Source organism: Hyla sarda, chromosome 7 (assembly GCF_029499605.1).
Source record: "Hyla sarda isolate aHylSar1 chromosome 7, aHylSar1.hap1, whole genome shotgun sequence".
Taxonomy (NCBI): Eukaryota; Metazoa; Chordata; class Amphibia; order Anura; family Hylidae; genus Hyla; species Hyla sarda.
Window position 1 is genome coordinate 105,183,789 of NC_079195.1, and position 144,179 is coordinate 105,327,967.

The 144,179-nt window shown below is 46.5% G+C and overlaps 1 long non-coding RNA gene across 1 annotated transcript; it reads left to right on the plus strand.

The window, feature by feature from the left end:
* The first annotated feature begins 58,887 nt into the window (after window positions 1-58,887).
* Window positions 58,888-119,436, plus strand: LOC130282260 (uncharacterized). The gene is made up of 5 exons (XR_008846307.1): window positions 58,888-58,962; window positions 87,897-87,952; window positions 116,564-116,617; window positions 119,177-119,212; window positions 119,305-119,436. It is a non-coding gene; the product is annotated as an uncharacterized LOC130282260 (long non-coding RNA).
* Window positions 119,437-144,179: the final 24,743 nt, after the last annotated feature.

The window sequence follows — 144,179 nt, forward strand, 5'->3', positions numbered from 1 at the left end:
TGTACGGCTAAAGGGGGACATAGTGTACGGGCTAAAGGGGGACATACTGTAAAGGCTAAAGGGGGACATGCTGCACAGGCTAAAGGGGGACATACTGTAAGGGGTAAAGGGGGACATACTGTACGGGCTAAAGGGGGACATGCTGCATGGGCTAAAGCTCCCAATGAGCTCTATGTGTAAAGGGGGACATACTGTACGGGCTAAAGGGGGACATACTGCACGGGCTAAAGGGGGACATACTGTACGGGCTAAAGGGGCACATACTGCACGGGCTAAAGGGGGACATACTGTACGGGCTAAAGGGGGACATACTGTACGGGCTAAAGGGGGACATGCTGCACGGGCTAAAGGGGGACATACTGTACGGGCTAAATGGGGACATACTGTACAGGCTAAAGGGGGACATGCTGCATGGGCTAAAGCTCCCAATGAGCTATATGTGTAAAGGGGGACATACTGTACGGGCTAAAGGGGGACATAGTGTACGGGCTAAAGGGGGACATAGTGTACGGGCTAAAGGGGGACATACTGTACAGGCTAAAGGGGGACATACTGTACGGGCTAAAGGGGGACATAGTGTACGGGCTAAAGGGGGACATACTGTACGGGCTAAAGGGGGACATGCTGCACGGGCTAAAGGGGGACATACTGTAAGGGGTAAAGGGGGACATACTGTACGGGCTAAAGGGGGACATGCTGCATGGGCTAAAGCTCCCAATGAGCTCTATGTGTAAAGGGGGACATACTGTACGGGCTAAAGGAGGACATACTGCACGGGCTAAAGGGGGACATACTGTACGAGCTAAAGGGGCACATACTGCACGGGCTAAAGGGGGACATACTGTACGGGCTAAAGGGGGACATACTGTACGGGCTAAAGGGGGACATACTGCACGGGCTAAAGGGGGACATACTGTACGGGCTAAATGGGGACATACTGTACAGGCTAAAGGGGGACATGCTGCATGGGCTAAAGCTCCCAATGAGCTCTATGTGTAAAGGGGGACATACTGTACGGGCTAAAGGGGGACATACTGTTCGGGCTAAAGGGGGACATAGTGTATGGGCTAAAGGGGGACATACTGTACGGGCTAAAGGGGGACATACTGTACGGGCTAGAGGGGGACATAGTGTACGGGCTAAAGGGGGACATACTGTACGGGCTAGAGGGGGACATACAGCACGGGCTAAAGGGGGACATAGTGTACGGGCTAGAGGGGGACATACTGTACGGGCTAAAGGGGGACATACTGTACGGGCTAAAGGGGGACATAGTGTACAGGCTAGAGGGGGGCATACTGTACGGGCTAAAGGGGGACATAGTGTACGAGCTAGAGGGGGACATACTGTACGGGCTAAAAGGGGACATACTGTACGGGCTAAAGGGGGACATAGTGTACGGGCTAGAGGGGGACATACTGTACGGGCTAAAGGGGGACATACTGCACGGGATAAAGGGGGACATACTGTACGGGCTAAAGCTCCCAATGAGCTCTATATGTAAAGGGGGACATACTGTACGGGCTAAAGAAGGACATACTGTACGGGCTAAAGGAGGACATACTGTACGGGCTAAAGGGGCACATACTGCACGGGCTAAAGGGGGACATACTGTACGGGCTAAAGGGGGACATACTGTACGGGCTAAAGGGGGACATGCTGCATGGGCTAAAGCTCCCAATGAGCTCTATGTGTAAAGGGGGACATACTGTACGGGCTAAAGGGGGACATACTGCACGGGCTAAAGGGGGACATACTGTTCGGGCTAAAGGGGCACATACTGCACGGGCTAAAGGGGGACATACTGTACGGGCTAAAGGGGGACATACTGTACGGGCTAAAGGGGGACATGCTGCACGGGCTAAAGGGGGACATACTGTACGGGCTAAAGCTCCCAATGAGCTCTATGTGTAAAGGGGGACATACTGTACGGGTTAAAGGGGGACATACTGTACGGGCTAAAGGGGCACATACTGCACGGGCTAAAGGGGGACATACTGTACGGGCTAAAGGGGGACATACTGTACGGGCTAAAGGGGGACATAATGTACGGGCTAAAGGGGGACATACTGTACGGGATAAAGAGGGACATACTGTAGGGGCTAAAGGGGGACATACTGTACAGGGTAAAGGGGGACATACTCTACGGGCTAAAGGGGGACATACTGTACGGTCTAAAGCTCCCAATGAGCTCTATGTGTAAAGGGGGACATACTGTACGGGCTAAAGGGGGACATAGTGTACGGGCTAAAGGGGGACATACTGTACGGGCTAAAGGGGGACATGCTGCACGGGCTAAAGGGGGACATACTGTACGGGCTAAAGCTCCCAATGAGCTCTATGTGTAAAGGGGGACATACTGCACGGCCTAAAGGGGGACATACTGCACGGGCTAAAGGGGGACATACTGTACGGGCTAAAGGGGGACATGCTGCATGGGCTAAAGCTCCTAATGAGCTCTATGTGTAAAGGGGGACATACTGTACGGGCTAAAGGGGGACATACTGTTTGGGCTAAAGGGGGACATAGTGTATGGGCTAAAGGGGGACATACTGTACGGGCTAAAGGGGGACATACTGTACGGGCTAGAGGGGGACATAGTGTACGGGCTAAAGGGGGACATACTGTACGGGCTAGAGGGGGACATACAGCACGGGCTAAAGGGGGACATAGTGTACGGGCTAGAGGGGGACATACTGTACGGGCTAAAGGGGGACATACTGTACGGGCTAAAGGGGGACATAGTGTACAGGCTAGAGGGGGGCATACTGTACGGGCTAAAGGGGGACATAGTGTACGAGCTAGAGGGGGACATACTGTACGGGCTAAAAGGGGACATACTGTACGGGCTAAAGGGGGACATAGTGTACGGGCTAGAGGGGGACATACTGTACGGGCTAAAGGGGGACATACTGCATGGGATAAAGGGGGACATACTGTACGGGCTAAAGCTTCCAATGAGCTCTATATGTAAAGGGGGACATACTGTACGGGCTAAAGAAGGACATACTGTACGGGCTAAAGGAGGACATACTGTACGGGCTAAAGGGGCACATACTGCACGGGCTAAAGGGGGACATACTGTACGGGCTAAAGGGGGACATACTGTACGGGCTAAAGGGGGACATACTGTACGGGCTAAAGGGGGACATGCTGCATGGGCTAAAGCTCCCAATGAGCTCTATGTGTAAAGGGGGACATACTGTACGGGCTAAAGGGGGACATACTGCACGGGCTAAAGGGGGACATACTGTTCGGGCTAAAGGGGCACATACTGCACGGGCTAAAGGGGGACATACTGTACGGGCTAAAGGGGGACATACTGTACGGGCTAAAGGGGGACATGCTGCACGGGCTAAAGGGGGACATACTGTACGGGCTAAAGCTCCCAATGAGCTCTATGTGTAAAGGGGGACATACTGTACGGGTTAAAGGGGGACATACTGTACGGGCTAAAGGGGCACATACTGCACGGGCTAAAGGGGGACATACTGTATGGGCTAAAGGGGGACATACTGTACGGGCTAAAGGGGGACATAATGTACGGGCTAAAGGGGGACATACTGTACGGGATAAAGGGGGACATACTGTAGGGGCTAAAGGGGGACATACTGTACAGGGTAAAGGGGGACATACTCTACGGGCTAAAGGGGGACATACTGTACGGTCTAAAGCTCCCAATGAGCTCTATGTGTAAAGGGGGACATACTGTACGGGCTAAAGGGGGACATAGTGTACGGGCTAAAGGGGGACATACTGTACGGGCTAAAGGGGGACATGCTGCACGGGCTAAAGGGGGACATACTGTACGGGCTAAAGCTCCCAATGAGCTCTATGTGTAAAGGGGGACATACTGCACGGCCTAAAGGGGGACATACTGCACGGGCTAAAGGGGGACATACTGTACGGGCTAAAGGGGGACATGCTGCATGGGCTAAATCTCCCAATGAGCTCTATGTGTAAAGGGGGACATACTGTACTGGCTAAAGGGGGACATACTGCACGGGCTAAAGGGGGACATACTGTACGGGGTAAAGGGGCACATACTGCACGGGCTAAAGGGGGACATACTGTACGGGCTAAAGGGGGACATACTGTACGGGCTAAAGGGTGACATACTGTACGGGCTAAAGGGGGACATGCTGCACGGGCTAAAGGGGGACATACTGTACGGGCTAAAGCTCCCAATGAGCTCTATGTGTAAAGGGGGACATACTGCACGGCCTAAAGGGGGACATACTGCACGGGCTAAAGGGGGACATACTGTACGGGCTAAAGGGGGACATGCTGCATGGGCTAAATCTCCCAATGAGCTCTATGTGTAAAGGGGGACATACTGTACTGGCTAAAGGGGGACATACTGCACGGGCTAAAGGGGGACATACTGTACGGGGTAAAGGGGCACATACTGCACGGGCTAAAGGGGGACATACTGTACGGGCTAAAGGGGGACATACTCTACGGGCTAAAGGGGGACATACTGTACGGGCTAAAGCTCCCAATGAGCTCTATGTGTAAAGGGGGACATACTGTACGGGCTAAAGGGGGACATACTGTACGGGCTAAAGGGGGACATACTGTACGGGGTAAAGGGGGACATACTGTACGGGCTAAAGGGGGACATGCTGCATGGGCTAAGGCTCCCAATGAGCTCTATGTGTAAAGGGGGACATACTGTACGGGCTAAAGGGGGACATACTGCACGGGCTAAAGGGGGACATACTGTACGGGCTAAAGGGGCACATACTGCACGGGCTAAAGTGGGACATACTGTACGGGCTAAAGGGGGACATACTGTACCGGCTAAAGGGGGACATGCTGCACGGGCTAAAGGGGGACATACTGTACGGGCTAAAGGGGGACATACTGTACGGGCTAAAGGGGGACATGCTGCATGGGCTAAAGCTCCCAATGAGCTCTATGTGTAAAGGGGGACATACTGTACGGGCTAAAGGGGGACATACTGTATGCGCTAAAGGGGGACATACTGTACGGGCTAAAGCTCCCAATGAGCTCTATGTGTAAAGGGGGACATACTGTATGGGCTAAAGGGGGACATACTGTACGGGCTAAAGGGGGACATACTGTACGGGCTAAAGGGGGACATGATGCATGGGCTAAAGCAGAGAAGCACAGGGTTCATACAGGGAAGCAGAGATGCACAGGGTTCATACAGGGAAGCAGAGATGCACGGGGTTCATACAGGGAAGCAGAGATGCACAGGGTTTGTACAGTGGTCTTCATGTCAGCGTTCAGCAGCTTCAATAGAAAATCATGTCAAGAGGGACGTAGAGGAGCAAAAACATACAGGAGAAATAACACAGTATCCTGTACATCTTCATCCAGGAGAAATCGAGAAGGAGAAGAAAACGGATTACGGCTGCGGCCGCCAATTGAAATCTACACTTTCAGAATTCTGCCTGTGGAGTTTTAGATTAAATCATTAACCTTTCTGGGACCATGGGCCTGAGACACCCCCCTCATGTTGGTCCATTCAGACTTGAAATTTGCAGCGATTACAGGTCATATGGGTCTCCGGTGACCCACTAAATAAGGTGCCACCCCACCTATCTCTGCTATTGGTCGGTCCGAAGCGAGCGACCAATAGCAGATCGTGGAGGTGGTACGAGGGTTAAAGTTCAGTTCTACTGCTCTGCCCATCCACGGTAGTCTGTGATGTGAGCAGCGGTGGAGGTCCCTTACAGATTGCGGGTGGTGATCCTCCTCTAGATGTGTTGGGTGTTGATGCTGCTGTTGACGGGAGCCAGGAGGTAAGTAGTTGCCTAGCAACATCTGGAGGGCCACAGTTTGGAGATCACTGTGCAGTGCTCTCTAAATTGTGGCCATCCAAATCTTGCATAACTACAACTCCCAGCATGCACGAACAGCAGTTGGCTGTCTGTGCATGCTTAGAGTTGTATTTGCGTGCCTCCAGCTGTTGTATATCTACAGCTCCCAACATGCCCTTCGTCTATCAGTGCATGCTGGGAGTTGTAGTTTTGCCACAGCTGGAGGCACACTGTTGAGGAAACACCCAGTTAGGTAACAGAACCTAACCCAGTGCTTCCCCGCCAGTGTGCCTCCAGCTGTTGCAAAACTGCAACTCCCCGCATGCATTCACAGACCGTACATGCTGGTAGTTGTATTTTTGCAACGGCTTGAGGCTCTGTTTAGGCAACAGTGCTGTATGAGATTTTTTAAATTTTTATGTGGGGGAGTAACTGTATAAGGGTGTGTGTGCATGTCATGTTTTACTCTTTATTCCTTGTAGTTGTCTTTTTTTTGTTTTTACTTCAAAAAACTGTTTGGCTGACAACAAGTTTCCCACCACACGGCAGATCTTTCACAACTAAAATCGGGAAACTTACTGTAAAACTGCCAGTGTGCTCCAAGTGTAGGATCATAGACTCAAAGCCAAAAGTGTATGCTTTGAGTTGTAGGTTGCATCAACTGGAGGCCCACAACTCCCACTATGGCCTTTTGCTGTTGGTGCATTCTGGTAGTTGTACTTATACTTCAAGCAGAGGGTGCCTCCAGCTGTTGTATAACTCCCATGATGCCAGTTGGAGTTCAGCAACAGCTGTAGGCACACTGCTGTAAAAATGCCAGCTGCTCCTCTGCCACACGCCCGTTACCTATTGCAAGACCATAACTCCCAGCAAGCCCTTAAAGTGAGGTCATGACAGGAGTTGAACTAACAGCTAGCGGGCAAGAGGGGGTAGATGTGGCTGAGTGGTCAGGGAGCGTTGTGTTTGTCACCTAAAAAAAAATTATTGCATCTGCGATTTTGTGTGGAATGTTTTTAAATAATGAGGTATGGCATTTCTGTAAGACAAGTATGACCTGGCTTATACTTTTGAGATTTTGAAGTGATTTTGCAACTTTTTTTTGCCTACGTGCCACATGTGCACTTTATAAATACATCACCACTGCAAAAAAGAAAACTGAAAGTTGCTTAGGTAAGGGTGTTTGCTACTCTATGCGTACCCCTAAAAGTTGTACCAAAAGTGCATTAGGCGTATCTACAACCTTTTGTGTGACTTTTGTAAGCCCCCCAAAAATCACTCTGAATACCTTGATAAATGTCCAATAGCTTCGAGAAAATTTATTTTGACATCCCCACAAAGCCAACAGATGTTGAGAGCTGGATTTTTCTCATCACTCTCTCAGCTTTGCTTCCCAGTGTCTTATAATGCGTATAATTTGGGAGCAGAAAAGTGATAAAAACACAAAAGCATATTAAGTATATATTCTTTATTTCATGCTAAAATAACTTATTAATTGTATGTAAAAATGTAGAGTACCTGAAAAATTAAAAGTTTTACATTTATTATTGGTACATCAGTAATCAAACAGTAGAACAATTCCGGCAAAACAAAATATGTATAAGTCACTCACATTAGTTGAATTGGCACATGGATTGGCATGTGAGCAGTAACGCCACGTCAAGGCTTCAACCAAGTTACTGACCATTCACACTTCTTTCATACTCCCATTAACATGTCTCCATTCTCACTCCTTTCATATCCTCATTCCCACTCCTTCCATCTTCTATATCCTCATTCACACTCCTTCCATCCTCCATATCCTCATTCACACCCCTTCCATCTTCCATATCCTCATTCCCACTCCTTCCATCTTCCATATCCTCATTCACACTCCTTCCATCCTCCATATCCTCATTCACATCCCTTCCATCTTCCATATCCTCATTCCCACTCCTTCCATCTTCCATATCCTCATTCACACTCCTTCCATCTTCCATATCCTCATTCCCACTCCTTCCATCTTCTATATCCTCATTCACACTCCTTCCATCTTCCATATCCTCATTCCCACTCCTTCCATCTTCCATATCCTCATTCACACCCCTTCCATCTTCCATATCCTCATTCACACCCCTTCCATCTTCCATATCCTCATTCACACCCCTTCCATCTTCCATATCCTCATTCACATCCCTTCCATCTTCCATATCCTCATTCACACCCCTTCCATCTTCCATATCACTATTCACACTCCTTCCATCTTCCATATCCTCATTCACACCCCTTCCATCTTCCATATCACCATTCACACTCCTTCCATCTTCCATATCCTCATTCACACTCCTTCCATCTTCTATATCACCATTCACACCCCTTCCATCTTCCATATCCTCATTCACACTCCTTCCATCTTCCATATCACCAGTCACACTCCTTCCATCTTCTATATCACCATTCACACTCCTTCCATATCCTCATTCACACTCCTTCCATCTTCCATATCACCATTCACACCCCTTCCATCTTCCATATCACCATTCACACTCCTTCCATCTTCCATATGCTCATACCCACTCCTTCCATCTTCCATATCACCATTCACACCCCTTCCATCTTCCATATCACCATTCCCACTCCTTCCATCTTCCATATCCTCATTCCCACTCCTTCCATCTTCCATATCACCATTCACACCCCTTCCATCTTCCATATCACCATTCACACTCCTTCCATCTTCCATATCCTCATTCACACTCCTTCCATCTTCCATATCACCATTCACACTCCTTCCATCTTCCATATCACCATTCACACTCCTGTACAAACCCCATGCATTTCTATGTCCTCTTTATGGGGCTAATGGACACCTCATAAAAAAGCAGAAACCAGCCCGTGCAGTTCTCCCCCTTGCAACACGAGGAAACCTGTGTTATACACAGTACACTAATATATATATATATATATATATATATATATATATATATATATATACAGCCTGTGCAGAGTTATACACAGAAAACTAATATAAATCAGCCTTGGTTGGGATACACTGTCATGCACACACAAAAGGGACTACAACTCCCAGCATGTGTAATTGAGGAGTCTTCAGTCTGTGGTATAACACCAGCATGCTGCCTCTGTAGTCTCCTGGGAGTTGTAGTTCACCACACCTCTACTGGGCATACACCAGTGTTTCCCAACCAGCGTGCCTCCAGGTGTTGCAAAAATACAACTCCCAGCATTCACTGGTTGGGAAACACTGGCATACACACATAACAGGGATTACAACTCCCAGCATTCCCTGGTTGGGAACCACTAGTATACACACACACACACACAACAGGGACTACAACTCCCAGCATTCCCTGGTTGGGAAAAACTAGCATACACACACAACAGGGACTACAACTCCCAGCATGTGCCCCCCCCCCTTCTCACATAGAAATCATCCCCAGTCAGAGATTTATTCCCCAGCCCCTGCAGTGTATGAATCCCCAGCCCGTGCACTTTGTCATCCTGTTCAGTAAACACTGACAGAGCTCAGGCAGGGGAGATGAGGAGCGCAGCTCTGGCTTCTTTCTCCCGTACAGTATGTCCCCCTTTAGCCCGTGCAGTATGTCCCTCTTTAGCCCGTACAGTATGTCCCCCTTTAGCCTGTACAGTATGTCCCCCTTTAGCCCGTACAGTATGTCCCCCTTTAGCCCGTACAGTATGTCCCCCTTTAGCCCGTACAATATGTCCCCCTGTAGCCTGTAGAGTATGTCTCCCTTTAGCCCGTGCAGTATGTCCCCCTTTAGTCTGTACAGTATGTCCCCCTTTAGCCCGTACAGTATGTCCCCCTTTAGCCTGTACAGTATGTCCCCCTTTAGCCTGTAGAGTATGTCCCCCTTTAGCCCGTGCAGTATGTCCCTCTTTAGCCCGTACAGTATGTCCCCCTTTAGCCCGTACAGTATGTCCCCCTTTAGCCCGTGCAGTATGTCCCCCTTTAGCCTGTACAATATGTCCCTCTTTAGCCCGTACAGTATGTCTCCCTTTAGCCCATACAGTATGTCCCCCTTTAGCCCGTGCAGTATGTCCCCCTTTAGCCCGTACAGTATGTCCCCCTTTAGCCCGTACAGTATGTCCCCCTTTAGCCCATGCAGCATGTCCCCCTTTAGCCCGTACAGTATGTCCCCCTTTAGCCCATACAGTATGTCCCCCTTTAGCCCGTGCAGTATGTCCCTCTTTAGCCTGTACAGTATGTCCCTCTTTAGCCCGTACAGTATGTCCCCCTTTAGCCCGTACAGTATGTCCCCCTTTAGCCCGTGCAGTATGTCCCCCTTTAGCCCGTACAGTATGTCCCCCTTTAGCCCGTACAGTATGTCCCCCTTTAGCCCATGCAGCATGTCCCCCTTTAGCCCGTACAGTATGTCCCCCTTTAGCCCATACAGTATGTCCCCCTTTAGCCCGTGCAGTATGTGCCCCTTTAGCCCGTACAGTATGTCCCCCTTTAGCCCGTGCAGTATGTCCCCCTTTAGCCCGTACAGTATGTCCCCATTTACACATAGAGCTCATTGGGAGCTTTAGCCCGTACAGTATGTTCCCCTTTAGCCCGTGCAGTATGTCCCCCTTTAGCCCGTACAGTATGTCCCCCTTAACACATAGAGCTCATTGGGAGCTTTAGCCCGTGCAGTATGTCCCCCTTTAGCCCGTGCAGTATGTCCCCCTTTAGCCCGTACAGTATGTCCCCCTTTAGCCCGTACAGTATGTCCCTCTTTACACATAGAGCTCATTGGGAGCTTTAGCCCGTACAGTATGTCCCCCTTTAGCCCGTACAGTATGTCCCCCTTTAGCCCGTACAGTATGTCCCCCTTTAGCCTGTACAGTATGTCCCCCTTTAGCCTGTACAGTATGTCCCCCTTTAGCCCGTACAGTATGTCCCCCTTTAGCCCGTGCAGTATGTCCCTCTTTAGCCCGTACAGTATGTCCCCCTTTAGCCTGTACAGTATATCCCCCTTTAGCCCGTACAGTATGTCCCCCTTTAGCCCGTACAGTATGTCCCCCTTTAGCCCGTACAATATGACCCCCTTTAGCCCGTACAGTATGTCCCCCTTTAGCCCGTGCAGTAAGTCCCCCTTTAGCCCGTGCAGTATGTCCCCCTTTAGCCTGTACAGTATGTCCCCCTTTAGCCGGTACAGTATGTCCCCCTTCAGCCCGTGCAGTATGTCCCCCTTTAGCCGTGCAGTATGTCCCCCTTTAGCCCGTGCAGTATGTCCCCCTTTAGCCCATGCAGTATGTCCCCATTTAGCCTGTACAGTATGTCCCCCTTTAGCCTGTACAGTATGTCCCCCTTTAGCCCATACAGTATGTCCCCCTTTAGCCCGTAAAGTATGTCCCCCTTTAGCCCGTACAATATGTCCCCCTTTAGCCTGTACAGTATGTCCCCCTTTAGCCCGTGCAGTATGTCCCCCTTTAGCCCGTGCAGTATGTCCCCCTTTAGCCCATACAGTATGTCCCCCTTTAGCCGTGCAGTATGTCCCCCTTTAGCCCGTGCAGTATGTCTCCCTTTAGCCCGTGCAGTATGTCCCCCTTTAGCCCGTACAGTATGTCTCCCTTTAGCCTGTACAGTATGTCCCCCTTTAGCCCATACAGTATGTCCCCCTTTAGCCCGTACAGTATGTCCCCCTTTAGCCCGTACAATATGTCCCCCTTTAGCCCGTACAGTATGTCCCCCTTTAGCCCGTGCAGGATGTCCCCCTTTAGCCCGTGCAGGATGTCCCCCTTTAGCCTGTAGAGTATGTCCCCCTTTAGCCCGTGCAGTATGTCCCCCTTTAGCCCGTACAATATGTCCCCTTTTAGCCCGTGCAGTATGTCCCTCTTTAGCCCGTACAGTATGTCCCCCTTTAGCCTGTACAGTATGTCCCCCTTTAGCCCGTACAGTATGTCCCCCTTTAGCCCGTACAATATGTCCCCCTTTAGCCCGTACAATATGTCCCCCTTTAGCCCGTGCAGTATGTCCCCCTTTAGCCCGTACAGTATGTCCCCCTTTAGCCCGTACAGTATGTCCCCCTTTAGCCCATGCAGCATGTCCCCCTTTAGCCCGTACAGTATGTCCCCCTTTAGCCCATACAGTATGTCCCCCTTTAGCCCGTGCAGTATGTGCCCCTTTAGCCCGTACAGTATGTCCCCCTTTAGCCCGTGCAGTATGTCCCCCTTTAGCCTGTACAGTATGTCCCCATTTACACATAGAGCTCATTGGGAGCTTTAGCCCGTACAGTATGTTCCCCTTTAGCCCGTGCAGTATGTCCCCCTTTAGCCCGTACAGTATGTCCCCCTTTAGCCCGTACAGTATGTCCCCCTTAACACATAGAGCTCATTGGGAGCTTTAGCCCGTGCAGTATGTCCCCCTTTAGCCCGTGCAGTATGTCCCCCTTTAGCCCGTACAGTATGTCCCCCTTTAGCCCGTACAGTATGTCCCCCTTTAGCCCGTACAGTATGTCCCCCTTTACACATAGAGCTCATTGGGAGCTTTAGCCCGTACAGTATGTCCCCCTTTAGCCCGTACAGTATGTCCCCCTTTAGCCCGTACAGTATGTCCCCCTTTAGCCTGTACAGTATGTCCCCCTTTAGCCTGTACAGTATGTCCCCCTTTAGCCCGTACAGTATGTCCCCCTTTAGCCCGTGCAGTATGTCCCCCTTTAGCCCGTACAATATGTCCCCCTTTAGCCCGTACAGTATGTCCCCCTTTAGCCCGTGCAGTAAATCCCCCTTTAGCCCGTGCAGTATGTCCCCCTTTAGCCTGTACAGTATGTCCCCCTTTAGCCGGTACAGTATGTTCCCCTTTAGCCCGTGCAGTATGTCCCCCTTTAGCCGTGCAGTATGTCCCCCTTTAGCCCGTGCAGTATGTCCCCCTTTAGCCCATGCAGTATGTTCCCATTTAGCCTGTACAGTATGTCCCCCTTTAGCCTGTACAGTATGTCCCCCCTTAGCCCGTAAAGTATGTCCCCCTTTAGCCCGTACAATATGTCCCCCTTTAGCCTGTACAGTATGTCCCCCTTTAGCCCGTGTAGTGTGTCCCCCTTTAGCCCGTGCAGTATGTCCCCCTTTAGCCTGTAGAGTATGTCCCCCTTTAGCCCGTGCAGTATGTCCCCCTTTAGCCCGTACAATATGTCCCCCTTTAGCCCGTGCAGTATGTCCCTCTTTAGCCCGTACAGTATGTCCCCCTTTAGCCCGTGCAGTATGTCTCCCTTTAGCCCATACAGTATGTCCCCCTTTAGCCGTGCAGTATGTCCCCCTTTAGCCCGTGCAGTATGTCCCCCTTTAGCCGTGCAGTATGTCCCCCTTTAGCCCGTGCAGTATGTCCCCCTTTAGCCCGTGCAGTATGTCCCCCTTTAGCCTGTACAGTATGTCCCCCTTTAGCCTGTACAGTATGTCCCCCTTTAGCCCATACAGTATGTCCCCCTTTAGCCCGTACAATGTGTCCCCCTTTAGCCTGTACAGTATGTCCCCCTTTAGCCCGTGCAGTATGTCCCCCTTTAGCCCGTGCAGTATGTCTCCCTTTAGCCCATACAGTATGTCCCCCTTTAGCCGTGCAGTATGTCCCCCTTTAGCCCGTGCAGTATGTCTCCCTTTAGCCCGTGCAGTATGTCCCCCTTTAGCCCGTACAGTATGTCCCCTTTAGCCCGTACAGTATGTCCCCCTTTAGCCCATACAGTATGTCCCCCTTTAGCCCGTACAGTATATCCCCCTTTAGCCCGTACAATATGTCCCCCTTTAGCCCGTACAGTATGTCCCCCTCTAGCCCGAACAGTATGTCCCCCTTTAGCCCGTACAGTATGTCCCCCCAGTAAGCCTGATGAAGAGGGGGTCCCTGCCCCTCGAAACGCGTTGCTGTATTGCATGCTGAAGGAATAAACCTTCTTTTTATTTTCCAAAATACATCCGTGTCCAAGCGGTTTTATTTTACCAAGTTCTCGGAAACTTCCACATACCTGTGACGGACTACATCTGTGACGGAGGTGAGCGCCCACAGAAGCACTTCTCTTTTTTCTCGGGACCACGGGACCGATATTCTTCCCCTTTAGCCCGTACAATATGTCCCCCTTTAGCCCGTACAGTATGTCCCCCTTTAGCCCGTGCAGTATGTCCCCCTTTAGCCCGTACAGTATGTCCCCCTTTAGCCTGTAGAGTGTGTCCCCCTTTAGCCCGTGCAGTATGTCCCTCTTTAGCCCGTACAGTATGTCCCCCTTTAGCCCGTACAGTATGTCCCCCTTTAGCCCGTGCAGTATGTCCCCCTTTAGCCTGTACAGTATGTCCCCCTTTAGCCCATACAGTATGTCCCCCTTTAGCCTGTAGAGTATGTCCCCCTTTAGCCCGTGCAGTATGTCCCTCTTTAGCCCGTACAGTATGTCCCCCTTTAGCCCGTACAGTATGTCCCCCTTTAGCCCGTACAGTATGTCCCCCTTTAGCCCGTGCAGCATGTCCCCCTTTAGCCCGTGCAGTATGTCCCCCTTTAGCCCATACAGTATGTCCCCCTTTAGCCCGTGCAGTATGTCCCCCTTTAGCCCGTACAGTATGTCCCCCTTTACACATAGAGCTCATTTGGAGCTTTAGCCCGTACAGTATGTTCCCCTTTAGCCCGTGCAGTATGTCCCCCTTTAGCTTGTACAGTATGTCCCCCTTTAGCCCGTACAGTATGTCCCCCTTAACACATAGAGCTCATTGGGAGCTTTAGCCCGTGCAGTATGTCCCCCTTTAGCCCGTGCAGTATGTCCCCCTTTAGCCCGTACATTATGTCCCCCTTTAGCCCGTACAGTATGTCCCCCTTTACACATAGAGCTCATTGGGAGCTTTAGCCCATACAGTATGTCCCCCTTTAGCCCGTACAGTATGTCCCCCTTTAGCCCGTACAGTATGTCCCCCTTTAGCCCATACAGTATGTCCCCCTTTAGCCCGTACAGTATGTCCCCCTTTAGCCCGTACAGTATGTCCCCCTTTAGCCCGTGCAGTATGTCCCCCTTTAGCCCGTACAGTATGTCCCCCTTTAGCCCGTACATTATGTCCCCCTTTAGCCCATACAATATATCCCCCTTTATACATAGAGCTCATTGGGAGCTTTAGCCCGTACAGTATGTTCCTCTTTAGCCCGTGCAGTATGTCCCCCTTTAGCCCGTACAGTATGTCCCCCTTTACACATAGAGCTCATTGGGAGCTTTAGCCCGTACAGTATGTTCCCCTTTAGCCCGTGCAGTATGTCCCCCTTTAGCCCGTACAGTATGTCCCCCTTTAGCCCGTACAGTATGTCCCCCTTAACACATAGAGCTCATTGGGAGCTTTAGCCCGTGCAGTATGTCCCCCTTTAGCCCGTGCAGTATGTCCCCCTTTAGCCCGTACAGTATGTCCCCCTTTAGCCCGTAAAGTATGTCCCCCTTTACACATAGAGCTCATTGGGAGCTTTAGCCCATACAGTATGTCCCCCTTTAGCCCGTACAGTATGTCCCCCTTTAGCCCGTACAGTATGTCCCCCTTTAGCCCATACAGTATGTCCCCCTTTAGCCCGTACAGTATGTCCCCCTTTAGCCCGTGCAGTATGTCCCCCTTTAGCCCGTACAGTATGTCCCCCTTTAGCCCGTACATTATGTCCCCCTTTAGCCCATACAATATATCCCCCTTTATACATAGAGCTCATTGGGAGCTTTAGCCCGTACAGTATGTTCCTCTTTAGCCCGTGCAGTATGTCCCCCTTTAGCCCGTACAGTATGTCCCCCTTTACACATAGAGCTCATTGGGAGCTTTAGCCCGTGCAGTATGTCCCCCTTTAGCCCGTGCAGTATGTCCCCCTTTAGCCCGTACAGTATGCCCCCCTTCAGCCCGTACCTCATGTCCCCCTTTACACATAGAGCTCATTGGGAGCTTTAGCCCGTACAGTATGTCCCCCTTTAGCCCGTACAGTATGTCCCCCTTTAGCCCCTACAGTATGTCCCCCTTTAGCCCATACAGTATGTCCCCCTTTAGCCCATACAGTATGTCCCCCTTTAGCAGTATGTCCCCCTTTAGCCCGTACAGTATGTCCCCCTTTAGCCCATACAGTATGTCCCCCTTTAGCCCGTACAGTATGTCCCCCTTTAGCCCATACAGTATGTCCCCTTTTACACATAGAGCTCATTGGGAGCTTTAGCCCGTGCAGTATGTCCCCCTTTAGCCTGTGCAGTATGTCCCTGTTACGCCTAGCGCTCCGGGTCCCCGCTCCTCCCCGGAGCGCTCACGGCGTCTCTCTCCCCGCAGCGCCCCGGTCAGTCCCGCTGACCGGGAGCGCTGCACTGTCATGGCCGTCGGGGATGCGATTCGCACAGCGGGACGCGCCCGCTCGCGAATCGCATCCCAGGTCACTTACCCGTCCCGGTCCCCTGCTGACATGTGCTGGCGCACGCGGCTCTGCTCCCTAGGGCGCGCGCGCCAGCTCTCTGAGACTTAAAGGGCCAGTGCACCAATGATTGGTGCCTGGCCCAATTAGCTTAATTGGCTCCCACCTGCTCCCAGACTATATCTGATCACTGCCCCTGCACTCCCCTGCCGGATCTTGTTGCCTTAGTGCCTAGAGAAAGCGTTTACTGTGTTTGTCCATACTGTGTACTTGACCTCCTGCTATTGCCTTATTGACTACGATCCTTGCTGCCTGCCCCGACCTTCTGCTACGTCCGACCTTGCTCCTGTCTACTCCCTTGTACCGCGCCTATCTTCAGCAGTCAGAGAGGTTGAGCCGTTGCTAGTGGATACGACCTGGTTGCTACCGCCGCTGCAAGACCATCCCGCTTTGCGGCGGGCTCTGGTGAAAACCAGTAGCAGCTTAGAACCGGTCCACTAGCACGGTCCACGCCAATCCCTCTCTGGCACAGAGGATCCACCTCCTGCCAGCCGAATCGTGACAGTAGATCCGGCCATGGATCCCGCTGAGGTTCCCCTGCCTGCTGTCTCTGACCTCACCACGGTGGTCGCCCAGCAATCCCGACAGATCGCCCATCTAACTCACCAGCTGTCGGAAGTGTCCACCATGGTGCAGCAACTTCAGTCGCAACTTCTGCCTCTGCTACAGCAGCAACCATCTCCTCCGCCAGCTCCTGCACCTCCTCCGCAGCGAGTGGCCGCTCCTAGCCTCCGCTTGTCCCTGCCGGACAAATTTGATGGGGACTCTAGACTCTGCCGTGGATTTTTGTCTCAATGTTCCCTGCATATGGAGATGTTGTCGGACTTGTTTCCTACAGAACGGTCTAAGGTGGCGTTCGTAGCGTAGTGAGCCTTCTTTCTGGAAAGGCCTTGTCTTGGGCCACACCGCTCTGGGACCGCAATGATCCTGCCACAGCCACAGTCCAGTCCTTCTTCGCTGAGGTCCGTAGTGTCTTCGAGGAGCCTGCCCGAGCTTCTTCTGCCGAGACTGCCCTGCTGAACCTGGCCCAGGGTAATTCTTCAGTGGGCGAGTACGCCATCCAATTTCGTACTCTTGCTTCCGAATTATCATGGAATAACGAGGCTCTCTGCGCGACCTTTAAAAAAGGCCTATCCAGTCGCATCAAGGATGTGCTGGCCGCACGAGAGATTCCTGCCAACCTGCAAGAACTTATCCATTTGGCCACCCGCATTGACATGCGTTTTTCTGAGAGACATCAAGAGCTCCGCCAGGAAAAAGACTTAGATCTCTGGGCACCTCTCCCACAGTCTCCGTTGCAATCTACGCCTGGGCCTCCCGCCGAGGAGGCCATGCAAGTGGATCGGTCTCGCCTGACCCAGGAAGAGAGGAATCGCTGTAAGGAAGAAAATCTTTGTCTGTACTGTGCCAGTACCGAACATTTCTTGGTGGATTGCCCTATTCGTCCTCCACGTCTGGGAAACGCACGCACGCACCCAGCTCTCGTGGGTGTGGCGTCTCTTGATTCAAAGTCTGCTTCTCCACGTCTCACGGTGCCCGTGCGGATTTCTCCTTCAGCCAACTCCTCCCTCTCAGCCGTGGCCTGCTTGGACTCTGGTGCCTCTGGGAATTTTATTCTGGATTCTTTGGTAAATAAATTCCGCATCCCGGTGACCCGTCTCGTCAAGCCGCTCTACATTTCCGCGGTCAACGGAGTCAGGTTGGATTGCACCGTGCGTTACCGCACAGAACCCCTCCTGATGTGTATTGGACCCCATCACAAAGTCATTGAGTTCTTCGTCCTTCCCAACTGTACCTCTGAGGTCCTCCTCGGTCTGCCATGGCTCCGGCTTCATTCTCCCACCCTTGATTGGACCACCGGGGAGATCAAGAACTGGGACTCTGCCTGCCATAGGAAGTGCCTCTCCCCCCCTCCCAGTCCCGTCAGGCAAGCCTCAGTGCCTCCTCATGGCCCCCGTCCTGGTGTCACACTGCCCCGTGCCAGGCTTCGCCCTCTGCCCTCCCCATTCCCACTCCTGCTGTACTGCCTGCCGTTGAGGAAACCCTCCATTCTTTCCCGGTGTCCTCATCCCAGGGAAGGCAGTTACCGGACAAAGAAAAGGGGAGACCTAAGGGGGGGGTACTGTTACGCCTAGCGCTCCGGGTCCCCGCTCCTCCCCGGAGCGCTCACGGCGTCTCTCTCCCCGCAGCGCCCCGGTCAGTCCCGCTGACCGGGAGCGCTGCACTGTCATGGCCGTCGGGGATGCGATTCGCACAGCGGGACGCGCCCGCTCGCGAATCGCATCCCAGGTCACTTACCCGTCCCGGTCCCCTGCTGTCATGTGCTGGCGCGCGCGGCTCCGCTCTCTAGGGCGCGCGCACGCCAGCTCTCTGAGACTTAAAGGGCCAGTGCACCAATGATTGGTGCCTGGCCCAATTAGCTTAATTGGCTTCCACCTGCTCCCAGACTATATCTGATCACTGCCCCTGCACTCCCCTGCCGGATCTTGTTGCCTTAGTGCCTAGAGAAAGCGTTTACTGTGTTTGTCCATACTGTGTACTTGACCTCCTGCTATTGCCTTATTGACTACGATCCTTGCTGCCTGCCCCGACCTTCTGCTACGTCCGACCTTGCTCCTGTCTACTCCCTTGTACCGCGCCTATCTTCAGCAGTCAGAGAGGTTGAGCCGTTGCTAGTGGATACGACCTGGTTGCTACCGCCGCTGCAAGACCATCCCGCTTTGCGGCGGGCTCTGGTGAAAACCAGTAGCAGCTTAGAACCGGTCCACTAGCACGGTCCACGCCAATCCCTCTCTGGCACAGAGGATCCACCTCCTGCCAGCCGAATCGTGACAGTCCCCCTTTAGCCCGTACAGTATGTCCCCTTTAGCCCGTACAGTATGTCCCCCTTTAGCCCGTACAGTATGTCCCCCTTTAGCCTGTACAGTATGTCCCCCTTTAGCCCGTGCAGTATGTCCCCCTTTAGCCCGTGCAGTATGTCCCCCTTTAGCCCGTGCAGTATGTCCCCCTTTAGCCCGTGCAGTATGTCCCCCTTTAGCCCGTACAGTATGCCCCCTTTAGCCCGTACAGTATGTCCCCCTTTACACATAGAGCTAATTGGGAGCACTGCTCTACGTCCTCAGCTCGGGGAGATGAGGGAGGGGACCTGGCTGCCGTGGAGATTTACGTCCTCAGCTCGGGGAGATGAGGGAGGGGACCTGCCGTGGAGATCTATGTCCTCAGGGAGGGGAGATGAGGGAGGGGACCTGCCGTGGAGATCTACGTCCTCAGGGAGGGGGCGTGCCGTAGAGATATGTGTCCAGCTGAGCTCAGGGAGGGGAGATGAGGGAGGGGGCATGAACCTCCTCCCTCCCCTTGCTCTGCCCTCCCCCAGCTCTAGCTTCGGAAATCTTCAGAGAGCTGGGGGAGGAGCGGACGCATGGATCTACGGTGGCGCAAAGAACCACCTCACATCGGCCCACAGGGCAGCGGCCTACCGGAAATATTCCCGGTATCCCGCTAAGCCAGTCCGGCCCTGGGCGAGGGTGAGGAGTCTGAGGAGGGGTTGTATATGTATGATTGATAAGGGGGGGGGGAGACACTGGGGGTTGTTACAGAGTTATCACTGTGTTATCTGCAGTGTGACATAGGACAGCAGGTCACATTTACTACATTATCTGTACTCAGAGAGTTATCACTGTGTTATCTGTGGTGTTACATAGGACTGCAGGTGACATCTACTACATTATCTGTACTCAGAGTTATCACTGTGTTATCTGTGGTGTTACATAGGACTGCAGGTCACATCTATTACATTATCTGTACTCAGAGAGTTATCACTGTGTTATCTGTGGTGTTACATAGGACTGCAGGTCACATTACTACATTATCTGTACTCAGAGAGTTATCACTGTGTTATCTGTGGTGTTACATAGGACTGCAGGTCACATCTGCTAAATTATCTGTACTCGCGTGTGGGAGTTCTGGTGGCCGGGGGTGGAGGGAGGGGGTCGATTTGGGGGGGCGCCAAAATGGAGTTTCGCTTTTGTTGGCAGAAATCCTTGCACCGGCCCTAGCTAGAGGTATATTGTCATCCTCTATTCATAGAATGTGTCGGCAGATAAGAACCATTTGGCCCATCTAGTCTGCCCAATAATCTGAATCCTATGAATAGTCCCTGGCCCTATCTTATATGAAGGATAGCCTTATGCTTATCCCATGTATGCTTAAACTCCTTCACTGTATTTGCAGCAACCACTTCTGAAGGAAGGCTACTTCCTGATATTACTTTTAAACCTTTGCCCCTCTAATTTAAATCAATGTCCTCTTGTTGTAGTTTTTCTTCTTTTAACCCCTTCCCGCTACATGACGTATGCATACATCATGAGCGGGCTCCCGCGATAGAACGCGGGGTTGCACCCTGACCCCGCGTCATATGGCGTTGGTCCCGGCGGCCATCAACGGCCGTTACCCCCGGCTAATACCGGACATCACCGATCGCGGTGATGCCCGGTATTAACCCTTCAGATGCGGCGATCAAAGTTGATCGCCGCTTCTAATGTGAAAGTAAACTTTGCCGGTTAACTCAGTGGAGCTGTTCGGGACCGCCGTGATGAAATCGCGGTGTCCCGAACAGCTTGCAGGACAGCTGGAGGGTCCCTACCTGCCTCCTCGCTGTCCGATCGTCGAATCACTGCTCTGTGCCTGAAATCCAGGCAGGAGCAGTCGAGCGGCAATAACACTAATCAATGCCTGGCTATTGCCTGGCAGTGATCAGTGTAGAAGATCAGTGTGTGCAGTGTTATTGCCCCCTATGGGAGCTATGGGAACACTGCAAAAAAAGTGTTAATAATGAAAATATAGTGTTAATAAAGATCATTTAACCCCTTCCATAATAAAAGTCAGAATCACCCCCCTTTTCCCAATAAAAAAAACTGTGTAAATAAAAAATAAAAATTAAACATGTGTGGTATTGCCGCATGTGAAAATGTCTGTGATTTTTTCCAGAAGTACGACAAAATCAAACCTACATAAGTGAGGTATGAATTAAACTGCGTAGAAACAGAAGCCCCCAAAAGTTACAAAATTGCACTTTTTTCTTCAATTTTGTCGCACAATGATTTTTTTTTTCCTTTTTACCTTGGATTTTGGGGTAAAATGACTAATGTCACAGCAAGGTAGAATTAGTGACGCAAAAAATAAGCCATAATATGGATTTTTAGGTGCAAAATTGAAAACATTATGATTTTTAAAAGGGGATGAGGAAAAAATGAAAATGCAAAAACTGAAATGCAAAAACTGAAAATACCCTGCGTCATTAAGGGGTTAAATATGCTCTCCTTTACCGTGTTGGTTCCCTTTATGTATTTAAAAGTCTCTTTCATGTCTCTTCTGTCTCTTCTTTCTTCTATACATGTTAAGGTCCTTTAAGCTTTCCTGGTAAGTTTTATCCTCCAATCTATATACTAGTCTAGTATCTTCTCTGAACTCTCTCTAGAGCAGTGGTTCTTAAAGGACAACTGCAGCGGAATTACACTTATCCCCTATCCACAGGATAGGGGATAAGTGTTTGATCGCGGGGGGTCCGACCGCTGGGACCCCTCTCGATCTCCCTAACGGGGTGCCGGCATTAGCGCCCATGGTGACGTAGCGTCGACCTATGGGTCGACGGTGACGCCCAGTCTCCTCCCCGTCCCCATACAGTTCTATGGGGGATTCGGGGAGGCACGGATGCTGCCTCCCCGCCTCTCCCATAGAGATGTATGGAGGAGGCGTGCCGGCCGCAACGTCATGCTGCGGCTGGCACGCCCCCTGCACGGGAGAGCCGCGGCCCCATACAGGAGATCGCTGGGGGCCCCAGCGTTCGGACCCCCCGCGATCAAACACTTATCCCCTATTTTGAGGATAGGGGATAAGTGTTTGTACCGCCGCAGATGTCCTTTAACCTTGTTGGAGGTTCTGAATCCCACCAGTTTCATATGAGCATTCACCGAACCCTTCTTAATTAGAAAAATAAAATATGATTTTTTCAAATTCAAAACATAGGAGGTATATATTTAAGTATATATTTATACATAGGTGCACAAAATGAACAAAACCATTAAAGAACAAAACCATTAAGAACAAAGAACATGAAAACATGATTTTCACACAAAAACATAATGAATATTTACAGGTAGTGTTCCCCCACACATTAGGTCCTAATGCAGGGGTCCTCAAATTTTTTAAACGGGGCCAGTTCACGGTCCCTCAGACCATTGGAGGGCCGGACTATAGTTAAAAAAATAAAAAACTATGAACAAATTCCTATGCACACTTTAAGTACGCAGTACAGTTACCCCCACATTAGGTTGGCAGTATAGATCCCCCACATTAGGTTGTAGTTCCCCCACATTAGGGTTGGCAGTATAGTTCCCCCACATTAGGTTGGAAGTATAGTTCCCCCCACATTAGGTTGTAGTTCCCCCACATTAGGTTGGCAGAACAGTTCCCCCACATTTAGTTGGCAGTATAGTTCCCCTACATTAGGCTGGCAGTATGTTCCCCCACATTAGGTGCAATATAGTCCCCCACATTAGGCTGGCAGTATGTTCCCCCACATTAGGTGCAAAATAGTCCCCCACATTAGGTGCAGTATAGTCCCCCCACATTAGGTACAATATAGTCCCCCATATTAGGCTGGCAGTATGTTCCCCCACATTAGGTGCAATATAGTCCCCCACATTAGGTTGGCAGTATGTTCCCCCACATTATGTGCAATATAGTCCGCCACATTAGGCTGGCAGTATGTTCCCCCACATTAGGTGCAATATAGTACCTCACATTAGGCCGGCAGTATAGTCCCCCCACATTAGGTCCAATATAGTCCCCCACATTAGGCTGGCAGTATGTTCCCCCACATTAGGTGCAATATAGTCCCCCACATTACATTGGCAGTATAGTCCCCCACATTACAAGCAATATAGTCCCCCACATTAGGCTGGCAGGACGTTCGCCCACATTAGGCTTGCAGTATAGTCCCCAACATTATGTTGGGAGTATAGTTCCCCCCACATTAGGTGCAATATAGTCCCCCACATTAGGCCGGCAGTATGTTCCCCCACATTAGGTGCAATATAGTCCCCCACATTAGGCTGGCAGTATGTTCCCCCACATTAGGCTTGCAGTATAGTCCCCCACATTACGTTGGCAGTATAGTTCCCCCCACATTAGGTGCAGTATGTTCCCCACAGACATACAGCCTCCAGCCATACAGTATGGCTGGAGGCTGTATGCCTATGTACTGCCCCACTTCAGTGTTCCAACCACCGCTCCTCCAGTCCGGCCATAGCAGGACCGGAGGATCGGTGGTCGGAACACCGAAGCTAACGCGCCGCTGGTAAACACTTACCAACTGCCAGCGGGCGTCCTTGCTTCTTCTCCGCTCCTCCGCGCTCCGTTGCCATGGGCGCACGCATGGGACGTCAGTGACGCGGGGCTGCAGGGACTTAACAGAGGCGTCCCTGTGTTCCGAAAGCATCTTAAGGAACACAGGGATGTACCGAGGCAAAAACACCCGGCAGGCCTCCCCACCAAACCACCGAGACTGACTCACCAAACCCCTGGGGTTCGATCGAACCCAGGTTAAGAACCACTGCTCTAGAGTATCTATATCCTTTTGGAGATACAGCCTCCAGTACTGTGCACAATACTCCAAGTGAGGTCTCACCAGTGTTCTGTACAGTGGCATGAGCACTTCTCTCTTTCTACTGCTTATACCTCTAGCTTATATCTCTTTCTCCTCATACATCCAATAGGACGGCTCATTTTTCCACTTTTTTCTCTGACTGAACCCTAATACCTGGCAAAAGATGTCTACCCATTAGGACAACTCATGTGCAAAATTTAGTTGTGAATGGACAATATCTTCTGTCTCCAGTACGAGCTTCATGTTTAACATGGGAAATGTGCCCTGAATGGTGCAGAAAATAATTCTCATGCAGCTCCTCGCCCACTTGATGATGTAGTGTATCAAGTGACCCAGAGCCCACCACGTGGAGGTGGCTGCATTGTAGAGCTTATGTGGCCCCCACCCATATGTAGAGCTTATGTGGCCTAATCCAATTCTTCAGCAGGAAAGATGGTAGTAAATTGGCCCTTATTGATCATCATCAGCTTCTGGTCTTATACTTCCTAGATGTCTATACAAAAAGTAAAAGGGCATCTTGAAAGCGGCCATCATGCTGGATACTGATCCGTTGGCCATAGTCCATGCTCCTGCCCACATATCCAATACAGAATTGGCCCCCCACAGTTTGCTCTTAGCATACATCCATGTCTGCTGCAGCCAAGACACTTTAGGCTCCAAGGCATCTTCAGAGGCTGATGTTATATCCTTCTGGTCTTCTGGGATGGTGACTATCACATGTTCACTTTGCTTGGATTCATGCAGGTGGGAATAGTCACCTAAAGGCATGTCAATGTCCACATCAGCGAGGTGTCCACTTTGCCTTTTCTCCCTCCCAGGTAATGTCTGCCTTTTAATCCTGATCTGATAGTAAGGAGCAGTGTCTTTATAATAGAAGCTGGTGTACCTCCATAAGAAACTTGTCACGTAATGTGAGAGACAAATCACAGGCACCGAGAGAACTGGAATATCTGCAAAATATACAATATAGGAAATTATTAAATGGATATTTATTTTCTTCTTATTAAACTGTAATGTACAAAGCAAATTATCAATATTTAATAGGTTATTTGCTAGATGATCAGATGTCCTGGATCCCAGTTTGGTCATTGAACATTGTAGGAAGCTTTTTGTAAACTCATGTGTGACTAGAACTATTATTCCTCTAATATCAGAATATTTCCCATGTTTGCAGAAGGTAAAATATCGATTCACAGAGTAAAATCATTTCTTATCACACAAGTAATCCTTTCCCCAAAGTCTGTAAGAGACTTAAAGCCCCCAGGATAGACTGTACAAGAGAACATCACTAACTTTCCTGCACTCTACTATATTACCGTCACATTTACTGCATGTTACATCCATTATTAAACTCTCATTTTGGAAGTTTTCATTATCCCTACCTCTTAGCTTCATTGTGGCTGGCCCTACAGGATCCTTTTGCCTTAGAAAGACAAAATCTTCTTTAAATTTGCAAAAATGCGCAGGTCTAGTGGGAAAACAAGTTCACCGCCGAACCGAGGAAATAAGTGTTAGGGATTGGATTGTACCCTGGGGAAAGTCTCCTAGATGTATGATGTCACAGCAGATGACATGACGTGTATGTGCATCCATGGTATTGGCTGTGTACTGTACTTTACTTACACTATGCAGAGTTATATACTGGGGGGTTTGCTAACAATTTGAAGAATACAGTTTTGATTAACTCCTTAAGGGCACAGCCTATTTGGTCCATTCTAACAGCTACACACCCATATGAAGTCTTGTTCTTTGCGCGACCAATTGTACTTTGTAATGACATCACTTATTTTACCAGTGAGAGATCGCTATGCGCATTTGAGGCCTAAATTCGGGATTTGCATAGGGGCGGACCCTGATGCAAGCATGGTGATTGCCTTCTCCACCAAAAATATCCTACTGCAATATTTCCCAAACAGGGTGCTTCCAGGTGTCGCAGAACTACAACTCCCAGCATGCCTGGACAGTCAATGGACAGTCAATACAAGTAGTTTTTAATTTCTGGGGGGGGGGGGTAGTAAGCTTGTAAGAGTGTATGTATCTATGTATATGTAGTGTTTCTCTCTTTATTTACACATGGACAGGTTTACGAGTTTCCCACTACAAGTTTGAGCCATGGCAGATTTTCCGCAACTCAAACTCTGAGCGGGAAACTTACTGTAAAACTGCCTGTGTGCTCTAGCTGTTGCATAACTACAACTCCCAGCATGCCCTGACAGCCAAAGAGCATGTTTGGAGTTGTAGTTATGCAGTAGATGGCGGTAACAAACTACAACTCCCAGCTTGCTCTTTGACTTTCCATGCATGCTGGAAGTTGTAGTTATGCAACAGCTGGAGGCACATAACTACTACTCACAGCATTTCCTTTGGCTGTCTGTGCATGCTGGGAGTTATAGTTATGCAAAAGCTGGAGCCACTTTTTGATTCCTGCTGTTGCATAACTATAATTCCCAGCATGCTTGGACAGCCAAAGGGCATGCTGGGAATTGTAGTTATGTTCCACCAGCTTTTTCATAACTACAACTCCCAGCATACCCTTTGTCTGTGCATGCTGGGAGTTGTACTAATACAACAGCAGGAAGCACACAGCCCTCACCTCAAGCTGCTGCCTCCGGATCCCGAAGACGACGACGATCTGACCTGGACTTGCCGCTTACAGGTGACCACCACCCCCGACATGCATCTGCTCTACCCTCCGGACTAGAGACAGAATGGGTGCAGTCACACACCTCCCTGCAGGAGCCGAGATTTGTTGGCCTGTCTCGGCTGACCAATCACGGAGATTGTGAGGTGGCACCTCACTCCTGCTGGTCAAGGATGATTGGTTTCCAATCACCCTTTTTTTTCCAGGTCACCGGTGATTGGTGCTGATTTTTTCCAGGTTTTCAGGTCACAATTGACCAGCCAATCACGGCGGTTGTTGACAAGGTAGGGGGGGGGCCTGGGCAATTTGCCGGGATGGCTGCTCATAGGTATCAGCAGTCATCCTGTTCCGATCACATAAAAGTTTTAATCACAATTTGTAAGACTGAAAAAAGATATATGTCCATCAAGGGACCTAGTGGGCACCCCCCACAGCCCCCGCAGTGTGGTATGCCCGTGTATGGAGGGGGGTCCTAAGGGCTATATTCAGGAACTACCCTAACAGGGCGCTATGCCCTCCCAGTAGAAAGGGGGCACCACTTGGCCTAGCTTGTCATTGTGTGCTTTTCCTCTGTTCCTCTCCACATGGAGTAGACAGGAGAAGAGGAAACAGAGAGAAGCTCCGCCCACAGTCTGTCCTGGCCAGAAACTTCCGCCTCTGCAGACTTACTGTACAGTGACAATGTATATATGTGTTTGTATGTATGTGTCAGTGTTTGTGTTTAGGTGTCTGTATGTGTGTGCCTGTGTGGGTGTCCTCTCATTTAACCCCTTAAGAACGCAGTCGATTTTCACCTTAAGGACCAAGACCATTTTTGCAAATCTGACCACTGTCATTTTATGACATATTCTACTTTAACATAGTGGTAACTTTGAACCTCTCTGCTTGTAAGGAAAATGGACATTCGAAATAAATTATATATTGATTCACAAATACGATCATACAAATATGATGTTGGCATCATAAAGTTGACATGTTTTTACTTTTTGAAGACATTAGAGGGCTTCAAGTAAAGCAGCAATTTTCCAGATTTTCACAAAAAATACTAAATCAGATTTTTTCAGGGACCAGTTAAGCCAAAAGTGGATTTGAGGGGCCTTTCTGTGAGAAATACCCCATAAATGACCCCATTATAGAAACTGCACCCCTCAACGTATTCAAAATGACATTCAGAAAGTTTGTTAACCCTTTAGTTGTTTCACAGGAACAGCAGCAAAATGAAGAAGAAAAATCTAAATCTCAGTTTTTTACACAAACAGGTTCATGTAGCCCTATTTTTATTTCATTTTTACAAGGGGTATAAGGAGAAAAAGCCCCCCCAAAACTTGTAACCCAATTTCTCCCAAGTATGGCAATACCTCATATGTTGACATAAAAGTGCTCTGCAGGCTCGCAACATGGCTCAAGAGGGGAAGAGCAACTGTGGGATTTTGGAGGGCAAATTTTTTTGCTGTCATGGTTTTTGGGGGGAATGTTGCATTTAGGAAGCCCCCATGGTGCCAGAACAGCAAAAAAACTGCACATGGCACATTATTTGGGAAACTACACCCCTCAAGGAACATAACAAGGGGTATAGTAAGCCTTAACACCTCACAGGTGTTTGACAGGGTTGGTTTGAAGTTGGACATGTGATAGCCTGGGGGCGTAGGGTATGAGGAGTGTAGCTGTGCGGTGACTAAAGGGTGCTTGTTAACCTTGCTATTCGTGACGCCAGGATGAGGGCTCCTCAGTAATGCTTGTCCTACCGCCACCCTTCCCAAGAGCGATAGGGAGGTAGATAATAATGGAATGTCCACAACCAGAGAGTTTGCTGAAACAGTTGTAACTTTTACTGAAGATTTTATGCAAGCTTCATAACCGGAACAGTTGCTATACATGCAAGGTTTCTTTGGAAATTGACAAAGGTTGGGACTTTAGCAATTTAGAGTCTTTAGGATAATATACGCTGTTCCACTGGATTTAGGGGATTTAGTTGCGGTTCAGTAGTCACACTAGCTTTAGCGGAGGTAGTTTAGAACTCACAGTTTAGTTCCGCTGAGGCCGGTAGGTTTTCAGGCCTAGCATGTCTTTGCAAGTTGCGCAGATCCATCCTGCTAGTCCGGCATCCACGAGAGCAGCAACCCAAGAGAGTGATAATTGGCTACAGCTCCCTTATATGGGCAGGGGCTGGACTAGTGCTAATTGGTCCATACTTGTGTCAATCATCATTACAAAGGATTATGGGTAACATATGACCCAAGGACCCCCAAAGGTCCTCCAACATACCATAGAGGATATTAACATAGTCACATGACCGAAGGTCCTGCGACACTAAACAAGGTAAGTACTATACATTTTATTAAATATACATTATTACTAAACATTTACATGTATCAACATTGTAGAATTAGAGTATAGGAGAGGCGACTAGGGGCTATCCCTCCTGGGGGACCCTACCTGAGCGTAGTTACTCTGATTTTGGGGACCACCACACTAGGTACGGTACGCAATTCGGTACCGGGACACCACAGACATGAAAATAAAAAATTTGATTTTTTAACACTAAAATGATGGTGTTATCCTAAATTTTTCATTTTCACATGAGGTAATAAGAGAAAATGGACCCCAAAATTGAATTCTCACAAGTAAGGAAGTGCCCCATAAGTGGATTAAAAGTGCTCTGGCGCACTACAGATCTCAGAAGAGAAGGAGCGCCATTGGGCTTTTGGAGATAGAATTTTGCTGGAATTGAGGTTGGGGGCCATATGCATTTACAAAGCCCCCATGGAGCCAGAACAGCAGAAACCCCTCACATTTTAGAAACTACACCCCTCAAGGAATGTAACAAGCGTTACAGTGAGTACTTACACCTCAGGTTTTTTGAACAGTGGGCCGTAAAGATGAAAAATTAGATTTTTTAAAATCTAAAATGATGGTGTTACTCCAACTTTTTCATTTTCACATGGTATAATAGGAGAAAATGGACCCCAAATTTGAAGCCCAATTCCTCCCGATTAAAGAAATGCCACATATGTGGACGTAAAGTGCTCTGCTGGCGCACTACAAGTCTCAGGACAGAAGGAGCGCCATTGGACTTTTGGAGAGAGAATTTAATCAATTCAGATCTGCCATTTGCGGCAATTCCGGGCTGATGGGGTTTCTGATGACCCGATTGCCCGGAAAATAGGGATTATCGGAGCTGTCAGTGACAGCCCCGATCATCCTAAGGGATAGAAGCGAGGTGGCAGTGATGCCACCCCTATCCCCTATCATTAGTCAGTAATGACTACTGACCAATGGCAGTTGAAGGCGGGGGCTTACCATGGAAACCCCCCGCTCTGCCTATCCCTGGATGTGGAGCGGGGGAAGAAGATGGCGGCCGGTACCTGGGGACTTGCGGCGGACCCCGCCGATCATCTGTGGCATTAGCGGAGATCAGCGGCGGCGGAGGTAGGGAGACGACAGCGTGGAGCAGCAATGAAGGTAGCAGTAAAGTGATCTTTACTTCTGACTTCTAAGGGTTGCCAAACTGCAAATCCCAGCATGCCCAGAAAGCCAAAGGCTGTCTGGGCATGCTGGGAGTTGTAGTTTTGCAACATCTGTAGGGCCACAGTTTGGAGACCACTATACAGTGGTGCCCAAACGTTAGCCCTCCAGATGTTGCAAAACTACAACTCTCAGCATGCCCAGACTGCCGGCATGCTGGGAGTTGTAGTTCTGTAACATCTGTCCCTTCAGATGTTGCAGAACTACAACTCCCAGCATTCCTGGACAGTCTCAGCATGCTGGGAGTTGTAGTTTTGCAACATCTGGAAGAGCACAGTTTGGAGACCACTATACAGTGGTCTCTAAGCTATAGACCTCCAGATGTTGCAAAACTACAACTCCCAGCATGCTGAGACTGCCCAGGCATGCTGGGAGTTGTGGTACTGCAACATCTGAAGGGACAGATGTTACAGAACTACAACTCCCAGCATTCCTGGGCAGTCTGGGCATGCTTGGAGTTGTAGTTTTGCAACATCTGGAGCGCTACAGTTTGGGCACCACTGTATAGTTGTCTCTAAACTGTGGCCCTACAGATGTTGCAAAACTACAACTCCAAGAATGCCGTCGGCAGTCTGAGTATACTGGGAGCTGTAGTTTTGAATAACTGGAGGCACACTGGTTGGGAAACATTGTCTGTTTCCTAACTTAGTGTTTCCCAACCAGTGTGCCTCCAGCTGTTTTGAAACTATAACTCCCAGCATGCACTGACAGACCATGCATGCTGGGAGTTGTAGTTTTGCAACAGCTAGAGTAACACTGGTTGGAAAACACTGAGTTAGGAAACAGACAATGTTTCCAAACCTAACTCAGTGTTTTGCAACCAGTGTGACTCCAGCTGCTGCATAACCACAACCCTCAGCATGCACGGACAGCCAAAGGGCATGCTGGAAGCTGTAGTTTTTCAACAGCTGGAGGTTTGCCCCCCAGGGTGCATTAACACGGGCGGGGGTTTACAGCTAGTCTCTCGTTGCGAGTTAGAGATGCAGGAAATTTTCCGCTGCAACTCAAACTCCCGCTGTAATCCGCCGGCAGTCTGTAAGTACCCTAAAAACACTACACTACACAAAATAAAGGGTATAACACTACATATACACATACCCCTACATAGCTATTTCTCCTTTTATTCCTTATGAAAAGGTAAAGTTGGGGTCTACACCAGCCTGTTAGTGTAAAAAAAAAAAATAATTTACACTTACATGCTGGTGTTGGCACAAGAAGGAAAAGGAAAAAAAGGCCCCCAAAATTTGTAACGCAATGGAAATACCCCATATGTGGGAGTAAAATGCTCTGTGGACGCACAACATGGCTCAGAAGTGAGATCACACTATGTACATTTGAGGCCTTAAATTGGTGATTTGCAAAGGGGGGGCTGATTTTACAGCGGTTCTGACATAAATGCAAAAAAATAAATACCCACATGTGACCCCATTTTGGCAAGTACACCCCTCACAGAACGGAACAAGTGGTATAGTGAGTCTTAAAGGGGTAGTCCAGTGGTGAAAAACTTATCCCCTATCCTAAGGATAGGGGATAAGTTTGAGATCGCGGGGGGTCCGACCACTGGGGCCCCCTGCGATCTCTCTGTACGGGGCCCCGGCTCTCCGCCGAGATAGCGGGTGTCGACCCCCGCACGAGGCGGCGGCCGACACGCCCCCTCAATACATCTCAATGGCAGAGCCGGAGATTGCCGAAGGCAGCGCTTCGGCTCTGCCATAGAGTTGCATTGAGGGGGCGTGTCGGCCGCCGCCTCGTGCGGAGGTCGACACGCCCCCTTCCCGCGGGCTGTCGGGGCTCCGTACAGGAGATCGCGGGGGGCCCCAGGGGTCGGACCCCCCGCGATCTGCAACTTATCCCCTATCCTTAAGATAGGGGAGAAGTTGCTCACCACTGAGTCACCACTGGACTACTCCTTTAACACGCCATAGGTGTTTGACGAATTTTCGTTAAAGTTGGACGTGAAAATGAAACATTTTATTTTCTTCACTAAAATGCTGGTGTTATCCCAAATTTTTCATTTTCACAAGGGGTAATAGGAAAAAAGCCCCCCAAAATTTGTAAACCCATTTTTTTCCTAGTATATAAGTACTCCATGTGTGGACGTAAAGTGCTCTGCAGGCAAACTACAATGCTCAGAAGAAAAGGCAATAAAAACACACATAGAAAACAGAGTCCGGTGTAATGAGAAATTCTGTGTCTTGATAAGTTCTGTGTCCCGATCAGCTGATGAAAGTGCTGAGTCAGCAGAGCTGCCAGCACAGACACTGTGATTGCACTGTGATTGGTTGATGGGAGGGTGTGTCTTCTCACTGCACAGATCACACTGTTGCCTCTAGACAAGCATAGACACAGATTTTTGTAAACCCTAATCCCTTATGCATTCCGACTGGACACACATGTTTTCAAACCCTAAACTCTCATGTACCCAGCTTTTCCAAGACACACATCTTTTCAAACTCTAATCTCTCATGTACCCAGCTGTTCCAAGACAAACATCTTTTCAAACCCTAATCTCTCATGTACCCAGCACACATCTTTTCAAACCCTAAACTCTCATGTACCCAGCTTTTCCAAGACACACATATTTTCAAACCCTAAACTCTCATGTACCCAGCTTTTCCAAGACACACATCTTTTCAAACCCTAATCTCTCATTTACCCAGCACAAACTGTTTGAAACCCTAAACTCTCATGTACCAAGCTTTTCTAAGACACATCTTTTCAAACCCTAAATTCTCATGTACCCAGCTTTTCCAAGACACACATCTTTTCAAACCCTAAACTCTCATGTACCCAGCTTTTCCAAGACACATCTTTTCAAACCCTAAACTCTCTTTCCAAGACACATCTTTTCAAACCCTAAACTCTCTTGCACCCAGCTTTTCCAAGACACACATCTTTTCAAACCCTAATCTCTCATGTACCCAGCACACATCTTTTCAAACCCTAACCTCTCATGTACCCAGCTTTTCCAAGACACACATCTTTTCAAACCCTAATCTCTCATGTACCCAGCTTTTCCAAGACACACATCTTTTCATACCCTAATCTCTCATGTACCCAGCTTTTCCAAGACACACATCTTTTCAAACCCTAATCTCTCATGTACCCAGCTTTTCCAAGACACACATATTTTCAAACCCTAATCTCTTATATACCCAGCACACATCTTTTCAAACCCTAACCTGTCATGTACCCAGCTTTTCCAAGGCACACGTCTTTTCAAACCCTAATCTCTCATGTACCCAGCTTTTCCAAGACACACATCTTTTCAAACCCTAATCTCTCATGTACCCAGCACACATCTTTTCAAACCCTAAACTCTCATGTACCCAGCTTTTCCAAGACACACATATTTTCAAACCCTAAACTCTCATGTACCCAGCTTTTCCAAGACACACATCTTTTCAAACCCTAATCTCTCATTTACCCAGCACAAACTGTTTGAAACCCTAAACTCTCATGTACCAAGCTTTTCTAAGACACATCTTTTCAAACCCTAAATTCTCATGTACCCAGCTTTTCCAAGACACACATCTTTTCAAACCCTAAACTCTCATGTACCCAGCACACATCTTTTCAAACCCTAAACTCTCATGTACCCAGCTTTTCCAAGACACATCTTTTCAAACCCTAAACTCTCTTTCCAAGACACATCTTTTCAAACTCTAAACTCTCTTGCACCCAGCTTTTCCAAGACACACATCTTTTCAAACCCTAATCTCTCATGTACCCAGCACACATCTTTTCAAACCCTAACCTCTCATGTACCCAGCTTTTCCAAGACACACATCTTTTCAAACCCTAATCTCTCATGTACCCAGCTTTTCCAAGACACACATCTTTTCATACCCTAATCTCTCATGTACCCAGCTTTTCCAAGACACACATCTTTTCAAACCCTAATCTCTCATGTACCCAGCTTTTCCAAGACACACATATTTTCAAACCCTAATCTCTTATATACCCAGCACACATCTTTTCAAACCCTAACCTGTCATGTACCCAGCTTTTCCAAGGCACACGTCTTTTCAAACCCTAATCTCTCATGTACCCAGCTTTTCCAAGACACACATCTTTTCAAACCCTAATCTCTCATGTACGCAGCACACATATTTTCAAACACTAAACTCTCATGTACCCAGCTTTTCCAAGACACACATCTTTTCAAACCCTAATCTCTCTTGTACCCAGCTTTTCCAAGACACATCTTTTCAAACCCTAAACTCTCATGTACCCAGCTTTTCCAAGACACACATCTTTTCAAACCCTAAACTCTCATGTACCCAGCTTTTCCAAGACACATCTTTTCAAACCCTAAACTCTCATGTACCCAGCACACATCTTTTCAATCCCTAAACTCTCATGTACCCAGCTTTTCCAAGACACATCTTTTCAAACCCTAAACTCTCTTGTACCCAGCTTTTCCAAGACACATCTTTTCAAACCCTAAACTCTCTTGCACCCAGCTTTTCCAAGACACACATCTTTTCAAACCCTAATCTCTCATGTACCCAGCACACATCTTTTCAAACCCTAACCTCTCATGTACCCAGCTTTTCCAAGACACACATCTTTTCAAACCCTAATCTCTCATGTACCCAGCACACATCTTTTCAAACCCTAAACTCTCATGTACCCAGCTTTTCCAAGACACACATCTTTTCAATCCCTAAACTCTCATGTACCCAGCTTTTCCAAGACACACATCTTTTCAAACCCTAAACTCTCATGTACCCAGATTTTTCAAAACACACATCTTTTCAAACCCTAACCTCTCATATACCCAGCTTTTCCAAGACACACATATTTTCAAACCCTAATCTCTCATGTACCCAGCACCCATCTTTTCAAACCCTAATCTCTCATGTACCCAGCTTTTCCAGGACACACATCTTTTCAAACCCTAATCTCACATGTACCCAGCTTTTCCAGGATAAATAATCTCTCAAGTACCCAGCTTTTCCAGGATACACTTGTTTACAAACCCTAACCTCTCATGTACCCAGCTTTTCCAAGACACACATCTTTTCAAACCCTAATCTCTCATGTACCCAGCACACATCTTTTCAAACCCTAAACTCTCATGTCCCCAGCTTTTCCAAGACACACATCTTTTCAATCCCTAAACTCTCATGTACCCAGATTTTTCAAGACACACATCTTTTCAAACCCTAACCTCTCATGTACCCAGCTTTTCCAAGACACACATCTTTTGAAACCCTAATCTCTCATGTACCCAGCACACATCTTTTCAAACCCTAATCTCTCATGTACCCAGCTTTTCCAGGACACACATCTTTTCAAACCCTAATCTCACATGTACCCAGCTTTTCCAGGATAAATAATCTCTCAAGTACCTAGCTTTTCCAGGATACACTTGTTTACAAACCCTAATCTCTCATGTACCCAGCTTTTCCAGGACACACGTCTTTTCAAACCCTAATCTCACATGTACCCAGCTTTTCCATGACAAATAATCTCTCAAGTACCCAGCTTTTCTAGGACACACTTGTTTACAAACCCTAATCTCTCATGTGCCCAGCTTTTCCAGGACACACATCTTTTCAAACCCTAATCTCTCATATACCCAGCTTTTCCAGGACACCCATCTTTTCAAACCCTAATCTCTCATGTGCTCAGCTGGGTACATGATAGATTAGGGTTTGTAAAGAAGTGTGTCTAGGCTGCATACATTTGGATATTTTGGCTTCAGGTGAACCCGGTTCCCGGCGCTGAACAACCAGACAGGTGGATAGATTCAAGGTAAGTTTATTAACCAGAATGCAACGTGTTTCACTGCGCATGTGGTGTGATGAGGACTCAGGTCCTACGGAGGCCTGGTCACTATTCACAATGCAAGTAGGAATATAGTCACATGATTGTGATTTTCCCAATAATGATATGTAAAGGGTTAATTCTTACCTATTTCAACTAGCTGTGTACCCTCTTTGTCATGCCTGAGGAAGCTGCGCATGTGCAGTGAAATGCGTTGCATTCTGGTCAATAAACGTACCTTGAATCTATCCACCTGTCTGGTCGGTTGAGCGCCGGGAACCGGGTTCACCTGAAGCTAAAATATCCAATTGCCATACCTACTCCGGAGGGCAGCAGACGACCTATCTTATATACCTTTTCCATAGTTGTGTATGTGCCTACACAACCACCCAGGGTGAGCAGTAAATTTATATACTAAACTCACGCTTTGGGTACAAACAATACTGTTCTATGGAGCGCTTATTCCTTTCTTCCCAGGCTGCATACATGACAGATTAGGGTTTGTAAAAAAGTGTGTCCAGTCTGAACACATAAGGGATTAGGGTTTGCAAAGGTGTGTGTCCTGGAAAAGCTGGGTACATGAGAGATTAGGGTTTTTTTTTTTTAAATGTTTCCTGGAATAGCTGGGTACATGAGAGATTAGGGTATGAAAAGATGTGTGTCTTGGAAAAGCTGGGTACATGAGAGATTAGGGTTTGAAAAGATGTGTGTCTTGGAAAAGCTGGGTACATGAGAGTTTAGGTTTTGAAATGATGTGTGTCTTGGAAAAGCTGGGTACATGAGAGTTTAGGGTTTGAAAAGATGTGTATCTTGGAAAAGCTGGGTACATGAGAGTTTAGGGTTTGAAAAAATGTGTGTCTTGGAAAACTGGGTACATGAGAGGTTAGGGTTTGAAAAGATGTGTGCTGGGTACATGAAGGATTAGGGTTTGAAAAGATGTGTGTCTTGGAAAAGCTGGGTACATGAGAGTTTAGGGTTTGAACAGATGTGTGTCTTGGAAAAGCTGGCTACCTGAGAGTTTAGGGTTTGAAAATATGTGTCTTGGAAAAGCTGGGTACATAAGAGTTTAGGGTTTGAAAAGATGTGTCTTGGAAAAGCTGGGTACATGAGAGTTTAGGGTTTGAAAAAATGTGTCCTGGAAAAGATGGGTACATGAGAGTTTAGGGTTTGAAAAGATGTGTGTCTTGGAAAACTGGGTACATGAGAGTTTAGGGTTTGAAAAAATGTGTGCTGGGTACATGAGAGATTAGGGTTTGAAAAGATGTGTGTCTTGGAAAAGCTGGGTACATGAGAGTTTAGGGTTTGAAAAGATGTGTGTCTTGGAAAAGCTGGGTACCTGAGAGTTTAGGGTTTGAAAAGATGTGTGTCTTGGAACAGCTGGGTCATGAGAGTTTAGGGTTTGAAAAGATGTGTGTCTTGGAAAAGCTGGGTACATGAGAGGTTAGGGTTTGAAAAGATGTGTGCTGGGTACATGAAAGATTAGGGTTTGAAAAGATGTGTGTCTTGGAAAAGCTGGGTACCTGAGAGTTTAGGGTTTGAAAAGATGTGTGTCTTGGAACAGCTGGGTACATGAGAGTTTAGGGCTTGAAAATATGTGTGTCTTGGAAAAGCTGGGTACATGAGAGGTTAGGGTTTGAAAAGATGTGTGCTGGGTACATGAGAGATTAGGGTTTGAAAAGATGTGTGTCTTGGAAAAGCTGGGTACATGAGAGTTTAGGGTTTGAAAAGATGTGTGTCTTGGAAAAGCTGGGAACCTGAGAGTTTAGGGTTTGAAAAGATGTGTGTCTTGGAACAACTGGGTACATGAGAGTTTAGAGTTTGAAAAGATGTGTGCTGGGTACATGAGAGATTAGGGTTTGAAAAGATGTGTGTCTTGGAAAAGCTGGGTACATGAGAGTTTAGGGTTTGAAAAGATGTGTGTCTTGGAAAAGCTGGGTACCTGAGAGTTTAGGGTTTGAAAAGATGTGTGTCTTGGAACAGCTGGGTACATGAGAGTTTAGGGTTTGAAAAGATGTGTCCTGGAAAAGCTGGGTACATGAGAGATTAGGGTTTGAAAAGATGTGTGTCTTGGAAAAGCTGGGTACATGAGAGGTTAGGGTTTGAAAAGATGTGTCCTGAAAAAACTGGGTACATGAGATATTAGGGTTTGAAAAGATGTGTGTCTTGGAAAAGCTGGGTACATGAGAGGTTAGGGTTTTAAAAGATGTGTGCTGGGTACATGAGAGATTAGGGTTTGAAAAGATGTGTGTCTTGGAAAAGCTGGGTACGTGAGAGTTTAGGGTTTAAAAAGATGTGTGTCTTGGAACAGCTGGGTACATGAGAGTTTAGGGTTTGAAAAGATGTGTGTCTTGGAACAGCTGGGTACATGAGAGTTTAGGGTTTGAAAAGATGTGTCTTGGAAAAGCTGGGTACATGAGAGTTTAGGGTTTGAAAAGATGTGTCCTGGAAAAGCTGGGTAGACGAGAGATTAGGGTTTGAAAAGATATGTGTCTTGGAAAAGCTGGGTACATGAGAGGTTAGGGTTTTAAAAGATGTGTGCTGGGTACATGAGAGATTAGGGTTTGAAAAGATGTGTCTTGGAAAAGCTGGGTACATGAGAGGTTAGGGTTTTAAAAGATGTGTGCTGGGTACATGAGAGATTAGGGTTTGAAAAGATGTGTGTCTTGGGAAAGCTGGGTACATGAGAGTTTAGGGTTTGAAAAGATGTGTCTTGGAAAAGATGGGTACATGAGAGTTTAGGGTTTGAAAAGATGTGTGTCTTGGAAAAGCTGGGTACATGAGAGGTTAGGGTTTTAAAAGATCTGTGCTGGGTACATGAGAGATTAGGGTTTGAAAAGATGTGTGTCTTGGAAAAGCTGGGTACATGAGAGTTTAAAGTTTGAAAAGATGTCTGTCTTGGAAAAGCTGGGTACATGAGAGGTTAGGGTTTTAAAAGATGTGTGCTGGGTACATGAGAGTTTAGGGTTTGAAAAGATGTGTGTCTTGGGAAAGCTGGGTACATGAGAGTTTAGGGTTTGAAAAGATGTGTGTCCAGTCTGAATACATAAGGGATTAAGGTTTGCAAAAATCTGTGTCTGTGCTTGTCTAGGCTTGTCTAGAGGAAACAGTGTGATCTGTGCAGTGAGCAGACACACCCTCCCATCAACCAATCACAGTGCAATCACAGTGTCTGTGCTGGCAGCTCTGCTGACTCAGCACTTTCATCAGCTGATCGGGACACAGAACTTATCAAGACACAGAATTTCTCATTACACCGGCAATACTGGGAGGTGGCAATACTGGAGTCTCCGTTTTGGAAACACTGCTGTATGAGACGTTTTTCATTTTTATTGGGGGGGGGGGGGGGGGGGGGGACATGTAAGGGGGGTGTATATGTAATGATTTACTTTTTATTACTTGTTAGTGTAGTGCAGTGTTTTTAGGGTACATTCACACGGGCGGGGGTTTACGGTGAGTTTTCCGCTGGGAGTTTGAGCTGTGGCGGAAAATTTGCCGCAGCTCAAAATTGTAGAAGGAAACCCACTGTAAAAACCCACCCGTGTGAATGTACCCTGACATTCACATTGGAGGGGGGGGGGGGTGCCCCAAACCTTAAGCTGTGGCAAAACTACAACTCCCAGAATGCACTGACAGACCGTACATTATGGGAGTTGTAGTTTTGCAACAGCTGTAGGCACACTGGTGGGGAACCACTGAGTTAAGAAACAGACTCTGGGGGGGGGGGGGCGTGGCTTGGCGCGCTGAATATGAGCAGCGTGGTGTGAGTGCTCCTGCAGGGCTACATCTTTAGAGGCAGATATGGGAGGCAGAAATAGGGGTAGGAACCGTAAACCGACTGCCCCAGCACCCGGGGAACACACCAGTGACATCGCCACTTACTCCAGAGCACCGCCGGGACCCGACATTACGGTGCAGCCTCCTCCTCTCTGCACGTGGCCGCCATTACAGCCTACAACAGCACTGTCTCTTTCGGTGCCTGGTGTCCTGCAGCTCCCCCCTCACAGGCATGGACACACACCTGCCTGCTCCTGTCTCCTCACCCGCCTCACAGCAAGCTCCGGCCGCCACCGCTGACCTCCCACCATTGCCTCAGCCCCGGCTGACATCCTCAGAGAACCTGCTCTCACAGAGTAACACCGCTCCTGGCTGTGGCGCCACCGCTCAGAGCGCGACCTCCTCCCGCCCCGCAACAACATCTACAGGGAGTAGAGGCCCCTCTGCTACACTGAAGGTAAATGGCCCTCCTTTATCTCTCTCAGAAGACCTAGCACCACCGCAACACCCGGCTCCCCTTATGTCTCCCCAAAGTGGTCAGATGCGGCATGCTAGTCCCGCACATCATGCCTCCTCATCGCCCACCCAACCAACATCCTCCAACAAGCTCCATGAACTTCACATCTCTGCTGCACCTCCTGTTAACCCTTCTGGGACCCCTGAGGTACTCTCCAATGCCTCAGCTGCAACTACACCCCCTGCAGAGAAAAGACCCAGGGAGACTCCTGATACCTGTCACCTGCTAGCTACTAGCCCCGCTGCCATTGATGTTACAGATTGGTCCACTGCCATGGACTCAGATAGCAATGACAGCTCCCAAGATTCAGCAGCCGACAGTGATACCCTGGATTACTGGGGAGTAAGTCCACCTGCAGAAAAGACTCTCTTTAAAACACCTCTAAAATCACATCCTCCTGATCACTCCATCTCGGGCCACTTTAACCTTCCCTTATTCCCGTGTATGGACACATTCTCAGGTTCCTCTACTTTATCCCATAGTAAATTATGTGCCCTACGACAGAAGCTGCACTCTATTTAACTGTGTGATGCCTGGAGGGTCTTTCATCCCCAAGACAAAGACTATAAGTTCTATTCCTCCCCAAGGCAGTCCTACAGTCTCATTGACTATATCTTTTGTCCACACTACTTACTCCCTTCTATCACCTCCACTACTATTGGCCTCAGAGTCCTTTCAGACCATGCCCCTGTTTCTTGTTCGCTGATGCTCCCCTCTTTGTCCAAAAGTCGATCTTCCTGGCGCATAAATGAGTCATTGCTCTCTGACACTGTGTGTCTCCAAGATCTCAAGGACTCCATGCACAACTTCTCTCTGGACCATGCATCCGATGACTCCTCCCCCCATAATCAAATGGGAAACTCTTAAATGTATCCTTAGATGGGGGCGTGGTTAGCTGGCGATGTGAGCGAACGTGGGCTCCGGAGCTCCTGCACTTACCTCCTGGATAATATCCTGTGGCCGCCTGGATTTGGGTCCATCTTTTCTCCTATTGCCTCCTGTGGTCTGTTGCTGGCACCAGACTTTCCTCCCGACACGATTATGGGCCGCACCGGATGAAATTAGCAGAGCGCAGCCTCGGGCCTGGCTACGCCGCACTCACAAGATGGCGCCTCCTCACCTCCTCCTTTATCAGATGTCGCACACCCTCCGCTGCGATCCAGGGGAAGCTGCTGCCGTGAACTGGGAGGCCTCCTCAGATGCCTCGGAAGATGTTTTGTGGGCACAGGACTGTACTTCTGCTTCACAGGCTGCCTCTACCAGGCAGCCTGATCAGGTTAGTGGTGGGGTAGCAGTGGGGACGCAGGCCACAACATCTGCAGGGCGTCCCGCTCCCCCCCCTACTGCTGACCCCACCATGAGGGATATCTATGCTGCGTCTCTGGCTCTGGGAGCGGATACTGGCTCCATTAAGGAAGAGGTCTCCTTTATTAGACAGGACTTAAGGCGTACAAATGAAAGAATTACGGCCCTGGAAGACAGATTGGGAGAGGTGGAAGATAAGTTCCCTAGTGTATAAAGAGACCTTGGCCGTGTGATCCACAATGTCCCCTATTGATTGCAAAATCCGATGATTTGGAGAACCGGCTCTGAGATTTATTGATGTCCCTGAACGAGCTGAGGGCAAGTCTGCTGCTGAGTTCTTTGAGACCTGGCTTACAGAAAAGTTTGGGAAGGACACTCTGTCTCCGTTATTTGCAATTGAGCTTGCCCATAGGGTGCCCTTCCGTGCCCCACCGCCCGGGCGCCCCCACGCCCTGTTTTGATGAAAATTTTGCATTTCAAGGACAGGGATACTATATTAAGTGCTGCCCGTGACCATCCTGACCTCACCATCAATGGTGTACATGTTTCCATCTTCCCTGACTTTTCTAACGAAGTGCAGAAGCGGCGCGCTCAGTTTCCGCAGGAACCCGGACAACGCCTGATGTGCTGATATATTTGCTCTACATATGGATTTTGGGGACGCGTTGCTATTACTCTCCCCTGATTTGTTGGTTTGCTGATGTTACTGGCAGGGGGCACTATGTGTTCATATCCGATTCTGTCTCCTCTGCTGCGTGAGACTACTGGTGCTCCCCCCCCCTGTTTCAGTTTCTGCTGCGTTCTATCCTGTTCTGGAGGACTGCCTGATATCCTATATCACCAGGACTGGCCATTATTGCATTTTTCTTTTTTGCAGGTAGCTCGGGCCTCCCATGACTTTGATGGCCCGTATGCTCCATGCTGGCGCTATTACAATGGACCCCCGAAGGTCTCCCGTGCTGGAGACAATGTCTCTTATTTTCCTTTATTTTTTTTTCCTTTTACTTCTTTTCCAGTTTTTTCAATGTATGGCTCGTTATATGATGTTTATTGTGTTGCTTAATACTCATGTTGCTTTTTTCTTTTTTAGTGCGCAGTCTCTTGGTGTCTGCTTTCCCGTACAATCTCTTGTATCCATACGTGTGTTTCTGGGGAGGTGCCGTGAGTTGACTTTATATATGTATGTTCGTCCCAATGGCTAGCCAGGTACACTTTCTTTCATGGAATGTGAGAGGTCTGGATGCCAATAAGCGATGTGCTATTTTTCAACAGATGAGGGATTTTCATCCGGGCATTTTTTGCCTGATGGAGACTCATCTCACTCAGGACACCGTAGGTGTACATTTTTACTCTTGGATTTCTCAGGCGTTTCACTCCACCTTTTCCACTCACGCTAAAGGGGTTTCTATACTGGTTCATAGAGCTGTTCCATTTGCTTGCCTTTCCTCACACATAGATCCTGAGGGCCGGTACATATGCTTACATTGCACTATTTTTAGAGAGCAGTTCATCATAGTTGCTGCCTACATTCCTCCTCCATATTCTAGCGCTGTACTCCGGAAGGTTTTCTCTATTCTCTCTGCCCTGCCGCAGGTGCCCACCTTGCTTATGGGTGATTTTAATGCTGTTCTGTCTCCCAGTTTGGACCGCCAAAGGGTTATGCCTGATGCTGCTGATCCTGATTCTCCCCCCTTGCTCGTCTCCTAGGGGAGGTGGGCATCTGTGACCTGTGGAGAATTCGTAATCCTACTGTTCAGCATTTTTCCTGCTATACTAGCTCTTACAGAGCCCTGTCCCGCATAGACCTGGCCTTGGGTACCCGTGCCCTGTTGCCTCTTACTAGGGATGTGGAATACTTGCCTCAAAGTATTTCTGATCACTCCCCAATACATCTTAGGTTGTCTTGGGGTGACTCCCCCCGACATACTACCCCTTTATGGCGCCTGCACCCATTTTGGTTACGTTTGGTAGATGGGGGGGGGGGGGGGGGGGCGACATGGACCAGGCTATTACTGACTTTTTTTACCCTTAACTCGGAATCTGCTCCCACCCCTGTAGTTTGTGAAACGCTTAAGACATATGTTCGGGGTCTATATATTCAACATATAAGCCGGCATTAAACCAAATCTAGAGAGCTCACTGTCTCCTATCAGAGTAGGGTACTGGAGACTGAGGCATCATATGTTGCTGATCCTTCAACTGTGAATGAGTCGCACTGGAGGGAGGCGCAGACCTTGCTGAGGGATCACCTCCTTCAGGTTGCTGACAACAAAAGGCACTTTACTAAACAATCCTTCTTTCAGGATGGGGAGAGTGCAGGTCATCTCTTGGCCACTATTGTCCAGGCACAGTCAGGACCTGCATACATTACAGGACTGTTGGACGGGACGGGGACCTCCATGACTGATGACGGTGATATTTTATCCTGCCTCCACTCCTATTATAGAAACCTTTACACTAGCAGACTCTCCTCTATCTCTTCTACTGACCTTAACGATTATCTTGCTACTGTCTCTCTACCCACCCTCACACCAGAACAGACTGATTTTCTGAATGCGCCCCTCACAGTTGAGGATCTGGAGCTGGCACTCCAGTCCTTGGCTAATGAGAAGGCTCGGGGGGGGGGGGGGGGGGCAGGAATGGCCTGCCTAGGGAGTTTTTTAAATTGCATGGTGAGGTTTTGCTCCCCAGCTACTGAAGGTGTTTGAGATTGCATTGGAGTCTGGGGAATTGCCCCCCTCAATGAGGGAGGCGATCATAGTTGTTCTACCCAAACCAGGTAAGGATGCTAGGTACCCTAATTCCTATCGCCCGATATCCTTGCTGACGGCTGATGTTAAATTGCTGGCCCGTGCATTGGCGAATAGGCTATCCCAGGTTGTTTCGGGTTTGATCCACCCAGATCAGTCTGGGTTTATGCCCCATAGATCTACCTCCCATAATTTACGTAGATTACATCTCAATCTTCAGGCTAGAGGGGGGCGAACACGGGGGCAGCGGTCATCTCACTCGACGCTACGAAGGCTTTCGACAGCGTCGAGTGGGAGTTTCTTTGGGCCATCATGCGCAGAATGGGATTCGGTTCCCAGTTTCTGCGCTGGTTGCAATTACTGTATTTGGGTCCCAGTGCCCAGAGTGAGGGCTAATGGTCGTCTTTCGGGTGCCTTCGGCCTCGGTAGGGGACGAGACAGGGATGCCCCTTACTCTTTGCCATAGCGATTGAGCCCTTGGCGTCCCTGTTGCGATCCTCGGCAGATATTGAGGGGTTCCCGCGGCGTGATGGTGAGGAAGGTTTCTCGCTATATGCTGATGATTTATTGCTTTATACTAAGAGTTATGCTTCCTCCATAGATACCATTATGTCTATCATTGCTACTTTTGGCAGATATTCAGGGTTGTCTATCAACTGGGACAAGTCTGTGGTCCTATTTCTGTCCTCTCCGCCCCGGCAGCTTTGTTACCTCCCACTCCACTACAAGTGGTATCCAGATTTAAATACCTTGGAATTCAGGTTACGGCACGCATTCACGATTATATCACCGACAATCTATTGCCTCTCCTTCTTCGGTTCCAGAGGAAGGTTGACGCATGGTCCCGTCTGACCTTATCAGTTGTTGGGCGCTGTAACTTGATCAAGATGATACTGATGCCCCAGTTACTTTATGTCCTTCATAATTCACCTGTATGGATACCCGCAGAATATTTTAAACGTATTAATAGAATTTTTTGGTCTTTCATTTGGAAGAGGGGTTGTGCCCGTATTAAACTTGAGACTCTTCAGCGCAGCAAATTGGACGGGGGATTGGCTGTACCTAACCTGTATATTTATTTTTTGGCAGCTCAGTTACAGCATTTTAAGGGGTGGGGGGTTGCTGATGGCTGTGGAATCTCTGGTAAATTGGTGGAGTGGATTACTGGGTTCTCTCCTCCCCTGGGGGCTCTTGAGATGGGCACATCTGGGGGGCCGATTCGCGGTTCTCCTACGCTGGTGTTAATGGTGAGAGTATGGGAAGCTGTTAAGTTGCTTTTGCAGGTTCAGGGATTTACCACATTTACTCCCCTCTGGAGAAATCCACGCCTTCCGGAAATCTTTTGGTTGGAGGGATTTTTACCGTGGAGAGAGGCTGGTGTTCATACTCTGTCTGATGTGTTGGGTGATGGCTCTATTCTCTCTTTTATGGATCTGCAGACTAGGTTTGCTCTCCCACACAGGACTTTTTATCAATACTTACAATTGCGCCATGCTATCGATCAACAGAGGAGGGTGACGCCTTTGACCTTGTCTTCGCATGGCCTGCTGCAGGATACGGGGAGTGTGGGTGCCCAGAGGGGTGCTATCTCTATGGCATACCGCACGCTGCTCGACAAACATCTTGACACCTTTCCTCTGACGGTCAGGGATCGTTGGGTGGGGGAGGTTGAACCCATTTCTGACGAGCAGTGGAGTGAGTTGCTGGAAACTGTACTTCTCTTGTCCTTGAGTGAGCCGCTTCGTCTCTCTCAACTATTCCTTATACATAGGGTCTACCGGACACCAGCATTTCTCTTTAAAATAGGTTGGCGTGCTGATGCTTCCTGTCCCCGATGCTCCACTGACTATGCTGATCTCCTTCTTATGTTCTGGGTGTGCAGAGAGTTGGAGGGGTTTTGGAGGGGTTTAGTGGCAATCATACTGAGAGCCTACTCAGTGACTGTCCCCTTGACTCCTGCTGCTTGTGTGTTGGGGTGTTAGTAGCTGGCAGTTCCCTCTTGGGTGTGCAGTTCCCTCTTGGGTGTGCAGCGTATCTTGGGTGTGCAGTTCCCTCTTGAGTGTGCAGCTTATCTTGTACCAGGCGCGCAAACTGATTGCATCACACTGGACGCACTCAGCCCCTCCGATACAGCAGGAGTTCCTGAGTAGAATAAATGCCATTATTAGACTTAAACGGGGGTATATTTTTAGAGGAATGCCATGGCTAAGTTTGAGCGGATCTGGGGACCATAGCTAGACACTGCGGGACTACCCTCCCAGCTCCTTCTGCGGCTGTGTAGGGGCCCCATGCAGGTCTTCTCCTCCGCTGGCAATAGTGAGGTTCCTTTAGGATAGGATTGCTCCTTTGCCAGGGTTTATTATTTGGGGTTTACTCGTACATTGGTGTACCTGAGACTATAGATGTGCATCCGACTCCCTCTCCTCTGTGTGGTGTAAGTCTCTCCCTTTTTCCTTCTGGCCTTTCTTCTTGTCTCTCTTTTTGTAGTCTGGCTTCCTGGGATTGTCTCCTTACCTGTATTGTCTATTCCGAAATGTGTTGCTATTTCTCCTAAACTGACTGGTGCCTCCCGACGTTGTCCTTAATGATACCTACCTCTTATTCCATGCCATAATTTTATAGCTCCTTATTTTGGTTGGCTGGTCGGGCGGTACATCTGGAGACTGCGCTCTGTTAATTTTGACTGTTATTTTATTATGGGGATATCTTCCTCTTTTTGTTTGTTTTTTGTGCTCATGTATTTTTTATTCCCCCCCCCCCCTTTTTTCTTGTTTTCTCCCCTCTTTTTAATTCTCCCCCCTCCTTTTTTTTTTCTTCCCCCCCCCTTTTTTTTTTTTTATGTGAGTCACGTGTGCAAAATTTGATATCACCATAATATGTATAATGTTACTGAAGACTCAGGATGACTACTATCGCTATTGCAATTTCTTCACTTGGTTGGGATGCACTGCCAACTGTGCGGCTTCTATAGAATGTGACTCACATGGTTTGTTTCTGTGTTGTATTCTTGTTTGCAATGAAAAAGGAGTTTAATAAAAAAAGATCTCATTTAAAAAAAAAAAATATCCTTAGAGGGGTTCTGATAAAACATGGCTCCCGCTTGAAGAGGGAAGCATCAGCGAAACTCAAGCGTTTATATCTACAGTTACATTCTCTTGAGACCCAACACAAGCAATCTCAACAGGATAACACACTAAGGGAACGGATCCAAGTTCGCAGCGACATTCTCCAAATACTCTCAACAAAACATGAATACTATACTCAACTCACCGGATGCCTCTTTTATGAGTGGGGCAACCAATTGGGTAAATTCCTAGCTAATGCTTTTAAGGCAAAAAGATCCTCCCTGTTTGTCCCTGCGATAAAACCGCGTTCGGGCCCCACATGTTTTCTAACACCTGATAATCTGGAAACCTTCAGAGCATATTATGAGTTTCTATACAACTTGCCACCACCCTCAGACCATTCTATCCCTGCACCAACTACCACGTCCCTACCCCAATATATTGCACGCACAGCCCTCCCTCAACTAGATGCCACAACAATACGTGACCTGGAAAGCCCATTCACTCCTAAAAAATTGGAGACTGCCATCTCCTCCATGCCACCCGGGAAAAGTCCTGGCCCGGATGGCTATAAAGCCAAATTCTATAAAATCCTACATCCCAACTTATCTCCTATTCTCATGGTGGCCTTCAACTCCATATCTGTGGACTCACCCCCCCCCCCCCCATTCCTACGTGCCTACATTACTGTTCTCCCCAAAAGCGGAAAAGATCCACTACTATGCCCCAACTACCGTCCCATTTCCCTAATTAACTCTGATGCCAAACTATTCGCCAAGCTGATAGCCAATAGATTGTCGGCACACATGCCTTCCCTAATCCACCCTGACCAGGTAGGCTTTGTAAAAGGCAGAGAAGCGAGGGACAACACCCTCCGTACCTTTTCGGTAATACACTATGCCCACAAACATAATTCTCCGCTCTTTCTTCTCTCTCTGGGCGCTGAAAAAGCCTTTGACAGGGTGGATTGGGGTTACATGCCTGCAGCCTTGTCCCAAATTGGCATAGGGACAAACATGCTTTCACGCATAATGGCTCTCTATTCACATCCACAAGCACAAGTTAGAGTTAACGGTTGTCTCTCCAAACCCTTTGACATCTGTAATGGCACGCGCCAGGGCTGCTCCCTTTCCCCCCTCCTACAAGTAATCTGTATGGAGCATCTATTAGTAGACATCCGGCAGAATCCTGATATTAGAGGACTGACCATAGGCTCACGCCATTACAAATGCTCAGCAGACGACCTCATGCTCTATATTTCCTCCCCTCTGACCTCACTTCCGTCTCTTATGTCCACAATCACAATCACAAACACTTTTCCCAAATTAGTAATTATAAGTTAAATCTTGCCAAATGTGAAGCCCTGAATTGGAATATACCCATGTCATTGTTACATCACCTCCAAGACACATACCTCTTTAAATGGAACACCTCCTCCCTGATGTACCTGGGAATTTGTGTGCCGGCCATATTGTCAGAAGCATACAAACTCAACCCCCCCCCCCTCCTCCACTCCCTGAAGGGAGACCTCTCTAGATGGGAAAGGAAAGATTTCTCGTGGCTTGGCAGAGTGAACACCATGAAGATGAATGCACTCCCGAGACTCCTTTACCTTTTCTCATGTATACCGATCCATCTTCCCCGAACATTTTTTAGGGAATTACAGTCAATACAATCGAGCTTTGTATGGGCCCGCATGCCCTCTAGGTTGGCCAACCATGTACTTGTCAGGAGAAAGAGAGGGGGGGCCTCGCTTTTCCCGATTACCACTCATATTACCTGGCGACTGTGTTGACTAGGGTCCTGGATTGTTGCCACCACCGTGTTAATAAACAATGGGTGGAACTGGAAGGCTTGTCGGTGGGGAGTGACCTGATGGCGTTTCTGTGGCGCCCTCAATCTCCATCTTCATTTTCCCGACCCTCAGCCCTTCCTCCAGTACTTTATTCTATACATCGTGCACGTAAACTCTACCTATCGAAGCTCGATGTCTTCCCACCAGGTGGCCCCCTGACTCCACTCTTTGATAATCCCACCTTTGCCCCGACTCTTGCTAATAGCCATTTCCTGACCTTTCACCGGGGCCAAGGGACTACCTTCTTTAATCTCCTGGACAGGTCCTCGATTAAACCCCTCATAGATATACTTTCAGACATGGCCCCTACTCCCGCTCATCTATTCCAATATGCAAAACTAACGCACTATTTCCACTCTATGAAAAGCGAGCTCCACCTTCATCGTCCTCTGACCGACTTTGAACGCCTGTGTGTTTCCCCCCGTCCCCCTTGCTGTGTAGTCAGTCATCTCTATGCTCTTCTCCTGGAGGAGTCATCAAGGCGACCCCTTCCCTTCAGAGTGGGTTGGGAAAGGGAATTAAAAATTGCCACAAGTCTTCCCTGTCCTGTAAAGCGCAAGACACCAATTATAAAATCTTGACGCTATGGTAAAGGGTCCCATCTCTTTCGGTGACATTATACCCAGGAGTTCCGGATCTCTGCTGGCACTGTTCCTCAGGCAAAGGTACCATGATTCATATTTGGCTTACCTGCCCCTCTCTGTCTACCTTTTGGTCCAATGTCCTAAGCATTATAGCCCATATCACGTCCGTACGCCTTGCCCCTACGCCAGAAATTAAGCTTCTATCCATACTCCCCCCCCCCCTCCATACCCAATGCCACCTCTAGATTGATTGCCTATCTATTGCTAGCGGTGAGGTCAGTTATACCAAGACTGTGGAAATCGGCCGCTCCACCTAACGTATCGTCCTGGCTTCGTGAAGTCACCCACATCCACAGAATGGAAGAGCTCACAGCCACCGCATACAATCGCACGTCTCATTATACTGCGATTTGGCATCCTTGGATGGCTTTCCAGTCATCCTCAGACTTTACTGCTATGCATCTCAAAGATTAGTTCGATGATCATTCGCTCTCTCTAACACTGAGGAACCCCCCCTCCCACTTACTGCATAAAGGGCCTCTCTCCCTTCCCCCCCCCCCCCCTCCTACATTACACATAGACTACCAACATGGACTGGGTATCGTGGAGGTCTGGAGGCTGTCTCGTCCGAGAGGTACTCTTATTACTCTTATTCTTGTTCATCTTACTCTTCGACCCCTCTCTTGCCTTATTCTCCCCCCCCCCCCCAACCCTTCTTCTCTCCCTTTCTCTATCTGTTTTCTTTCCTCTTCTACCACCTTCCTCCTCCCTTTCGTCTCCTCCCCTTTGCTTTCTGGTTGTTATGACACTAACTTTTTTAAATTATATTATCTTATTGATAACAGTAATATTTCGCATTGCCTATTGCGCTAGTGTGGACTCTATACCATGTTGCCCCGTGTAATGTCAACCCACACGATTCACTGTACCACAACCATGTCTTTGTATTTTGACACTAGCGATTGAATGTACTTGCATTATGGTTATGCGAAATTTTTTGCTCTGTGTACTGTGTTATATTTGCTGTTCACTTGAAAACTTGAAATAAAAAGTTTAAATTGGAAAAAAAAAAAGTAACAGACTCTAGCTCAGTGATTCCAACCCGTGCACCTCCAGCTGTTGCAATACTACAACTCCCAGCATGTACAGTCTGTCAGTGCATTCTGGGAGTTGTAGTTTTGCAACAGCTGGAGGCAGATGGGTTGGAATCACTGAGTTAGGAAACAGACTCTAGCTCAGTGTTTCCCAACCAGTGTGCCTACAGCTGTTGCAAAACTACAATTCCCAGCATGACCAGACAGTCAAGGATGCTGGGCATGTAGTTCTGCAATATCTGGCCCTTCAGATGTTGCAGAACTACAACTCCCAGCATGCCTGGACAGTCTGGGAATTGCAGTAGTTGTAGTTATGCAATAACTGGGGAAAAACCGCTAAGTAGTGGTCTCCAAACTGTAGCCCTACAGATGTTGCAAAACTACAACTCCAAGCATGCCCAGACTGTCCAGGCATGCTGGGAGTTGTAGTTCTGCAACATATGAAGGGCCAGATATTGCAGAACTACACACCCTGCATCCCTGACTGTCTGGGCATGCTGGGAATTGTAGTTTTGCAACATCTGGAGGGCTACAGTTTGGAGACCACCATATAGTGGTCTCCAAATTGTGCCACTTCAGATGTTGCAAAACTACAACTCCCAGCATGCCCAGACAGTCAGGGCATGCTGAAAGTTGTAGTTTTGCAACATCTGGAGGAACACAGTTTAGAGACCACTACACAGTAGCCTTTGGCTGTCTGGGCATGCTGGGAGTTGTAGTTTTGCAACTTTTAGAAGGCCACAGTGAAGATCACTTACCGGCAATCTTCACTGCAGCCTCCTCCACCGCCACACTTTCCGAATGCAGTCCTCCTGCTGACACCGATATCGCCGTTCCTCCATGATGCCGCAGCTTCTCCATGATGCCATCGCATCCGGGTAAGCCGGCAATGCTTCCTCCCTCGCCGCTCTGCCCGGACTTCAATCGGTGAGCAGAGCGGGGGAAATTAACTCTAACCCCCCCCCCCCCCGTCCCCCGTCCCCAACTGCCATTGGTGGTCGTACTGACCGACCAATGGCTGGGGATAGGAGGAGGTGCAGCACTGCGACCTTGCTCCTATCCTTTAGGAAGGTCGTTGCTGTCTCTGACAGCTCCGATCACTGTTATTTTCTGGGCGATGGGTCACCAATGGCCTGGATCACTGCAAATCGCCGGTCTGAATTGACATGGGGTGTCTCAGGACCCCCTAGGCATTGCCACGGGATGTCTGCTGATAGATATCAGCAGTCATCCAGGTCCAATCACCGCCTGGCGAGCTGCGGTGATCGGAAATACGGAGGGTGTACAGGTACGCCCTCTGTCCTCAAGTTCCAGGACGAGAGGGCGTATCCATATGCCCTCCATCCCCAAAAGGTTAATGCTGGGACACCCCGCAATCCACTGTTCAGGGCCCAACTCTCGCCACTCTACTTACCAGTTCCTGAAGCGTTCCAGCCCACACCTTTGGAGACCAGCAGGAGTGTCAGACCGCTCAACCAATCACCAATCAATAAAGGAGAGGATACATTCACGCTACAGAATTTTGGCTGCATGAATCTAATGTTAGTGTAAATGGTTTTTCCAGAAATTACAGAGCCCACACCCGCCAAAGAAAGAAAGCCCCCGTATCGGACGCAAAGTGGGAGAGGAGGGGGCACATGACAGGGGGCAGCGCAGAGGGAAAGTAGGTGTCAATGGCAGGTCAAGGGGAGGGGGACATAGAGGAGAGGGGGAGAAGAGGAGGGGGTCCGAGGGGTTAAAAGGAGGCCAGAACCGGAAAGGGGCCCCTTTTCACATGAAGACACGCCGAGGAAGAAGTTGGAAGTTGGCTGCGGTACTCACGATTAGGATGTCTGACCTGGAAGCGGCGATCCGGCGGGTGCAAGAGGAGCTCTGGAGGAGAGGCCCGGGATGGCTGGACCAGCAGCTACGTGGCGATGCGGCTGGGACTTCGGCAGCTGCCCCAGCTCCTCCGCGGATGAGCGTGAGGAGGTCCAGGGCATGGTCAAGGGTGAGCCCCGAAGCGATACCACGCTCCCGGCGCCGGCAGGAGAGCCCCGCCAGGGACCCTCCGGTGAGGCCTACTGCTGCTCCCCCCTCTGCCAGCGGTGGGTCTGCCGGGAGGAATCTCGGGCTGGGGGAGAGAGCAGTGGAGCCGGCGCACGCAGAGCAGGGGCGCTCTGCAGGAAGACGCAGCAGGAGGGGAGAGGCGGAGCTACTGACGGCCGGTCCTAGTGCTGAGGCTCTGAGCACTGGGAGGGCCCGGTGGTCAGGGACTGACAGAAGCCTGTCACCAGGCTGGAGACTGCTGCGGCTGGGAGATCCAGCGGCCGGAACTCTGTACACACTGCGGCTGCTGCGGAGGAGCGGAGCCGGCAGCCTCCTTCACCCAGGAGAACTGCTGCTTCAGGCCAGGAGACACGGGGGGAGCTGGAGGTTAGCCCCGCCCCCAGGGCTGCACGTGGTGGTGAGGAGCTATCTGAGGACGAGAGGGCTGGAGGATGCGCCTCTCCTGTCTCGGCTGCTGAGGATGTCGCCGGTGATGAAAGTGATGACCTGCGGCCTGCGGTGGCCAGTGTGGTGGTGCCGCCAGCGGCCGCTCAGGCCGGTGGGGCGTCGGGTCAAGAGGTGTCCGTGGAGAGATCTGGAGGAGATGCGACACGCCGCGGTCAAAGAGGAGCTGCAACCGCTGGGCCGTCCACCCCAGAGAGGTTGGGTGAGTGGACCACCGCTTCTGGGTCTGGGGGTGGGGAGGGTTTGTGGGAGGGTCTGTCTTCTTTGCTGCGGGATGCGTGGGTTATTTTGCAAGATAGGGCTGCTCCTATGGCGGGGTCTCCGGCAGCGGTCTGGGCGAGTAGCCGTCCGGGGGTTTCCGCGGGGGAGGGGGGCTGCTCCGGTCGCGGTAGTGAGTGGGGACAGTGAGCTGCGAGGAAGGAGGGGGAGAAGGTAGTTGATGAAGTGCGTTTCGCTGATTCGGCGAAAGGGGAAGTCTACGTCTGTTTTGAAGATCCCTTAGGTGCGCATTTGAAGGCGGAGGTTAGGAAGCGCATCTGGAAGCGGGAGTACGTAGAGATTTTCTCTCTGCTGCCGCTGGAGAAGTTCAACCTAGATAGAGTAAAACCCGACGAGTCCAAGAAGGAGGAGGAAGAACGCCGGCGGTATCGGCTGATACCTCGGACGTTTAATAATTGGCTAAAGGCGTTTGCCATCTTGGCAAGCGTTATTGGGGAAAAAGCACCGGATAATTGTTCCAGGCTTTTTTGCTATCTTGATTCGGTAGGGGAAGAGTACAGGACATATGGGGGCACTGCTTGGCTGCGATATGACGAGTAGTTCCGGCAGCGCAAGGCGGTGCGCCCCTCGCTGCGGTGGGACCACAAGGACATCAGCTTGTGGATGAAACTCATGGCGGCGCCTCGCACTCCAGGGGGACAGCAGTCCTTTCGGGATGGCACTGGCGGGTCGGGGGCCGGGTCTGGACGGTCGGCCGGCGCAGCAAAGGGTTGTTGCTGGCAATATAATGAGGGCCAGTGTAAGTTCGGGGAGACATGCAGATTCCGTCATGAGTGCTCTGGTTGCGGAGGCGCCCATAGTTTGTCACGGTGCTTTAGAAAGGGGAAGGGCGGAGATGCTGAGGCAAAAGGGGGTCACGCCGGTGAGAGTGTAAAGGATGCTTCCTTTCCTAGAGGGGTACCCAAATAGGCGGGTAGCGGAGTTGTTGAGGGAAGGGTTCTCGGATGGGTTTCGTATTCCGTGTTCGTCAGTCAGGGACTTGGGTGTAGTGCGCAACTTGACGTCGGCATTGGCTCACCCTGATGTGGTGACGGCCAAGTTGCTTAAGGAAGTCGAGCTGGGCAGGATGGCGGGGCCGTTTACGGCCCCGCCGCTGCCGAATTTGAGGATTTGTCCGCTTGGGGTAGTTCCCAAGAAAGAGCCGAACAAGTTTAGGCTCATTCACCACCTCTCCTTTCCTGAAGGGGAGTCGGTGAATGACAGTATCGACCCGGCGCTATATGCAGTGTCGTATACGTCGTTTGATGCGGCAGTGGAGTGGGTGAGGCGGTACGGCAGGGGTGCGCTGTTAGCAAAAACGGATATAGAGGCTGCCTTTCGGCTCCTTTCGGTCCATCCGAACAGTTTTGAGTTGTTGGGGTGTTGTTGGGAGGGTCAGTTTTTTGTGGATCGTTGCCTTCCAATGGGCTGTTCCATTTCTTGTTCGTTTTTCGAGTTTTTCAGCACGTTTTTGGAGTGGGTAGTGCGGTCGGAGGCTCAGGTGCCTTCGGTCTTGCATTACCTCAATTACTTTTTGTTTTTGGGTCAGGCAGGAAAGGCGACGTGTGCGATTTTACTGCAGACGATGGAGAGGGTGACGGCCTGCTTCCGGGTGCCTTTGGCACCCAAAAAGACGGAGGGGCCGTCAATGGCGCTCAAATTCCTGTGCATTGTCATTGACACGGTAGCCTTCGAATGTAGGCTGCCGGAGGACAAACTTCGGGAATTGAAGGGGGCGATAGAGGGGGCGTTGCGGGATCGGAAGATTAAGTTGAGGGACTTGCAGTCGCTGTTAGGCCGCCTCAACTTTGCATGCCGTATCATGCCCCTTGGTCGGGTTTTCTGTAGGCGTTTAGCGGATGCTACGGCGGGTGTGCGGTGGCGGAATCACTTTGTGCAGTTGTCTGCGGAGTTGCCCGCGGACTTTGGGATTTGGCTGGAATTTTTGGACAGGTATAATGGGCGATCGATCATCATGGAACGGCAGGTGTCCAACTGGGACATGGAGCTGTTCACGGATGCTTCGGGTAGCTGTGGTTTCGGCGCTTACTTCCAAGGACAGTGGTGCGCGGGAGAATGGCCGATAGCGTGGAGGGCGGAAGGCTTGGTGTGCAACTTGGCGCTCCTAGAACTTTTTCCCATTGTAGTGGTGGTGGCGATTTGGGGGGAGCGGTTGCGCAATCGGAAGATCTGTTTCCGGTGTGACAACCTGGGAGTGGTGCAGGCTGTAAACGCGCAGACGGCAAAGTCACCTCCGGTGGGGAGGCTGTTGCAGCGTTTGGTTTTAAGTTGCTTATTATTGAACGTGCAGTTTGTGGCTTTGCATGTCCCGGGGATCCGTAATGAGATTGCTGACTTTCTCTCTCGTTTTCAGTGGGACAGGTTTGGGAGCTGGCGCCAGAGGCGGAGTCGCAGGGGATCCCCTGTCCGGAGGAGTTATGGCAAGTGGTTTAAGGACAACCTTTGCCTTGATTCGTCGGTCGGTCTGTGATAGCACCTGGGCTGGGTATAGTAGGAGTTGGAGGTAGTGGGAGCTTTTGGTGGCGGAGTTGGGGGGCATTGGAGATGGGGAATGGGAAATGGCTGTTTTGTTTTACATAGGGAGATTGTTTGGGGACGGAGTGTCCCCGTCGGGGCTAAGCCGCCGGCTGGCGGCTTTGGGTTTTTGGTTTAAATGTCAGGGTTTTTCTGATGTCACAAAATCGTTCCTGGTGCGTTTAGCTGCCAGGGGTTTTCGGAGAGGGGTGGTGCAGCGTGACGCTAGGCGGCCTGTTTCTTTTCAGCTGTTGCTGGGGTTGGTGTGTTCGTCAGGATTTGAGGTAGTGCTGTTTCGGCTGGCTTTCTCGCTGGCATTCTTCGGGGCGTTCAGGGTTTCTGAACTGGTCGCGCCTAGTAAGATTAAGGAGGGAGGTTTGTTGTTTGGGGATGTTTGCTTAGAAGGTTCTATTTTAGTGTGTAGAGTGCGCAGGTCCAAGACGGACCAGTTGGGGAGAGGATTCGCTGTGCGGCTGGTGGTGCTGGGTGACGGAGGTATGTGTCCGGTGCAATGTTTTCTGGATTACTTGGGGGTTAGGCCAGTGATGGGTGGCCCCCTGTTAGTTCACGTAAACGGGGACTTCTTGTCCAGGTACCAGTTCGTGCGGATTTTTCGGTTTTGCCTGGAAAAGCTGGGGAGGGATGCGGGTGCTTTCAGCTCTCACTCCTTTCGGATAGGAGCGGCTACGGAGGCATCCCGGTGGGGTTTGGGGCCTGAAGCGATACAGAGGATTGGTAGGTGGGAATCTGACAGGTTCCGGATATATGTGCGCCTGCAGTTATTGTAGGATCGGGTTTGTTGGGGGAGGGTAATTCTTTCTGTTGTTTTTTTTTTTTTCTGGTGGCAAATTTGGTGTAGTGGGGCAGGAATAGTGATAGCTTGTTTCCGTGTTTATGTCTTACAGGGGGACAGCCGTGCTTGGTCTGGATTGTGGGACATTCGTACGTGAGGCGTGGGGCCTCGCACGCTGATGTTCGTCCGGCCGGGAGGCAGCTGCGCCTGGCCAGGGAACAGGCTCATGTGTGGTGGATCGGTCTGGGGGGCTTGCAGTGGGCAGGATTACTCCCTCTCTTGCAGATGTATGTGGCGCTGGACAGGCCCCCCAACGTGTTGGTAGTCCACCTAGGGCAATGATCTCGGGGGAAGGACGGCCAGGGCCTTGATGAGGGATATAAAGTTGGACATGCTTCGGATATGGTCGTCCTTCCCCGGGACCGTGGTTGTCTGGTCTGACATTGTGGCGCGGTTCAAATGGAGGGAGGCGAGGTCAGTCGTGCGCCTGAATAAAGCTAGGGCCAAGGTCAACTGGGTGGTGGGTCGTTTCATGGCACGGAACGGGGGCCTGGTAGTGCGCCACCGGGAGTTAGAGAATCCTTCATGGGATTTTATGGACGCTGACGGTATCCATCTGAACCCTCTGGGAATTGATCTGTGGGTGCTAGAAATTAAAGAGGCGGTGGTGAGAGCAGTCGGGCTGTGGGTGGCCGGCCGTGTGTGAGGAATCACACAAGGCCATCGTGGCAGGTAGTGGGGGGGACCTGGAGGCACTTGATGGAGAATTGGAATGAAGGTGTGAACAGAATGGTGTGGTAGGGCTGGGGGCGGTGCCCCAGTCACTGGTGATACCTCAGCGGTTGAGGTGGAAAATGGGGGCTCTGAATGGGGTGTCCTTGGGTCGGTGATTTACGGCCATGGGCAAAGGAGCCCGGGGAATAACTCAGGTTGCCTTCAGGTCCCCTTACCTTTGGGTTAGGAGAAGGAAACTGTTTGCACTGTTATGCACTATGGTATTTGAAAATGTTATAATGTTAATGGGTAATGTTTACCCGACTGTTTTTGTGATATTGTAAAGTTAAAGGATATTTATTTTATTTTATTATGGTTATTTAATAAATGTGGCTGCTGTGGCCTTTTCCACCAAAAAGTTTGTAATGTGGTTATTAAATGGGGGTGGCAGGGTGGTACGGGTCACAGCGCAGGTAGCAGTAGCAGATCCCCTAGTCATGAACATTTCAACCCTTACACAGCCATAATACCTCAATATATGCAGTAGTAGATATAGAGAAATAACATGATAATGTCCATATGGAAACAGGTTATTGTGATGGACCTGCACCCATTAAACATACTCACAACTATTTTTTTCGAGACCAAATATATTAACCATGTTGTTTGAAAATGAGGGCACACAACTCTCCTTGGTACTAAATGGAAGAAGTGGTGCAAATGAGCTATCCATTTGGAAGCTCAAAAGGTTCTACAGCAGCTGGGTTGTGTATAATAAGGGATAATAGTCCCATGGCCTGTATATAATACACTGCCTTATACTTTTTAAATAGTCATGGAAGATCATGAAAAACCTTTTGTAACTTTAAATATTCTTATTTTTTCAATTTGCCTTCATTTTTTCATTTTTGTATTAGTTATTGCTTACAATTCAGTCTATACAAGGAAGGAAACATAACATATGAGCAGTTGGATGAGGTCCCAGGTGACATGGAGTAGCACATATGCGGATTTACCTGTGTGGTGTCTATAAATGTAAATTATATATAGCAAATATACTGAGGATCAGCTTTTTCTTTGAGGACAGGCACTTCCATTAATAATTATAGGGGACCGATGTCAATGTCCTGTATTATAGAGGTTTTAGCAGGGATATTGGTTATCAATCCAAAACTACATGACATGTGTATCAAATATCTATCTAGCATATCAGCTGTATAATGGAGAACTGGCCTGAGGTTGGTTGGTCTGGATACTGGTGATCTGGCCTATGATTGGTCGGTCTGGATACAAGTGAGCTGGCCTGTGATTGGTTGGTTCCTGGCACTTGCACGGAATGTTTTTCTGTTGACCTGACGACCAGCCATCACTCACTCGACCAACAGTTGGAGCATCCGCAGCATCTTGTACTATCAGAGCAGCCTTTGACAGATATTTGAGCCTTACAGGTATGTTATTTGTACTTCTTGTTGTGTGTCTAAGTGTCTGTGAGTATTATTTCTTGTTGTGTGTCTGGGTGCGTGCTTTGATTTCAGGTTATACCTCACTTTCCGGATCATCTAGTGGCAAGCCCTACTCTAAATCATTGTAACCTTCATTAATATCATCACATATTTCTGTTCAGTTACACATCCAATGTATATTATAGCTGTATATTGCTCCAATTGTAAGTTTGAGGGAGATATATGGAAACTTGTGCAGAGAAAAAGTTGACCAGTTGCCGATAGCAACCAATCAGATCACTTCTTTCATTTTTGAAAAGGCCTCTGAAAAATAAAATCAGCAGTCTGATTGGTTGCTATGGGAAACGGGTCCACTTTTCCTCAGCACAAGTTTTGATCAATCTCTCCCTATATGTCTGAGATAATAGGTCATGAGACTGGCATGTGATGGGCACTAACTGGTCACAGCCTGGTACATATATCATCTTATTATTATATGAACTGGGCTCTATAACTATATACCATCTGCCCTGGTCATATAAGGAGTAGTAACTAGACATGTGCAATTCGGTTCGGCACGAATGTCTAAATTAACGAATTTTACCGTTTTCGTGCATTCGGACCGATCCGAATGCACGAAAACATATTTTGAACATTCCTGAATAGCCACGATAATACGAATAGTAAAGTAACGAATACATTCGTTATTTCCCGTCCATAATGCTGTAAATAACGAATGCATTCGTTATCTGTGAACGAACGTGAAGAATTCATTCTGATAACAAATATAATAAAAAGGATATAGATAGTTTGATTTTTCGGATACATTCGGTATTCGGGTACATTCGGTAAATCTTTTTATTCTTTTTTTGGACTTTAGCGATCCTAAAAAATTATGGAGATACCTTTTTTTATAAAAATTTCGTAGGGTATCATAAAAAAATCATAAGAAAAAAGATACAGTGGTGATGGAAAAAATTGTATCTAATGAAATGTATCTTTTTTATTATGAAATGTTTATTCATTTTTAAACAGGGATCAATTTATGTGAGCGGGTAAAGCACTAAAAATGTAGCCAACAATAATGAAAATGTAGTGTGTGCGTGTTTTTCACTTTTTTTAAAAACATTTTTTAGGTAGTACTACTACTCCCAGCATGGAACACACTCTTCCATGATGGGAGTAGTAGTTACCTGTACTAATTGACAGATTGCAGGGGTCCCTTGCGATCATCTTGTATAATGTATAGATGCGCTGGCTGCTCTTCTATGGTCCCCTGCACTCACGTATATGTACACATATTCATATTTCCCGCAGAGCTGTGATTGGCCAGATGGTTCCAGCCAATCACAGCTCTCTGTGAGAAATAGGAATATGTGTATATATACGGCCGTGCAGGGGACCATAGGAGAGCGGCCGCCGCATTCATACATTATACTGGAGGATCGCAGCGGGCGTCAGGAGTGATACCTGCAGTGATCTTTCCTTTACTACAAGTACTAATACTCCCAACATGGAGCACACTCTGCTCCATGCTGGGAACTGTAGTACCTGTATTAATAGACAGATCGCAGCGGTTACACTCGCTGCCATATGTCTATTAATGCAGGTACTACAGCTCCCAGCATGGAGCAGAGTGTGCTCCATGTTGGGAGTATTAGTACCTGCAGTAAGGGACAGATCCCAGGGATGTCACTCCTCCTGACACCGCTGCGATCGTCCTTATGTGAATGTCGGGATCAGCTGTTCTCAGGGCTTCAGAGCCAGGAGAACAGCTGACGCTGAGCCGTAGGTATACATCGTATATCTACTGCCCAGCAAGAACTTACAGTGAGCTTGCAAAGTGTATACAGTATACACATTGCTGGCTCACTTAACCCCTTGCTGAGCTGTGCGCTATGCGCAAGCCCAGCAAGGGAAGAGTTAACTTACACTGCTGGACAGTGTAGGTTAACCCTTTGGGCGGTATACACTATATACAGCTATCTATAGATAGCTGTATACAGTGTATACAGAAGACGAAGTCCAGCTTACTTCCCTCGAGTCCCGGGCGGGGTTCGTGTAGCTCCGCCCCCTAGTGATGACGTCATTAGGGGGCGGAGCTACAGAAGGGAACAAGGCTAATTAATCTGAAGCTCTGTTCACATTGTACGTTTTGTATAATGTGAACAGACCCTTCTGGCAGTGTCTACCCAGACAGGGAGACTCCAGCTGTTGCTAAACTACAACTCCCAGCATGCCCAGACAGCCAAAGGCTGTCTGGCCATGCTGGGAGTTATAGTTTTGCACCAATTGGTGGCTCCCTGTTTGGGTAGACATTGCATCATGGGTGCTCTCCCCAGCGGACAGCGCCAAAAATGTCATAACCAATTTTTTGTGTTTTTTTCTTCTCGTTTCAGATCCGTGTATGCAGAGGATTACTGCGGATTCGATGGATTACGGCGGATTATTTATTTTTTCCTTTAATAAAATGGTTAACGAGGGCTGTGGGGGAGTGTTTTTTTAAATAAAATAATTTTTCCAATGTGTTGTGTTTTTTTTTTTTATTGAATTTTCAAGGTTAGTAGTGGACGCTGTCTTATTGACGGAATCCATTACTAGGCCAGGGCTTAGTGCTAGCCCCAAAAACAGCTAGCGCTAACCCCCAATTATTACCCCGGTACCTACCGCCACAGGGGTGCCGGGAAGAGCCGGTACCAACAGGCCCGGAGCGTCAAAATGGCGCTCCTGGGCCTAGGCGGTAACAGGCTGGCGTTATTTAGGCTGGGGAGGGCCAGTAACAATGGTCCTCGCCCACCCTGGTAACGTCAGGCTGTTGCTGTTTGGTTGGTATCTGGCTGAGAATGAAAATACGGGGAACCCTATGCGTTTTTTTTTAATTTTTTTTATTTAAATAAAAAAAAAAAAACGCATAGGGTTCCCCGTATTTTCATTCTCAGCACAATACCAACCAAACAGCAACAGCCTGACATTACCAGGGTGGGTGAGGACCATTGTTACTGGCCCTCCCCAGCCTAAATAACGCCAGCCTGTTACCGCCTAGGTCCAGGAGCGCCATTTTTGACGCTCCGGGCCTGTTGGTACCGGCTCTTCCCGGCACCCCTGTGGCGGTGGGTACCGGGGTAATAATTGGGGGTTAGCGCTAGCTGTTTTGGGGGCTAGCACTAAGCCCTGGCCTAGTAATGGATTCCGTCAATAAGACAGCTTCCGCTACTAACCCTGAAAATTCAATAAAAAAAAAAAAAAACACAACACATTGGAAAAATTATTTTATTTAAAAAAACACTCCCCCACAGCCCTCGTTAACCATTTTATTAAAGGGAAAAAAAATAATCCGCCGTAATCCATCGAATCCGCAGTAATCCTCTGCATACACGGATCTGAAACGAGAAGAAAAAAAAACACAAAAAATTGGTTATGACATTTTTGGCGCTGTCCGCTGGGGAGAGCACCCATGATGCAATGTCTACCCAAACAGGGAGCTACCAATTGGTGCAAAACTACAACTCCCAGCATGCCCAGACAGCCTTTGGCTGTCTGGGCATGCTGGGAGTTGTAGTTTAGCAACAGCTGGAGTCTCCCTGTCTGGGTAGACACTGCCAGAAGGGTCTGTTCACATTATACAAAACGTACAATGTGAACAGAGCTTCAGATAAACTAGCCTTGTTCCCTTCTGTAGCTCCGCCCCTAATGACGTCATCACTAGGGGCGGAGCTACACGAACCCGGCCCGGGACTCGAGGGAAGTAAGCTGGACTTTGTCCTCTGTATACAGCTATCTATAGATAGCTGTATAAAGTGTATACCGCACAAAGGGTTAACCTACACTGTCCAGCAGTGTAAGTTAACTCTTCCCTTGCTGGGCTTGCGCATAGCGCACAGCTCAGCAAGGGGTTAAGTGAGCCAGCAATGTGTATACTGTATATACACATTGCAGGCTCACTGTAAGTTCTTGCTGGGCAGTAGATATAGGATGTATACCTACGGCTCAGCGTCAGCTGTTCTCCTGGCTCTGTAGCCCTGAGAACAGCTGATCCCGACATTCACATCAGGAGGATCGCAGCGGGTGTCAGGAGGAGTGACATCCCTGGGATCTGTCCCTTATTGCAGGTACTAATACTCCCAACATGGAGCACACTCTGCTCCATGCTGGGAGCTGTAGTACCTGCATTAATAGACATATGGCAGCGAGTGTAACTTCTGACACCCGCTGCGATCTGTCTATTAATGCAGGTACTACAGCTCCCAGCATGGAGCAGAGTGTACTCCATGTTGGGAGTGGTAGTACTTGTAGTAAAGGGAAGATCACTGCGGGTATCACTCCTGACAGCCGCTGCGATCCTCCTGTATAATGTATGAATGCGGCGGCCGCTCTTCTATGGTCCCCTGCACGGCCATATATAAACACATTTTTTTCATCACCACTGTATCTTTTTTATTATGATTTTTTTATGATACCCTGCGAAATTTTAATAAAAAAGGTATCTCCATTATTTATTAGGATCGCTAAAGTCCAAAAAAAGACTAAAGATTTACCGAATGTACCCAAATACCGAATGTATCCGAAAAAAAACAACACGAATACCCGAATACCGAATGTATCCGAAAAATCTAAACCGAAAATATTGCCAAACCGAAATTTTTTTCCAAAACGAAAAAACGAAACGAAATTAAACGAAAATTTTTCTAGTGCACAAGTCTAAAAAATAAACATATGTGGTATCGCCGCGTGTGTAAATGTCCGAACTATAAAAATATATCATTAATTAAACCGCACGGTCAATGGCGTATGCGCAAAAAAGTTCCAAAGTCCAAAATAGCATATTTTTGGTGACTTTTTATATCATAAAAAATTAAATGAAAAGCGATCAAAAAGGCAGATCAATGCAAAAATGGTACCCGACAAAAACTTCAGAACACTGCACAAAAAATTTGCCCTCATACCGGCCCATACACGGAAAAATAAAAAAGGTATAGGGGTCAGAAGATGACAATTTTAAACATATAAATTTTCCTGAATGTAGTTATGATTTTTTTTCTGAAGTACGACAAAATCAAACCTATAAAAATAGGGTATCATTTTAACCGTATGGACCTACAGAATAAAGATAAGGTGTAATTTTTACCAAAACATTTTCTTCAATTATGTTGCATAATGAATTTTTTTTCCGTTTTGGCAAAATGACTAATGTTACTGCAAAGTAGAATTGTTGGCGCAAAAAATAAGCCACCATATGGAATTTTAGGTGAAAAATTGAAAGCGTTATGATTTTTAGAAGGTGATGAGGATGCAAAAACGGAAAACGTTGAGTCCTTAAAGAGTACCTGTCATCAACAAAAACTTTTAATATCTTGTTCATAATCATTAATGAAGACATATTGTAATATCTTCTAGAGATGAGCGAATCGAAGTTGACGAACCCAAATTCGTTAAGAATTTCATAAAAAATTTGATTCGCAACTAATACGAATATCGTCGCGATTCTATCGCACGAATCGCTTCATTAAACACCATTTTACAGCATTCCAGGCTATTGGAGACCTAAGATGGCGGATCCACATGTGAGTACATGGGGCAGGGGATTATGAGAGGGCGGGAAACAGCAGCGGGAATGAAGGTAGGCGGGCTGACCCTGAATCACATGTGAGATGCAGCCTATCAGTGTTCACTGACCCCTGTGATGTAACAGCCCTATATAATCGGTGGCCATCTTCCCTCTGGTCATTTCTCCTGTGCACGAAATAGGGAAAGGAAGTGATTGCACGTCTGTGTGCTGATCGCATACAACGGCGTTATACAGCATCCGACCGCTACGAGTAGTGGTGAAATCAGCATTAGGGAAAGATACAGGGCACAGTGTTGCTGCAGTTCTGACCGAGAACGATTCTAGCAAAACCTTGTATTCTCCTTACTCCATATAGCAGGCATAGAGGTGCTGCATAGCAGTCACCTGCGTCATAGATCTCACAGCTGTTTTACCTGTATGGAGCATCTAATCTCCTCTTTTTTCAGCCCAATTGAGTTTTTTCTGTTGCTCCACAAATCTGATTCTCACAATTGTGTGACAGAGTGCAATTTAGGGTTTAATCCCTGTAAAAAAAAAAAATTCTGTGGTGCTGCCCAGTTGGGTCCTGCTGCTGTTCAGAAATAAGTCATATTAGTGTGGACTTTAGTGCCTTTTTACCATTTCTCACCTGTTACTCAGTCTCTGTGCTAAATTCAATGTTATACCACACGTTATACACCTGCCGGTGTATTAAAGAAAAAAATAAGTTTTTCCTGAGTACAAATACGCTTAACAGCGGCCTTATGATTGCAAAGGGCCTACATACAAGCAAATAGCGTACCATATACCACCTTTTTTTCTGTCTCTGTGCTAAATTAAGTGTTCTACCACACGTTATACACCTGCCGGTGTATTAAAGAAAAAAAAAAGGTTTTCCAGAGTACAAATACGCTTTTTCAGTGGCCTTATCATTGCAAAGGGCCTACATTCAAGCAAATAGCGTACCATTTACTACCTTTTTTTCTGTCTCTGTGCTAAATTCAGTGTTACACCACAGGTTATACACCTGCCGCTGTATTAAAGAAAAAAAAAGTTTTTCCTGCGTACAAATACGATTAACAGTGCGCTCATCATTGCAAAGGGCATACATACAACCAAGTAGTGTACTATTTAGTACCTGTGTTTCTGTCTCTGTGCTAAATTCAGTGCTATTCCACACATTAGTATAAACCGGCTGGTGTATACAACAAAAAAAAATAGTTTTTTTCCGGCAACGGAACGTGTGGGGTCTTTAGGGGGGCACCTGCCTGGTAACTCCTCCATTAACCGTCCTGTGTCATCTTATCATACTTATGCTACATGAGAATACAGGTTGTATATGGGCTGTTGAGATGAATATAGTACTATGTGGCAGCTTATGTGTATATCATAGTGACGTTATTGATGTATTGTAATAGGCAGGTGCCCTGGGTGGGGTTCCCTGGCTGAGGGGGCTCACCCCGTTTTGTGCTTTGGCTGCTTTTGGCCTTTTTAAGGGATTTTAATGATCTTGTCTGTCTTTTTGATATATGTATTAATAAAGAGAACTTTTTGATATTTACTTTATATGGGTGTGCGCTGTTTTGCGTGTTTCTTTTTCTTCTGGATATTGTGTTATATTTGATACGTATAGCAGCACCCCTTTTTCTAATTGATATTGCTGAGCCTGCTCATATTTTGGTGACCCATCTCTCCTCGTCAATTGGTTTGCACACTCATCCCCATCATCACAAGCGACGTCTCACAACCCCAGTCAAGAGTCGGTGGGTTCCTCAGACACAACCCTCAGTTGGCATGGCCCGGGAGCAGTCCCCGTAACCCCTTTGCCTTTGTCCTATGCTGTTCCCTCTCCCAAAGAAGTATCTCATGCTTTCGGTTCAGCTCCACTATTTATTGAGGATGATGTAATAGAGGACAGTCAGCAGCTAATGGGCAGCCAAGAATGTGAGGAGACATGCGTCGCTTGCTCCGCAAGGCGGGCAAGTAGTGATGCGGAGAGTGACGTGGGAGGCGGTGTTTCAATTGTTCAGGGTCCTGAGGCAGACACATCTTTTGATGATGATGAAGCCGATCGCAATTGGGAGCCGGGTGCAGAAGCCGGGGCTTCATCATCATCAGAAGAGATTTGCTCTTTGTCTATGAGGCAGCAAGGCGGTAGCATGGTTGGCAATCATCGTGGTGGTGGCAGTAGTGGAAATTCAGGAGCCAAACGTGCCAGGGGGAGACCACCTGCTTCGCGGCAAGCTACCATTCAGGGAGGTAGTGGAATAGGGGTTCCTGGAGACAGCGCCAATAGCAGTGAAATAGTGCGGACTGCGGGTGGGAAAATCAGCTACTCTGCGGTGTGGTTGTTCTTCATAAAGAATCCGGAGGACCTTAGCGTAGTCACATGCAAAATCTGTCGGCACAAAGGTGAAGCGTGGCCAGGGTCCCAATCTCGGCACCACGGCCCTGCGTCAGCACATGATTCGCCACCATAAAGCGACCTGGGATAACCGTGGCTCTGATGTAGTGGTCCAGCCTGCCGCATCACCCAGTGGCCATCCGCTGCCTCCGTCATCCAGCCAAGGCTCCACCACCTCAGCAGAAGGGAGCATTGTGTCAAACCCTCCTTCTTGCGCTCCTGCTTCTTCCGCTCATAGTCAGCCATTCCGCCAACAATCGATCGGCGAAGCCATGTCCAAGAGACAACAGTATGCGCCCACTCATCCAAAGGCGCAGAAGTTGAATGTGCTCCTGTCCAAGTTGCTGCTGTTGCAGTCCCTCCCTTTCCAACTGGTGGACTCTGCAGCTTTCAGGGAATTGATGGCTTGTGCCGAGCCGAGGTGGAGAGTCCCAAGCTGTCATTTCTTTGCGAAGAAGGCAGTACCAGCCCTGCATAAGTTTGTACAAGAGAAGGTCGGCCAGTCCCTGAGCCTGTCGGTGTGTTCAAAAGTGCACGGCAGCGCCAACTTGTGGAGCTGTAACTACGGGCAGGGACAATACATGTCTTTTACGGCCCACTGGTAAATGTTGTTCCTGCACAGCCACAACAGCAACTTGGAGAGGTCACACCGCTTCCTCCTCCACGCTCTCGTTCCCAGGCAGTTGGTCCTTTTACAGTGTGTGCCTCCTCCTCCCCCGTGTCCTCGGCCTCCACTGCACGTCCTAATCTCTGTGGCCCTTCATCATACCACGTGTGTAGGGCACAGCGGTGTCAAGCCGTCCTTCACATGGTTTGCCTTGGCGAACGGAGTCACACAGGGGAGGAACTGCTAAAGTTCATTAGGGAAGAAATCCGAGTATGGCTTACTCCACGAAATCTGGAAATGGGAACCATGGTGACCGACAATGGGAAGAACATTGTGGCCGCGCTGCGACAAGGAAGTGTGAACCATTCGCCCTGCATGGCACACGTGTTGAATCTGGTTGTCAAGAAGTTCATCAAGTCTTCACCCCATTTGCAAGACGTCCTGACAATGGCAAGGAAACTGTGCATGCACTTCATGCACTTCAGCCACTCGTACACCGCCAAGCACACTTTGCTTGAGCTGCAGCGTCAGAACGGTATCCCACAACATAGTCTCATTTGTGACGTTGCCACACGTTGGAATTCCACCCTCCATATGTTGGACAGACTATACGAACAAAGAAAAGCCATCACGGATTTTTTGATGATACAAGCAGATAGGAGTACTCCCCTGTGTAACTTCAATGTGAACGAGTGGCAGCTCATACGTGACACCTGCTGTTTGCTGAGGCCCTTTGAGGAAGCCACATTTTTTGTTAGTCATGAAAGACGTAATTCCACTCCTACATTTACTCCAAAAAATTATTGAAAACATGGCTGGTCATGGCAATGGAAATGTTGCGCCTACATCAGAAGGCTACATGAGTCCTGTGGGGGATGAACTGGAGGAGGATGATGAGGGGCAGAGCGGAGCACAGTTTACGGTGGATGAGATGGCCGGTGTTTCTGGTCATTGGACAGGAGAGGAGGAGCAGGAGCAGCCAGAGGAGCTAGAGGGTTATTACGAGGGAGGCGAGACAGAGGACCCAGACACACCGTGGCAGTATGCAGTGGAGATGGAGGCAGGTAGTCCCAGTGAGTCACTGTCACAAATTACACGATGCATGCTGAGTCAGCGAGATATTTCTGGATCTCTACCTTATTAGACCCTCGCTACCGGCCCAGAATGGGGGCCTTTTTTACACCCACTGAGAGGGAGGACAAACTGACCTACTACAGGGAGCTTCTACGTAGTCGATCGGCCACATGGTCCATCCACTCGCAGGTCTGATTCGGGGGGCCCTCTGCACTCACCTTCCACTGCCACGGCTGCTGGGGAGGGGAGGGGTGGCAGGAGCAGTACCGGCTCAATCAGCAGCAGCCTGAGTTTACAGTCGCTGATGAGTAGCTTCCTTCAGCCGCATAGTGAAGCTACTCATCAGCAGCAGGTGGACATGGAGCAGGACCTGAACCAGCAGGTGGTGGCTTACCTCGACATGACCCTGCCAACAACCGTCGAAGATCCGCTGGACTTCTGGGCTGCCAAACTCGATTTATGGCCGCAACTAGCGGAGTTTGCCCTGGAAAAGCTGTCCTGCCCGGCCAGTAGTGTGCCATCAGAGCGGATGTTAAGTGCGGCCGGGGCCATAGTCACCCCAAGGCGAACTCGTCTGTCCACTAAAAATGTGGAGAGACTGACGTTTGTCAAGATGAATCAGGGATGGATCAGCCAGGATTTCCAGCCACCAATGACAGATGGGTCTGAGTAGATTGACCATGCTCGTACAACAAAATTTTCTCTATTGTGGTTAGTTATGAAACCCTCTGGGGCAGACCTGGGCATTGTATGGCCTGCTTACCACATACGGCCCTTTGATTGGCTCTGACCGGCCCGCACTGATTGGGGGACAACTATGCTGCCTAATCTGGGGGACATCTATGCTGCCTAATCTGGGTGACATCTATGCTGCCTAATATGGGGGACAACTATGCTCCTAATCTGGGGAACAACTAAACTCCTAATCTGGTGGACATCTATGCTGCCTAATCTGGAGGACAAGTATGCTTCTAATCTGGGGGACATCTATGTTGCCTACTCTGGGGGACAAGTATGCTCCTAATCTGGGGGACATCTATGCTGCCTAATCTGGGGGACAACTATGCTGCCTAATCTGGGGGACATCTATGCTGCCAAATCTGGGGGACATCTATGCTGCCTAATCTTGGTGACATCTATGCTGCCTAGTCTGGGGGACAACTATGCTCCTTGTCTGGGGGACAACTATGCTCCTAATCTGGGGGACAACTAAACTCCTAATCTGGTGGACATCTATGCTGCCTAATCTGGGGGACAAGTATGCTTCTAATCTGGGGGACATATATGCTGCCTAATCTGGGTGACATCTATGCTACCTAATCTGGGGGACATCTAAGATGCCTAATCTGGGGGACATCTAAGATACCTACTCTGGGGGACCAGGTCCATATAATAGTTTGGTATCAACTAAAGTGCTGGCTGACTTATTCTTTGTCTGTAATCTGGGGGACAACTATGCTCCCTAATCTGGGGAACATCTCTGCTGCCTAATCTGGGTGACATCTATGCTGCCTAATCTGGGGGAATTCTAAGATGCCTACTCTGGGGGACAAGTATGCTCCTAATCTGGGGGACATCTATGCTGCCTAATCTGGGGGACAACTATGCTCCTTATCTGGGGGAAAACTATGCTCCTAATCTTGGGGACATGTATGCTGCCTAATCTGGGTGACATCTATACTGCCTAATCTGGGGGACAACTATGCTCCTAATATGGGGAAAACTGATGCTTCTTGCCTTGGGCCTATAATTTTTTGAAGTTTAGCAGTACCTAAATACATGCTTAATGCAAATGTCAACATTGATCTTTAAATGTAAGGGGTTATGAAACCCTCTTGGGTACTGCCAGTGGCGTTGCTAGGGTTGGTGTCACCCGATGCGGTAGAAAATGGTGTCACCCCCCCCCCCCCCCTCAGTAAGTTTTTAGCCTGTTGACCACTGGTGTAGCGCATTGTGAGAAATTCCAGTATAATAATCAGATATACCAGTTGCCACAGAATAGGAAAGTGTTAAAGAAGATTTCACCATTTAAATATACAGCTCCCATAATTACTTAAAGGGGTACTCCACTGGAAAACATTTACTTTTATGTCAACTGGTGCCAGAAAGTTAAACAGATTTTTAAATTACTTCTATTTAAAATCTTAATCCTTACAGTACTTATCAGCTGCTGTATGCTCCACAGGAAGTTGTGTAGTTCTTTCCAGTCTGACCACAGTGCTATTTGCTGACACCTCTGTCCATGTCAGGAACTGTCCAGAGCAGGATAGGTTTGCTATGGGGATTTGCTCCTACTATGGACAGTTCTTGACATGGACAAAGGTGTCAGCACAGAGCACTGTGGTCAGACAGAAAATAAATTAAAAAAGAAAAGAACTTCCTGTGAATCACTTATACAGCAGCTAATAAGTACTGGAAGGATTAAGATTTTTAAATAGAAGTAATTTACAAATCTGTTTAACTTTGTAGCACCAATTGATAAAAAAAAATGTTTTCCAGTAGAGTAAGGTTATGCTGGGAGTTGTAGTTTCACTCACCATAACTGTAGAACTTACTAGTGACTACAGCTCTGATAGGACACAGAGAGGAGAATGTACAATATCAGTGATTACAGGTGACGTCTTCTCTATAGTGAGAAGAATACACAATGATATCAGTGACTACAGGTGATGTCTTCTCTATAGTGAGGAGAATACACAATGATATCAGTGATTACAGGTGATGTCTTCTCTATAGTGAGGAGAATGTACAATGATATCAGTGACTACAGGTGACGTCTTCTCTATAGTGAGGAGAATACACAATGATATCAGTGACTACAGGTGATGTCTTCTCTATAGTGAGGAGAATACACAATGATATCAGTGACTACAGGTGATGTCTTCTCTATAGTGAGGAGAATGTACAATGATATCAGTGACTACAGGTGACGTCTTCTCTATAGTGAGGAGAATACACAATGATATCAGTGACTACAGGTGATGTCTTCTCTATAGTGAGGAGAATACACAATGATATCAGTGACTACAGGTGATGTCTTCTCTATAGTGAGGAGAATACACAATGATATCAGTGACTACAGGTGACGTCTTCTCTATAGTGAGGAGAATGTACAATGATATCAGTGACTACAGGTGATGTCTTCTCTATAGTGAGGAGAATACACAATGATATCAGTGACTACAGGTGACGTCTTCTCTATAGTGAGGAGAATACACAATGATATCAGGGACTACAGGTGACGTCTTCTCTATAGTGAGGAGAATACACAATGATATCAGTGACTACAGGTGACATCTTCTCTATAGTGAGGAGAATGTACAATGATATCAGTGACTACAGGTGACATCTTCTCTATAGTGAGGAGAATACACAATGATATCAGTGACTACAGGTGACGTCTTCTCTATAGGGAGGAGAATACACAATGATATCAGTGACTACAGGTGACGTCTTCTCTAAAGTCTTTCCTTATCTAATTCAGATGGTACATACCGCCTGGTCCAGCTAAAACTTCTGTCTGTAGAATGTGACGCCCAGACGTCTCCTCACTATGTCAGCGCATTCTCATCCTCTATATGAAAACAAGTATTATTATAAACCTGCCAGACACTGTATCCTCTAAATATAATACTACTATACACTATACTCTTTGATTATAAACCTTCCATACACCATACCCACTGAATATAATACTACCACACACTGTACATTCTGAATATAATACCAACACATACTGTACACTCTGAATATAAATCTGCCACATACTGTACCCCTGAATATAATACCGCCACACACTGTACCCTCTGAATATAATACTACCACACACTGTACAATCTGAATATAATACCATCACATACTGTGCCCTCTGAATATAAATCTACCACATACTGTACCCCTGAATATAATACCGCCACACACTGTACCCTCTGAATATAATACTACCACACACTGTTCATTCTGAATATAATACCATCACATACTGTACCCTCTGAATATAAATCTACCACATACTGTACCCCTGAGTATAATACCGCCTCACACTGTACCCCTGAATATAATACTACCACCCACTGTATCCTCTGAATATAATACTACCACAAACTGCGCCCTCTGAATTTAACGTTGCCATACAGTGCACCCTCGTAATATAATACCAAAACCGCAGTAACACCCCTCAACATCCGTTAGCTGATGCTATTACCACGGGAGGGGTTTTTTGGTGGTGTTGCTAGTGGATGATGGGGGTGCTACTACTGGGGGATGTTGCTGGAGGATGATGAGGGTGCAACTGGCCATCCCCCCTGGCAGTATCACCCCCATCATCCATCCGCAGGATCATCCTCCTGGCAGGAGCACCGCCATCATCCACCATCAGGATCTGCTGAAGGAGGTGCTACTGTTGGGGGGGGGGGTGTTGCTGGTGGATGATGAGGGTGCTACTGCCAGGGGGGGAGCATTAGGTAGGCAGCAGTTCCCCCACTTTAGGTAGGCAGCAGTTCCCCAACATTAGGTAGCATATTTTCCCCACATTAGGCAGCATAGATTCCCCACATTTTGTACGTGTTCCCCCACATTAGGTAGCACAGATTCCCCACATTAGGTAGCAGTTTCCCCACATTAGGTATCATAGATTCCCCCCATTCGGTAGCACAGATTCCGCACATTAGGTAGCAGTTTCCCCACATTAGGTAGCATAGACTCCGCACATTTGGTAGCACAGATTCCCCACATTAGGTAGCAGTTTCCCCACATTAGTTAGCACAGACTCCCCACATTAGGTAGCATAGAATCCCCACATTAGGTAGCATAGACTCCGCACATTTGGTAGTAGTTACCCCACATTAGGCCGCAGGTTCCCCACAATAGGTCAAAGTCTCCCCACATTAGATCGCTGTTTAGAGAAAAAAACCACATACAACACAGAGAGACACACACACAAACACACACACAATCAGAGAGACACACACTCACAGTCACACACACACACAGTCACACACAGAGTCACACAGTCACACACACACACACACAGAGTCACACACACACACACACACAGAGTCACACACACACACAGAAAATAAGGCATACTTGGCACACCAGAAGGCCTCCTACACAATTCCAATGCAAGAAATGATTGTGGGCAGGGGTGTAGCGCTCCTGGGTCCCCCTGCAACACACACACAGTCACATACACACAGAGTCACACACAGTCACATACATACACACACACACAGAGTCACGCACAGACAGTCACACACAGACAGAGATAGCGACAGACAGAAAGACAGACACACACACTCACCCATCCAGCGCAGCGCTCCTTCTCTCCTGGTGCCCTGCGAGTGACGTCACTGACGTCCTATGCGGTGGTGCTGATGGACGGGCGCACAGCGGCGATGAAGGCCGGGGGAGCAGCTGACGGACGGGCGCACAGCGGCGATGAAGGGGATGAAGGGCAGGGGGGGGGTTGGGGTGGTGCTGACGGGCGCACAGCGCAGGTGAATACTGGGGGGGGGGGGGTGGGGTGCTGTCAGACAGGCGCACAGCGCAGGTGAAGGCGGGGGAGAGGGGGTGGGGGAGTGCTGCCGGTCGGGTACAGACGGGGGGTGTCGGTGTAGCTGGGGGGGGGCTGCTGCGGAGCGTCTTGGTGTTACCCCATTAGGTTGGTGTCACCCGGTGCGGGCCCCCCACACCCGGGTCGCAACTCCACTGGGTGCTGCGAATGACTGCTCCAGACTCATTCTTTGTCTTTCACAAACTATTTGCCTCCCTGGTGCCTTAGGCATTGGCCCTATAATTTTTTGAAGTTTAGCAGTAGCTAAATACATGCTTAATGCAAATGTAAACATTGATCTTTAAATGTAAGGGGTTATGAAAACCTCTTGGGTACTGCAAATGCCTGCTCCAGACTCATTCTGTGTCTTTCAGGAACTACTTGCCTCCCTGCTGCCTCTGGCCTTGGGCCTTACATTTTTGGATGTTTAGCAGTAGCTAAATACATGCTTAATGCAAATTTCAACAATGATTGTTAAAGGGGTACTCCGGTGAAAACCTTTTTTCTTTTAAATCAACTGGTGGCAGAAAGTTAAACATATTTGTAAATTACTTCTATTAAAAAAATCTTAATCCTTCCTGTACTTATTAGCTGCTGAATACTCCAGAGAAAATTCTTTTCTTTTTGGAATGCTCTCTGATGACATCACGATGACAGTTCTCTCTGCTGACGTTATTATAATAATAATAATGCTTTATTTATTGTTGTCCTTAGTGGGATTTGAACCCAAGTCCCCAGCACTGCAAGGCAGCAGTGCTAACCACTGAGCCACCATGCTGCCCTTAGCATACATCTGCAATGCATGGTTGCTAAAATGGACAGAGATGTCAGCAGAGAGCACTGTGCTCGTGATGTCATCAGTGTTCCAAAAAGAAAGGGATTTCCTCTGTAGCATTCAGCAGTTAATAAGTACTGCAAGGATTACGATTTTTTAATAGAAGTAATTTACAAATATGTTTAACTTTCTGCCACCAGTTGATTTAAAAGAACAAAGGTTTTCATCGGAGTACCCCTTTAAATTCTCGGCGCTCTGCTAGGGCCTTCTCCTACCCCACCTGGGCCGATCCGAGGACCTCACTAACCAACTCACTAACTAATCCAATCGCTTATAGTGACGGGCGGTGTGTACAAAGGGCAGGGACTTAATAAACGCCAGCTTATGACCCTCACTTACTGGTAATTCCTCGTTTTAAGGTTAAATAATTGCAATCCCAGATCCCTATCACGAACTGGTTTCAGCGTGCAACACGCACCTGTCCTTGAAAAAAAGAGACACGCTAAGTGGAGCGCTAGTGCGGCCCAGGACATCTGAGGCCATAACACACCTGTTATTGCTCGATCTCACAATTGATCTGGCAAGGTAAGGGGTTATTAAAGCCTCTTGGGTACTGCTGAGGCCTACTCCTGACTGCTCCTGGTGCAATGTATGGGGTAATTAAACACTGTGTTATTGTTACATTTACTGATAATTTTATCAGTAATAAAATTTAATTTTGCAGAACGGAACGCTTGTTGCGTGTGATTTTTTAATGAAAAAAAATTTATATATGGAGAGGGATTAACTCTACTTAATCATTTTTGGCGATTAGAATCCTTTTGTGATCTGATCTTTTGGAGACAGATGCGCTTACACACATGTAATAATTTTTTTAACCAAATTTCAAACATTGTGTGGTTTATTATTTTTGAGAAGAATGTCTTTGGGTGGTCCACCATCCTGCATTTTAGAGTCTTCTGAACTGCTGTATATGCGCTTGTCTTTAAAAAACAGGTATTTTGTCAGACAATTTCAATAAAATTTAGCAGTTTTTTGGGGTGGATTGTGAAGCCCGGGTGTGTACTCGTGCATCAGCCAACTCCAGGCTGTGTCTTTCAGGCAATCTATGGGTTCCTGATGCCGCAGAGGTGGGGCCTGGGTCTGGGAATTTTAAATTTTTGGATTGCGGGTGCTACCAAAAAAGATGGACACACCCTAATCCATTCAGTGGAGCGCGCCTGTGGCCCCGGACATCTGAGGGCATAACACACCTGTTATTGCTCGATCTGGCAATTGATCGTGCAAAGGTAGGGGGTTATTAAAGCCTCTTGGGTACTGCTGAGGCCTACTGCTGACTGCTCCTGGTGTAATGTATGGGGTAATTAAACACTCTTGGGATTTTTTTTTTTTATTTACTGATAATTTTAATTTAATTTTTTTAAATTGAATTTTCCAGAATGCTAATTGTTACACAACGGAACGCTTGTTGCGTGTGATTTTTTAATGAAAAAAAATTAAAAATACGGACAGGGATTAACTCTGCTTCATCATTTTGGGCGAAAAAAGTCCTTTGGTGGTCTGATCTTTTGGAGACAGATGCGCTTACATACATATTGAATTAGTTTTTGTAAAAAAAAAATTCAAACATCGTCTGGTCCCCCGTCCTGCATTATAGAGTGTTGTAAACTGTTGGATATGCGCTTGTTCTTACACAAAGGTATTTCTTTAAAAAAAATCTAAAATGTTTTTGTTTTTTGGAGGGAATTGTGAAGCCCGGGTGTGTACTGGTGCATCAGCCAACTCCAGGTTGTGTCCTTTAGGCAATATATGGGTTCCTGATGCTGCAGAGGTGGGGCCTGGGTCTGGAAATTTCTAATTTTTGGATAGCGGATGCTACCTATGAGAAATCTTTGTCAAAAATTTCATATATTGTGTTGTTTTTTTTTTTGGGGGGGGGGGGGGGGGGGGATTGTGAAGCCCTGGTGTGTAGTGTACTAGTGCATCAGCCAACTCCATGCTGTGCCATTCAGCCACTATATGGTGTCCTCATGCTGCCAACACGTCCACGCTGTGCCATTCAGCCACTATATGGTGTCGTCATGCTGCCAACACCTCCGCGCTGTGCCATTCAGCCACTATATGGTGTCCTCATGCTGCCAACACCTCCACGCTGTGCCATTCAGCCACTATATGGTGTCCTCATGCTGCCAACACCTCCACGCTGTGCCATTCAGCCACTATATGGTGTCCTCATGCTGCCAACACCTCCATGCTATGTCATTCAGTCACTATATGGTCTCCTGACACTGATGCCACCACCAGGCTCTGTCATTGTTCTGCTGTGCGGTAGTGATTCTAAGAGTGATGCCGGTAATCTGCATGCTATTCTGAATTACAGTATTATTTCACTACCCCAGCACACTCCATATGCGTTTTAGGACACAGCAAAGTGTTCTATACCCCTATAGAGGCTGTATGTAGGCTAGAAATAGCCTTTTTTTAAATATCGATTTGCCACAAGTTCGGATCGAAACAAACTTTTCGTGAAAATTCGGCGAATCGGCCGAATCGAATTTTTGAAAAGTTCGCTCATCTCTAATATCTTCATTAAAAAATATTAATATTTATACCAGTTTTTTCATTTTATACTTTTGGCCACTAGGGGTCTCTCTTCTATGCCTGGTCTGCAGGTAGCTTCCTATGCTTTTCATAGTAAGTGTACAGCTTTTAGGACTAATGCTGAAAGGGCACTGGTCCTTCCACAGGAAGTTCAGTACTCTCAGCTCAGGACTCGCTCCCAGCCTGGAGCAGCACTGTGAGCTACAAGTTGGCTGTCTGGGCATGCTGGGAGTTGTAGTTTTGCAACAGCTGGAGGTACCCTGGTTGGGAAACACTGCTGCAGAGGGAGAGTAGCATACAGGAAGACTAGCAGAAGCAGAGTCCCGGCCAGGCTTCATGTGACATCATGCCCGCCGGGACCCGCCTCCTTCCACCCCTCAGAAAGACAGTGCTCCTGAGCTAATGAAGAGGGATAAAAAAAAAAGGTATTTCCACAGCGTTTTAAACCTCAATAAACAAAGGGATAGGCATAGTTAGAGTAAGGGACAGATGGGGAGGGGTATCAGGGAAAGTTTAGTTGATGACAGGTACTCTTTAAGGGGTTAAGGTGAAAATGAGCTGCATCCTTTATTTTTGCATTTTAATTTTTTCCTCCTCGCCTTCTAAAAATCAATCATAACTCTTTAAAATTTTCCTCCACAGATGAGTATGAGGGCTTCTTGTTTGCTCGACCATTTGTCCTTTGTAATGACATCACTCATTTTACCATAAAATGTATGGCGTAACCTAAAAAATACCATTTATGTGGGGAAATTGAACAGAAAACTGCAATTTAGCAAATTTTAGAAGGTTTCGTTGTCACGCTGTACAATTTACGGTAAAAATTACATGTTTTCTTTATTCTGTGGATCAATACGATTAAAATGATACCCATAATTTCATACTTTTCTATTACTGTGCCACTTTAAAAATCTCAAACTTTTTAACCAAATTAGTACCTGTAAAATCTCTCTATTTTGACAACCTATGACTTTAAAAATTTTTCCGTATAAGCGGCAGTATGAGGGCTAATTTTTTGCGCCGTGATCTGTACTTTTTTTGATACCACATTTGCTTATATAAAACTTTTCATACTTTTTTTTTTATATGATGTGACAAAAAAGCAGCAATTTTGGACCTTTTGCTTTTTAACACGTTTACGCCGTTCACCGTATGGGATCATTAACATTATATTTTAATAGTTCGGACATTTACTCACGCAGCAATACCAAAATATGTTTATTAATTCTTTTTTTTATACTTTTTGGGGGTAAAATGAAAAAAGGGACCATTTACATTTTTATTGGGGTAGGGGATTTTAAAATTTGTAAAAATTTTTGTTACACTTTTTGAGTTCCCATAGGGGTCATATTTATAGAAATCACTTGATTGCTAATACTGTTCAGTGCTATGCATAGGGCATAGCACTGATCAGTATCATCGGCGATCTTCTGCTCTGGTCTGTTCGATCTCAGACCAGAGCAGAAGACCCCTGGAGACGGACAGAGGCAGGCATGGTAACCTCAGAGTGCCATTATAGAGGATCGGATCCCCGCAACAGCGCCACGGGCCATCCGATCATCCATTTTTGTGACCGCACTGCCGCAGATGCCGTGATCTGTATGGATTTTGGCATCTAAGGGGTTAATAGCAGACATAAGCTTGATCGCTCATGTCCGCCATTAACGGCGGGTCCCTGGCTGCTGATACATTCAAGTCTTGCGTCGTTAAGGGATTAAATGTGTCAGCTCATCAAATAATTTTAATATCACATAAATAAAACCCAAGTAAACAACAAATGCAGTGTTCAAGTGATCATATGTTGAAAAGTAATTGCCACCTAAACCTACGACTGGTTGTGCCACCCATAGCAGCAACAACTGGAATCAACTGTAGAGGGGGGGGGGGGGAGTATCTGTAGTAATGGTGGTTAGGGGATTCTGTATTGGGGTGGTGGGATTGTGCTTTGAGGTAGGGGTGAGAGGGTTGTCTGTTTTGGCAAAGAGCCTGTATTGGAGATGTCTCTAAGGAAGTCACAGGGTTTTTTCAGGGCTCTCTGGAACACACTTGCTATATTATTGTCACATAAAGTGGGTCTTTCTTTATGATAGATGTAGGTTTACACCTGACACAGACAGTCATTACCAGCTGGTATCGGCTGCTGATATCAGACGCCATTTGCGGGGTATGGTGCAGGCCCGGATCCCGAGCTTGCACCATACTCCATCATGTGACCCAGGGTGTAAATGTATGCCATGGATCAGCAGGGGTTTAACCCTTTAAGGACCCAGCCAATTTTCACTGTAGGACCCGGCTATTTTTTGCACATCTGACCACTGTCACTTTAAGCATTAATAACTCTGGGATGCTTTTACCTTTCATTCTGATTCCGAGATTGTTTCTTCGTGACATATTCTACTTTAACATAGTGGTAAAATTTTGTGGTAACTTGCATCCTTTCTTGGTGAAAAATCCCAAAATTTTATGAAAAATTTGAAAATTTAGCATTTTTCTAACTTTGAAGCTCTCTGCTTGTAAGGAAAATGGATATTCCAAATAAACCATTTTTTTTAATTCACATATACAATATGTCTTCTTTATGTTTGCATCATAAAATTGACGTGATTTTACTTTTGGAAGACACCAGAGGGCTTCAAAGTTCAGCAGCAATTTTCCAATTTTTCACAAAATTTTCAAACTCACTATTTTTCAGGGACCAGTTCAGGTTTGAAGTGGATTTGAAGGGTCTTCATATTAGAAATACCCCACAAATGACCCCATTATAAAAATTGCACCCCCTAAAGTATTCATAATGACATTCAGTCAGCATTTTAACCCTTTAGGTATTTCACAGGAATAGCAAAAAAAGTGAAGGAGAAAATTCACAATCTTCATTTTTTACACTCGCATGTTCTTGTAGACCCAATTTTTGAATTTTTACAAGGGGTGAAAGGAGAAAATGTATACTTATGTTTGTAGCCCAATTTCTCTCGAGTAAGCACATACCTCATATGTCTATGTAAATTGTTCTGCGGGCGCAGTAGAGGGCTCAGAAGCGAAGGAGCGACAAGGGGATTTTGTACGAGAGTACATTTTTCTGAAATGGTTTTTGGGGGGCATGTTGCATTTAGGAAGCCCCTATGGTGCCAGAACAGCAAAAAAAAAAAAAACACATGCCATACCATTTTGGAAACTAGACCCCTTGAGGAACGTATTAAGAAATTAAGTGAGCCTTAATACCCCACAGGTGTTTCACGACTTTTGCATATGTAAAAAAAAAATTTTGTCACTAAAATGTGTGTTTCCCCCCAAATTTCACATTTTTGCAAGGGTTAATAGCAGAAAATACCCCCCAAAATTTGTAACCCCATCTCTTCTGAGTATGGAGGTACCCCATAAGTTGACCTGAAGCGCACTACAGGCGAACTACAATGCTCAGAAGAGAAGGAGTCATATTTGGCTTTTTGAGAGCAAATTTTGCTCGGGGGGCATGTCGCATTTAGGAAGCCCCTATGGTGCCAGAACAGCAAAAAAAAAACACATGGCATACCATTTTGGAAACTAGACCCCTTGAGGAACGTAACAAGGAATAAAGTGAGCCATAATACCCCACAGGGGTTTCACGACTTTTGCATATGTAAAAAAAAATAAAAAAATTTCACTAAAATGTGTGCTTTCCCCCAAATTTCACATTTTTGCAAGGGTTAATAGCAGAAAATACCCCCCAAAATTTGTAACCCCATCTCTTCTGAGTATGGAAATACCCCATGTGTGGACGTCAAGTGCTCTGCTGGCGCACTACAACGCTCAGAAGAGAAGGAGCGCCATTGAGCTTTTGGGAAAAAAATTGTTTGGAATGGAAGACAGGGGCCATGTGCGTTTACAAAGCCCCCTGTGGTGCCAGAACAGTGGACACCCCACATGTGACCCTATTTTGGAAACTACACCCCTCACAGAATTTAATAAGGGGTGCAGTGAGTATTTACACCCCACTGGCGTTTGACAGATCTTTGGAACAGTGGGCTGTGCAAATGAAAAATTACATTTTTCATTTTCACGGACCACTGTTCCAAAAATCTGTCAGACACCTGTGGGGCGTAAATGCTCACTGTACCCCTTATTACATTACGTGAGGGGTGTAGTTTCCAAAATGGGATCACATGTGGGTATTTATTTTTTTTGCGTTTATGTCAGAACCGCTGTAAAATCAGCCACCCCTGTGCAAATCACCAATTTAGGCCTCAAATGTACATAGTGCGCTCTCACTCCTGAGCCTTGTTGTGTGCCCGCAGAGCAATTTACGCCTAGATATGGGGTATTTCTGTACTCTGGAGAAATTGGGTTACAAATTTTGGGGGTCTTTTTTTCCTTTTAACGCTTGTGAAAATAAAAAGTATAGGGCAACACCAGCCTGTTAGTGTAAATTTTTTTATTTTTTTACACTAACAAGCTGGTGTAGCCCCAACTTTTTCTTTTCATATGGGGTAAAAGGAGAAAAAGCCCCCCAAAATTTGTAGTGCAATTTCTCCCGAGTACGGAGATACCCCATATGTGGCCCTAAACTTTTTCCTTGAAATACGACAGGGCTCCAAAGTGAGAGAGCTCCATGAGCATTTGAGGACTAAATTAGGGATCGCATAGAGTGGACATAGGGGTATTCTACGCCAGTGATTCCCAAACAGGGTGCCTCCAGCTGTTGCTAAACTCCCAGCATGCCTGGACAGTCAGTGGCTGTCCGGAAATGCTGGGAGTTGTTGTTTTGCAACAGCTGGAGGCTCCGTTTTGGAAACACTGCCATACAATACGGTTAAAATTTTTATTGGGGGGGGCAGTGTAAGGGGTGTATATGTAGTGTTTTACTCTTTATTATGTGTTAGTGTAGTGTTTTTAGGGTACATTAGCACTGACGTGTTACAGTGAGTTTCCCGCTAGGAGTTTGAGCTGCGGCGAAAAATTTGCCGCAGCCCAAACTTGAAGCAGGAAACTTACTGTAAACCTGCCCGTGTGAATGTAGCCTGTACGTTCACATGGAGGGGGGGGGGGGGGGGCGACAAACCTCCAGCTGTTTCAAAACTACAACTCCCAGCATGTACTGACAGACCGTGCATGCTGGGAGTTGTACTTTTGCAAAAGCTGGAGAAACACTGGTTGGAAAATCTTCAGTTAGGTTCTGTTACCTAACTCAGTATTTTCCAACCAGTCTGCCTCCAGCTGTTGCAAAACTACAACTCCCAGCATGTACTGATCGCCGAAGGGCATGCTGGGAGATGTAGTTATGCAATAGCTGGAGGTACGCAACTACAACTCCCAGCATGCTGAGACAGCTGATTGCTGTTTGGGCATGCTGGGATTTGCAGTTTTGCAACATCTGGAGGGCTACAGTTTTAGAGAACACTGCAAAGTGATCTCCAAACTGTGGTCCTCCAGCTGTTGCAAAACAGTTGTTTGGGCATGCTAGGAGATGTAGTTTTGCAAGATCTGGAGGGCAACAGTTAAGGGACCACTATATAGTGGTCTCAAACTGTAGCCCTCCAGCTGTTGCAAAACTACATATTCCAACATACCCAAACAGCTGTCTGGGCATGCTGGGAGTTGTAGTTTTGCAACATCTGGAGGGCTACAGTTAGAGACCGCTGTATAATGGTCTCAAACTGTACCCTCCAGATGTTGCTAGGCAACTCACCAGCTTCTGTCGGATCCAGCCGCACGTCATCGTCACCCGCCGATCTCCATCGCCTGCAGCCTCCGTCGCCTGCCCAGATCGGTAAGTGGATCTTCGGCGCCGGTCCCCGTCGTTTCCACGTCCTGCCCCGCCTATTGTGGGAGGGCAGGATGGAGAAAACGAAAGTTAACCCGCCCGCGATCTGCTATTGGTGGTCGCGTCTAGACCACCAATAGCAGGGATAGGAGGGGTGGCACCCATGCCACCTCACTCCTATCGCTTCAGGGGGATCCTGGGTGTCCTAGACACCCGTGATCCCCGTTAAATTCCGGGTCACTGGGTCACTATAGACCCGTAATGACCCGGAATCGCGCAAATCACAAATGTGAATTCACTTGCGATTTGCCGCGATCGCCGAGATGGGGATTTCTGATGACCCCCTGGGTATTTGCACAGGATGCCTGCTGAATGATTTCAGCAGGCATCCCGGTCCGATCTCCGCCTGGCGGGGACCGGAACTGCCCATGACGTAACTGTACGTCATGGGTCCTTAAGACCCAGGGCGTCGGGACGTAACGTTACATCATGGGTCCTGAACGGGTTAATCACTCCTTTGCACCTCTAGTATAAAATATAAAGACTGCTTCTCTAGCGATATCCAGTACATGGTACAGTATGTATGAGAACCAGATTTCTAGGTCCTAACTGCAAGAGGTTCAGGTGTTGTGTTCGTAATACAAGAGCAATAAGAGCAATGTATTACGGCCATCTAAAAGCAGCCCTGCTGATAATTAGTTAGGTTTAGGGACAGTGATTGATTAGAGTGACAGTCTGTACAGGTGAATGTAAAATAAAAAACCTATGCAATTCCCATCACAATTAGCACACCTTGTAGTTTTGACATTTCTTTTAATACATGATCCTGTGAATGTAGAAATCTTTGGTATCTATGAACTCTTCACATTTTATGAGTCTCTTTGCTCATGTGACGTGTGAGATCACTACCAGGAGCCCAGAAATTCTAGGCATCAGTCTCTAGTTTTCCTACCTTCGTATCATAGAGAGGGGCACTACTTTTTCACTGCATTGCATTTTATTTTGTGGTATTTTTGTTATAGATACTTGGCCTTACCCTATTGTGGGAATTGTGTCTGAGGAGGTTTGGCTTCCAGCTTATTTGCACTAGATCTGTGATTACATGTTCTTTTTATGTGTCTTGTCTGGTCTTTTCAAGTAATTTTTCAATAAATGTTGTATAATCCACCACATAAAAACGACTGTACTAATGTGCAATATGTTTAGAAAAGAAACCACAAAAACTGCATCATGAAGAAGAAAACAGAAGAGGCAGTTTTTTTTCCAGAAAAAAATGTCAAATAAAAAATGTGTGTCTTTACCCTTACAGAGTATAGTATAATAGAAAGAAGTAGCTTCCACATTGATTTGTCACTTATTTTGTTGTCACAGATTTGGGACAGGCTTTTTGTAAATAAACAGTTTTGCTAAATATACTGACATACCCCCACAGTCAAAGCCAAAAGAATGACTTAAAGGGGTACTCCGGTGGAAAAAATGTTCATTAAATTAACTGGTGCCATTTTCTTTTTGAATTTCTTTTCTGTATGACCACAGTGCTCTCTGATGACACCTCTGTCCATGTCAGAAACTGTCCAGAGCAGGAGCAAACCCCCATAGCAAACCTATCCTGCTCTGTACAGTTCCTGAAACGGACAGAGGTGTCAGCAGAGAGCACTGTGGTCAGACAGAAAAGAAATTCAAAAAGAGAAGATCTTTCTCTTGAGCTTACAGCAGCTGAAAGGTACTGGAAGGATTGAGATTTTTAAATAGAGGTCATTTACAAATCTGTTCAACTTTCTGGTGCCATTTGATAAAAAAAAATATATTTCCACAGTTTTTTTTTTTTTTTTTTACAAAACAGCTCCCCTAGGTACCTCCTGTATCCTGCTCTTGTCCTCCAGTGTGGTCCTCTGCTATGTTTCCAGGATTCGACCCATAAGACTGATGCTCAGCTGATTGCCAGCCACAGCGATGTCCCACCTTGGCCGTGATTGGGTAAACAGCAATGCGATGTATTGAGCCCTATCCCCAGTCTTCTTCTTAGTACTGGGGCCCAACACATCATACTGCAGCTCAGCCTATCAATATCCGAGACAGGGCATTGCTGTGGCTGGCGATTAACTGAGCAGCAGTCTGACCCCTGGCAACAAGGAAGAGGAATGTGTTGGAAAACAGGAGCATGATACCAGAGGCACCAGGGGAGCAGCAGGAGGTAAATCTGTTTTTTGTGTGTTTTTGTTTGTTTTTTAATGCAGACAGCTGGGCAGGTTTTTCTACAAAAAGTTGAAAGCCACTTAATTCCTTTAACAAATGACTTATATGATAAATTTCTCCCAAAGACGGGAAACAGTGGAAACGAGTTATATGGTTAGACCATTTATTTTGGATTATTGTAAATCCTTGTTCTAATGCGTCAACAATAAAACACTTAAAGCAACCTCTAGCTCTGAATCTTATGGGGCACATTTAATATTGCAAATCTGTCACAAGACTGACTTACATGACTTGTGCTCCATTTAGTGTGTGCATAAAATTATTGTTAGGAACTTTTGAGTCTCGTTGGTCTGAAAATCCATATGGAAAATTACATCAGGGCACATGTAATAAAGCTGTCTGACATATAGGCCCAGATTTATCCATCAGCCTGAAACCAAAACTGTTTAATTTGCTCATAACAACCAATCACAGCTCAGCTTTCATATCTTAACAAGCTCTGGTAAAACGAAAGTATAGTTGTGATTGGTCGCTATGGGAAGATCACACAGTTTTTTGTCTCCAGCAGATTGTTAAATCTGGGTCATTATTTTCATTTCTATATGTCTGGTTTTCTATTGTTCTGATAAGTTGTGTTTCATTATGTCAATTAGTTTTTGTTGTCCTAATATTTTAATGAAAACAATGGCTGCTTAACCCCTTAAGGACTCAGCATTTTTCCGTTTTTGCATCTTTATTTTTTCCTCATCACATTCTAAAAATCATAACGCTTTCAATTTTTCACATAAAATTCCATATGATGGCTTATTTTTTGCGCCATTTCTACTTTGCAGTGACATTAGTCATTTTACCAAAAAATCCACGGCGAAACGGAAAAAAATTCATTGTGCGACAAAATTGAAGAAAAAATTAAATTTTGTAAATTTTGGGGGCTTCCGTTTCTACGCAGTGCAGTTTTTGGTAAAAATGACACCTTATCTTTATTCCCTAGGTCCATACAGTTAAAATGAGACCCTACTTATATAGGTTTAATTTTGTCGTACTTCGGAAAAAAATCATAACAACATGCAGGAAAATTTATACGTTTAAAATTGTCATCTTCTGACCCCTATAACTTTTTTATTTTTCCGCGTACAGGCCGGTATGAGGGCTCATTTTTTGCGCTGTGTGCTGAAGTTTTTATCAGTACCATTTTTGCTTTATTCGGACTTTTTGTTCGCTTTTTATTCATTTTTTTATGACTTAAAAAGTGACAAAAATACGCTATTTTGGACTTTTGAATTTTTTTGCGCATACGCCATTGACCGTGCGGTTTAATTAACAATATATTTTATAGTTCGGACATTTACGCACGCGGTGATACCACATATGTTTATTTTTATTTACATAATTTTTTTATGGGAAAAGGCGGGTGATTCAAACTTTTATTAGGGAAGGGGTTAAATGACTTTTATTAACTTTTTTTTCACTTTTTTTTTGCAGTGTTATAGCTATCATAGGGGGCTATAACACTGCACACACTGATATTTTATCCTAATCCCTGCAAAACCATAGCTTTGCATGGATCAGCGTAATAGGGGCTTGATTGCTCAAGCCTGTGGTTCAGGCTTGGAGCATTCAAAGCCGATCGGATGCGATGGAGCAAGGTAAGGGGGCCTCCGCTTATGTCCTAGCTGATTGGGACATTGCAATTTTATCGTGATAGTCCCGATCAGCCCGACGGAGCTGCCAGGAAGCATTTACTTTCATTTTCGATGTGGCGATCAAATTGATCGCCGCGTCTAACGGCTTAATAGCGCACGGCACAAAATCGGTGCCACGCGCTATTAGCCCAGGGTCCCGGCTATGAATAGCAGCCAGGACCGACTCGAAGTGATGCGGGGTCACGGCGTGACCCCGTTTTAAACACTGGGACCGGGCGCAAGAGAGTACAGGTACTCCCTGCGTCCTTAAGAGGTTAAAGGGGTACTCCGCTCATAGACATCTTATCCCCTATGCAAAGGATAGGGGATAAGATATCTAATCACGGGGGTCCCGCCACTAGAACCCCCTAGTATCTATGTGCAGCACCCGGAGATCTGAACCACAGGTCAATTATCAAATCAATCATACATTTTTTTTGTTCAGCAATGTGGCCAGGGTTTATTAAAATGCAATGAGTCCTGCAATAAGCCAAGCTACATCTCTCTATGATCGGGAGACATATTTAGCTACTATTGAATAGGGGCTCAGTATCTGTGGACACCAGAAAGAAACAATGAAAACAGACTCCTTGCTATGTTCATATATGATAGACTGATCATTATCAATGTGCTAATTATATAAAGAATAACTGAATATGTCAATAACTAAGAAGTCAGTTAATGTAAATACTTTGCAGGAAAATGTCTGTACTGTATATAGAACAAGTCAGAAAAGCCAATCTCTATCTCTTCTACATTGTTTAGAGATGGAGGACCACACGCAGGAGAGGACTCAATTGAATAAAGAGACACAAGAAGAGGTAAATTCTCCTATAGTTCTGAATAATAATTTTTCTGTTTAAGCACATCTGTCAACTCCATACCATGTACAGAGCTGCAAATCCCTGCAGATAGCAGGGAGGAGGGATATGATTAACCATACATCTTGTTTTGCTAATCACTTTTGTTACCAACTGAAGAGTCAAACTGGTGGTGCTTAGGTACCGTAGCATCTCCTCCCTCCTACGCCCTGTGTAAGATTAACAAACAAACATTAAGATCTGGGAATACTGATTTTCCAATCAATCCTCCCATATCATTTAAATGTAAAGGGCTATTAGACTGCTTTCTAAGAATCATATGTGGCTTGAACAGGGGAAAATGGACAAAAATATCTATACTAACCTAGTCCTGGTCACCCCCCGCAGCTCCTGTCTGTCTTTTTATGGTCCCCCAATCTTCTTTTTGCTTCCTGCACTCAGTCCAGAACCTGCCTGCTCAGCCCATCACTGGCTGACACAGGACACCGCTGTGAATAAGAAAAGAGAAGATCGGGGGACCTAACTGAGGTGAAAAGAAACTTTAGGGGACTGGACTAGGTAAACATTATATACATTATTTTTAAATTTTTCCCCTACTCCAGCAGCATATGATTTATTTTAGAAAACATTGGAATACCCCTTTAGTATTGAGGGTTTTACATATTGATGGGTTGATGGGCACTCATTCACTTTAAAGGAAAACTGACATCTTGTTCACGCGTACTAATCCCAATAAATGGGGTGAAAGTGCAAATAAGCAGCATTAAAAAGAGGGGTTACTCACATATTTCTATCCAACATATAAAACATTATCCCTCCAGTAGTGGCATTGATATAGCCCTGCTGTGCACAATGGAGGCAGGGAGCCAGCTTGCCGAGCTCCCTGCCTCCTCAATATGCAGGGCTAGGCCCACCCATCTGATGAATATTCTAGTTTCTGTACTCTCATGTCCTAAAGACGTGAGAGTAAAGAAATTACAATATTTAGGGGTGGGCATAGATCTGTATATTGAGCAGGCAGGGGAGCTCAGCAAATCGTCTCTCTGCTTCCATTGTGCACAGCAGCGTTATAGAAATGCTACTACCGGGAGGGATAACTTTTTATCTGCTAGACAGAATTGTGTAAGTAACCCCTCTTTTGTTTATGCTGTTCACCCGCACTATAACCCATTGTATTGAATTTAGTGCAGGTGAACAGGATGACAGTTTGCCTTTAATGGTACTGACCTGCATTATCATTCATAGCTGCCTATATGGATGATCTGCTGATCTTTGCAAATAATGAAGAAGACATGGTGTTCAAGGAGGATCCCAACCATCAAATATTGGTGGCCTTTCCTAAAGATAGGCCATCAACATTTGCCCATTAGTGACCCAAATATGCCTTTGTATAATGGTCACTAAAAGTCCTTGGGCTAAAACGGGTTAACCTCATAGGGATAGTAATAGCGGCCATGGCAGATGGTGATATTTGCAGATGGTGCAGGATCCCACTATAAGACCATCTGCACCTCTATAAGTTAATTAAAAGGTTAAGTTGAGTTGCCATGGCAGCTGGAGGACTAAAAATGGCTATGTTAAGAAGGCAGGAGGTTTAGATCAGAGGGACACCTGTTCAAGTCCCTACTGAGACTGAAAATTTTACAAAAAGTGTTTTGTAAAATGAAAAAAGTGATAAAAAAAGACCCCTACAAAGCCTGTCCTGAGACAAGCTTTGAGACAGGCAATCGCCGAAAATCAGCGGTCAATTCAGATCAGCGATTTGCGGTGACTTCGGGTCATTCGGGTCTCCGGTCACCCGGAAAAATAAGGGTGATAGGTGCTGTCCGAAACCGGTAGGAGTGAGGTGGCACAGGTGCCACCTCATGATCACTTTGTCGGTCGGGACTATCGGGACTATGCAGTTTTGTAACAGCTGGAGGCACACTGGTTGCGAAACACTGAGTTAAGTAACAAACTCTTAGTGTCTTGCAACCAGTGTGCCTCCAGCTGTTGCATAACTACAACTCCCAGCATGCACGGACAGTCAAAGGGCATGCTGGGAGTTGTAGTTTTGAAACAGCTGGAGGTTCCCTCCCCCCCATATGTGAATGTACAGGGTACATTCACAAGAGCGGGGGTTTACAGTGAGTTTCTCGCTGCAAGTTTGAGATTCGGCAATTTGTCCGCTGCAGCTCAAACTCCCAGTGAGAAACTGTACACTACACTATACAAAATAAAGAGTAAAACACTACATATACGCACACTCTTACATAGTTACACCCCCCACCCCCAATAAAAATAAAACTGTTTCCAAAACGGAGCTTCCAGCTGTTGCAAAAAAAACCACTCCCAGTATTGCCGGAGAGCCATTGACTGTCCAGTCATGCAGGGAGTTTAGCAAATCTTGAGGCACCCTGTTTGGGAAACACTGTCATAGGTTATTTTTGGTATCAGAGGCAAGTGTAATGCTTGCATCCGAGTCCGTCCCTATGTAAATCCCTAATTTAGTCCTCAAATGCGCATGGCGCTCTCTCATTTTGGAGCCCTGTTGTGTTTCAAGGCAACAGTTTAGGGCCACATATGGGGTATTTTCGTAATCAGGAGAAAGAAACAACTTTTGGGGGGCCTTTTCTCCTTTTACCCCTTATGAAAGGGTTAAGTTGGGGTCTACACCAGCATGTTATTGTAAAAAAAATTAATTTTTTACACTAACATGCTGGTGTTTCCCCATACTTTTCATTTTCACAAGAGATAAAAGGAAAAAAAGACCCCTATAATTTGTAACGTAATTTCTCCTGAGTACGAAAACACCCATTATGGCGACATAAAATGCTCTGCCAGCGGACAACAGGGCTCGGGAGTGAGAGAGTGCCATGTACATTTGAGGTGTGTGCACAGTGGTGGCTAATAGTTACTGTGATTTTGACATAAACACAAAAAAATCACCCACATGTGACCCCATTTTGGAAACTACACCCCTCACTGACAATAACAAAGGGTATAGTGAGCCCTAACACCCCACAAGTGTTTGATAAATTTTCATGTCCAAATGTCCCATGTGAATGTACAGGGTACAGTCACACGGGCGTGGGTTTACAGTGGGTTCCCCGCTGCAAGTTTGAGATTCAGCATTTTTCCGCTGCAGCTCAAACTCCCAGCGGAAACTCGCTGTGAACCCCCGCCCATGTGAATGTACCCTAAAAACACTACACTACACAAAATAAAGAGTAAAACAATACATATACACACACACTTACACAGTTACTCCTCCCCCACCCCCAATAAAAATGAAAAACGCCACCTATGGCACTGTTTCCAAAACGGAGCCTCCAGCTGTTGCAAAAGAACAACTCCCTGTATTGTTGGACAGCCATTGACTGTCCAGGCATGCTGGGAGTTTAGCAACAGCTGGAGGCATCTTGTTTGGGAAACACTGTATATAGGGTATGTTTGTTATCGGAGGCAAATGTAATGCTTGCATCCGGGTCGTCCCTATGTAAATCCCTAATTTAGGCTTCAAATGCGCATGGCACTCTCTCACTTTGGAGCCCTGTTGTAATTCAAAGCAACAGTTTAGGGCCACATATGGGGTATTTTCATAATCGGGCGAAAGAAACAACTTTTGGGGGGCTTTTTCTCCTTTTACCCCTTATGAAAAGGTAAAGTTGAGGATTTACACCAGCATGTTATTGTAAAAAAAAAAAATTATACTAACATGCTGAGGTTTCCCCATACTTTTCATTTTCACAAGAGGTAAAAAGAAAAAAAGACCCCCAAAATTTGTAACACAATTTCTCCTGAGTACAAAATACCCATTAAGTGGGTGTAAAATGCTCTGCGGGTGCACAACAGGGCTTGGTAGTGAGAGAGCACCATGTACATTTGAGGTGATTTGCACAGGGGTGGCTAATAGTTACAGCGGTTTTTACATAAACGCAATAAAAACCCTACCCACATGTGACCCCATTTTGGAAACTACACCCCTCATGGAACATAACAAGGGGCATAGTGAGCCCTAACACCCCACAGGTGTTTGAAGAATTTTCGTTAAATATGGACATGAAAATGAAAAATTTGTTTGTCTTTTTTTTTTACTAAAATGCTACTGTTACCACAATTTTTATTTTCACAAGGGGTAATAGGAAAAAAAAAATTTGTAACACCATTTCTTGTAAGGGTAAGAGTAAGGGAATACCCCATATGTGGATGTAAAGTGCTCTGCAGGCGCGCTACAGGGCTCAGAAGAGAAGCCATTGGGCTTTTGGAGAGAGAATTTGGCCGTAATCGAAGGCCATGTGCATTTACAAGGCCCCCATGGTGCCAAAACAGTGGACCCCCCACATGTGACCCCATTTTGGAGACTACACACCTCAAGGAATGTAACAAGGGGTGCAGTGAGCATTTACACCCCACAGGTGTCTGACAGATTTTTTGAACAGTGGTCCATGAAAATGAAAAATTTTATTTTTTATTTGCACAGCCCACTGTTCCAAAGGTCTGTCAAATGCCAGTGGGGTGTAAATGCTCACTGCAACCCTTATTACATTCCGTAAGGGGTGTAGTTTCCGAAAAAGGGTCACATGTGGAGGGGGGGCTTTGTAAAACGCACATGGCCCCTGACTTCTATTCCAACCAAATTCTCTCTTGAGGGGTGTTGTTTCCCAAATAGTGTGCCATGTGTTTTTTTTTTAATTTTTATTTTTTTTGCTGTTCTGGCACCATAGGGGCTTCTTAAATGCAACATGCCCCCCAAAAACCATTTCAGCAAAATGTGCTGTCCAAAAGCCAAATTGGTCTCCTCATTTTTTCCCTCATAATCCCCCTAATTACTGCTTTTAAAGCATCCCAGACCATTCCCTCAGATGCTGTGCCAGAATTTATTTTGGAATAAGATTGCACCTTTTTAATTTCCAAATCCTCCCCTGTATTTCCAACCAAGATTAATCCACTCTTATTTCCCCTTTTTTTCATCTTGGGATGAAACTGGAGCATTAAGGGGGTAGTCCAGTGGTGAAAAACTTATCCCCTATCCTAAGGATAGGGGATAAGTTTGAGATCGCGGGGGGGGTCCGACCGCTGGGGCCCCCTGCGATCTCTCTGTACGGGGCCCCGGCTCTCGGCCCAGATAGCGGGTGTCGACCCCCGCACGAGCGCTTCGGCTCTGCCATAGAGTTGTATTGAGGGTGCGTGTCGGCCGCCGCCTCGTGCGGAGGTCGACACGCCCCCTTCCCGCAGGCTGTCGGGGCTCCGTACAGGAGATCGCAGGGGGCCCCAGCGGTCGGACTTAGGATAGGGGATAAGTTGCTCACCACTGAGTCACCATTGGACTACTCCTTTAATGGGGAATGGTCTGATATGTTCCTTGATTCATACTTGATATTTTGTACCCAGGAAACAATCTCATCTGAACCTAGTGTCAAAATTATTCGAGACAATGTTTTTTTTGATTTGCTATAGCATGAATAAGTCTTCTTTGGATTTTTTTACCTCCAAAAATCAACCCACCCTAACTCCTCAACCAGTCACCTTGAGGGTGATACTTGATAAGCCTATTTGGCTGTGTTTGTAAGAGGGGCGTGGAATACTCTACGCACCCCCCCCCCCCGTCACACAGGTTTATGGGAGGGGCCTTACATATTTAAATGCACACCCCCTGTCTCACAGATACGTGCGTTACATTTGGCAAGAGTTTGCAGTTGGGCACCGCTGTTAGCGTATCCCCTCTTCCCCTCCCGGGTCTCAGGCCTGTGGAGGTCGTTGGTTTGCGGTAGCAAGGCGGACGATATTTGGGCTGCGGTGAGGTAAGGGCCGGTATTCCGACTGTGCGAATTTACTATTGTATGATGTCCCAGTCCTCGTCAGCAACTGATGGTGGGACAGGTTTTCTAGGGGCTACAGCGTTGCCGATAGGTGCTGTGGGGTTCCCCGGGGGCCACACGAGTCCGGCGTTCCCACCTGCAGGCTGGTAGCATACTAGTCACGATTGGTTGCTCACACTTGGCAGCGCTGTCACGGGTCCTGGCGGCTCGAGGCAGCAGGTCACGGCATTGTACAATTGCAGCTCCGGCTGCTCTACACGGACACCGACGCCAGGTGGCGCTGCGTGCGCACGTGTTCTGGCAGTTTGGGTGGCTTACAAATAAAAAATAAAAAAAAGTGTGTGTAGAGGTAATGATTAAAGTATTTCAGTAGGAATATGGTTATTAATAGAATCTTTTGTTATTGGTATAATATAAATGAATACATAAAATAATGAAGGGTGTATGTGTATATGTGTGCAGGCACGTCTATTGTACACATGTACATAAATTTTATATATTATATATAATATATGCCTGTAGTGTTGTGCAGATGTGTATATCGATAGCATCAACGCAGGGGGTGGTAGAGAGTACGTAAATCTTAGTGTTTATTTAAGCATAGTTAAGGGTATGGGGTGCAAAAAAAAAGCAGTGGTACCTTCTCAGTGATGCCATTTTTTAGCAGGTGATATGGGGTGTAATATAAAAAAAAAGTGTATATAGGTATATATAGATATATACAATAAAATGTTGTAATATACGGTTCCTACACTTCTAATATCACATACTGTGCATATAGCCATGCTGTTTTCAGTACATGCTTTTCAGGATTATGCGCAACGTGTACGGGCATAGCTTAGGTATGGAACATATACTGGTAATGGCTTGTGCAGCAGGTACGGTGGCAGTGTAGTGTACAGTTCACACTATCACGTCGTCCACAGGTATAGTGTTGTATACGGTTCAGGCACACCGTCGTATGTACAGTTACAGTTATAGGTTTGTTTTCAGTACATACGTTTTGTAGTAATACATACAGTCCACACTCTTACAATATTAAGTGGCAAATACGGTATTGTACTGGTTAATTACAATACATTCGGTTATTTATTGGTGGTTATATATATATATATATATATATATATATGTGGCAGCTATTATAGCAGCCTTTATGTGTGTTATACCCATGGTACCTGCCACGTCTGCAGGGGGATGCACTGCGCAGTTGTTGTTACTGACATGTTTTTTTCACGGCATCAACATCTCGTCACATAGGCGGTTGTATACCCATTGTACCTGCCACATCTGCAGGGGGATGCACTGCGCAGTTGTTGTTGTTACTGACACGTTTTTTCAGGGCAACAACATCTTGTCACACAGGCGGTTGTATACACTTTGTACCTGCTACGTCTGCAGGGGGATGCATTGCACACTTGTCACTGACAAGACTTCAGAACAACAACATCTCGTCACACAAGGGGGACATATTTCCAGACCTGTCACATCTGTAGAGAGATAGGTTGCATAGTTGATGGTATAGGGCACATTGTCAGGGCAATTAATACCAGGACACATAGGTGGTATCTTTCATTCCCGCTACCTCTGCAGGGGGAGGTGCAGTGTAATTGTTGTTACTGATACATCTTCACAGCGATAACAGCACGACACATAGGCAGTGATATATCCGTTGTTCCTGCCACATCTGCAGGGGGATACACGGCATAGTTATTGTTACTGACACGTTTCTGCTGAGCGACAACATCACGTCACAAAGGTGGTTGTATACCCATGGTTTCTACCACGTCTGCAGGGGGATGCACGGCGCAGTGGTTGTTACTGACACGTCTTCAGAACAACATAATCTCGATACTCAGGTACTGGTCTATTCTTGGTACCTGCTACATCTGCAGGGTGATAAATTGCATAGGGGGTGGCTTATCCTTCATAGCTGTCAATTCTGCAGGGGGACGCATTGCGCAGTTATTGTTACTGACACGTCTTCAGAGCGACGATATCACGACACATACGCAGGGGTATACTCATCGTACCTGCCACGTCTGCAGGAGGATATATTGCATAGAAGTTGGTATGGACACGTTTCAGAGCGTAAACATCACCGCACATACGCGATTACAATCGTTCACAAACGTCTTGGCTACAGGAGGATTCACTGAGTATTGTTATGATTACATGGCAGAACAATGTTCATCACGACATGTAGGTGGTGGTCTTTCCATTGTACCTGACATGTCTGCAGGGCATATGTTGATTAGGTGTTGTTACTGACACGCTGCAGAACGACAATATCATAACTCATAGATGGAACACTTAGATGGTATACACATCATACCTGCCATGTGGACAGAGGAATTCACTGACTAATTGTTGTTACTGACATGCCTTCAGGGCAACAACATCATGACATACAAGTGGCTGTATACTCGTTATACCTGACATGGTTGTTGGAGGATACACTACAGAGTTGTTATGGACACACTTTCATAGCAATATCAGCATGGCGCATAAGGGTTGTAGTCCCTTCATACCTGCCAAACCTGAAGTGATACACTGTGTAGTTATTGTCACTAACATGCTTTCTGAGTAAATTTATGACACATAAGAAAAAAAAAACATGGTCGGGTTAGACCTGTCACGTGTACTGGCACGAGGCTTACGCAAAGAACTGTCACACCACAGGTACGATAATTTTGCAAGGACCTGTCACATCTACAGGCACGACGGTTACAACAACACCTGTTATTGGTTCAGGTATGGTGGGTCACACATACAAACACAGGTTCGAGGGTCACAATGCATAAAGCTTTCTGTCAATCATGGCAGTATGTCACCTCAGAGTTTTAAGTTTGAAGCAGATGTTTGGCGGTCTGAGGTTGGGTTAGTACTCAGGTTGGGTTATGTGAAGGCAGTTGATGGAATGTATGACCTCCCAGGTGAATAGGCACATTGTCTACATATAGTCTGGTTTGCACGATAGCGGTGCAAGGTTCAACTAACCGCAGCAGGTCAATGCGTTGCAGTACAGTGGGTGGGTAGTTCATGGTAGGTCGGTACAGTTCAGGATGTCTTCAGGTAAGTTTGTACAGTAGGAAGTTTAGTTTTTCTACTACTTAAGCTACTGGGTCAGGGTTTTTTGACCTCTTAAGGCCTGCTCTCGGTTGCTGTATGGGCACAGCTTTAGCTGCTGTTGTTAAGGTCACCAGCCAGGTAGGTACAGAGAACATTTGTGACGTCATCACAAGGGAAGTTGCTCTGACCTTGTCACAATTTCAGTTCCTCACAATAACTCATTGACGACCAATCTGGGAGGTGATCTTCAGGAATTCTTAGGTCGTTTTCGCAGTGGTGCAGCATCACAACACTGGTTTCCTCCGCAGCCTGGAAGTCAGGCTGTCATGATAATTATGTTCAAAGTCCCCACAATGTGATGGCGGATGTCATCAGATACTGGTTTTGGTAAATTCTATAATCATTTTACTCCTGCACAGTTTTGTGCTTTTGCCCTCTAAAGGCTAACCCTTGTTCGCGTTTTTTTGGGCACACTTCAACCGCTTTACTATACAGTGTTATGCATATGTGTTATTAGTGTCTTTGCAGGAATCCACTGAAGAAGTCTTATCTACTGGGGTAAGTATGTCTTGCCGTTCATGTGTGGAGCCCCGAACACAATGTATGTTTAATTTGTTATCTTTCCATTCTCATTCTATCCTCTACTTCATCCATAAACGCATTATAATCACCCATCACTGCAATTGGTATATTTCCTACACTTTGAGCGTACTTGCATAGACCAAACAAAACCCCAGATGAGTAAGGGCGAGGCACATAGACAAATGCCAACAGTAGCTTCTTACCATCATAATTTTGTTATAAAAAAAAAAAAAAAAAATATATATATATATATATATATATATATATATAAAAGGAACCGTCCTCGGGGATTCACTCTGGGATCGTCCTGGACTACGCCACAGGATGCGTTTCTTCTCAATAAACCAGAATACAAATGTTTATAATGCAAATCGGGCACCTTGTCAGTTTTATTAGACAGGTTGCAGGGAAAAAAAATAAACAAAAAGCAGGAACAAAACTAAATCCTAGACCGTCTGGTCACTGACTAAACTGATAAGCTTGTCCTGACTAACAACCGCTGAGCTTCCCTCAGCCGGTTAAAAATATGTCCCCTGCAACCTTCTACTCACAATTCATGTCACTCTTTGAGCCACTCATAGCTCAGGCTGTGTACTTCTCAGCAGGCTCTGTCTCTCCCCTACAGCCCACTTGCTGTGAAGAGCCCAGATTAGACTGACTCTCCATCTTATATACACACCTCCCTTCCCTCCTGCCTCATTAATTAGAAGCAGGTGAGAAATACTTCAGGGTGAGCAAAGGAAATACACAGTTTCCTTGCCACCTTATCACATATCCTCCCCCCCCCCCACTTTGCTCAGACCACCGGGAAGCAGCACATGTATTTGAAAGGCAGAAACCATCTGCCTTTCCTTTCTCTTGGACAACTTTTGTCCTACAGCCTCTGAAGTCCTTGACTTCTTTCTTCCGGACTTTTACCAGCCACCAATTGCAAGTATCTCGGTCACACCTCTCCAGTACCAGGTTCTTCACCCTGGTGTGGGCAGGGTTCTTGAAATTAAGGAAAGAGAGGACCGATGCTTCTAAACTTTGTCTTCTTCTGGCTTGCCGGACCTCTGCCTCTGCTATAGAGTATCTTTTGGCCTCAGTGGCTTTACCAACCACTGTCTTGTTCTCTGTAGCTTCATAGGACCTCTAACACAAGTCCATCTCAGTCTCAACTTTAGAGGACTTTCCACCTGGTTTCACCTCACCAGCTTTCTCAGGTTTGGCTTCAGAGTCTTTGGCTCCTTCAGATTCTTGTGTAGAATCAGCTTCTACTACCGTTTTGCTCTTCTCTGCAGCTTCTTCAGGCTTACTCTTCTCTTCACCTGTAGCTTCAGTTGTGCCATTTTCTTTACTCACAGCTTTTGAGGTAGACTCTGGTTTAGCTTCTGCTTCAGAGGGTTTCTCTGCCTCAGCATTACCTTCAGAATTTTTGGTCTGCTCAGGTTCAGAGGATTTCCCGCCTGACTTCTCCTTAGTCTCCACTTCAGAGGATTTCTCCCCAGATTTCAGCTTAGTCCTAGCTTCAGGGGACTTCTTACCAGGCTTCACCTCAATCTTAGCTTTAGAGGACTTTTTACCAGGCTTCACCTCAACCTGTGCTTTAGAGGACTTTTTGGCATTCAGGGAAAGCATCCATGTATCCTGTAACTTCTGCCCCAGAAGCCTTTCTTGAGCCAATTGCACCATAGCTTGGTCTCTGCTCTCTTTTAAGATCTTCATCTCTCCTTCCAGCTTTACATATTTCAGCTGCTCATTCTTGAGTTTTGCGGAGATCATCTTCTCACTGTCCAGCAACTGTTTCTTGGTCTTCTCTACCTCATTGATAGACTTTCCACTCTCACCAATCTGTTCAGATTGATCTGAGATCTGCTGTTGCAAGTTCTTCTTTTCATGTTTCAGAGTCTCAACTTGTTCCAGGGCCTTCTCATAAGCATTCTTCAGCTTGAAGATTTCAGTGCTCACTCTGCGGGCTTCCTTTTGAGCTGCCTCAAGCTCAGCCTTTCCCTCTTCATACTGCTCACGGAGCAAGTCATTGTCATGACGGGCAGATTGAAGAGCATGTGCAAGGGCATTCTTTGTCTTGACTTCCTCCTCAATTTGTCTCTTATCTTTAGAGACACTATCCAGATTGCTGGCAAGATCATAAACTTCCATCTTCATTTCATTCTTCTTTTTTTCTAATTTTTTCATGGCTACTAGCCTAGCCTTGTGATCACTCTGCAGAGTCTGATATGCACCATGTAGAAGACTCACTTCTTCTTCCTGGAATGACATCCGCTTGGCCAGACTCTCCACTTCACTCTCCTTGCTGGTCACAAGACCCTGGGAGCGGGACAGTTCATCCTGCAGAGCCACGGACTCACTTCTGTGTTGCTCCATGACTTTTTCCAGCTGAAACCTTGCCTCTTGCTCTTTCTTAAAGTCAGCAAGCGATTTGTCCCTCTCCTCTGTCGAGCGATGTACCTCTTTTTCTTTCTCCGTCAACTTCATAGAAACCATCTGCAGGGTTTCATTCAGATTCTAGATCTGCTCCAGTTTTTTCCCAAGGCCAGCCCATCTTTTCCGAGACCTTTTACTGACAGTTGTCTCCTCACTCTCGCTGTTAGACCTTGAGACTTCCTCTGGTCCTCTGTCAGACACTCGAGCCAGCTCTTCTCCATCTCTAGATGAAGTCTCCACCTTTTCGGGGTTGCGGCCACTTGTGCCTCGTTATCATCATCAACAACAGGTGCCACCGACACCTGGCTCTCTTCCTCTCCCATCACGTTGGCAACTCTGGAGACTCTTGCTAAACACTCCTGTCGGACCGGTAATCCCTTGGCGGAAAGTTTGTTGCTCCTAGCAACAACTTCAATGGCTCTTGGCACCAGCGAGTCCAGGTGATTCTCGAACAGTTCCTCTGAACTGTCTCTCTGCTCCTTGGCAGACTTTTCTTTTGTCTTGTCACAGTCTCTCCACGGCCTGGCAAAAATGACTAGGGCTCCTGGGTCTGCAACAATAGCTGCTCCAGTGGTTCGACCTTCCTGGTTGCAACCTCTCCCTGGTCCAAACGCCACATCTCCTTCACTAAGGACTCTGTCTGTGACCGTAAGCGCAGCCCCCAGCTCCACCGGTACTCTCTTCCGGAGTTTTGGTTTTTCCACAGGCATCTCTGTAGCTTCTATTCCAGTCACCTCTATAACTTGACTCGCGGACTGTTCTTCAGCTCCCCTAATGGTCTGGCACACTCCCACCTGACATATACCTAGGGTCTGCTGACACTCCCCGTTCTCAGCCTCTGCTAAGTTACTGTCCCCTTCTATGTGGTGCAAATCAAGTGTTGTGAGCCTATCAGGTGTTCCTGCTCTAGTCACCTGACTATTTCCCCACAATTGCTGAAAAAAATGGAAAATCCTTCCCCAGCACTACTTCATACTGTAAGGAAGGCTCTATTGCAACCTTGTGACTTATGGTACCATAGGGGGTAGAAATACACACATTAACTGTTTTATAACCCCAAATACCGGCTTGTATAGACATTACAGCAGGGTCTGTCTTTCTGCAGCTAGTCTTTACCAGACTTATTACACATTTTGGATCTAACAAAACCACCATCTTTTTACCTTCTATTGCCAGTTCACACAGGATTTCTTTTGTCCTGCGAGAGGTGGCGACAGTACTTTTTACATCAGAACACATTAACATAAGTTTTTCAAGAAAAACATTATCAGCCTGCATGGGATCACAATATACAGCACCATTCACACAGTCCAGTAGAGACACCCCAGTTAGAGATGAGCGAACTTTTCAAAAATTCGATTTGGCCGATTCGCCGAATTTTCCCGAAAAGTTTGTTTCGATCCGAATTTATTTGCGGCAAATCGATGTTAAAAAAGGCTATTTCTAGCCTACATACAGCCTCTATAGGGGTATAGAACACTTTGCTGTGTCCTAAAACGCATATGGAGTGTGCTGGGGTAGTGAAATAATACTGTTATTCAGAATAGCATGCAGATTACCGGCATCGCTCTTAGAATCACTGCCGCACAGCAGCACAATGACAGAGCCTGGTGGTGGCATCAGTGTCAGGAGACCATATAGTGACTGAATGACATAGCGTGGCAAGAGGAGACTATTTAGTGGTTGAATGGCACAGCGTGGAGTTGGCTGATGCACTAGTACACTACACACCAGGGCTTCACAATCCCCCCCCAAAAAACAACACAATATATGACATTTTTGACAAAGATTTCTCATTGGTAGCACCCGCTATCCAAAAGTTAGAAATTTCCAGACCCAGGCCCCACCTCTTCGGCATCAGTAACCCATATATTGCCTGTAGGACACTGACTGGAGTTGGCTGATGCACCAGTACACACCAGGGCTTCACAATCCCCCCTCCAAAATCAACACAATGAGAAATTTTTGTCAAAGATGCTACCAGCTATCCAAAAATTTGAAATTTCCAGAACCAGGCCCCACCCCTGTCGCATCAGTAACCCATATATTGCCTGCATGACACAGCCTGGACTTGGCTGATGCAAGAGTACACACCAGGGCTTCACAATCCCCCCTCAAAAACCAACACAATATATGACATTTTTGTCAAAGATTTCTCATTGGTAGCACCCGCTATCCAAAAATTTTGAAATTTCCAGAACCAGGCCCCACCCCAGCGGCATCAGTAACCCATATATTGCCTGCATGACACAGCCTGGAGTTGGCTGATGCAAGAGTACACACCAGGGCTTCACAATCCCCCCCAAAAACCAACACAATATATGAAATTTTTGTCAAAGATTTCTCATTGGTAGCACCCGCTATCCAAAAATTTGAAATTTCAAGACCCAGGCCCCACCTCTGCGGCATCAGGAACCCATATATTGCCTGTAGGACACAGCCTGGAGTTGGCTGATGCACCAGTACACACCAGGGCTTCCCAATCCCCCCTCCAAAATCAACACAATGAGAAATGTTTGTCAAAGATTTCTCATTGGTAGCACCCGCTATCCAAAAATTTGAAATTTCCAGAACCAGGCCCCACCCCTGTGGCATCAGTAACCCATATATGGCCTGCATGACACAGCCTGGAGTTGGCTGATGCAAGAGTACACACCAGGGCTTCACAATCCCCCCCAAAAACCAACACAATATATGACATTTTTGTCAAAGATTTCTCATTGGTAGCACCCGCTATCCAAAAATTTGAAATTTCAAGACCCAGGCCCCACCTCTGCGGCATCAGGAACCCATATATTGCCTGAAGGACACAGCCTGGAGTTGGCTGATGCACCAGTACACACCCGGGCTTCACAATCCCCTCCAAAAAACAACAACATTTTAGAAATTTTTTAAAGAAATGCCTTTGTGTAAGAACAAGCACATATCCAACAGTTCACAAGACTCTATAATGCAGGACGGTGGACCACCCAAAAACATTCTTCTCAAAAATAATAAACCACACAATGTTTGAAATTTTTTTACAAAAACTTATTCAATATGTGTGTAAGCGCATCTGTCTCCAAAAGATCAGATCACCAAAGGACTTTTTTCGCCCAAAATGATGAAGCAGAGTTCATCCCTGTCCGTATTTATTTATTTTTTTTTCATTAAAAAATCACATGCAACAAGCGTTCCGTTGTGTAACGATTAGCATTCTGGAAAATTCAGTTTTATTACTGATAAAATGATCAGTAAATAAAAAAAAAACACTACCCAAGAGTGTTTAATTACCCCATACATTGCACCAGGAGCAGTCAAGAGTAGGCCTTAGCAGTACCCAAGAGGCTTTAATAACCCCCTACCTTTGCACGATCAATTGCAAGATCGAGCAATACCAGGTGTGTTATGCCCTCTGATTTCCGGGGCCGCAGGCGCGCTCCACTGAACGGATTAGTGTGTCTCTATCTTTCATCGACCGGTGCTGGTAACCCGTTAACTCCCGGAAAGGTATGCTGCCGCGAAGCAGGTGGTCTCCCCCGGGCACGTTTGGCTCCAGAATTTCCACTACTGCCACACCACGCTGACTGCCAACCGTGGTACTCAAGGGCAACCTGCAACTCTCTTCTCCCGATGATGAACCCCCTTCTCCTGAGATCGAGCAATAACAGGTGTGTTATGCTCTCAGATGTCCGGTGCCGCAGGCGCGCTCCACTGAACGGATTAGGGTGTGTCCATCTTTTTTTGTAGCACCCGCAATCCAAAAATTTTAAATTCCCAGACCCAGGCCCCACCTCTGCGGCATCAGGAACCCATTTATTGCCTGAAGGACAAAGCCTGGAGTTGGCTGATGCACCAGTACACACAGGGCTTCACAATCTGCCCCAAAATAAACAAAATTGTATAAATGTTTTTTTTAATGTAAAACTTTGTGTAAGCACAAGCGCATATCCAACATTTCTGAAGACTCTATAAGGCAGGACGGTGGACCACCCAAAGACTTTCTTCTCAAAAATAATGAACCACATAATTGTTGAATTAAAAAAAAAAAAATTTGAAATTCCTAAACCCAGGCCCCACCTAGGCTGCATCAGTAACCCATAGATTGCATGAAAGACACAGCCTGGAGTTGGCTGATGCATGAGTACACACCCGGGCTTCACAATCCACCCCAAAAAAACGCAATTTTTTTTGAAATTGTCTGACAAAATACCTTTTTGTTAAAACAAGCGCATATACAGAAGTTCAGAAGACTCTATAATGCAGGACGGTGGACCACCCAAAGACATTCTTCTATAATATAATAAACCACACAATATGTTAAAAAAAATTGTAAATAATTGAAATTCCAAGACCAAGGCCCCACCTCTGCTGCATCAGTGACCCATATATTGCCTAACGGACACAGACTGGAGTTGACTTATGCACGATTACACACTACATACCTGTCACCCGGGCTTCACAATCCACCTCAAAAAAACGCAAAATTTTATCGAAATTGTTGGACAAAATACCTTTTTTTTAAAAAAAAACAAGCGCATATACAGCAGTTCAGAAGACTCTCTAATGCAGGATGATGGACCACCCACAGACATTCTTCTATAATGTAATAAACCACACAATATGTTCAATTTTTTTAAATAATTGAAATTCCAAGACCAAGGCCCCACCTCTGCTGCATCAGTAACCCATATATTGCCTAACGGACACAGACTGGAGTTGACTTATGCACGATTACACACTACATACCTGTCACCCGGGCTTCACAATCCACCTCAAAAAAACGCAAAATTTTATCGAAATTGTCGGACAAAATACCTTTTAAAAAAAAAAAAACAAGCGCATATACAGCAGTTCAGAAGACTCTATAATGCAGGATGGTGGACCACCCAAAGACATTCTTCTCAAAAGTAATAAATCACACAATGTTTGAAATTTGGTTAAAAAAAATTATTACATGTGTGTAAGTGCATCTGTCTCCAAAAAATCAGATGGCAAAAGGATTCTATTCGCCAAAAATGATTAAGCAGAGTTAATCCCTCTCAATCAATTTTTTTTTCATTAAAAAATCACACGCAACAAGCGTTCCGTTGTGTAACGGTTAGCATTCTGCAAAATTCTATTTTATTACTGATAAAATTACCAGTAAATTTAACAATAACACTACCCAAGAGTGTTTAATTACCCCATACATTGTACCAGGAGCAGTCAGGAGTAGGCCTCAGCAGTACCCAAGAGGCTTTAAAAACCCCTTACCTTGCCCGATCAATTGCGAGATCGAGCAATATCAGGTTTGTTATGGCCTCAGATGTCCTGGGCCGCACTAGCGCTCCACTGAACGGATTAGCGTCTCTCTATATTTCAAGGACAGGTGCGTGTTGCACGCTGAAACCAGTTTGTGATAGGGATCTGTGATTGCAATGATTTAATCTTAAAACGAGGAATTACCAGTAAGTGAAGGTCATAAGCTGGCATTTATTAAGTCCCTGCCCTTTGTACACACCGCCCGTCACTATAAGCGATTGGATTAGTTAGTGAGTTGGTTAGTGAGGTCCTCGGATCGGCCCAGGCGGGGTAGGAGAAGGCCCTGGCAGAGCACCGAGAATTTAACGATCATTGTTGAAATTTGCATTAAGCATGTATTTAGCTACTGCTAAACATTCAAAAATGTAAGGCCCAAGGCCAGAGGCACCAGGGAGGCAAGTAGTTCCTGAAAGATACAGAATGAGTTTGGAGCATGCATTTGCAGTACCCAAGAGGTTTTCATAACCCCTTACAGTTAAAGATCAATGTTTACATTTGCATTAAGCATGTATTTAGCTACTGCTAAACTTCAAAAAATTATAGGCCCAAGGCCTGAGGCACCAGGGAGGCAAGTAGTTTGTGAAAGACACAGAATGAGTCTGGAGCAGTCATTCGCAGTACCCAAGAGGGTTTCATAACCCCTTACATTTAAAGATAAATGTTGAAATTTGCATTAAGCATGTATTTAGCTTCTGCTAAACTTCAAAAAATTATAGGCCCAAAGCCAGAAGCTTCAGTTTTCCCCATATTAGGAGCATTGTTGTCCCCCAGATTAGGCAGCATAGATGTCCCCCAGATCAGGACCATAGTTGTCCCCCAGATTAGGCAGCATAGATGTCACCCAGATTAGGAGCATACTTGTCCCTCAGATTAGGCAGCATAGATGTCCCCCAAATTAGGCAGCATAGTTGTCCCCCAATCAGCGCGGGCCGGTCAGAGCCAATCAAAGGGCCGTATGTGTCAAGCGGGCCGTACAATCCCCAGGTCTTCCCCAGAGGGTTTCATGACCAACCACAATAGAGAAAATTTTGTTGTAGGAGCATGGTCAATCTACTCAGACCCATCTGTCATTGGTGGCTGGAAATCCTGGCTGATCCATCCCTGATTCATCTTGACAAACGTCAGTCTCTCCACATTTTTAGTGGACAGACGAATTCGCCTTGGGGTGACTATGGCCCCGGCCGCACTAAACACCCGCTCTGATGGCACACTACTGGCCAGGCAGGACAGCTTTTCCAGGGCAAACTCCGCTAGTTGCGGCCATAAATCGAGTTTGGCTGCCCAGAAGTCCAGCGGATCTTCAACAGTTGTTGGCAGGGTCATGTCGAGGTAAGCCATCACCTGCTGGTTCAGGACCTGCTCCATGTCCACCTGCTGCTGATGAGTAGCTTCACTATGCGGCTGAAGGAAGCTACTCATCAGCGACTGTAGACTCAGGCTGCTGCTGATTGAGCCGGTACTGCTCCTGCCACCCCTCCCCTCCCCAGCAGCAGTGGCAGTGGAAGGTGAGCGCAGAGGGCCCCCCCGAGTCAGACCTGCGAGTGGATGGGCCATGTGGCATCGGCCAACCGACTACGTAGAAGCTCCCTGAAGTAGGTCAGTTTGTCCTCCCTCTCAGTGGGTGTAAAAAAGGCCCCCATTCTGGGCCAGTAGCGAGGGTCTAATAAGGTGGAGATCCAGAAGTCATTGCGCTGACGAATTTTGACAATTCGGGGTCACTACGCAAGCAACTCAGCATGCATCGTGCCATTTGTGACAGTGACTCACTGGGACTACCTGCCTCCATCTCCACTGCATACTGCCACGGTGTGTATGGGTCCTCTGTCTCGCCTCCCTCGTAATAACCCTCCAGCTCCTCTGGCTGCTCCTGCTCCTCCCCTCCTGTCCAATGACCAGAAACACCGGCCATCTCATCCACCGTAAACTGTGCTCCGTTCTGCCCCTCATCATCCTCCTCCAGTTCATCCCCCACAGGACTCATGTAGCCTTCTCATGTAGGCGCAACATCTCCATTGCCATGACCAGCCATGTTTTCAATCATTTTTTGGAGTAAATGTAGGAGTGGAATTACGTCGTTCATGGCGTAATTCGAGCGACTAACAAAAAATGTGGCTTCCTCAAAGGGCCTCAGCAAACGGCAGGTGTCACGTATGAGCTGCCACTCGTTCACATTGAAGTTACACAGGGGAGTACTCCTATCTGCTTGTATCATCAAAAAATCCGTGATGGCTTTTCTTTGTTCGTATAGTCTGTCCAACATGTGCAGGGTGGAATTCCAACGTGTGGCAACGTCACAAATGAGACTGTGTTGTGGGATACCGTTCTGGCGCTGCAGCTCAAGCAAAGTGTGCTTGGCGGTGTACGAGTGGCTGAAGTGCATGCACAGTTTCCTTGCCATTGTCAGGACATCTTGCAAATGGGGTGAAGACTTGATGAACTTCTTGATAACCAGATTCAACACGTGCGCTATGCAGGGCGAATGGTTCACACTTCCTTGTCGCAGCGCGGCCACAATGTTCTTCCCATTGTCGGTCACCATGGTTCCCATTTCCAGATTTCGTGGAGTAAGCCATACTCGGATTTCTTCCCTAATGAACTTCAGCAGTTCCTCCCCTGTGTGACTCCGTTCGCCAAGGCAAACCATGTGAAGGACGGCTTGACACAGCTGTGCCCTACACACGTTGTACGATGAAGGGCCACGAGATTTGGATGTGCAGTGGAGGCCGAGGACACGGGGGAGGAGGAGGCGCACACTGTAAAAGGACCAACTGCCTGGGAGCGAGAGCGTGGTGGAGGAAGCGGTGGGACCTGTCCAAGTTGCTGCTGTGGCTGTGCAGGAACAACATTTACCCAGTGGGCCGTAAAAGACATATATTGTCCCTGCCCGCAGTTACAGCTCCACACATCGGCGCTGCCGTGCACTTTTGAACACACCAACAGGCTCAAGGACTGGCTCACCTTCTCTTGTACAAACTTATGCAGGGCTGGTACTGCCTTCTTCGCAAATAAATGACGGCTTGGGACTCTCCACCTCGGCTCGGCACAAGCCATCAATTCCCTGAAAGCTGCAGAGTCCACCAGTTGGAAAGGGAGGGACTGCAACACCAGCAACTTGGACAGGAGCACATTCAACTTCTGCGCCTTTGGATGAGTGGGCGCATACTGTTGTCTCTTGGACATGGCTTCGCCGATCAATTGTTGGCGGAATGGCTGACTACGAGCGGAGGAAGCAGGAGAGCAAGAAGGATGGTTTGACACAATGCTCCCTTCGGCTGAGGTGGGGGAGCCTTGTCTGGATGACGGAGGGAGCGGATGGCCACTGGGTGATGCGGCAGGTTGGACCACTACCTCGGAGCCACGGTTATCCCAGGCCGCTTTATGGTGGCGAATCATGTGTTGACGCAGGGCCTTGGTGCCGAGATTGGGACCCTGGCTACCCTTCACTTTCTGCCCACAGATTTTGCATGTGACTACGCTAAGGTCCTCCGGATTCTTTATGAAGAACAACCACACCGCAGAGTAGCTGATTTTCCGACCCGTAGTTCGCACTATTTCACTGCTATTGGCGCTGTCTCCAGGAACCCCTTTTCCACTACCTCCCTGAATGGTAGCTTGCCGCGAAACAGGTGGTCTCCCCCTGGCACGTTTGGCTCCTGAATGTCCACTACTGCCACCACCACGATGATTGCCAACCGTGCTACCGCCTTGCTGCCTCATAGACAAAGAGCAAATCTCTTCTCCTGATGATGATGAAGCCCCGGCTTCTGCACCCGGCTCCCAATTGCGATCGGCTTCATCATCATCAAAAGATGTGTCTGCCTCAGGACCCTGAACAATTGAAACACCGCCTCCCACGTCACTCTCCGCATCACTACTTGCCCACCTTTCGGAGCAAGCAACGCATGTCTCCTCACATTCTTGGCTGCCCATTAGATGCTGACTGTCCTCTATTACATCGTCCTCACTAAATAGTGGAGCTGAACCCAAAGCATGAGATACTTCTTTGGGAGATGGAACAGCATGGGACAAAGGCAATGGGATTACGGGGACTGCTCCCGGGCCATGCCAACTGAGGGTTGTGTCTGAGGAACCCACCGACTCTTGACTGGGGTTGTGAGATGTCGCTTGTGATGATGGGGATGAGTGTGCAAACCAATTGATGAGGAGAGATGGGTCGACGACACGACCGCTGGATGTTAACGGGAGCTCAGGCCTAATGCTGCGACTCCTGCTGCCACTAGCCCCAAGTCTGCTGCCAACTCTGCCTGACATATGTAGGCCTCTGCCCCTTCTCTGTGCATGTCCTGGCACTTCCCTGCCTGACATACTTAGTGCGTTTATGAGGGTATAGAACAGCAGCAGGCGATTACTTACGGCTGTCCTTTCAAAGTATATAGGCCCTAGTCAGAATAACAGTTACTAATAGTACACTCCTTTGTTGTATGTATGCCCTTTGCAATGATGAGCACACTGTTAAGCGTATTTATACGCAGAAAAAAACTTTTTTTGTTGTATACACCAGCCAGTGTATACTAATGTGTGGAATAGCACTGAATTTAGCACCGAGACAGAAGTACAGGTACTAAATAGTACACTACTTGGTAGTATGTATGCCCTTTGCAATGATGAGTATTTGTATGCAGGAAAAACTTTTTTTTTTCTTTAATACACCGGCAGGTGTATAACGTGTGGTATAACACTTAATTTAGCACAGAGACAGAAAAAGGTGGTATATGGTACACTATTTGCTTGAAATTAGGCCCTTTGCAATGATAAGGCCATTGAAAAAGCATATTTTTATGCAGGAAAACCTTTTTTTTCTTTAATACACTGGCAGGTGTATAACGTGTGGTATAAAACAGAAATACAGGTACTAAATAGTACGCTATTTGCTTGTATGTAGGCCCTTTGCAATGATAAGGCCACTGTTAAGCGTATTTTTGCGCAGGAAAGCCTTTTTTTTTTCTTTAATACACCGGCAGGTGTATAACGTGTGGTATAACACTGAATTTAGCACAGAGACAGAAAAAAGGTGGTATATGGTACGCTATTTGCTTGTATGTAGGCGCTTTGCAATGATAATGCCACTGAAAAAGCGTATTTGTACTCAGGAAAAACTTTTTTTTCTTTAATACACCGGCAGGTGTATAACATGTGGTATAACACTGAATTTAGCACAGAGACAGAAAAAAAGGTAATATATGGTACGCTATTTGCTTGTAATTAGGCCCTTTGCAATGATAAGGCCATTGTAAAGCGTATTTGTACTCGGGAAAAAAAAAATTTCTTTAATACACCGGCAGGTGTATAACGTGTGGTATAACACTGAATTTAGCACAGAGACAGAAAAAAAGGTGGTATATGGTACGCTATTTGTTTGTATTTAGGCCCTTTGCAATGATAAGGCCACTGTTAAGCGTATTTGTACTTAGGAAAAAAAATTTTTTCTTTAATACACCGGCAGGTGTATAACGTGTGGTATAACACTGAATTTAGCATAGAGACAGAGTAACAGGTGAAAAATGCTAAAAAGGCACTAAAGTCCACACTGATATGACTTATTTCTGAACAGCAGCATGACCCAACAGTGCAGCACCACCCAAAAAAAAAATCCAGGGATTAAACCCTAAATTGCAGCCTGTCACACAATTCTGAGCAGCAGAAGATTTGTGGAGAAAAAAAACCTCAATAGAGCTGAAAAATGAGGAGATGAGATGCTTCAGAAAGTTCAGGCAGCTTGGAGATCTGTATGAGGCAGCTGACAGCTATCTGCCCCTCTCTGCTGCAATGCTCAATAACGTGAATTGGAGGTTTAGCTATCAATGATCCTTCTCAGAGTAACAGCACAGCACTCTGCACTCCTGCCTTTCCCTAATGCTGATGTGACTAGCAGTTGCAGTGTAACGCTGTGGTATGAGTTATTCACACACACACAGTCCCGTCCTCTCCATCTGAGTGCATAGATGAAATGAAGTGAGGCAGCCGCCGATTATAAAGGAGCTGTGACATCACAGGGGTCAGTGAACACTGATAAGCTGCATCTCACATGTGGTTCTGGGTCAGCCCACCTACCTTCATTCCCGCCCTCCCATAATCCCCTGCCCCATGTAGTCACATGTGGATCCGCCATCTTAGCTCTACAATAGCCTGGAACGCTGTAAAATGAAGTTTAATGAAGCGATTCGTGCGATAGAATCGCTGCGATATTCGTATTCATTGCAAATCGAATTTTTCATGAAATTCGTAACGAATTCGGGTTCGTCAAGTTCGATTCGCTCATCTCTAACCCCAGTCCTCACTACTTCCGGAACCTTTGGATGTGAACTCTCAGGTGCACTCTCGCCATCCCACAGCTGCCAGAAATACAGAAAGTCTCTGCCCAGTACAATTTCAACTGTAAGTTCCGCACATACCTTCATCATATGGCTTACTGTCCCAAAACATGTATCAATTTGAACAGTCTTACCGGGCTCCGGGCGGGACTTCACAAAGGGAATTATTTCCGGCATAATCCGAGATACAGTCTGGCAAAAATCCAACTCCACCAACAGTGGGACTCCACTCACTAATAACTCACGGGTCCTCTTTTCCATCTTTGTGACCATCAGTTGTGGCCCATGTCGGTTGCTCCCAGCAACAGCCTCCCGATGGCGACCCATTTCCAGAGAGAAACGCTCCTCCACAGACACCATCCTGTGCTTGAACTCCTCTGCTGGGCTCATCCGAGTTGCAACATGCAGGGGGTTGCTCCTAGCAACGGCTCAACTGCAACTCATCCATTGGTTGCCCTTGGCAACGGTTTGCCCGCATCCTCCACCATATTGTAAGGAACCGTCCTCAGGGATTCACTCTGGGATCGTCCTGGACTATGCCACAGGATGCGTTTCTTCTCAATAAACCAGCAAACAAACGTTTATAATGCAAATCTGGCACCTTGCCAGTTTTATTAGACAGTTTGCAGGGAAAAAAATAAACAAAAAGCAGGAACAAAACAAAATCCTAGATCGTCTGGCCACTGACTAAACAGATCAGCTTGTCCTGACTAATAACCGCTGAGCTTCCCTCAGCCGGTTAAACATATGTCCCCTGCAACCTTCTACTCACAATTCATGTCACTCTTTGAGCCACTCATAGCTCGGGTTGTGTACTCCTCAGCAGGCTGTCTCTCCCCTACAGCCCACTTGCTGTCTCCTAGGAAGAGCCCAGATTAGACTGACTCTCCATCTTATATACACACCTCCCTTCCCTCCTGCCTCATTAATTAGAAGCAGGTGAGAGATACTTCTGGGTGAGCCAATGAAATACACCCTTTCCTTGCCACCTTATCACAATATATATTCCTTTTTAGTCTATCTTTGACCCCAGTTCTTCAAGATCTACTCCCTTATGTATCAACACACTTGCTCCCCTTGAATAACTCGTATGAATCGTATGATATTGACTTGAGACCCACCTTCTCTGTAAGATTCTATTTTTCTCTAATGTTAAAGGGGTACGCCACCCTTAGACACCCCCGCAATCTCCTGGCTGCACCCGGCGTTCGTTTAGAGCGTCAGGTGCAGAGCCTGAGGCTTGTGACATCACGGCCATGCCCCCTGAATGCAAGTCTATGGGAGGGGGCGTGAAGTCCGTCATCCGTCAGGCCCCCTCCCAAAGACTTGCATTCAGGGGGCATGGCAGTGATGTCACGAGCCTCCGCCCCACATTGCCAGTCCTCTGGCACAAAGCAAAGTTCGCTCTGTGCATCGGATGTCTTGGGTGCCGCAGCCAAGATCGCGGAGGTCCCCAGCAGCGCGACCCCTGCAATCAGACATCTTATCCCCTATACTTTGGATAGGGGATAAGATATCTAAGGGTGAAGTACTCCTTTAAGTGTGTTTTTGGTAAATGTTTTTCTATTACTTTGAAGATTGCCGTTTTCAGACCGCTTAATTCTATCAGCCAACCCCCTCACATTTCAGATTACAATTCTTATTACTTATCTAGGATATGAAAAAAGGCAAAAATAAAAAGCACCCTAAGTCCCCTCTGCTCCTTCCAACCCCCCGTTCCCCTATGGAACACACCAGGAACTACCTGATACTTTCTCTTAACCTGAGCCCAACCCTGGCTAGGCAATTTACAATTTACTCACAGCAGAGGAAAAAAAAAAAAAATCCTATACCTTACTTCAGTCCCTATACCCTCTACAGTCTGGTCATCTCTTTTTCGGTACTTCCCACTATCCCTTCAACACTCCTACTTTTTCCTATATCCCTGCCACTCTTTAATTTGCTGGAAGTCTTGCCTTAACACAGCAATACCTTGCCTTGCCCCACTAAGTTGGTCTTAGATCTCTATCATAGCTGCGTTTGTTTTCTCTACCCTTTCAAGTATTCTTTGCAAAAGATCAGCTGAAACCTCCCTTCCTCTATTCTCTCACTCTTGTATTCATTGTGACTCTCCTCCACCTCCTCCAGCATTATATCCTCATTTTGTTTTCCTTCTTTTTTCCTTCTTGTCACCTCCTGCTGTCTTAATCTTCCCCCCTTAATTGTGGAGGAACTAAGAAAGTGTTCTATTGTAGCACCACCCACAGCTTCCTCACTTTCCTCCTGTCGAGAACAATTTGATCCTCCTGACCTCCGACTTAACACACCTTTCTCCCTCCTATCTTTTCCTCCCACATTTCTTCAACCAATCATATCCACAAAAGAAAAAAAGAGAGAAAGAGAAAAAAATGTTGTACAATTTCAACAATAAGGAAGTCTCAACAGAAGTTATAACCACAGATAATGTTTATAACCTCCACTATGTCTACTGAATATGATAGCACAAAAAATTCTAGCAGCAGGTGACTTCTTATCAGTTGTAATCCTATATATTTTCCCAATTTGCAGTACAACCAGAGCTAAAGGGGTAGTCCAGTGCTAAAAAACATATCCCCTATCCTAAGCATAGGGGGTAAGTTTTAGATCGCGGGGGGTCCAACTGCTGGGGCCCCCCGTGATCTCCTGTACGGGGCCCCGGCTAGCTAGGCAGATAGCGGGTGTTGACCACCGCAAGAAGCGGCGACCGACACGCCCCCTCAATACTGTGCTATGGCAGAGCCGGAGATTGCCAAAGGAAGCACTCCGGCTCTGCCGTAGAGCTGTATTGAGGGGAGGATGTCAGCCGCCGCTTTGTGCTTTGTTCAACATGCCCCCTTCCTGCAGGCTGCCGGGGCTCCGTACAGGAGATCGTGCTTTTTTAAGCACAATAACCTAAGATCTTCACAATGTCTTTGCATCCAAGATTTTATCACACAATTTCCTTAGATTTCCCCAATGTCTTTAGTAATTTATAATCTCTTTCTACTGACCATATTGACTATTAACTGTATAGTGAAGCGTTACTATGTCTTCCAGACACACTTGAAACTATCACAGTTGTTTTATCACAGTAAGTTGGAGCACTGCTGCTCTCACCACTCCAACACCAACCACTGACTGAAAGTTATTTTGCCACCTCTGTCATCCTCACATTGTTGCGTGGCTTTCACTTTCACCTTCTTCACCGCAGCATCCCAATTAGCTCTCGCCGTGTATCACATGTCCCATGCCTCTCCTCCTGCTCCCTCTGCAGAGCCCCAGAACCAAAGATTGGAAAACACCGCCACTTCACCACCCTACGCCTCCCCATTGCGTCCAAGTGCTCCAAACTCTCCGTGCCTCCATGTCACCACCTCTGCTATTTCGCCATTCTCTGCTTAGCCACTTTGCCCCTCTGCTGTGCGATCGTCACCATAGTCCACCAGCCCCATAAATGCCTCCTGATTTCACAGCTTCCACCGGTTAAAGCCTGCGAAGTATTTAGAGTGGCGTAGTGTGCATCTGCTCACATGCTCCTCCTACTCTTTAATGGGACTGACCTGCATTATCATTCAAAGCTGCCTATATGGACTGGCCTGCATTATCATTTACAGCTGCCTATATGGATGACCCGATGGTCCTTTGCAAATAATGAAGAAGACAGAGTATTCACGGAGGATATCCACCATTAAATATTGGTGGCCTTTCCTAAAGATAGGCAATCAACATTTACCCATTAGTGGTTCAAATATGCCTTTGTAAAATGGTCACTAAAAGGTCTTGGGCAAGAACGGGTTTACAATGTCAGCTGTACCTGATGATGGCTAAATAATGACAGCTGATCTCCTGCTCTTATGGCCGGGATTGGAGAAATCTCTTATTATAATTGGTCAACCTCATAGGTGCCATGATTAAAAGCGGCCATGGCACCTAATGTATCCCCAGGATCCCCCCTATAAGCCCATCTGCACCTCTATAATTTAATTATAAGATTAGGCTGAGTTTACATGGCAGCTGGAGGACTAAAAAAAGAAGTAAAAAAATAGGCCTAGAAAGCCCTTTATTTTTGGGAAAAATATGGTATATCCACATACATAAGACCTGAATTATAAAATTGTTAAAAATAAAATGTAACCCCATATGGTGAAAAGATTAAACATTTTGCCAGAATTGCAGTTTTTTTTGTTTGATAATCCTGCCTCCCAATAAGAAAATAAAAAGCATTTGAAAAGTCAGATGTTCCCTAAAATGTATAACAATGAAAACTGGAACTCTTCCAGAAAAAATACAAGCCATCATAAGAAAACAAAATGAAAACATATTTCTATTCTTTTATCTGAATTTTAAGTTTACGGAAACAGCTTATATCTGTAACATGTTTTTTCAGTGAACTTATCAATTATACAGTATGTCCTCCAAAATAGAGCCAACAAAAAAATGATCATTCATTCTGCATAAAAATGTTCTCATATATCTAGTGCAGAAGAAGAGAATCCAGGATGTTTGGTGCAATCTCTCCAGTAAAGGCTGTGTTTGAGTCTAAGGGTATGGATCATTTTCTATTGAATTAAACTGCATAATAGCGTTAATCTACACTAGCTCGGAGGCGGTATAAATTTTCACTACAATTTGTGGTGGGACAAAAGCTTTAAGGCTTCATCCTATAGAATAGAGTTGAGTGAACTTACAGTAAATTGGCTCATAGCGAACCTTGCAGCTCGGCTGTTGATTACTTCAGTCTGCATAAATTAGTTTAGCTTTGCAAGGTCTCCAGTTGCCTGGAAAAGGTGGATACAGACCTAGGAGACCTAAGACTGTAATCCCAGATTTTTCCAGGACACCAGAGCCCTTGGAAAGCTGAACTAATTTACACAGACTAAAGTAATCAACAGCCGAGCTTCAAGGTTCGCTACGAGCCAATTTACTGTAAGTTCGTTCAACTCTACTATAGATCATTACTTAGATAAGTTAAAACTAAAAACATTTTTTTTAAATGAAGACATTTGTTAGGCAATATGAATAAGACAATATACTTATACTTTATAATGTATATATAATGCGTTACACCAAAATGATTTTACTGAGCAGAGAAAAACTAAGTCTAATCTTTTCTGTTCTAGGTGCAAAAGATGTTGAAAGCCATGGAACTATATTTTTTCCTGTACCAGGATGAAGTAAGTTATATAAAAATATACATATAACATTCTCTATAGACATTAGATTTTGTTATGGCAGACTTCACCGGTTTTGAGGGATGTGTCAGTAATCTAATGTCTATGTGGATAGCCATAGTATACCCCAATTTCTATGGACACAGATGGTATAGGTGACCTGCACCATTGTTTCTATCAATGAAACTGATACCAGAGGTTCTTCATTCCAGGGAAATAACATGTCCATTTACTAAGCCTACAGAATTGTCCAGAGTAAAAGAACCTTAGAGTACAATCCATTACTATGTAAAGAATTTAACCTCTTCCCACTCTGCACTATAATAACATTTCACTGCTTGTAGGTTGTTCCATGATATTATGGTGCAGTGATTATGTGGGCAAAGAGCTGTGTCTGCATCATGACTTGTAGTTATCAGCTGCATTATACGGCCAACATCCTGCTCTAGTTACCAGGATCAGAGAAAAGCCTATCCCAACAAGTTAGCCTCTTATAGGCCAAGGTCAACAGTGACTCCTAAGGAGATTGAAAGAAGGGAGGGGAGATCACAATTAGCTATTTTGTTACTATGGTAGCCAGAGGCTTAACCCCTTAAGGACTCAGGGTTTTTTAATTTTTGCACTTTTGTTTTTTTCTCCTCACTTTCAAAAAATCATAACTCAGTTTTCCACCTACAGACCTATATGAGGGTTTGCTTTTTGTCCCACCAATTTTATTTTGTAATGAAATCAATCATTTCACCATAAAAGCTATGGCAAAACAAAAAAAAATATTTTAATTTGCTTAACTTCTTTTAAAAACAAAACTTTTGTACTGAAATTAGCATGTCTAAAACTGTCATTTGCTGACCCCTATAACTTTTTTTTTCTCTATATGTGGATGTGTGAGTGCTAATTTTTTGTGCCATTATCTGTTGTTTATATCAGTGCCATTTTTGTTTTGATGGGACCTTTTGATCGCTTTTCCTACATTTTTTTAGGGTATAAAAAGTGACCAAAAATACGCATTGTCTGTATGGTTTAATTAACATTATATTTTTATAGGTTGAACTTTTACACACGTGGCAGTTCCACATATGTTTATGTTTATTTTTGTTTACAATTCTTCATGGGAGAAGGGAGGTGATTCAAACTTTTATTAGGGATGGGGTTTAATTAAATTTATTAAGAGTTAAAAAAAAATTAACACTATTTTTTAGACCCCATAGTTGACTATAACACGCAATCATTAGATTGAATACACTGAACAATGCTATGCCATAGCATAGCATTGATCAGTGTTATCAGTGCCTTATTGCTTCAGGCTGCCATGGCTAACTGGAGCTTTGGATTGCTGATCGGACAAGGTGGCAGGTAAGGGCCCTCCCGCCGTCCTTTTAGCGGACATCGCAATTTCACCACTCCCGTCCCGATCAGCTCTGCTAAGCAGCTGTGATTGTTCATTTTTATTTTTTTTTGCATTTTACACGTCGCAATCAACTTTTATTGTGAAGTCTAAGGGTTTAATGCCGGGCATCACGAAGATCGATGATGTCCGGCAGTAGACACAGGTCCCACCACCCCGCTATGACGTGCACTCAGCTGTTGAACATGCTCTCAACTTCTGAGCGCATGTCATAGCAGGGGAGAGGGTGCAGGACTTACATGCATGCCCTGAGTCCTTAAGAGGTTAAAGGGAACCTGTCACCAATTTTATGGTTTTATGCTTCTGAAACTGCGGATGGGAAGCATAAAACAGGTGGAGGTAGCAGGGTGCCAGGACACAATGATTAACTCCGAATCCTATATATAGATAGTCAAGCAGTTGCTCTTCACCCCACCAGCACTGAGTGAGAAAGATGCATTGCTCAGGGCCAATTTGGTGAGAAGCAGTTACTGGGATATGCCCCCTGTGACTACTTACCTGAGTCTTGGTGGCATTTTTAAACTATGATAGTCTGAAATGCCCGAGCGTTTCATAGTTAATCATAGTGTCTTGCCATCATTCTGCCTTCACCTGTTTTATGCTTCCTGTTCTTTGGGCAGCATAAAATGGTGACAGGTTTCCTTTAACAAAGTATAAATGTAGCAACCGCTATCTTCATCGAGGCAGTGCAACATCTTTTTAATGCAAATTCTCCAGGCCAGGTGAGAGAGGTTAGTGGCAATGTACATAGTACTATATACAATACTGGTAAGTAACAGAGGTTAGGGATGGTGCATGCTGTATCGTATGCATCACCACTCCAGGTACAGGAGTGTGGAGTCCAGGTATAAACAGTAGTCTCCGTTCCTGTGTGTACTGCACAAACGTTGGTGTGTTGAGCCAATAGCATAGTGTGCCATGGAAACAGAGGAACGAGCTGATGAGAATGATTTTATATATGTATGTAGCTTACATATAATCGGACAATAAAGGCTGAATTTCATCGGGTTTCCTTTATTCTTAATAGAATAGCACAGAATGCTGTAGCTATATTCTGTAGAAAACACCTCCAATGCATAAGTAAGTTCTGAATAACTAGAATAAATTGAAAAAACAATAACCTCTTTCTGTATTATTTTTCATTTATGTTTGGACAGATAAGAGAATCTGGATTGAACATCGCCGACTACTATGTAAGTCATATTTCAAATAACAAGCCACATTTCATTTTAACATTTTCATTTGTTCCTCCCCTTATTAGCCATAACTATTTTTTTTTATTTAGATACTCATATGTGGACTTTGCTGGGCCAATAATATTTTGTGATGACTTCCTTCTTTCCAAAAATTATGCTGGGAAACAAACAAACAAACATAATATTCATGTGAAATTGAAAAATAAACTATTTTGAGAATGTGTGTGTGTGTGTGGGGGGGGGGGGTAATTCTTATGTAATTTATCATGCTGTTAAACTGACATGTTATTACGATTTTACAGGTCAATGCAAATACAACGTTATGAAATTAATATGGTTTTATGTTTTAAAATAATGCTTTAAAAAAATATCATGACTTTTAAATTTTTTGGCCTATGGAGCTGTTTTCAGCTTTTTTTTTTGTTTGTTTACGCTATTTACCACCTGGGAATAATACTTTTATATTTTAAGATTAGATATTTACGCAGGCAGTGATTCCAAATATGTTATATTTTATTTTATATAAATTGTTTGTTATTTAAAAAATAGGAAAAAAGGGGTGATTTAAATCTCATTTGGAAGGGGTTAATTTATATTTGTAAAGATAAATATATTATATTTTACACATTATTAGACAGCCTAGGGTAGTTATATTCAAACTGAGGTCCACCAGATGTTGCAAAACTAGGCTTTGTAGGTTTGCAACATCTGGAGGTCCACAGTGCGGAGACCACTGCCCTATGGGACTTGTATGGCTTTTACAGATCAATGCAGGAGATATGTCCTTTATTGATCAATGCAATCTACACTCTATCAATAAAAAAGCCAAGGGCAGCCTCGCAAGGCAAGGTAAGCCCTCCAGGTACCAGGAAACGGAATCCAATCCTTCATTTAGATGCAGCTGTGAACTTTGACAACTGGCATCTAAAGGGTTAAAGGGGTACTCCGCCCCTAGAAATGTTATTAGGGGATAACATATCTGATTGTGGGGGGTCCAGCTGCTGCAGCACTAGGGCGTTCATTAACACAGAATCCTAGGGCCTTTACTAGCCATATCGCCCCCTCCTATAGATATTAATGGAGTGGGGAGTGGCGTAGTGTCACAAACATGCAAACCCCAGGCAAACTAGCCAGAAGACCGCGGGGGGTCCCAGCGGCCGCACCCCTGCGATCAAACATATTATCCTCTATCCTCTGGATAGGGGATGATATGTCTAAGGGCAGAGTACCCCTTTAATATCCCACAGCAGCGATCACTGCATGTTGGCTACTAGCCATGGCCTACCTTTACAGAAAACAGCCAGGGTATGGAGCGGGATTTGCACCATATACCCCTTACAGCACTATGACATACATTTTACGTTAAAGGAGTTCAATGAGTACTGTCATTTCAGGCAACTAAATAGAATTTAATAGAGTATTGATGAAGATAAAAACCCATGTGAAATAGTTATAAGCATTATATTTCTTGCCTCTAGGTGTCTCCTTCATTACTAAAACATCATCCACTGTATGTCAAAAGCACATTCTGTCTCTGTCCATAGACTTGCTAAAACAGAATTTAGGAAGTGTAGGTGGGATATTCTGTGCTCTGTGTACTCTCCTGGCTCTCAGTCAGTTAGATCTGAAAGAGTTACTGTCAGGGCACAGCTCACATGGCAGCATGGACTAACACTCTCTTCTGTCAGCAAGGAAATCAAATTACATTTCACATTTTGGTAAAATGTGTTTTTTTGTAAAAGAGAGCATAGCTTAAACGGATTGTCCAGTGAGGGCGATAAGTCTCTGATCACAGGTATCCAACTGATGGAAACCCCCACGATCTACAGAATAAGACCCTGGCTCTCAAAAAGAGGGTGTGCTGTGGATGGCATGTCCTCATTTATGTCTACGTAAGTGCCGAAGATACCTGAGTACAGCACTCGGGCATCTCCGGCAATCCTATACAAATAAATGGAGCACATGTTTTCTTCAGCACATGCTGTAAGAGATGGGAGAGAGATGGTGGGACCCCCTGCAATTAGACACTTATCCCTATCCTGTATATGAGATGCCATACTATGTGTCAACAATTGGGCCAGAAAGCGGAAACAGTTTAAGCCAATAGCTGATCTAAGCTTAGTCTAAGTGTAGTGTAAGAGTTAGATAGATTCATCAAACAGCCTTGTACGCCTGTAATAAGTCTGACACATTCTAGGACTGTCTAGTATGGAATGACACTGTATAATAATCAGACATTTTTAGTAATTCTGGGCCATAATCCTCTAGAGAACTGCATCTCTTTGTGTCCCTATGTTCTGGCTAATAGAGATATGTAATAATTGGGAACACTAAAATTATATGAGAAGAACACAAAATAAACCAGATATTACCTTTCTCACTGCTCCACTGATAAATAATGGTAAATACATTGCAGAAATCTGAAGCCCTCAGCAAATATAACACTTTATTCACATTGTTACATTTATATTTTAGGATGTACTCAACAAGATGGATGACATGGACAGGGTAAGAGCCTCATTTATTATACACTGTGAAGAATTCCTAACAAGGATAGAAAATGACTTTAATGGAGATAATACAATTATTGTTATATTTTTATTGTAGCCCATCATCATGAAGATAGCAGAGAGACTGTTGATCAACAACAACGAGGAATGCTGCATAAGATCGTGCTGTGCTTCCTTACGGAGAGCCATGAGAAACATCATCAGCAAAGTAAGGACGTTCATGTTTAATTTAGCAAACTAACACCAAGTTGAGTGAGGAGGTGGCGCCGTTAAAAAGGTTATATAGAGAGCTGAAAAGGTATTATCTCTCCTAGCTTCACTAGTGTCTTACCCCTAGTTTGGTCTTGTCTCATTCCGATACCTTCTGCTATGAAGAAAAAGGGCTGAGATGGCAGGGCAGGTACTAAGTTGCAATCAGCACATGCAGACGAAACCAGTGGCAGCAAATGTATGCAACAATGTGTGTACATTGGCCACTGCATGGAGGCCTGGTTTCACCTGCATGTGTTGATCACAACATAGTAACCTAACCAACATCTCAGCCCTCCTCCTTTCATTCCAGAAGGTATCAGGATGAGACTAGACCAAACTGAAAGTGAGATACTAGGGAACAGGGAAGGCTATCGCCATTTTAGCTCCCCAGATAACTTTTTTAACATCTAGAGACAAATAAGGCGCCTTTAACATCAGGAGGGTATATTTGTCTCAAAAGGGGTAGGAGGAGACCCCATTTAACATCACAGTCTGGAGGACAAGACTCCTTTAACATCTAGTGTAGTCTGGAGGTGGCGCCCTTAAAGAGGTTATCTAGACAGCTGAAAAGGTATAACCTTTCTTTGCTCCCTAGCTGCTTACTTCTGGATCAATCTTGTCTCGTCCTGATACCTTCTGAAAAGAAGGGGGAAGGCTGAGGTGTTGGGGCAAGTACTACTTTGAAATCTCCACATGTAGGCAAAATCAGTGGCAGCAAATGTATGCGTGATGCTGCTGATGTTTTGCAACATTACGTGTACATTGGCCACCACATGGAGGCCTGATTTCTCCTACAGGTGGAGATCTCAATGTAGTACCTAACTCATCATCTCAGCCCCCCTCCTTTCATACCAGAAGGTATCAGGATGAGACTAGACCAAACTGAAAGTGAGCCACTAGGGAACAGGGAAGGCTATCACCATTTTAGCTCCCCAGATAACTTTTTTAACATCTAGAGACAAATAAGGCGCCTTTACCATCAGGAGGGTACATTTGTCTCAAAAGGGGTAGGAGGAGACCCCATTTAACATCACAGTCTGGAGGACAAGACTCCTTTAACATCTAGTGGAGTCTGGAGGTGGCGCCCTGAAAGAGGTTATCTAGACAGCTGAAAAGGTATAACCTTTCTTTGCTCCCTAGCTGCTTACTTCTGGATCGATCTTGTCTCGTCCTGATACCTTCTGAAAAGAAGGGGGAAGGCTGAGGTGTGGGGGCAAGTACTACATTGAAATCTCCACATGTAGGCGAAACCAGTGGCAGCAAATGTATGCGTGATGCTGCTGATGTTTTGCAACATTATGTGGACATTGGCCACCACATGGAGGCCTGGTTTCTCCTACAGGCGGAGATCTCAATGTAGTACCTAACTCACCATCTCAGCCCCCCTCCTTTCATACCAGAAGGTATCAGGATGAGACTAGACCAAACTGAAAGTGAGCCACTAGGGAACAGGGAAGGCTATCGCCATTTTAGCTCCCCAGATAACTTTTTTTTAACATCTAGAGACAAATAAGGCACCTTTAACATCAGGAGGGTACATTTGTCTCAAAAGGGGTAGGAGGAGACCCCATTTAACATCACAGTCTGGAGGACAAGACTCCTTTAACATCTAGTGGAGTCTGGAGGTGGCGCCCTGAAAGAGGTTATCTAGACAGCTGAAAAGGTATAACCTTTTTTTGCTCCCTAGCTGCTTACTTCTGGATCGATCTTGTCTTGTCCTGATAGCTCCTGAAAAGAAGGGGGAAGGCTGAGGTGTGGGGGCAAGTACTACGTTGAAATCTCCACATGTAGGCGAAACCAGTGGCAGCAAATGTATGCGTGATGCTGATATTTTGCAACATTATGTGGACATTGGCCACCACATGGAGGCCTGGTTTCTCCTACAGGCGGAGATCTCAATGTAGTACCTAACTCACCATCTCAGCCCCCCTCCTTTCATACCAGAAGGTATCAGGATGAGACTAGACCAAACTGAAAGTGAGCCACTAGGGAACAGGGAAGGCTATCGCCATTTTAGCTCCCCAGATAACAATTTTTTAACATCTAGAGACAAATAAGGCGCCTTTAACATCAGGAGGGTACATTTGTCTCAAAAGGGGTAGGAGGAGACCCCATTTAACATCACAGTCTGGAGGACAAGACTCCTTTAACATCTAGTGGAGTCTGGAGGTGGCGCCCTTAAAGAGGTTATCTAGACAGCTGAAAAGGTATAACCTTTCTTTGCTCCCTAGCTGCTTACTTCTAGATCGATCTTGTCTCGTCCTGATACCTTCTGAAAAGAAGGGGGAAGGCTAAGGTGTTGGGGCAAGTACTACGTTGAAATCTCCACATGTAGGCGAAACCAGTGGCAGCAAATGTATGCGTGATGCTGCTGATGTTTTGCAACATTATGTGTACATTGGCCACCACATGGAGGCCTGGTTTCTCCTACAGGCGGAGATCTCAATGCAGTACCTAACTCACCATCTCAGCCCCCCTCCTTTCATACCAGAAGGTATCAGGATGAGACTAGACCAAACTGAAAGTGAGCCACTAGGGAACAGGGAAGGTTATTGCCTTTTTAGCTCCCCAGATAACTTTTTTTTAATATCTAGAGACAAATTAGGCGCCTTTAACATCAGGAGGGTACATTTGTCTCAAAAGGGGTAGGAGGAGACCCCATTTAACATCACAGTCTGGAGGATAAGACTCCTTTAACATCTAGTGGGGTCTGGAGGTGGCGCCCTTAAAGAGGTTATCTAGACAGCTGAAAAGGTATAACCTTTCTTTGCTCCCTAGCTGCTTACTTCTGGATCGATCTTGTCTCGTCCTGATACCTTCTGAAAAGAAGGGGGAAGGCTGAGGTGTTGGGGCAAGTACTACGTTGAAATCTCCACATGTAGGTGAATCCAGTGGCAGCAAATGTATGCGTGATGCTGCTGATGTTTTGCAACATTATGTGTACATTGGCCACCACATGGAGGCCTGGTTTCTCCTACAGGCGGAGATCTCAATGTAGTACCTAACTCACCATCTCAGCCCCCCTCCTTTCATACCAGAAGGTATCAGGATGAGACTAGACCAAACTGAAAGCGAGCCACTAGGGAAAAGGGAAGGCTATCACCATTTTAGCTCCCCAGATAACTTTTTTAACATCTAGAGACAAATAAGGCGCCTTTACCATCAGGAGGGTACATTTGTCTCAAAAGGGGTAGGAGGAGACCCCATTTAACATCAGTCTGGAGGACAAGACTCCTTTAACATCTAGTGGAGTCTGGAGGTGGCGCCCTGAAAGAGGTTATCTAGACAGCTGAAAAGGTATAACCTTTCTTTGCTCCCTAGCTGCTTACTTCTGGATCGATCTTGTCTCGTCCTGATACCTTCTGAAAAGAAGGGGGAAGGCTGAGGTGTTGGGGCAAGTACTACGTTGAAATCTCCACATGTAGGCGAAACCAGTGGCAGCAAATGTATGCGTGATGCTGCTGATGTTTTGCAACATTATGTGGACATTGGCCACCACATGGAGGCCTGGTTTCTCCTACAGGCGGAGATCTCAATGTAGTACCTAACTCACCATCTCAGCCCCCCTCCTTTCATACCAGAAGGTATCAGGATGAGACTAGACCAAACTGAAAGTGAGCCACTAGGGAACAGGGAAGGCTATCGCCATTTTAGCTCCCCAGATAACTTTTTTTTAACATCTAGAGACAAATAAGGCGCCTTTACCATCAGGAGGGTACATTTGTCTCAAAAGGGGTAGGAGGAGACCCCATTTAACATCACAGTGTGGAGGACAAGACTCCTTTAACATCTAGTGGAGTCTGGAGGTGGCGCCCTGAAAGAGGTTATCTAGACAGCTGAAAAGGTATAACCTTTCTTTGCTCCCTAGCTGCTTACTTCTGGATCGATCTTGTCTTGTCCTGATACCTTCTGAAAAGAAGGGGGAAGGCTGAGGTGTTGGGGCAAGTACTACGTTGAAATCTCCACATGTAGGCGAAACCAGTGGCAGCAAATGTATGCGTGATGCTGATATTTTGCAACATTATGTGGACATTGGCCACCACATGGAGGCCTGGTTTCTCCTACAGGCGGAGATCTCAATGTAGTACCTAACTCACCATCTCAGCCCCCCTTCTTTCATACCAGAAGGTATCAGGATGAGACTACACCAAACTGAAAGTGAGCCACTAGGGAACAGGGAAGGCTATCGCCATTTTAGCTCCCCAGATAACTTTTTTTAACATCTAGAGACAAATAAGGCGCCTTTAACATCAGGAGGGTACACTTGTCTCAAAAGGGGTAGGAGGAGACCCCATTTAACATCACAGTCTGGAGGACAAGACTCCTTTAACATCTAGTGGAGTCTGGAGGTGGCGCCCTTAAAGAGGTTATCTAGACAGCTGAAAAGGTATAACCTTTCTTTGCTCCCTAGCTGCTTACTTCTAGATCGATCTTGTCTCGTCCTGATACCTTCTGAAAAGAAGGGGGAAGGCTGAGGTGTTGGGGCAAGTACTACGTTGAAATCTCCACATGTAGGCGAAACCAGTGGCAGCAAATGTATGCGTGATGCTGCTGATGTTTTGCAACATTATGTGTACATTGGCCACCACATGGAGGCCTGGTTTCTCCTACAGGCGGATATCTCAATGTAGTACCTAACTCACCATCTCAGCCCCCCTCCTTTCATACCAGAAGGTATCAGGATGAGACTAGACCAAACTGAAAGTGAGCCACTAGGGAACAGGGAAGGCTATCGCCATTTTAGCTCCCCAGATAACTTTTTTTAACATCTAGAGACAAATAAGGCGCCTTTACCATCAGGAGGGTACATTTGTCTCAAAAGGGGTAGGAGGAGACCCCATTTAACATCACAGTCTGGAGGACAAGACTCCTTTAACATCTAGTGGAGTCTGGAGGTGGCGCCCTGAAAGAGGTTATCTAGACAGCTGAAAAGGTATAACCTTTCATTGCTCCCTAGCTGCTTACTTCTAGATCGATCTTGTCTCGTCCTGATGCCTTCTGAAAAGAAGGGGGAAGGCTGAGGTGTTGGGGCAAGTACTACGTTGAAATCTCCACATGTAGGCGAAACCAGTGGCAGCAAATGTATGCGTGATGCTGCTGATGTTTTGCAACATTATGTGTACATTGGCCACCACATGGAGGCCTGGTTTCTCCTACAGGCGGATATCTCAATGTAGTACCTAACTCACCATCTCAGCCCCCCTCCTTTCATACCAGAAGGTATCAGGATGAGACTAGACCAAACTGAAAGTGAGCCACTAGGGAACAGGGAAGGCTATCGCCATTTTAGCTCCCCAGATAACTTTTTTAACATCTAGAGACAAATAAGGCGCCTTTACCATCAGGAGGGTACATTTGTCTCAAAAGGGGTAGGAGGAGACCCCATTTAACATCACAGTCTGGAGGACAAGACTCCTTTAACATCTAGTGGAGTCTGGAGGTGGCGCCCTTAAAGAGGTTATCTAGACAGCTGAAAAGGTATAACCTTTCTTTGCTCCCTAGCTGCTTACTTCTGGATCGATCTTGTCTCGTCCTGATACCTTCTGAAAAGAAGGGGGAAGGCTGAGGTGTTGGGGCAAGTACTACGTTGAAATCTCCACATGTAGGCGAAATCAGTGGCAGCAAATGTATGCGTGATGCTGCTGATGTTTTGCAACATTATGTGTACATTGGCCACCACATGGAGGCCTGGTTTCTCCTACAGGCGGAGATCTCAATGTAGTACCTAACTCACCATCTCAGCCCCCCTCCTTTCATACCAGAAGGTATCAGGATGAGACTAGACCAAACTGAAAGTGAGCCACTAGGGAACAGGGAAGGTTATTGCCTTTTTATCTCCCCAGATAACTTTTTTTAATATCTAGAGACAAATAAGGCGCCTTTAACATCAGGAGGGTACATTTGTCTCAAAAGGGGTAGGAGGAGACCCCATTTAACATCACAGTCTGGAGGACAAGACTCCTTTAACATCTAGTGGAGTCTGGAGGTGGCGCCCTGAAAGAGGTTATCTAGACAGCTGAAAAGGTATAACCTTTCTTTGCTCCCTAGCTGCTTACTTCTGGATCGATCTTGTCTCGTCCTGATACCTTCTGAAAAGAAGGGGGAAGGCTGAGGTGTTAGGGGAAGTACTACATTGAAATCTCCACATGTAGGCGAAACCAGTGGCAGCAAATGTATGCGTGATGCTGCTGATGTTTTGCAACATTATGTGGACATTGGCCACCACATGGAGGCCTGGTTTCTCCTACAGGCGGAGATCTCAATGTAGTACCTAACTCACCATCTCAGCCCCCCTCCTTTCATACCAGAAGGTATCAGGATGAGACTAGACCAAACTGAAAGTGAGCCACTAGGGAACAGGGAAGGCTATCGCCATTTTACCTCCCCAGATAACTTTTTTAACATCTAGAGACAAATAAGGCGCCTTTAACATCAGGAGGGTACATTTGTCTCAAAAGGGGTAGGAGGAGACCCCATTTAACATCACAGTCTGGAGGACAAGACTCCTTTAACATCTAGTGGAGTCTGGAGGTGGCGCCCTGAAAGAGGTTATCTAGACAGCTGAAAAGGTATAACCTTTTTTTGCTCCCTAGCTGCTTACTTCTGGATCGATCTTGTCTTGTCCTGATATCTCCTGAAAAGAAGGGGGAAGGCTGAGGTGTTGGGGCAAGTACTACGTTGAAATCTCCACATGTAGGCGAAACCAGTGGCAGCAAATGTATGCGTGATGCTGATATTTTGCAACATTATGTGGACATTGGCCACCACATGGAGGCCTGGTTTCTCCTACAGGCGGAGATCTCAATGTAGTACCTAACTCACCATCTCAGCCCCCCTCCTTTCATACCAGAAGGTATCAGGATGAGACTAGACCAAACTGAAAGTGAGCCACTAGGGAACAGGGAAGGCTATCACCATTTTAGCTCCCCAGATAACTTTTTTAACATCTAGAGACAAATAAGGCGCCTTTAACATCAGGAGGGTACATTTGTCTCAAAAGGGGTAGGAGGAGATCCCATTTAACATTAGTCTGGAGGACAAGACTCCTTTAACATCTAGTGGAGTTTGGAGGTGGCACCCTGAAAGAGGTTATCTAGACAGCTGAAAAGGTATAACCTTTCTTTGCTCCCTAGCTGCTTACTTCTGGATCGATCTTGTCTCGTCCTGATACCTTCTGAAAAGAAGGGGGAAGGCTGAGGTGTTGGGGCAAGTACTACGTTGAAATCTCCACATGTAGGCGAAACCAGTGGCAGCAAATGTATGCGTGATGCTGCTGATGTTTTGCAACATTATGTGGACATTGGCCACCACATGGAGGCCTGGTTTCTCCTACAGGCGGAGATCTCAATGTAGTACCTAACTCACCATCTCAGCCCCCCTCCTTTCATACCAGAAGGTATCAGGATGAGACTACACCAAACTGAAAGTGAGCCACTAGGGAACAGGGAAGGCTATCGCCATTTTAGCTCCCCAGATAACTTTTTTTAACATCTTGAGACAAATAAGGCGCCTTTAACATCAGGAGGGTACATTTGTCTCAAAAGGGGTAGGAGGAGACCCCATTTAACATCACAGTCTGGAGGACAAGACTCCTTTAACATCTAGTGGAGTCTGGAGGTGGCGCCCTTAAAGAGGTTATCTAGACAGCTGAAAAGGTATAACCTTTCTTTGCTCCCTAGCTGCTTACTTCTAGATCGATCTTGTCTCGTCCTGATACCTTCTGAAAAGAAGGGGGAAGGCTAAGGTGTTGGGGCAAGTACTACGTTGAAATCTCCACATGTAGGCGAAACCAGTGGCAGCAAATGTATGCGTGATGCTGCTGATGTTTTGCAACATTATGTGTACATTGGCCACCACATGGAGGCCTGGTTTCTCCTACAGGCGGATATCTCAATGTAGTACCTAACTCACCATCTCAGCCCCCCTCCTTTCATACCAGAAGGTATCAGGATGAGACTAGACCAAACTGAAAGTGAGCCACTAGGGAACAGGGAAGGCTATCGCCATTTTAGCTCCCCAGATAACTTTTCTGACATCTAGAGACAAATAAGGCGCCTTTACCATCAGGAGGGTACATTTGTCTCAAAAGGGGTAGGAGGAGACCCCATTTAACATCACAGTCTGGAGGACAAGACTCCTTTAACATCTAGTGGAGTCTGGAGGTGGCGCCCTTAAAGAGGTTATCTAGACAGCTGAAAAGGTATAACCTTTCTTTGCTCCCTAGCTGCTTACTTCTGGATCGATCTTGTCTCGTCCTGATACCTTCTGAAAAGAAGGGGGAAGGCTGAGGTGTTGGGGCAAGTACTACGTTGAAATCTCCACATGTAGGCGAAATCAGTGGCAGCAAATGTATGCGTGATGCTGCTGATGTTTTGCAACATTATGTGTACATTGGCCACCACATGGAGGCCTGGTTTCTCCTACAGGCGGAGATCTCAATGTAGTACCTAACTCACCATCTCAGCCCCCCTCCTTTCATACCAGAAGGTATCAGGATGAGACTAGACCAAACTGAAAGTGAGCCACTAGGGAACAGGGAAGGTTATTGCCTTTTTGTCTCCCCAGATAACTTTTTTTAGTATCTAGAGACAAATAAGGCGCCTTTACCATCAGGAGGGTACATTTGTCTCAAAAGGGGTAGGAGGAGACCCCATTTAACATCACAGTCTGAAGGACAAGACTCCTTTAACATCTAGTGGAGTCTGGAGGTGGCGCCCTGAAAGAGGTTATCTAGACAGCTGAAAAGGTATAACCTTTCTTTGCTCCCTAGCTGCTTACTTCTGGATCGATCTTGTCTCGTCCTGATACCTTCTGAAAAGAAGGGGGAAGGCTGAGGTGTTGGGGCAAGTACTACGTTGAAATCTCCACATGTAGGCAAAACCAGTGGCAGCAAATGTATGCGTGATGCTGCTGATGTTTTGCAACATTATGTGGACATTGGCCACCACATGGAGGCCTGGTTTCTCCTACAGGCGGAGATCTCAATGTAGTACCTATCTCACCATCTCAGCCCCCCTCCTTTCATAACAGAAGGTATCAGGATGAGACTACACCAAACTTAAAGTGAGCCACTAGGGAACAGGGAAGGCTATCGCCATTTTAGCTCCCCAGATAACTTTTTTAACATGTAGAAACAAATAAGGCGCCTTTAACATCAGGAGGGTACATTTGTCTCAAAAGGGGTAGGAGGAGACCCCATTTAACATCACAGTCTGGAGGACAAGACTCCTTTAACATCTAGTGGAGTCTGGAGGTGGCACCCTTAAAGAGGTTATCTAGACAGCCGAAAAGGTATAACCTTTCTTTGCTCCCTAGCTGCTTACTTCTAGATCGATCTTGTCTCGTCCTGATACCTTCTGAAAAGAAGGGGGAAGGCTGAGGTGTTGGGGCAAGTACTACATTGAAATCTCCACATGTAGGCGAAACCAGTGGCAGCAAATGTATGCGTGATGCTGCTGATGTTTTGCAACATTATGTGGACATTGGCCACCACATGGAGGCCTGGTTTCTCCTACAGGCGGAGATCTCAATGTAGTACCTAACTCACCATCTCAGCCCCCCTCCTTTCATACCAGAAGGTATCAGGATGAGACTAGACCAAACTGAAAGTGAGCCACTAGGGAACAGGGAAGGCTATCGCCATTTTAGCTCCCCAGATAACTTTTTTTTAACATCTAGAGACAAATAAGGCGCCTTTACCATCAGGAGGGTACATTTGGCTCAAAAGGGGTAGGAGGAGACCCCATTTAACATCACAGTCTGGAGGACAAGACTCCTTTAACATCTAGTGGAGTCTGGAGGTGGCGCCCTTTCTTTGCTCCCTAGCTGCTTACTTCTAGATCGATCTTGTCTCGTCCTGATACCTTCTGAAAAGAAGGGGGAAGGCTGAGGTGTTGGGGCAAGTACTACGTTGAAATCTCCACATGTAGGCGAAACCAGTGGCAGCAAATGTATGCGTGATGCTGCTGATGTTTTGCAACATTATGTGTACATTGGCCACAACATGGAGGCCTGGTTTCTCCTACAGGCGGATATCTCAATGTAGTACCTAACTCACCATCTCAGCCCCCCTCCTTTCATACCAGAAGGTATCAGGATGAGACTAGACCAAACTGAAAGTGAGCCACTAGGGAACAGGGAAGGCTATCACCATTTTAGCTCCCTAGATAACTTTTTTAACATCTAGAGACAAATAAGGCGCCTTTACCATCAGGAGGGTACATTTGTCTCAAAAGGGGTAGGAGGAGACCCCATTTAACATCACAGTCTGGAGGACAAGACTCCTTTAACATCTAGTGGAGTCTGGAGGTGGCGCCCTTAAAGAGGTTATCTAGACAGCTGAAAAGGTATAACCTTTCTTTGCTCCCTAGCTGCTTACTTCTAGATCGATCTTGTCTCGTCCTGATACCTTCTGAAAAGAAGGGGGAAGGCTGAGGTGTTGGGGCAAGTACTACGTTGAAATCTCCACATGTAGGCGAAACCAGTGGCAGCAAATGTATGCATGATGCTGCTGATGTTTTGCAACATTATGTGTACATTGGCCACCACATTGAGGCCTGGTTTCTCCTACAGGCGAATATCTCAATGTAGTACCTAACTCACCATCTCAGCCCCCCTCCTTTCATACCAGAAGGTATCAGGATGAGACTAGACCAAACTGAAAGTGAGCCACTAGGGAACAGGGAAGGCTATCGCCATTTTAGCTCCCCCGATAACTTTTTTAACATCTAGAGACAAATAAGGCGCCTTTACCATCAGGAGGGTACATTTGTCTCAAAAGGGGTAGGAGGAGACCCCATTTAACATCACAGTCTGGAGGACAAGACTCCTTTAACATCTAGTGGAGTCTGGAGGTGGCACCCTTAAAGAGGTTATCTAGACAGCTGAAAAGGTATAACCTTTCTTTGCTCCCTAGCTGTTTACTTCTGGATCGATCTTGTCTCGTCCTGATACCTTCTGAAAAGAAGGGGGAAGGCTCAGGTGTTGGGGCAAGTACTACGTTGAAATCTCCACATGTAGGTGAAACCAGTGGCAGCAAATGTATGCGTGATGCTGCTGATGTTTTGCAACATTATGTGTACATTGGCCACCACAAGGAGGCCTGGTTTCTCCTATAGGCGGAGATCTCGATGTAGTACATAACTCACCATCTCAGCCCCCCTCCTTTCATACCAGAAGGTATCAGGATGAGACTAGACCAAACTGAAAGTGAGCCACTAGGGAACAGGGAAGGCTATCACCATTTTAGCTCCCTAGATAACTTTTTTAACATCTAGAGACAAATAAGGCGCCTTTACCATCAGGAGGGTACATTTGTCTCAAAAGGGGTAGGAGGAGACCCCATTTAACATCACAGTCTGGAGGACAAGACTCCTTTAACATCTAGTGGAGTCTGGAGGTGGCGCCCTTAAAGAGGTTATCTAGACAGCTGAAAAGGTATAACCTTTCTTTGCTCCCTAGCTGCTTACTTCTAGATCGATCTTGTCTCGTCCTGATACCTTCTGAAAAGAAGGGGGAAGGCTAAGGTGTTGGGGCAAGTACTACGTTGAAATCTCCACATGTAGGTGAAACCAGTGGCAGCAAATGTATGCGTGATGCTGCTGATGTTTTGCAACATTATGTGTACATTGGCCACCACATGGAGGCCTGGTTTCTCCTACAGGCGGATATCTCAATGTAGTACCTAACTCACCATCTCAGCCCCCCTCCTTTCATACCAGAAGGTATCAGGATGAGACTAGACCAAACTGAAAGTGAGCCACTAGGGAACAGGGAAGGCTATCGCCATTTTAGCTCCCCAGATAACTTTTCTGACATCTAGAGACAAATAAGGCGCCTTTACCATCAGGAGGGTACATTTGTCTCAAAAGGGGTAGGAGGAGACCCCATTTAACATCACAGTCTGGAGGACAAGACTCCTTTAACATCTAGTGGAGTCTGGAGGTGGCGCCCTTAAAGAGGTTATCTAGACAGCTGAAAAGGTATAACCTTTCTTTGCTCCCTAGCTGCTTACTTCTGGATCGATCTTGTCTCGTCCTGATACCTTCTGAAAAGAAGGGGGAAGGCTGAGGTGTTGGGGCAAGTACTACGTTGAAATCTCCACATGTAGGCGAAATCAGTGGCAGCAAATGTATGCGTGATGCTGCTGATGTTTTGCAACATTATGTGTACATTGGCCACCACATGGAGGCCTGGTTTCTCCTACAGGCGGAGATCTCAATGTAGTACCTAACTCACCATCTCAGCCCCCCTCCTTTCATACCAGAAGGTATCAGGATGAGACTAGACCAAACTGAAAGTGAGCCACTAGGGAACAGGGAAGGTTATTGCCTTTTTGTCTCCCCAGATAACTTTTTTTAGTATCTAGAGACAAATAAGGCGCCTTTACCATCAGGAGGGTACATTTGTCTCAAAAGGGGTAGGAGGAGACCCCATTTAACATCACAGTCTGAAGGACAAGACTCCTTTAACATCTAGTGGAGTCTGGAGGTGGCGCCCTGAAAGAGGTTATCTAGACAGCTGAAAAGGTATAACCTTTCTTTGCTCCCTAGCTGCTTACTTCTGGATCGATCTTGTCTCGTCCTGATACCTTCTGAAAAGAAGGGGGAAGGCTGAGGTGTTGGGGCAAGTACTACGTTGAAATCTCCACATGTAGGCAAAACCAGTGGCAGCAAATGTATGCGTGATGCTGCTGATGTTTTGCAACATTATGTGGACATTGGCCACCACATGGAGGCCTGGTTTCTCCTACAGGCGGAGATCTCAATGTAGTACCTATCTCACCATCTCAGCCCCCCTCCTTTCATAACAGAAGGTATCAGGATGAGACTACACCAAACTTAAAGTGAGCCACTAGGGAACAGGGAAGGCTATCGCCATTTTAGCTCCCCAGATAACTTTTTTAACATGTAGAAACAAATAAGGCGCCTTTAACATCAGGAGGGTACATTTGTCTCAAAAGGGGTAGGAGGAGACCCCATTTAACATCACAGTCTGGAGGACAAGACTCCTTTAACATCTAGTGGAGTCTGGAGGTGGCACCCTTAAAGAGGTTATCTAGACAGCCGAAAAGGTATAACCTTTCTTTGCTCCCTAGCTGCTTACTTCTAGATCGATCTTGTCTCGTCCTGATACCTTCTGAAAAGAAGGGGGAAGGCTGAGGTGTTGGGGCAAGTACTACATTGAAATCTCCACATGTAGGCGAAACCAGTGGCAGCAAATGTATGCGTGATGCTGCTGATGTTTTGCAACATTATGTGGACATTGGCCACCACATGGAGGCCTGGTTTCTCCTACAGGCGGAGATCTCAATGTAGTACCTAACTCACCATCTCAGCCCCCCTCCTTTCATACCAGAAGGTATCAGGATGAGACTAGACCAAACAGAAAGTGAGCCACTAGGGAACAGGGAAGGCTATCGCCATTTTAGCTCCCCAGATAACTTTTTTTTAACATCTAGAGACAAATAAGGCGCCTTTACCATCAGGAGGGTACATTTGGCTCAAAAGGGGTAGGAGGAGACCCCATTTAACATCACAGTCTGGAGGACAAGACTCCTTTAACATCTAGTGGAGTCTGGAGGTGGCGCCCTTTCTTTGCTCCCTAGCTGCTTACTTCTAGATCGATCTTGTCTCGTCCTGATACCTTCTGAAAAGAAGGGGGAAGGCTGAGGTGTTGGGGCAAGTACTACGTTGAAATCTCCACATGTAGGCGAAACCAGTGGCAGCAAATGTATGCGTGATGCTGCTGATGTTTTGCAACATTATGTGTACATTGGCCACAACATGGAGGCCTGGTTTCTCCTACAGGCGGATATCTCAATGTAGTACCTAACTCACCATCTCAGCCCCCCTCCTTTCATACCAGAAGGTATCAGGATGAGACTAGACCAAACTGAAAGTGAGCCACTAGGGAACAGGGAAGGCTATCACCATTTTAGCTCCCTAGATAACTTTTTTAACATCTAGAGACAAATAAGGCGCCTTTACCATCAGGAGGGTACATTTGTCTCAAAAGGGGTAGGAGGAGACCCCATTTAACATCACAGTCTGGAGGACAAGACTCCTTTAACATCTAGTGGAGTCTGGAGGTGGCGCCCTGAAAGAGGTTATCTAGACAGCTGAAAAGGTATAACCTTTCTTTGCTCCCTAGCTGCTTACTTCTAGATCGATCTTGTCTCGTCCTGATACCTTCTGAAAAGAAGGGGGAAGGCTGAGGTGTTGGGGCAAGTACTACGTTGAAATCTCCACATGTAGGCGAAACCAGTGGCAGCAAATGTATGCATGATGCTGCTGATGTTTTGCAACATTATGTGTACATTGGCCACCACATTGAGGCCTGGTTTCTCCTACAGGCGAATATCTCAATGTAGTACCTAACTCACCATCTCAGCCCCCCTCCTTTCATACCAGAAGGTATCAGGATGAGACTAGACCAAACTGAAAGTGAGCCACTAGGGAACAGGGAAGGCTATCGCCATTTTAGCTCCCCTGATAACTTTTTTAACATCTAGAGACAAATAAGGCGCCTTTACCATCAGGAGGGTACATTTGTCTCAAAAGGGGTAGGAGGAGACCCCATTTAACATCACAGTCTGGAGGACAAGACTCCTTTAACATCTAGTGGAGTCTGGAGGTGGCACCCTTAAAGAGGTTATCTAGACAGCTGAAAAGGTATAACCTTTCTTTGCTCCCTAGCTGTTTACTTCTGGATCGATCTTGTCTCGTCCTGATACCTTCTGAAAAGAAGGGGGAAGGCTCAGGTGTTGGGGCAAGTACTACGTTGAAATCTCCACATGTAGGTGAAACCAGTGGCAGCAAATGTATGCGTGATGCTGCTGATGTTTTGCAACATTATGTGTACATTGGCCACCACATGGAGGCCTGGTTTCTCCTATAGGCGGAGATCTCGATGTAGTACATAACTCACCATCTCAGCCCCCCTCCTTTCATACCAGAAGGTATCAGGATGAGACTAGACCAAACTGAAAGTGAGCCACTAGGGAACAGGGAAGGCTATCACCATTTTAGCTCCCTAGATAACTTTTTTAACATCTAGAGACAAATAAGGCGCCTTTACCATCAGGAGGGTACATTTGTCTCAAAAGGGGTAGGAGGAGACCCCATTTAACATCACAGTCTGGAGGACAAGACTCCTTTAACATCTAGTGGAGTCTGGAGGTGGCGCCCTGAAAGAGGTTATCTAGACAGCTGAAAAGGTATAACCTTTCTTTGCTCCCTAGCTGCTTACTTCTAGATCGATCTTGTCTCGTCCTGATGCCTTCTGAAAAGAAGGGGGAAGGCTGAGGTGTTGGGGCAAGTACTACGTTGAAATCTCCACATGTAGGCGAAACCAGTGGCAGCAAATGTATGCGTGATGCTGCTGATGTTTTGCAACATTATGTGTACATTGGCCACCACATGGAGGCCTGGTTTCTCTTACAGGCGGATATCTCAATGTAGTACCTAACTCACCATCTCAGCCCCCCTCCTTTCATACCAGAAGGTATCAGGATGAGACTAGACCAAACTGAAAGTGAGCCACTAGGGAACAGGGAAGGCTATCGCCATTTTAGCTCCCCAGATAACTTTTTTAACATCTAGAGACAAATAAGGCGCCTTTACCATCAGGAGGGTACATTTGTCTCAAAAGGGGTAGGAGGAGACCCCATTTAACATCACAGTCTGGAGGACAAGACTCCTTTAACATCTAGTGGAGTCTGGAGGTGGCGCCCTTAAAGAGGTTATCTAGACAGCTGAAAAGGTATAACCTTTCTTTGCTCCCTAGCTGCTTACTTCTGGATCGATCTTGTCTCCTCCTGATACCTTCTGAAAAGAAGGGGGAAGGCTGAGGTGTTGGGGCAAGTACTACGTTGAAATCTCCACATGTAGGTGAAACCAGTGGCAGCAAATGTATGCGTCATGCTGCTGATTTTTTGCAACATTATGTGTACATTGGCCACCACATGGAGGCCTGGTTTCTCCTACAGGCAGAGATTTTGATGTAGTACCTAACTCACCATCTCAGCCCCCCTCCTTTCATACCAGAAGGTCTCAGGATGAGACTAGACCAAACTGAAAGTGAGCCACTAGGGAACAGGGAAGGCTATCACCATTTTAGCTCCCTAGATAACTTTTTTAACATCTAGAGACAAATAAGGCGCCTTTACCATCAGGAGGGTACATTTGTCTCAAAAGGGGTAGGAGGAGACCCCATTTAACATCACAGTGTGGAGGACAAGACTCCTTTAACATCTAGTGGAGTCTGGAGGTGGCGCCCTGAAAGAGGTTATCTAGACAGCTGAAAAGGTATAACCTTTCTTTGCTCCCTAGCTGCTTACTTCTGGATCGATCTTGTCTTGTCCTGATACCTTCTGAAAAGAAGGGGGAAGGCTGAGGTGTTGGGGCAAGTACTACGTTGAAATCTCCACATGTAGGCGAAACCAGTGGCAGCAAATGTATGCGTGATGCTGATATTTTGCAACATTATGTGGACATTGGCCACCACATGGAGGCCTGGTTTCTCCTACAGGCGGAGATCTCAATGTAGTACCTAACTCACCATCTCAGCCCCCCTTCTTTCATACCAGAAGGTATCAGGATGAGACTACACCAAACTGAAAGTGAGCCACTAGGGAACAGGGAAGGCTATCGCCATTTTAGCTCCCCAGATAACTTTTTTTAACATCTAGAGACAAATAAGGCGCCTTTAACATCAGGAGGGTACATTTGTCTCAAAAGGGGTAGGAGGAGACCCCATTTAACATCACAGTCTGGAGGACAAGACTCCTTTAACATCTAGTGGAGTCTGGAGGTGGCGCCCTTAAAGAGGTTATCTAGACAGCTGAAAAGGTATAACCTTTCTTTGCTCCCTAGCTGCTTACTTCTAGATCGATCTTGTCTCGTCCTGATACCTTCTGAAAAGAAGGGGGAAGGCTGAGGTGTTGGGGCAAGTACTACGTTGAAATCTCCACATGTAGGCGAAACCAGTGGCAGCAAATGTATGCGTGATGCTGCTGATGTTTTGCAACATTATGTGTACATTGGCCACCACATGGAGGCCTGGTTTCTCCTACAGGCGGATATCTCAATGTAGTACCTAACTCACCATCTCAGCCCCCCTCCTTTCATACCAGAAGGTATCAGGATGAGACTAGACCAAACTGAAAGTGAGCCACTAGGGAACAGGGAAGGCTATCGCCATTTTAGCTCCCCAGATAACTTTTTTTAACATCTAGAGACAAATAAGGCGCCTTTACCATCAGGAGGGTACATTTGTCTCAAAAGGGGTAGGAGGAGACCCCATTTAACATCACAGTCTGGAGGACAAGACTCCTTTAACATCTAGTGGAGTCTGGAGGTGGCGCCCTGAAAGAGGTTATCTAGACAGCTGAAAAGGTATAACCTTTCATTGCTCCCTAGCTGCTTACTTCTAGATCGATCTTGTCTCGTCCTGATGCCTTCTGAAAAGAAGGGGGAAGGCTGAGGTGTTGGGGCAAGTACTACGTTGAAATCTCCACATGTAGGCGAAACCAGTGGCAGCAAATGTATGCGTGATGCTGCTGATGTTTTGCAACATTATGTGTACATTGGCCACCACATGGAGGCCTGGTTTCTCCTACAGGCGGATATCTCAATGTAGTACCTAACTCACCATCTCAGCCCCCCTCCTTTCATACCAGAAGGTATCAGGATGAGACTAGACCAAACTGAAAGTGAGCCACTAGGGAACAGGGAAGGCTATCGCCATTTTAGCTCCCCAGATAACTTTTTTAACATCTAGAGACAAATAAGGCGCCTTTACCATCAGGAGGGTACATTTGTCTCAAAAGGGGTAGGAGGAGACCCCATTTAACATCACAGTCTGGAGGACAAGACTCCTTTAACATCTAGTGGAGTCTGGAGGTGGCGCCCTTAAAGAGGTTATCTAGACAGCTGAAAAGGTATAACCTTTCTTTGCTCCCTAGCTGCTTACTTCTGGATCGATCTTGTCTCGTCCTGATACCTTCTGAAAAGAATGGGGAAGGCTGAGGTGTTGGGGCAAGTACTACGTTGAAATCTCCACATGTAGGCGAAATCAGTGGCAGCAAATGTATGCGTGATGCTGCTGATGTTTTGCAACATTATGTGTACATTGGCCACCACATGGAGGCCTGGTTTCTCCTACAGGCGGAGATCTCAATGTAGTACCTAACTCACCATCTCAGCCCCCCTCCTTTCATACCAGAAGGTATCAGGATGAGACTAGACCAAACTGAAAGTGAGCCACTAGGGAACAGGGAAGGTTATTGCCTTTTTATCTCCCCAGATAACTTTTTTTAATATCTAGAGACAAATAAGGCGCCTTTAACATCAGGAGGGTACATTTGTCTCAAAAGGGGTAGGAGGAGACCCCATTTAACATCACAGTCTGGAGGACAAGACTCCTTTAACATCTAGTGGAGTCTGGAGGTGGCGCCCTGAAAGAGGTTATCTAGACAGCTGAAAAGGTATAACCTTTCTTTGCTCCCTAGCTGCTTACTTCTGGATCGATCTTGTCTCGTCCTGATACCTTCTGAAAAGAAGGGGGAAGGCTGAGGTGTTAGGGGAAGTACTACATTGAAATCTCCACATGTAGGCGAAACCAGTGGCAGCAAATGTATGCGTGATGCTGCTGATGTTTTGCAACATTATGTGGACATTGGCCACCACATGGAGGCCTGGTTTCTCCTACAGGCGGAGATCTCAATGTAGTACCTAACTCACCATCTCAGCCCCCCTCCTTTCATACCAGAAGGTATCAGGATGAGACTAGACCAAACTGAAAGTGAGCCACTAGGGAACAGGGAAGGCTATCGCCATTTTACCTCCCCAGATAACTTTTTTAACATCTAGAGACAAATAAGGCGCCTTTAACATCAGGAGGGTACATTTGTCTCAAAAGGGGTAGGAGGAGACCCCATTTAACATCACAGTCTGGAGGACAAGACTCCTTTAACATCTAGTGGAGTCTGGAGGTGGCGCCCTGAAAGAGGTTATCTAGACAGCTGAAAAGGTATAACCTTTTTTTGCTCCCTAGCTGCTTACTTCTGGATCGATCTTGTCTTGTCCTGATATCTCCTGAAAAGAAGGGGGAAGGCTGAGGTGTTGGGGCAAGTACTACGTTGAAATCTCCACATGTAGGCGAAACCAGTGGCAGCAAATGTATGCGTGATGCTGATATTTTGCAACATTATGTGGACATTGGCCACCACATGGAGGCCTGGTTTCTCCTACAGGCGGAGATCTCAATGTAGTACCTAACTCACCATCTCAGCCCCCCTCCTTTCATACCAGAAGGTATCAGGATGAGACTAGACCAAACTGAAAGTGAGCCACTAGGGAACAGGGAAGGCTATCACCATTTTAGCTCCCCAGATAACTTTTTTAACATCTAGAGACAAATAAGGCGCCTTTAACATCAGGAGGGTACATTTGTCTCAAAAGGGGTAGGAGGAGATCCCATTTAACATTAGTCTGGAGGACAAGACTCCTTTAACATCTAGTGGAGTTTGGAGGTGGCACCCTGAAAGAGGTTATCTAGACAGCTGAAAAGGTATAACCTTTCTTTGCTCCCTAGCTGCTTACTTCTGGATCGATCTTGTCTCGTCCTGATACCTTCTGAAAAGAAGGGGGAAGGCTGAGGTGTTGGGGCAAGTACTACGTTGAAATCTCCACATGTAGGCGAAACCAGTGGCAGCAAATGTATGCGTGATGCTGCTGATGTTTTGCAACATTATGTGGACATTGGCCACCACATGGAGGCCTGGTTTCTCCTACAGGCGGAGATCTCAATGTAGTACCTAACTCACCATCTCAGCCCCCCTCCTTTCATACCAGAAGGTATCAGGATGAGACTACACCAAACTGAAAGTGAGCCACCAGGGAACAGGGAAGGCTATCGCCATTTTAGCTCCCCAGATAACTTTTTTTAACATCTTGAGACAAATAAGGCGCCTTTAACATCAGGAGGGTACATTTGGCTCAAAAGGGGTAGGAGGAGACCCCATTTAACATCACAGTCTGGAGGACAAGACTCCTTTAACATCTAGTGGAGTCTGGAGGTGGCGCCCTTAAAGAGGTTATCTAGACAGCTGAAAAGGTATAACCTTTCTTTGCTCCCTAGCTGCTTACTTCTAGATCGATCTTGTCTCGTCCTGATACCTTCTGAAAAGAAGGGGGAAGGCTAAGGTGTTGGGGCAAGTACTACGTTGAAATCTCCACATGTAGGCGAAACCAGTGGCAGCAAATGTATGCGTGATGTTGCTGATGTTTTGCAACATTATGTGTACATTGGCCACCACATGGAGGCCTGGTTTCTCCTACAGGCGGATATCTCAATGTAGTACCTAACTCACCATCTCAGCCCCCCTCCTTTCATACCAGAAGGTATCAGGATGAGACTAGACCAAACTGAAAGTGAGCCACTAGGGAACAGGGAAGGCTATCGCCATTTTAGCTCCCCAGATAACTTTTCTGACATCTAGAGACAAATAAGGCGCCTTTACCATCAGGAGGGTACATTTGTCTCAAAAGGGGTAGGAGGAGACCCCATTTAACATCACAGTCTGGAGGACAAGACTCCTTTAACATCTAGTGGAGTCTGGAGGTGGCGCCCTTAAAGAGGTTATCTAGACAGCTGAAAAGGTATAACCTTTCTTTGCTCCCTAGCTGCTTACTTCTGGATCGATCTTGTCTCGTCCTGATACCTTCTGAAAAGAAGGGGGAAGGCTGAGGTGTTGGGGCAAGTACTACGTTGAAATCTCCACATGTAGGCGAAATCAGTGGCAGCAAATGTATGCGTGATGCTGCTGATGTTTTGCAACATTATGTGTACATTGGCCACCACATGGAGGCCTGGTTTCTCCTACAGGCGGAGATCTCAATGTAGTACCTAACTCACCATCTCAGCCCCCCTCCTTTCATACCAGAAGGTATCAGGATGAGACTAGACCAAACTGAAAGTGAGCCACTAGGGAACAGGGAAGGTTATTGCCTTTTTGTCTCCCCAGATAACTTTTTTTAGTATCTAGAGACAAATAAGGCGCCTTTACCATCAGGAGGGTACATTTGTCTCAAAAGGGGTAGGAGGAGACCCCATTTAACATCACAGTCTGAAGGACAAGACTCCTTTAACATCTAGTGGAGTCTGGAGGTGGCGCCCTGAAAGAGGTTATCTAGACAGCTGAAAAGGTATAACCTTTCTTTGCTCCCTAGCTGCTTACTTCTGGATCGATCTTGTCTCGTCCTGATACCTTCTGAAAAGAAGGGGGAAGGCTGAGGTGTTGGGGCAAGTACTACGTTGAAATCTCCACATGTAGGCAAAACCAGTGGCAGCAAATGTATGCGTGATGCTGCTGATGTTTTGCAACATTATGTGGACATTGGCCACCACATGGAGGCCTGGTTTCTCCTACAGGCGGAGATCTCAATGTAGTACCTATCTCACCATCTCAGCCCCCCTCCTTTCATAACAGAAGGTATCAGGATGAGACTACACCAAACTTAAAGTGAGCCACTAGGGAACAGGGAAGGCTATCGCCATTTTAGCTCCCCAGATAACTTTTTTAACATGTAGAAACAAATAAGGCGCCTTTAACATCAGGAGGGTACATTTGTCTCAAAAGGGGTAGGAGGAGACCCCATTTAACATCACAGTCTGGAGGACAAGACTCCTTTAACATCTAGTGGAGTCTGGAGGTGGCACCCTTAAAGAGGTTATCTAGACAGCCGAAAAGGTATAACCTTTCTTTGCTCCCTAGCTGCTTACTTCTAGATCGATCTTGTCTCGTCCTGATACCTTCTGAAAAGAAGGGGGAAGGCTGAGGTGTTGGGGCAAGTACTACATTGAAATCTCCACATGTAGGCGAAACCAGTGGCAGCAAATGTATGCGTGATGCTGCTGATGTTTTGCAACATTATGTGGACATTGGCCACCACATGGAGGCCTGGTTTCTCCTACAGGCGGAGATCTCAATGTAGTACCTAACTCACCATCTCAGCCCCCCTCCTTTCATACCAGAAGGTATCAGGATGAGACTAGACCAAACTGAAAGTGAGCCACTAGGGAACAGGGAAGGCTATCGCCATTTTAGCTCCCCAGATAACTTTTTTTTAACATCTAGAGACAAATAAGGCGCCTTTACCATCAGGAGGGTACATTTGTCTCAAAAGGGGTAGGAGGAG